The 142,724-nt window shown below is 50.4% G+C and overlaps 1 protein-coding gene across 3 annotated transcripts; it reads left to right on the forward strand.

Annotated features, from left to right (window-relative positions):
* The first annotated feature begins 21,046 nt into the window (after positions 1–21,046).
* Positions 21,047–90,293, forward strand: NDST1 (N-deacetylase and N-sulfotransferase 1). Of its 3 annotated transcripts, none has more exons than XM_029216246.1 (15): positions 21,047–21,261; positions 50,788–51,684; positions 58,026–58,520; positions 61,375–61,462; positions 67,457–67,611; positions 68,262–68,447; positions 70,078–70,206; positions 71,500–71,682; positions 72,610–72,706; positions 73,925–74,048; positions 75,973–76,147; positions 78,830–79,000; positions 79,663–79,772; positions 81,488–81,590; positions 85,342–90,293. In XM_029216246.1, exons 2-15 carry the CDS (start codon positions 51,172–51,174, stop codon positions 85,459–85,461), a joined length of 2,649 nt encoding a protein of 882 aa, XP_029072079.1. In that variant the 5' UTR covers positions 21,047–21,261; positions 50,788–51,171; the 3' UTR covers positions 85,462–90,293. The 3 variants fall into 3 exon arrangements, with proteins under 3 accessions (XP_029072079.1, XP_029072080.1, XP_029072082.1); XM_029216247.1 differs by lacking the exon at positions 21,047–21,261 and adding an exon at positions 21,550–21,705; XM_029216249.1 differs by lacking the exon at positions 21,047–21,261 and adding an exon at positions 22,038–22,071.
* The last annotated feature ends 52,431 nt before the right edge of the window (positions 90,294–142,724 follow it).

Below are 142,724 nucleotides of genomic sequence, written 5' to 3' on the forward strand. Positions count from 1 at the left end.
ACCTTGCTTGACTTCTTCTTCTTTCATAGTACTGGTCATCTTCTAACATAATAGGACATTTACTTAGGTACTAAGCCTGCCTTTCCTGCCAGAATGTAAACTCCAAGTTGGTAGGGATCTTTATCTATTCTGGTCATTGATGTATCCCAAGTATCTAGAACAGTGCCAGATACCTACTAGGTGATCAGTAAGTATTTACTGAATGAATGAATCACCTATGAGGGGTGGTGGTAGATATGTTTCCTGTGCTCACAGTACTGATAGCGCATAGGTTTGGGTGGGATGGGAAAAACAGACAAGGCAACTGCGAAGTAACAGCCCGCAGAAAGTGGTTCCTGCAATTCCTCCAGCCTGATCTCCCATCCCTCCTCCCTCACATACAACGTCTCAGCTGGTTTTTTTTGTTTGTTTATTTGTTTGTTTGTTTTTGCAGTACTCGGGCCTCTCACTGTTGGGGCCTCTCCCGTTGCGGAGCACAGGCTCCGGACGCGCAGGCTCAGCGGCCGTGGCTCACGGGCCCAGCCGCTCCGCGGCATGTGGGATCCTCCCGGACCGGGACACAAACATGTGTCCCCTGCATCGGCAGGCGGACTCCCAACCACTGCGCCACCAGGGAAGCCCCACCAGCTGTTTTTAATTCCTTCAGCTCTCCAAGTGCCTTCCCACCCCAGGACCTTTGTGTATACATGTTCCCCACCCAGACCATTCGTTTTGCCTTTGTTTAGGTAATTCCTACCCAGTTTTCAAGTCTTAGCTTTGTGCCATTATTATTGTATCTCAGAGCTTGGCACTGAGTAAGTGCCCAATGAAGACATAAGTTTCAATATACATTTAAAAAAAAATTAACTCCAGAGTCACCATGAGCTGGGGTGGCGAGGCCAAGGGTGGAGTAAATTTGGGGGGGTAGGTGGAGATTAGGTGTTCAGTCTTAGGCCTGAGTTTGAGATGTCTATTGTATATCTAAGTGGAGGTGTCACTGAGGTTTTGGGGGTAGATGAATTTGGAATTGAGGAGAGGGTCTCGGCTGGAGGTGTAAATTTGGGAGTCTTCAGCATCTAGATGGTATGAGACTGCTTGTGACCACCCAGGGGCTGAGTGCAGATAGAGAAGAGGTACAAGGACGGAGCTTTAAAGCGTGGGGACAAGAAGGAGATAGCCAAGGAGAAAGCAGCGGGGAGCAGTGAGATGTGAGGAAATCCAAGAGAGGGGGTATCCGGGAAGCCAGGTGAAGAAAGGGAATCAAGGAGAAGGGAGCAGGCAGCTGTGTCCACATGCTGAGAGGTAAAGTAAGATGAGGGCTGAGAATGACCACTTATGTAGCACCTTGGAGGCCACTGGGGACCTTGGCAAGAGGTCAAGGTGTGTGTGGCAGGGGTCGGGGGAGGGGAGTGCCAAAGCTTGAATGGAGCAGATTCAAGAGAGGAAGGGAGGTATAGACAGCACTTGAGTTTTGCTGCGAAGGTGTGCAAAAGGGCAGAAGAATGAGGAAGCAGGATCAAGAGGCTCTTTTCTGTTTTCTGTTTTAAGATTGCATCAGTAACAGATATTTGTATACCAATGGGAATAGTCTAGTAGAGACTGAAAAAAGTTGATGATGGTGCCATGTCCTTGAGCAGGAAGAGGTGACCCACTCTAGTGCACAGATGGAGGTAGCAGCTTTAGATAGGAGCGTGGATAGCACATCTGTGCAAACGGGGAGTAGGGAGTTGCTGGAGGGTAAGCACACTTGGGAGTGGGAGCTTGAGAACATTCTCGTCAGGGAAGTAGGAGGCGAACAGCTGTGAGGCTGGGGGTGGGTGGATATTGAAGATTGAAGGTGGAGAGAAGGTTTGAAACCCCACCAAGAGCTAGGGGACTAGGGGGTGATTCCAGGGCAGCATTAAAGGTCCACTGGACGTTTTCTCCAGCCATGTTCTGCTGCATGGACGCAGGCATGGAGTAGGCAGAGGGCTGGATTTAACCAGGGTTGTGGTTTTTGCCAAGAGAAGACAACTTGAGAGAAGAACAGGGGATTGGAGGCTGAATGTACAGGAATGATTATCGCCACTGAGCAGGCACTGAAGCTGGGGTAATTGGGGTAGTGAGAGCATCAAGGGGGTGAGGGGGAGCAGAAAGGTGGTGGGAACAATGGATTCGAGGTCCCATTGGGGTAAGGGATGGCTGAAGTCCAGGTACCAGCTGATACTTTGAGCTGGCGATCAGGGACAGGGGGCGTGAGGTTGAGATAATGGTTTGGGGAGGAGTTTCAGACCATGGCAGGGAGTGGCTGACATGGGCGGGGGGAGAGGGGGACAAGATCAATAGGAACAGGTCGATGGACCAGAGGCCAAGGCGATGGCAGCAGCATCTCTGTGAATATTGCAATGACCAAGAGCTACAACAGGAACAAACTGATTGAGAGTGACACTGAGGCCAGGGGCAAGCCCTCAAAGACGGGAGGCTGTGCCCCAGAGGCTGGTAGACATCTGCTCCCAGGGGAAGGCGTGGGTGCTGCAGGGTGGAGACGAGATTCAAAACGGGCATCCTTTAGGGAGGTGGGAACACAGACAGCCTGAAAGGGACAGTGAAGGGCAAGGAGGACAACTGCCTGTGGTTTCTCCCTCCACTCTCCCCATTTTTTCTCCTGTCCATGGGCTATGGAAGAGAGAGGAGAAGCCACTGGGAGGTCTACAGGGGAACGCAGCATCCTCAGGGGAGAGCGGGTTTCCTACGGCAAGACGGAAGCGTTCAGAGAAAAGACTGGGAGAGAGGAGGTTCCACTGCAGGTGTTCTGGAATTCCTGAGGGCATCCGAAGGCCTTAAGGCGTTGAGGAGGAGTCTGACGGGGAACTGGGGAGGGTCTGCCCAGGGCCCATAGGGACCAGAGTGCAGGAGACAAGGGAGGCCCTAGGTGTGGCGTGGAGGAGAGATGCAGTGTGAGATCAGTGACCTGACACCGAAGTTGCTCCGTGAATAGTGGTAGCAACAATAGCCCTCACATTGAACCCTTACGACAGACCAGAGCCCGTACTGAGTTGCGTATATCCTCTCATTGAATTCTCTCGATAACCCTGTAAGACAGAAATTTTTATCCCCCTCATTTTACAGCTAAGGAAACAAGCAGCCAACAGCCATCAGCAGTGGTGCCAGGATCGGAGCCCAGACAATCTGACTCCAGAGCCCCAGTACTTTTAATCTCGGATCCAGGCATTTTTTACGTATTTGTTGGGTGGATGAGGGGAGAACAGAGAATTGGCCTTGAGAAATCCAGACTCTTTCCTGCACCCTCAAGGACAGCCTGGAAGGCCCCATACTTCCCATTCTTAGCAACAACTCATATTTTAATTTGCCCATGGGCTTCATCCCTTGGAAGGAAGTTCTGCATGAGCGCACAAGGGGAGAGTGGGGAGAAGAAGCTGTGGCCCAGAGAGGGTGAGTTAGCTCACCAGAGAAACACAGCCAGAGGTCAGAGACTAACGGCAGCTTAGTGGGTTCTGGGGCTTGAAGATGGGGCCCAGCCTGAAGAAGCACCCTGAATCCTTCCTGAAACCCCTCAGTTTCCATCTTCCACAGGCTGTGACCCGCCTGCTTCAGATTTTTTTTTTTTTTTTTTTTTTGCCACACTGCAGGGCTTGTGGAATTTTAGTTCCCCAATCAGGGATTGAACCCAGGCCTTCTGCAGTGAGAGCCCAGAGTCCTAACCACTGGACCACCAGGGGATTCCCCTGCTTCGGATTTTTACAGAACTCACCCGCAGTCTGAGCTTATGGGCCCCAGACTCTCTCAGCACTTAGCATGCAGAGGGGAGCGTTACAGGGTCTGCTATCAATGTCTTTGTCTAAGGAGGAATGGGGGCAAGAAACACAGTGTGTGGATCTAGTTTAGTAACATGGGGTGAGGAGGCCCATGGGGCAACCGAGGGCAGATTTAGCTTGGTCGGGGCCTCCAGGCAGGTGCCATTCAAGTAGAGGTGCAGAGTGGTAGTAGTGGTCAGCCAGGACAGGGAGAAGAGCGTGGGGAGAACTCCCAGGCTGAGATAAGAGGAAAACTTGGATTATTCAGGATCTTTTGTGGGAAGGTTCTGTATGGCTGGAGGGGAAGGAATGGTGGGAGGTGAGCTCGAAGACTGGGGAGGTGGGCCTTCAGCGGTTCAGGGTTAGGACTTTATGCAGTTGGGGAGAGGCCGAGGGCCCTGATGGGCAGCGCCTCTGTTCCTAGGCCTGCTTCTGCCTGGTGAGGACGGTCAGGGCAGGGTCCCAGGGAGCTGCCCCACCCACCCTGAGGAGTGGAAAGAAGGGCTGGAATGCCGGCTCTCGCCTAGGTACCCGCTAGATGGCGCCCGATCACCACGCTCCTGGGGGAAGGACAGGCCTTGGCTGGGGCTGGTATACTGGGGTGAGGAGGGCCGGGGAGTTAGCTTTGTAGTTTCTGAGTCCCAAGGTTGGTTAGGGAATGTAAGTGTAAGTGAGTGAGTGTGTGTGTGTAAATCTTCGCTTCTTTCAGGACGTCCACCTGGGACGTGGTTGTGATGTGGCCTTGGTGTACATTCTCCCTTAGTGCCTCATCACACCCCCAGGAGCTCAGATTATTATACTCATTTTCCAGAGTGGGAAGCTGGGGCAGAAGAAGGTTGGGGATGAGCCCAAGGTCGCTCGGCTGGTGCAGAGTGGAGTAAGTGGACAGAGATCGCCACCAGGCCTCCTAGGACAGATCTGGGCCCCTGTGCTCTTTGCCACGTGGCAGGACCTGTTCTGAGTCACCCCAAATGGAAGAACAGGACCCAATGGGCTGGTGGTACCAGGTTACGGATCCTGGACATTTATCCATTTAGCATATTTGTTGAGCACCTACTATGTGCCAGGCACTGTGCTAGGCATTGGTGAGTGATAAAGCAATGAGTAGTGTAGACATGAAGGTACAGTCTAGTGGGGGAGACAGCCAGACATCATACCAGTAAGCCAGCCGACAACATTACAGATTATGGTAAGTGCTGTGGAAACAGGCGGACCCGAGAAGGTTACAGGGTGGGCTCACACTTAGAGGGGCAGGGACAGGACTTTGAGTGTGAGAAGGTGCAGACATGAGGCCGGCAGAAGAAACAGCATTCAGGCAGAGGCGAAAGCCACTGCAAAAGCTGCCAAGGTGGAAAAGAGCTGACGGACCGCATGGAGGTGGGGGGCTGGCGAGGAGAGGGAAGAGAAGTGAGATCATCCAGGAGGCCGGGAGCCTGGCGAATGAGGAGTGTGTGTTATAACCTACATACCATGAGAAGGGAGAGGAGCTTTAAGCAGGGCGCGGCAGGCATGTTGTGATTTGTGTATTTCAAAGTCCACTCTGACTTTGTTTAGAGATTCAGGTGAAGATGATCACGCAGGTGAGAGACGTTGATGGCTCGGAGCACGATGGCAGCTGTGAAGGTGAAGGACGATATCTAGATCTGAGAGCGACTTTGGAAGTAGAATTGGTAGGATTTTCAGATGGATTGGATGCAGGGGTGAGGATGATTCCAGGATGGTACCAAGCTTGAGCAATGGGTGGACAGGGGGTCCATTTCCCAAGGTGGGAGAGCCTGGGGAGGTCGTGACATGTGTGGAGGGAGGGAACCAAGCTCAGGCCCTGTTATTTTTGAAGCCACCAATGTGACATCCTAGTAGAAAGATGGGGCAGGCAGTTGGGGCTCGTTGGAAAGGTCGAAAGCTGCTGACGTAACTTCAGGAGCCTCTGGATTGTATTTAATATCAAGGGATTGGATGAGCTCACTGAGCCCAAAGTCCAGGCAGCTCAGTAACGGGAGGTAGTGAGGGTCCCATTGCTGCAGGTGTGCAGGGGAGCCGGGCTGATGTCTCTCATGACTGCTAGAGAGCAGGGGGGGGGACCTCTCTGAGGGAGGTGCAAGGAAATGGCCTCTGAAGATACGAGAGACCAGGACTCCGGGTGGCCCTGAGGCTGCGTGGAGGAGCTGGACATGCCGACTCTGCCTCTTTGCCTGGTGAGATCTTCCTTCCCAGTAGCACTTCCCCCACTGCCATCTGGCAGGGCCCAGAGACACAGACCCTGGGGTGGGACTGGGGGGAGGGCAGCCTCTGGGATGGGGCTGTAATTTCAGCTGGGAGCAGGGCTCCTGAGTTTCAGTGCCACCTGGTGTGAGGTTCCTCTTTCTAGCACCTCCCCCATGAGTGTCTCTGCCGACACCCCCACCCTCCACTCCCCAGCTGCAGCTACGGAGCCTCCCTCAAGGCCCAGGTAGCATTCCCACCTGGACCGACACTGAGTCAGGCGACAGAGCATCCCAGGGGAGGGGGTGTGGGGTGGTAATTGGAAGGGGCTGCCAAGTTTAATTAGTGGTTGTGAAGCCCTGAAACCTGCATCTGAGAGGCGCCCCCAGACTTTCATCTTCAAAACTTCCCCACCAGCCTGGATGAAGGGACAAGGGAGGGGCCAGGTATTAATAGTAATTATTAGTTTCACTAATAAAGAGGAGAAACGGGATTATCACCAACCCAACGCGTTCTCCCCTCTTTGTCTACCTCTTCTGTCCTTCCTCTGGCTCCATTTCCTTTCTCTTTCCACTTTTCCTCCTTCTTCCCCTTCTCCTCCCTCCCTCTATCTTCTTTTCTTTTTCTCCAGGCCTCGCCTCTTCTGTCTGTCCTCATTTCAAGGCCTCAGGATCCGCCTGCCCGTCTGGATCTCATCAGCTTTCTGTGTTGGGATGTCTGGAGCACCAGGACATTCAGGGAGAACCCCTGTGCTTATCTGGGGTGCACAGGGAGGGTGTGGGGCAATGTTGCGGGGAGAGGGGGGTGGAAGGGTGTCTATGTCCATTCATTCATTCACTGTTTTACAAATAGTTATTGAACATCTACTGTGTGCCAAGCACTGGCTTGGGCCTCTGGGATTCAGTGCCGACCAAGACAGACACGACCCTGCGCTGGGGAGCTGACATTCTACCGGGGAAGATGGATAATAAACAGTAAACTGACAAGTACACTTGAGGTCACAGATTGATGCCCACTCGGAAGGGATGAACAGCAGATATGATGAAGAGCTAAGTGGGTGGCCACTTGAGGCTGGAGGACCAGGGGGGCATCCCTGAGGAGGTGGTGTTTGTGCTGAGAGCTGAATAATGAGAAGGACCTCATGAGAGAATGACTGAGAAAAGTGTTCAGGGCAGGGAGAACAGCCTTTGCAAAAGCCCTGAGGTGCAGAAGATCATGGACCTTGTGAGAATGTGAAAGGAGGATGAGGTGGCAGGAAGGGAGGCCCAGAGGAAGAGGCCAAGGTGAGCTGGGGTATGCAGGCCCCCTGTGCACTCACCCGGGCCTCATGCATCATTGAATGCTCTGTTGTCCCTGTCTTTGAATTCTTAATTTTTGAGCAAGGGGTTCTGCATTTCCATTTTGTACTGGGCCCCATCAATTATGTAGCTGTCCCTACTTGGGGAGGTCAGCAAACGAAGTGAATGTCTAAAAAAAAAAACAGAAAGAACCCAGGAATGTCTGTAGAAATATGAAGGTATGAAGACTGGTGCTCTAGCATTTGGTAAATGAATGAAGGAAGGAAGGAATTTGTGTGCACACATGTGCAACCTCATCTGTGAAGGTGTCACAGGGTCACGTAGGCCTAGACCAGGTATGCTGCTCACACACAGACATGGCCCCAACATGTCCCAGAGTCCTGCAGTACCTGCTACATTTCCCAGGGCCCGTTGCTGGAGGGGCTCCCAGGGGCTATGTGCACCAGGCCCAAAGCAGCACCCTAAACAGGGGATGGTGAGGCCAGGCTTGCTCCAGGCCCTGTTTTGGGAAATAAGGTGACTCCTCTACCCCAGGTGGAGGTGGCCCTGTCTTTCCTGTAAGACCTGAGACTTTGAAGCCAGACAGATTTGAGTTCAGATCTCCTTCACACCCTGACTAGTGGATGCAAATAACTGGACTTTGGGCATGTGATTTGCTTCTCTGATCCTCAAGTTTCCTCATCTGTAAAATGGGGATCACTACTTAGAATTTCTGAGAGGATTAAAAGAGGTAATGAGAGGAATGTTCTTGGCAGAGTCAGAGCTTGGTAAATATTTGCAATAATAATAATAGTTATTATAATCATACAATCTCTGGAGACTTGGGTAAACATTTGCTCCTGCCCCTAAATGTCTGCATAATCATGAACAAGTCACTTAAATCCTCCTGGGCCACAGCTTCCTCTTCTGTTAAATTGGGGTGATAATAAACCTACTCATCTCTAACCAGGGTGGTCAGGGTGATCCCACACATTCACTGTGGAGCTTCTTTGAGAACTGATGTGCCCATGTGAGTTGTTGGCACATTCCCGACCCCCACCTCCCCCATCTTGGGGCAGGTTTTCTCCAAATATGCCCCCTCCACGGAGAGAAAATAGGCTCCGCCTCCCCCATTCTTGGCAGCACATAGAACCCAGTGCCTGGATTCCCAGCCCTGAGTTCTTGTCCTCACACTGGAAAGTCTGCCTGGGAGTGAACCTCAGGGTCAAGGTCTGAGGTTGGGCAAGGAAGAGGAAGGTCCACAGTTGGGGCAGGGGAGGGGGAGGATAAGCTAAAGGAAAACAAAGGAGCTGGAGCCCAAGTACCAGGTGGCCTTACTTCCTGCCTCCCTCTGGGCAGGAAGTAGCCAGAAAGCTGTGAGAATTAATCTCTGACAAAGGACCGGGGTGACAGTCTTGGAGTGGGTAGAGCTCCCACTTCATCTCCCACATACACCCCCAAAGGCTGATTTGCGGGAGCCTCCAAAACCCATGGGAAGCCCTGAACAGCACCAGCACTAGCCCGGGAAGGGGAGCGCCCTCCGTGACGGGAGTCCTGGCCAGAGGAGCCTGGAAGGGAGAGCTAAAGGTGTCCTCAGCCATCCGCAAGTGAAAACCATGGGGTCTGGGGGCAGGAAGGCTGGCTCCACGTCTAGGTGCTACGGCAAACCAGCAATGTGACCACGGGGTTACTTAGCCTCTCTGTGCCTCAGTTTCCTCATCTGAAACATGGGGATAATAGTCACACCTTCTCAGAGTGTTGCTGGGAGAACTAGGTGCTCTTAAGGTTCTTAACAAAGCGTGACACATAGTGAATGCTTCAGAAAGGTTAGTTATTATTAAGGGCTTTAAAAAATGAGGCTACCCTGTGAGCTGTGACAGAATCTGTCAGATCTCCGGAGAGACTAGTTCAAAGCCTTCCCCTATATTTTGCTATATTCTTGGCAGGCAAAAATCATTCATTCATTTGCTTATTCAAAAAATATATATGGAGCATTTTTATGACAGCAAAGTATGGCATATGGGGGCCCCCAAAACTGATCAGTTCTTGGAAGGGCATTTGAGCAAGAACTAACTATGGGCTTAGTTGATGTACACTCAGATGCCCACTGCCCCGGAGATGGGTATCAGCCAGTTCCCCGCGGAGAGAGCCCAGCTGAAGTCACAGACACGAGATCACAGAGCTACTACGTAGCAGTGCTGGGACTCAACCCAGGTCCACCTCACTCCAAAGCTGATGCCTTTCCAAATCAGGATTCCAGGGCTACCTTCCTGCGGCACGCCCCTACCCCCCACCTCCGCGCCTCCACGTTGGCAGAGCCAGATCCCTAGAGGCCAAAGGTCGGACTGTTTTCTGCGGCCCTTTGTAGCAGGATTTTTGTCATTTCCTCTCTGGTTCTCCTGACCACGCAGAACAACCTTGGGGCTTTCCTCCGAGGGGAAACCCAGCCTGGAAGCAGCCCAGCCTGGAAAATATGGCTACGGGTAACTGCTGATCTTTGTCTCCTCAGCTGCAGAGCGTCTGGGTGCCTGGGAGTGGAGCGGGATGGGGGGGCGGGGGTGGGGTGGGTGTACTCCCTGAATGGGTGCTGAGCCAATGATTCCCCAGGGGCCTAGACCCAGCCTCCCTCTGGCTCTATAGTCCGAGACAGGTCATAGCCCCACTCTGGGCCTCAGTTTCCCCACCTGTGAAATGTGGGACAGTAACAAAGCTCCAGCACCAGGCCCTCTGCATGGCCTTCGTGCTGGGAGTTGATGGGCTGGCTGATGGCACATCCTCCCTCCCACCTTTCCTCTTGGGCTCTCATGAGGATAAATGGGACTGTGGCTGTGAAAGGACTTTGAAATAGAGGACAGAACTGGATACCAGCGGATGCAGACGCTGATTGATGTCAACCGAGACCCTCCCCACCCAGCTCCAGCTTCTGCCTCACCCAGACTCCTGCCTGTGCCCCAGTACCCATACTCGGGACCCTTTGTAGGGCCTATGGGCCTGCTGCAGCGGGAGCCTGGGAAGAGCCTGGTTGGAAGCAGGACACTCCGGGCCTTGCACAAGCATCCCGAAGCCAAGAAGTCACCCGCCTGGATACAACCCCTGTGGGGCCTTCCAGCAGCCTCGCTAACACCCTGCCATTCCAGGTTTGCGTCTTGACTTTCCCCACAGGCAGAGATGGAACCGGGAGTTTGAGAGTAGGAAGAGGAGGCCCGTGGCTAAGCAGGAGGCATCCTTCTGGCAGATCACAACACTCGACTTATGCCTGGGGGGAAATCCCTTCTGCTTTTGGGCCTCACTTTCCCTATCTGCATTGTTCAGGCTATATCACAGGACCTCTCTGAACCTTCTGAGGTGCAATGGGTGGGTCTCTGGGCCCTAGGCTCGAGCAGATGGAGACCAGTTCCATCCTCAGGGGCTTCCATCTGGGATTTGAACCACACTCCCCAGCTCCATCTGTTCCAGCAGCCCCCCCAGATGCTCTCCAGAGTGGACAGAAACCAAGGCTGGGGGTCCGGGTCACGCCTCCTCCCCAGAAGGACTCAAAGGCAGGAGTCCCACTGCCAGGCTTGTGTGCATGGATGGAGAAATGACGAGCGGGAGGGATGGTGGGAGAGGCAGCTCCACGTGGAGAGGCCAGTGCCCTGGTCACACGGGCATGCCCACCCCTCTAACACCGGCTGAGCCAGATGGTGGAGGCAGCTGAGGGGAGTGTTCCTTGCTCCCCTCTCCCCCCGACCCAGGGGCTTTGAAGGGGCCTAGATTTCTTTCCACACAAAAGACATGTGGGGAGAAGCCTTCTCCATACGCAGACTTGGGGCAACATTTTAATCTGGTGGAATCACAGTTGTAGCATTATAGAATATGAGTACACTGCAGAATTCTAGAATCTCAGAGGCACAGCATCCCAGAATTTCAGACAAGTGAGTCATAGATTTTAGGTTTCCAAACTGTGCCATCCAACACTGTAGCCACTAGCCACATGTGGTTATTGAGCCCTTGATATGTGACTACTCTGAATGGGATGAGCCGTACATGTAAAATACACAGTGGACAGTGGATTTTGAAGACTTGGTACAAAAGAAAGAATTTTAAACATCTCATTAATAATTTCTTTATATTAATTACATAGCGGACAGTGTAAAATACAAAGTGGACAGTGGATTTTGAAGACCTGGTATAAAAGAAAGAGTTTTAAACATCTCATTAATAATTTCTTTATGTTAATTACATGTCAAAATGATAATATTTTAAATATATTGGGTTAAATACAATGTATTACTAAAATGAATCTCACCTTTTTTTTTTTGCTTTTAAAACATGGCTACTGGAAAATTTTTAATTTCATGTATTTCATTTCAGAATTTTAAATAGAATTTTAGAACCAGATTTCCGGATCTTTATATTGCTAGCTGACTTTGAGTCTTAGACACTAACTCTCAGAGCCTGAAAGAATCTGAGAAGAATCCTGATCCTTCTCCCACCCAGTGCAGGGATCCTGTAGCCCACCCTGACCAGCACTGACCAGCCTCTGCCTACCCCTTGCCCCCACCTTCCCAGTGGAGAACTCACTGCCACCATGGCTGCTGGGCTTTTGGAATGGTTAGAGTTTCTGAGTGTCGGGTGGGATCTGCTTCCTGCAGCTTCTTCCACCCTCATGGTTGGTTCCCAGAGCATCTTCCAGGGCCTCCCAGAACAGGTCTGCATCCTTCTCCCCATGAAAGGTGTGGAGTCTGAGTCCTGCCCCTCCCTCCTCTCCCCCCAGGCCACTGTTCTACAGGCTGCAGGGTCTACCTCGACACCTGTTCCTACAGGTGAGCTTCAGGGAGCCTCTGCTCCAGATGGCCCTCTCTGCTTCCCCATTCCTCAGCAGAACTGTTCCTGGGACGGACCCCAGTGACAGAGTGAGGATCCTTCCAGCCTCTCCCAGTTTGTAGAGTATTCTGTTTGTCTGTCTGGGTAACTGGCCTGCACTGCGTGGTCTCTGAGCCCCACCCTGTTCCTAGCTCTAGGAAGATGTGTGATGGGTGACTCCAGGTGCTAGGATGTGGGGTGACACAGGAATCAGCAGGTTGATTTAGGGTGCTTCAAATCTGCCTGTAGAATGCTGTTTTCAATTTTAAGAGATTGTGGGGAGGAAGAAGGAAGAGGCTTTCTTACTGACAGAGTCAGGAATTCCAAGGCAGTACTAAGTGGCAATGACTCACTCAGAGCACCTCAGCAATTCAGAGGAGGAAGATCAGAGGTCAGTCAGGGAAGGCGTCCTAGAGGAAGTGGGACTGGAGCTGGGACTTGAAGGAAAGGAGAGGGTAGTTAGAGTTGTGAAGAGGTGGAGAGGAGGGCATTCTGGGCAGAAGGGATGCTGGGCACACGTGGCCAGTACCCAGGCCTTGAGGGTCCCAGGCTGCCTGGAGTAGAGGGGTAAGAGGGCAGGCAGTAGGGCTGTGAGGGTGGGCTCAGCTGGCTGAGGGCAGCCTGGGAGTTGGCCTCTGGGGAGGGGTGTGTATGTACAATAGAGGGGGAACCCCAGTGAGCTATAGGGGAGTGCTGGATAAAACAACAGTAACAACTATAGCTATGCCAGGCATGGTGCTACGTGGCTTCCTAATATTTCCTTTAATCTTCTCAATAACCCTACGATGTAAGTACTATTATCCCCATTCTACAAATAAACAATTGAAGCCACGTTAAGTGACAGTAAGTGAAGGCTGACCTTGGATTTCCACACAGAATAGTCTGGCTCCAGAGCTCTTAAGCACTGGAAGGAGGGCAGGTTGGGGGAAAGGGAGGTGGGTGGGGTGAGTGGTGTGTGCAACGGATGAGTGAATGAGTGTGACCATGTCGTGTGTGAATGGGGGGCGGTATCCCTGCCATTTCCCTCCTGCCCCCTCCCATAACCCCAGCTCCATCTCAGGACAGACCCAGCCCAGACAGGTCTGTGTGAAGAGGAGGCCTTGGAATGATAAGAATTTCCATGCCTGTTGGAGCAGATAGCCCCAGACAAGAGTCTGGCCACCATGCCAGTTCCAGAGCCAACTTCCCACTGGGGTCAACACTGCCCTTCCCCCCATACGCTGGCACATCTCCAAGGGCCCAGGAATGATGTCTAGACTTGACCCCGGGAGTCCTTGCCTTACTGGTGCCCCCTTCGTCTCGGCTTCTGACGCACACACAGCTGGGCAATGCGGAAGGGTCGTCGTAGCTCGGCTGCATCACTGGTGATGGGGGCAGACCCCTGTTCCTCTCTGGGCCCCAGTGTCTCCATATCTGTAAAAAGGCAGTTTGGATTAGTTCAGGAATCATAAACGAAGATGACAAGGTAGCCCAGGAGGAGAATGCAAACGAATGAGGGAGGCTGGGCATGTGTAAGGAGTGCAGGGACCCAGGAGAACTGGACAGCAACCTCCAGACCAGGTGGCCTGGCCCAGCCTCCCTGCTTCACTTGCCAGAGGTGCTGGGACCCTGAGCCACACCTTCTTTAACTAGAAAGTGGGGGTTGTGGTGCCCACCCCCTACCCCATGGGAGTGGTGAGAATTAACTGGAATAATTGATGGGAATCTTGAGGAGAAATGTCCCCCCTGCCTTTGATGAATGTAATCTTTTGATCTGAGTCATGTTAAAAGGATTTAGCTCCAAGCTCATACAGCTCAATATCAAAAAAACAAACAATCCAATTTAAAAATGGGCAGAAGACCTAAATAGGCATTTCTCCAAAGATGACATACAGATGGTCGACAGGCACATGAAAAGATGCTCTGGAAGGAGGGCAGGTTGGGGGAAAGGGAGGTGGGTGGGGTGAGTGGTGTGTGCAACGGATGAGTGAATGAGTATATAGTATACTTAGTAATTAGTAATTATACTAATTATTAGAGAAATGCAAATCAAAGCCACAGTGAGGGATCACCTCACACCAGTCAGAATGGCCATCATCAAAAAGTCTACAAATAATAAATGCTGGAGAGGGTGTGGAGAAAAGGGAACACTCTTGCACTGTTGGTGGGAATGTAAATTGGTGAAGCCACTATGGAAAACAGTATAGAGGTTCCTTAAAAAACTAAAAAAAAAGTTACCATATAATCCAGCAATCTCACTCCTGGGTATATATCTGGAAAAAATGAAAACTCTAAATTAAAAAAGATACATGCACACCAATGTTCATAGCAGCAGTATTTACAATAGCCAAGACATGGAAGCAACCTAAGTGTCCATCAACAGATGACTGGATAAAGAAGATGTGGTATATATGCACAATGGAATATTACTCAGCCATAAAAGAGAATGAAATAATGCCATTTGCAGCAACATGGATGGACCTAGAGATTATCATACTAAGTGAAGTAAGTCAGAAAGAGAAAGACAAATACCATATGATATCACTTATATGTGGAATCTAAAAATATAATACAAATGAATCTGTATACAAAACAGAAACAGACTCACAGACATAGAAAACAAATTTATGGTTACCAAAGGAGAAGGTGGGGGAAGGATAAATTTAGGAGTATAGGATTAACACATACACACTACTATACATAAAATACATAAGCAACAAGAATTTACTGTATAGCTCAGGGAACCATATTCAATATTATTCTCATAATAACCTACAATGGAATATAATCTGAAAAATAATATATAACGGAATCACTTTGCTATACACCTGAAACTAACACAATATTGTAAATCAACTTTACTTCAATTTTTTAAAAAAGGAGTTAGCTCCTGGTGGTCAAGTGAAGAGAACTGAAGAATGAGGAGGCCAGATAGTGGAGGAGTGGATGAGAAATGGCCTGGGGGTGAGGGCAAGGCCAGTGCTGAGCCCCTCTGGAGAGTTTTGGGAAGGAACAGTTCCGCCACCGCCCTTAGCTTCTGCCCTCACATGAGGAGGGTTCTGCTCCCAGATGAGCAGGCTGGAACTGAGCCCTGGACCCTGCCTTGCCCTCAGAGGACTTTGAGCCTATTGTGGTAGCGTCATTTAGAGACCACACACGCTTGTATTTTTCTTTCGCCAGGTTGTAATTAGTGCATCACAATCAACACAGTAAAAAGGGAAATTAACCGATTTACATTTGTTTGCAGAAGCTATTATCTTCTCTGTGTGAGGATTCCGAAGATCTTTCACCCTTCATCTCCGTTCTCTTGGTCAAGTTGAACCTTCCAGGGACTTGGAAGAAGGCGGCGGTGGTCTGAAATGGTGTTTAGCTGCAGCTCGGCTCTCTGATCAGCTGAGGGGATCTCCCACGGTTTGGCCAAACCTCCATTTTCTCACCTTTCGGGGTGGAAAAGCCTCCACTGTGAAAAACCCTCAGGACTGCTGTGGAGTCCCCGGGAATTGGTTTACAGAATTGGGAAATGCTTTCGAAAACACAGGAAGAGTGCTGCACGTGCAAGGGATTGTGCTAGCTGAGTCCTTGGCCCAGGCAGCTCCTGGGAGTGAGGAATAGGGCTGGGGAAGGCAGGACACACATCCTTGGGTGGGTTCTGCCTGAAACAGGAAACCTGGCCGCAGAGACGGGACTGCTTTGGAAACCAGCTGCAAGTGCTCTTCAGACAGCAGCAGCGTAGATGAAAGTGGGGGCGCAACAGGGAAGGGTGGGCGAACCCTGTGCAAGCGGGGGACTAGGGCACAGAACCCAGGTGGTCCTGCACAGTTTGGAGGCTCACTGCCCCCGGGCACTGGGTCGTGCAGTAATAGTGCTAAGAACTTAACCTTCGAGTTAGGTGGGGCTGGATTCGAAACCTCCTCTGCCACGCCTGTCTGGGTGACCTTGGGAAAGTTGCTTCACCTCTCTGAGCTACAACTCTCTGGGCTGCTCAATAATAAATGGCAGAAAGCAGGTAGCATGCACCAGAGTAAGCAATTAATTGCTGTTAATTACTCCCATCCCCCACCTCAGTCTTTGGTTGCTTTTCAGAACAGTTTATATCCATTGTCCATCTGAAGCATGGATAACCTGCCCATTTCACAGATTTTTCTCCTTCATTTGCTTAACAGATATCAAGGTCTGCCAGGAAGCAAATAGTCCCTGTCCTTGAAGAACTGTGTGTGTGTGTGTGTGTGTGTGTGTGTGTGTGTGTGTGTGTGAGAGAGAGAGAGAGAGAGAGAGAGAGAGAGAGAGAGAGAGAGAGAGGAGAGAGGAGAGAGGAAACTGTTACACCATGTGGTCAGTGCTGTAATTACGGTGACCATGTTCTCCAAACCACAAATCAGGTCACATGGTCTGACAGAGGCTATTTTCTGCCTCCACTGAAGTCCAAACCGTGAAATCACATGTAGTTACACATTCATTGAATCACCTTTTACTTTTTTAAGAAGAAAATGACATGAAATTTGGATTCTCTGTGACAAATCCCAGCATAGTCCCAGAAAATCACTAGAGCCGTGACGAAGTCCCATAGAGAGCCCTGGCAGGAACCGGAAGACTTCCCAGAGGAGGTGCTGCTTAAGTGGGGCCTTGAAGGCTGAATAGGAGGTCTCCAGGCAGGGAAAGAGGGGGTGATCTTAATGCCCTTGGGACAGGACCTACCCTTCCTGCTCTGTTATAGACAACCCTGCTAGGACCTGGGGGTAGGGGCTAAAGTAGGCAACAGTGTCTGTTTTCATTTACTTTTCACTTTCCTGTTCCAAAGACCTCCTGGGAAGCAGAATTGTTTCAGGCCAGTATAACAACATGGTTACATTGCATCATATCTTCTGGTGCATTTACATGTTTGTCTCTGCAGTAGACCATACATTCCTTGCGGACAGGGGCCACATCTGTCATGTTCATCTCTATGTCCCTCTACTTTTCCTCCCCCACCAGGATGGTGTGAGGAAGACTATAGGAGAGGTACTAATCAATGTCAAATAACTAAATGAATGAAGTACCATGGATGGGCATGTTGTAGGGAGGCAGTGTTCTTTGTTTTGTGATGAATCTGTTGACTTTCATTTTATCTGTTTAGTTAGCAAATATGTGCTGGTTGCCTGCCCTGTGCCTATAGCTATGTGTGGGGTTCCAGAGCTCAGCTGTGTCTGAGACAAATGTGGTCCTGCTCACACACAGCTTACACTCTAGAGAGAGGCAGCCGACAAGTAACTACAAGGATGATGAAGAGGGATTGTGACATGTAGACCAGGAAGTGGTCTGGGTTAGGGACAGAGGAAAAGCCCCAGGAGGAAATGAAATTTAACCTGATACCCCAAAAATAAAAATTAACCATTTAGCTAACATTTTAATAGTGCTTATCCTGTGACAGACACCACTCTGAGGGCTTTACATGTTTAACTCATTTAATTCTCACAATTGTCCTAGGAAGTACAGACTATTATCCCATTTTAGAGATGAACACAGAAAGTTTGAAAAACTGGCCCACAGGGACTTCCCAGGTGGCAAAGTGGTTAAGAATCCACCTGCTAATGCAGGGGACATGGGTTCGAGCCCTGGTCCAGGAAGATCCCACATGCCGTGGAGCAACTAAGCCCATGCGCCACAACTATTGAGCCTGCGCTTTAGAGCCTGCAAGCCACGACTACTGAGCCCCCGTGCCACAACTAATGAAGCCTGCACACCTAGAGCCCGTGCTCCACAACAAGGGAAGCCACCGCAATGAGAGGCCCACGCACCGCAACAAAGAGTAGCCCCCACTCGCCACAACTAGAGAAAGCCTGCCTGCAGCAACGAAGACCCAACGAGCCAAAAAAAAAAAGATAAATAAATTTACTTAAAAAAAAAAAAACTGGCCCACGGTCACACAGCTTGTAAGTGGCAGAGCCAGCATTCAAGCCCAGGTAGTCCACACTCTGAACAAGGAATTAGTCAGGTAAAGGGGAAGGCCAGGCATACCACTTAGGACAAGAGGTAAGGCTGGACAACAAGGTGGGGAATTTATCCTGAGAGCAATGGGAAGGCATTGGTGGCTTTAAGTAAGAAATGGGCATGATTAGGTTGCATTAGAGGAGGCAAAGTGGGGGGGAGGGAGAGCAGTGAAGGGGCTGTTAACACGGGCCGAGAAGGAGACAAGATGTTGGATTGGACTAGGGTGGTAGTGATGAAGAGGAAGGGATGGGGTTGGGTTAGAGCAGAAAACTGGAGGCGGAACCAGTGGCCCTGGCTCATGGATGGGATGTGGGGACAGTGGCTGGTGACAGATTTCTGGACTGGACATGTGAACTGGACACATAGGAGGAGGGAGAGAAGCAGGTTTGGGTGGATGCAGGTTTGGAAGTTCAGCCTTTGGTTTACAGAGTTGGATAAAGGGGACCTTGGGGCAGCCAAGGAGCATGTCAAGTGGCCAGTGGGGAGGACACTGGACTGAGGAGGGGGTGTGGGCAGGGGAAGTTACCAGCACAAAGAAGGTCCCCAAAGCTCTGGGAGGTGTGGGTGGGTCCTGAGGGGGTGGAGGAGCAGGGCACCTCGACAGTCTTCCTCAGAATCTCCCAGGGTATGGTTAGAAATGCGAGTCCTCAGCTTCACCTAGACCCATGGAGGCCAATGCCCAGGGTGGAGCCTGGGCCTTGCCTTTTTGCAGGCTTTCTGGGTAACAGTGAGCTGGAGGGCCTTGGGCCCAACTTGGTGAACGGTAACTGAAGATTTGAAAAGAGTAGGAAGAGCTGTCGGTGATGGGGAGTCACCCCAGCTCACAGCTGTCCCCCCTCCCCCCTGCCAATGCTCGGGACCTGCAACTCCATTGGTGAGATGCTGGCTCTCGCTCAGCTTGGGCAGGAGAATAGCTCCGTGACCTGACTGGCCTCCATTCCTCTCTACCCTCCCATAGCATTGCTCTTATTACCTCCTTCACCTACTTATAGCCTTCTCACTCCACCTGGCCCTCAGGATAATGTCCTTTCCTTTGGGCCCCTTAGAGAAGTTCACCCATAAACTGCTCCTAACCCACCTCTCCAGTTTTCTTGCTCATTCTTTCCTTCCTGCTTCCTCTTCCCTTCCCCCCCCCCCCCTCCATGCAACACTCAGCTTTTCCTGAACGCTTTCCATGTGGCCTGTAACAGGTTGTTCCTTGTACCAGGAATGTCCATATCCCCGCCCTGATCCCCTCCGGTCCCTCCAGATCCTGCTCAGAGGCTGCCTCCCCCCAAAGTTCCCTTGTTCTGCTCCCCTATTATTGTAGGCCATAGCACTTGCCCTGGGCCTCCCCAGCAGGCCCTCAGCTCAGCCAGCCTCCGGACACAGGGAGGGACATGCAGATCACCTCCAAACACACCCCGACACTTCTTGAGAGTGCAGACCCATGTCTCTTTCAACCCTGTTACCAAGAACACAGTGCCTGGCACAGGGAAGATGCTACAGGACCTCATGTGGATGTAAATAAGATTCTAGGGGCTTGTTTAACCTGCCCAAGACCCAGACAGTATTCAAGAACTTTAGATCATTGACCACAGGAACATAGATTATAAAAGAGAATTTGCTAGTGGATGTTGCTTTCCCTGGCTAAATTGGTGGCATGGCTGGAGTATGCACTAGGAAGTCACAAGCCTATCTTTGAACATCAGTTTGGGCCTGTGATCACCACCCTTAGGCTTAGTCCTACTGACTACACTCCATGCAAAGCTGTCACATGGGCATGACTGGGAGTCCAGAGCCTGGTCCCATTCCCCAGCACCAACCTTGCTCAGGCCTCAGCGTCTTTCCTCCTCCGAGACATGAGTGGGCTGGCTGAAACCCCTTCCCCCGCTCCCCCCCAGCACAGGAGGTTACGCTTTAGGGGAATTGGGATGATTCGTCCTATTTTCGTATGTCAAGCTTGGCTTTTCTACCTCTCTTGGCTCTGCTTTGGTTGCTCATATTTTTTTTTAAGCTTTGCTCCTACAATTAGGTAATCTCGAGCCTCTGAAGGTCCTTAGGAAACCACCGATCCATTGTTTTCCAAATTTGCTAGTCTCACCCCAGGCCCACAGAGTCAGGATCTCTAGGGTGGCCTGGTGATCTACATCATTAGCAAGCTCCTTATTGCTCACTAATCAACCAATCAACTAATGACCCAGTCCCTCATTACAAGCAGGCTCATGGATGGTAAAAACCCCACCTGGAACAGTCAGATCTGAGTGCAGGCTGGGGCTCTCAGCCACTTCAGAGACTCCCAGAAATCATTTTGTGTTTCTGGGCCTCGCTATTCTCATCTGCGTAATGACGATGACCAGAGTAATCTTGCCTAATTTGCAGGGTCCTTGAGATGGTTGCACTGGGGGTGGGAAACTGAGGCGCAGTGGGAGAAGAGATTTGCACAATGTCATCCACCTCTTCATTTGCCTGTTATGTGCCAGGCGCTGGGAATTCAGCTGGGAACAACTTGTTGGGGGAGATGACATTCTAGTAAACAATGCAACCAGTAAGTGAACCAGATAATCACGAAAAAGGAAATAAAGGGGTTTTCGAGAGTAAGGGCAAAGGGGTAGGTGGGGCTGGGAAGGACTGCCCAGAAGGGGTCACTCCAGCAGAGACCTGGCTGTTGGGGAGCCGTCTGAGGAGGCCCTGGAGGGTTGTCATCGGCCCAGTGTTGGTAGAGCCAGGAGGCCCCCTCGGGCCAGCCAGGGCGCTCCCAGGACCCTCGGAGGCACGGCGGACGCCGGTCTTTGTCTCTCTCGGTCTCTCTGCAGCCTCTCCGACCCCCAGTGCTGTTCCCTCTTTGACCCCCGAATAACTTGTTGGCTTCCCCCGGGCTTTGTTTCCCCAGGGTCACCGCCTCCCGGACTCCCGGCAGCCGCCTCGGGCCCTCGTGGGTCCCGCATCTGACACCCCCTCCGGCCCCCACCCCCTACCCGCTCTGAGACTGGGGTCAAAGGCAGCCTGCGTCACGTGGTCGCCGAGCAGCACCGAATCGGCCGGGAGAGCCGAGGGAGAATCCGGGTGGAAGCCGAGAAATCCAGCTCCGATAGCAGCGCCCGGTCCCGCCCCGGCCCCCGCCCCGGGGTGCGCGCCGCACGCCAGCCGGCCGCTCGGGCCTGTGGAGCAGATCTCCGGCGGGCACCCACGCTCCATCACGGGATCGAACCCCGCTCCCTCCGCCGACATTCGGGGAGGTAGGCGCCGGGGACGGAGTGGGTAAGGGGAGACAGGCTGGGGGCCCCTTGGCGCGCGGGTTCGCCCCTCTGTGCTCCGCGGGCCCGCGGTGAGCGAGGCGGCGCGCCCCAACTTGCAGTCTAAAGGGAGACCCCCACCTCCCACCGCGGGATGAGGGGGGAGGCTGCGCGCTGCCTCAGCGCGGTGCCGGGGACCGGGACTGGGGGCTGGGCACCGAGAGGGAGGGGGAGGGGGAGGGGAGGAGAGCGGGCGGGAGGCGGGGCGGGCGGCGGCAGCGGCGGCTGCGGCGTGGAGCGTGGGTGGGAGCTGCGGGAGGCGGACGCGCAGGGGTTAAGCGCGGCCCGGGCCACTGCCTGGCAACGCACACACGGCCCAGGGGACCCAGGCGTCCGGCAGCTCGCCGGGAGCGCCCCCTGCCCCGGGTGGCGCCCCAGCCGTGGCAGGTAAGAGGCTGGGAGGGCCGGGGCGGGCCAGTCCCCTGTCGCCGAGCCTGCGGGGCCCGAGCCGAGCTGGGCGTGCAGGCCGCGCGGGGCCCAAGCGGCCGCCGGCGCAAGTTTGGTGCGGGCGGGCGCCGGGCGGGCTCGTAGAGTCTGCCGGGCCCCGCGCACCCGGGTGGGAGGACAAAGGGGTGGGGGAGCGGGCGGGGGCCGGGGGCAGGCCGGGGTGCCGGTGAGGGCAGCGCGGCAGCTGTAGGTCACGGATAATGTCACTCACGAGGAATGCCCCCTCCCCCTCCTCTACTCCCGAACAGGGGAAACTTTTGTCTGGCGAGGGACGGGGTTAGAGGCTAGGTCCCCGCTTCGGAAAGGGTAAGGCAGCCGGACCGGTTTTCTGTGGGCTGTGATCGGCCTGGTCTCTAACTCCCCTTCTTCCTCAGGTTCTTGGGAGCAACTATACCCCCGCTTTGAACGCTGCCCTTTAACACCCTGGGACGGGGTAGGAGGGGGCGTAAGTGGACGCGTGGTCTCTGGGACAGACTGGGAAATTGGCTCTTTCCCAGATTTAAGCACGCGGGTCAGCTAGGAGCCATGCCAGGCCCAGGGGATACAGAATCCCACCATCACACCCGGGTGCTGTAAAACCGCCCCCACCCCCACCCCCTGCCCCAGAGCGTTTGGAATGGCCTGCGGCATTACTGTCCCTAGTTTGAGGTTCAGACAGACCTGGATGTCTGTCACTTCCCAGCTCTGTAGCCTTGGGCTGGTTCCTTACCTCCCCCTAGCCTCAGTTTCCTCACCTGTAAAATGGGCAAAGTATAGAATCTGCCAGAATAAGGATGAAATGAGAACCTGTGGTACCTTAGTAAACGGTGGCATGTTTATATTCAACAAGTATTTGTTGCATGTGTACTATATGTCAGGCCCTGGGCTAATTGCTTTAGATACATTATCTCATTTAATTCTCCCATGTTACTATTAGCAGCATTTTACAGCGGGGCAGAGGCACAGAATCATAAAGGTCGCACAGCTGTGATGTGGTGGAACTTGGATTTGACTCCCCTCCCCCAGCCTGAGTCTCAACTACAAGGCTTTATAAGATCCTGCTGTGACCGAGCTCATTTTCCATTGAAATCATGAGGACACAGGCTGCTCTTCCCTTTACCCTTACCCTCAGGTGATGCTCCTTCTGTCTGGTACTGGTGTGGGCTGAGGTCTTGTGCCCTGGCTCTTGTTATTGTGGGCAGCTGGACCCCGGGCCTGGAGCTCCGTTAAGGGTCCAAGTTTTGTTGCTGGCTGGGTCCGTGGTAGGAACGCTTTCATAGTATGGGTGGTGCAGGGAGGAGTGCTCCCTGGCTCTGGCTGGGGACAGCTGGTGGCTTTGTCAACAGGCCTCTCTCCAGCACCCAGGGGACCAAAGAGCCTTTCTACTCCATCCAGACCAGGTCACTTTCAGATCAGCAGGGGGCAGAGGTAGGGCCAGGAGTGGCGCCCTTGGGGTGATGGGATTTATATTGCAGGTGTCCTCTTGTGTGACCCATCAGCAGGGTCCTCATTGCAGAAGTAATGCCCCAGCCCCAAGGGTCCTTGAGGACGGTAATGAAGGGTGGACTTTGAGCACATGTCTCAATTGCAGAATCCTTATGGAAAATGCATGCGTGTATGGGTTTCTGAGCCTAGGGCATGCATTTTCCATGTAAATAGCCCAGGAGTGAATGTGGGGTGGCCCAGACTTTCACTCACTTTAGTGCCCTGTGCTGGCCTAGCCTTTTTGTGGGGGTACCATCCCATGACTGTGGGTCAGGCTCTGAGCGGGGGCCTTGAGTAATTTCTAAAAAAATGGAAAACAAATTGCTAGTTAGTGAATGACATCTTAAAACAATGGAGTGGGAGCAGATAGCGAAAAAAAGTCCTGGGGAGAGGAAAGTTTGTGCATTACCATTCTAACTTCTCTGAGGGCTGTGCCAGCACTGCTTCTGGAATTTGCAGTGTCCGTAGGCTTTTCCTGGCCCCTGAGAATAGGGGGTCCTCCTGGGCTGACAGTTCACTGCCAGCTGGTAGGAACAAGAGTGGAAATTCCACTACTTAGCTAGACTTTAAGGGGGCCCAGAAATGTGGGGGATTGAGTGGAGGGGCTGAAAAGATTCCTGAGGGATGGGGATGACCCTAGGCGTGTGGTCAGACTCTCCTTGAGATCAGAGCAAGAGAATCAACAGGTGAAGTGAGGAGGAGCCAGCAAGAATGAAAAGATGGATAGTGAGTCTCCTATCACAAGGGGTATACAAAGAACAGTTTTACAATCGCAAGTTGAGAATGTGGTTAAGAATATGAAATCATAGGCTGGGGGTTGACCTAGGGGCCAACTGAGAGACCTGCACGTGAGACACTTAGAAATGGACTCTGGTCTTAGCAGCCCAGAGCTTTCTCTGCCCTGGGCTTTGGGCCTGCTTGACCTGTCTTCTGCACTTTGGTGTCAAAGCCAGGCCTGCGAGTCCCTAGAGACTGGGCAGACTTCTGCTGGCTTGGAATTTGGTTTTGGGTATGGCTTGAAATATCTGGACTGTTTGGAGGACTTGGACATTCTTTACTTGAAATGGAACGTTAGGGTAATTTGTTAAATATGTATGGAAAATGTCTGTGGACGGGGGTGACTGGGAAATGAAATAAGGTGAAGATGCTCCTGCTTTCTGGCTGGAGAGGCCGCTAATCTGACAGGGGAGGGAAGGCGAGGATCAAGTGATGGCGAAGAGGCAGGATGTGATCAGTGATAGACGGGCTTTGGAAGGTCAGTGGAGGGGAAAAGCTCTTCTGGTAGTTTATGTCGACAGGGCTTCCTGGGGGAGGAAGTGTTTGTGAGGGTGCAGGCAGTGGGAAAGGGGGCTGTGGGAGGCAAGATGGGGTCGTGGGGGAGCTTGCAGTGTCCTCCTCGGGGGTTTGGATTTCAGGCTCTGGCTGGTGGAGAGGACAGAGGGTTGTAAGCAGCTCGTTGAGTCGATGCCTGTTACTGTGTCTTGTGCCAGGCTCCTTACAGACGCTCCATTGAGATCTCACAATACCCCTGCAAAGTAGCTGCAGCTGGCCACCCCCAGCCCCACCCCATTTTCAGATGAGGAAGTGGAGGCTCCGAGGGGTCGAGTCACTTACAGAACTGTGTTTGAACCCAGGCTTGAAGAGTTTCTGCCCTGTTGTGCTGCTCCTCTCAGGGGTCATTTGGCCAAAGGTGGTGCCAAGACTGGCAGGGTTGAGACCAGCTCAGAGATGATGCTAATTGTGGTCTGGCAGAAAGTTGACCAAAGGTCTGACTCAGGCCATGGGACTGAGAGGGAAGGAGAGGGAGGCTGCAGGACTTTGTAGGTATCTTGGGGATAGGGTCATCACAGGTGGTCTGGGGTTTGGGGAAGGACCCTTAAGTGGCAGTGTCACTGCTTTCAATTCCCTGCAGGGCTGTCTACTGACAGAGGGCATAGTCTTGTCCTGTGTGGCTCTCAAGGGCAGAGACAGCACCAAGGGTGACAATGAAGCTAACGGGAATTAAGTGCCTGGGGAGGCAGCAAGGTTCCCATTGCTGACAGTATATGCAAAGAGGCCAGAGAGTTGGAGAGGGTGCCGGAGGCATGTACCGGAGGGTCATGCCTGGGTGACCTCTCTCAGTTCCCTTTTCGCCCGAGAATCTTAGGGTGGTGCTCGGCCCACTTGTACTCCGTTTTTCTCATAGCTTTTCACAGCTGCCCCTTCTAGAAGTTCCCCTGCAGCGCTCTGCCTGGGAGAGCCCTTGCCCCATGGAAAACACTCAGCCCAGCTGACCTTTGAGGGGCCCCTCAGAATTTCTGGATCAGCCACCAAAGTCTGGGTTGCCAGGGACTGTGGTTTCACAGAGGACTGGAACCTTCTGCTTTCGTTTCTCAGTCTGTGAAATGGGTTCAGTCTCTCGTTCCTCAAATGTGAGGAAACGGCTGAATCACGGGTCAGGCTGAATCAGTAGGGGCTGGAGGAAAGGGCTGATGGATTTGAAAGTGAGGAGTGGGAGGGGTGGGGTGCGTGGGCTGGGGGCCAGGGCTGTCCCCCTCCTTCCCCTCATTAGAGGGTAAAGCCGGGCCTCCCGGCCTGAGGGGTCACAAGCCAAGGTGCTTTCTCCTGCGTGTGGGGCTGGCACAAAGCTCTGTCCATCAGCTTCAGCTTGGAGGTTGGGAACTTAGAGGAAGGGCTGGATGTGGATGTCTTGGACTGTGTGGCCTCAGGGCTAAAGCCAGTCTGTCACCCAAGGAGTTACAGAGGGGCCTGAAGCTCTTAACTTTTTTTTTTTTTGCGGTACGCGGGCCTCTCACTGCTGCGGCCTCTCCCCTTGCGGAGCACAGGCTCCGGACGCGCAGGCTCAGCGGCCATGGCCCACGGGCACAGCCGCCCCGCGGCACGCGGGATCCTCCCGGACCGGGGCACGAACCCGTGTCCCCTACATCGGCAGGCAGACTCTCAACCACTGCGCCACCAGGGAAGCCCTGAAGCTCTTATCTTGATGGAGGGTTTGTGTCAAGTTGCCTCCTGGCCCTTTTTATTCCTACCTGTTTTATTTGTTGATACAGATTGGATTAGTCTAATTTTAAAATGTGCATTGCAAATGAGCATTTATTTATTTGAGGCCAAGGCGTGGGAGGTGGCCTGCTATGTGACCACAGTGCCTCACCTCCCAGTGCCCCTCAACCCTCAAAGAGAACCTGCCACTTTTCCCTCCCTGTGTGCGCCCTATCCCTTCCTGCCTCCACATCTCTGCTCACAGTGAGGGTGCTGCCCCCCAGTCACTTCCCCTCACCCACCCCAAAATCCCCCCCAGCCCAGCTCCAGTGTGACCTCTTCCTAATTCCGCAGAGCTCGCGCTGCCTGCTCCCTGCTTTCCATGTGCACAGTCTGTTATCTCGGCCTCTACAGGGCCCTTCACACACCTGGTCTTGAATTCCGGTTCCTTCAGGACACGTCTCATCTCCTCCAGGCTCTGTGCTCTGGAGGCAGTGGCTGTGGGCAGCCCATTCCTGCCCCACTGGGTGTGGGCAGCATTGCAGAGCGGAGTCAGAAGTCCTGGCTTCACATCCCACCTCTGCCACCATTAACTGTGGGATCCTGATCAAAGTACCTAAATCTCTCTGGGCATCGTTTTCCTCAGCTGCAAAATGAGGATAGTAACAGTCCTGTTTTGCTGGGGAGATTGAGCAGATCAGTGCCTGACCCATTGTAAGAACCCAGTAAGTGGGAGCTTTTCAAAGCTAACAATGGTTATCATAATTACTGTTTATACCTAGGAGATGATCTATCCTTTTAGAGATAGAGGGAAGAATCTCTGGAGTCTGAGTTTCTAAACTTTCTGTCTAATGACTTGAGGCTTGTATGGATGAGGAAACTGAGGCCTGGAGAGAAAGGGCAATTTGCCTAAGGTGTGGGACCTGCCCGTCTTATCCTGGAAGCCTGGCAGGATTTCCTCTCTCGGTTACACCTGTTTTTCCTCTTCTCTTCTTTCATCAAGGTTAAGGTACTCAAGTTCTGTAGTGCCAGCCTCCTCCCTGGTGACCACGTTGAGTAGTATCTAAAACTTGTGCCAGTTAAGTTGGCCTGGCTGGCAGGCCTTGTGACTGCCCTCGAGACCGGGGACCCATACCCTAGACTGTGGACACTGTGGAGGCTGCAGCCTCCAGAGGCCTCCTGCTCAGCCTCCCTGGGCCCCAGGAAGGGGGAGAGGACGGTGGCAGGGAGAGGTGACCTGGGCTAGATCTCACTCAAGGTGGGTGACTAGGACACAGATAGAGGAGAGGCTGGGAACTAGGCTCTGGAGCTGGATGATCTGGGTTCAAATCTCTGATGGGCCACTTCATACTTATGGGACCTTGGGCAAGCTGTTTTTAGTTTCTTCGTCTGTACAAGGGGTAATAACTGTCCCCATCTCACAGCATTTAGAAAGAAAATGCAGGGAAGGTGCTTAACTACAAGCCCAGTCCATGCTAGTTACGGTCATTGTTGTAGTTGATGATGTAGTTAATGACTAAGAAGCTTATTTTAATCCTCCCAACAGCAGTAGGGAGACGGGCAGTGTTACCACCCCCTTTTAGCAGATACGGTGACTAAGTCCCGGCAAGGTGGACGGCTCGGCCTGGAGAGGTTCAGACTCGGGGGACTGCCATCGGGGTCTGGTGATTTCGAGGGGCTGCTCTGGTCGGATGAAACTGACTTGTCATGTGAGGCACTGGGAACGAGGAAACAGAGCTGGCCAGGATGGAAGGGATTGTGTCTGGAGGTGTGGGGCAGAATCCTGGTGCTCACGTGGTTGAGCAGTGGTGGGGAGCCGTGGTCTGGTCCGCGAGGCGTAGCTTGGATTCTCCTCACCTGCGGGCTGACCAAGGACCGGCCTGTCCGGGCAGGTCCGGGCTGTCGGTCGGTGGAGGTTTGCTGTGGTTATTGCTCAGCCACTGCTGGTTTAGGCTGCGTGCCCAGGCAGAGGCCAGGTGAGGAGAAATGAGTGTCATCATTGCAGGGCCTTCACTCAGGCTGCACCCTCTGCCCAGGTCCCCTCCCTCCTCTCCTCACACCTGGCAGCTCCTGCTTGTGCGTTTACAGGACTGTTAGCATCACCTGTTCACAGAAGCGCTCCCTGATTCACCTGCAGGTTAAGTCAGTGGTTCTCAAGGTTGGTCTCTGGATTAGTAATGTCGGCATTACCTGGGAACTTATTAGAAATGCAGATTATCTAGCCCCACCCCAGACCTACTAAATCAGAAACTGAGCGGGGTGGCGGGGGTGAGGAGGGGGACCCAACAAGCTGTTGAAGTTCTTCAGGTGATTCCAGTGCATGCTAAACATCCACAAACACTTGGTTAGGTAATATATAAAAAAACAAAATTGATGCTTCTTTCTTTGGGCTCTTAATGTATTCAGACACCAGCAAAGGTCGGGGGCCCAAAGGAAAGCCCAGTTTCTCTCTACCCTGTCTTCAAAGAGCCACCGTCTTATAACAGCTTCTCCTGCCCAGGAAACAATCTTGTACCACAGTGATGGGGTTCTGTTGAACAGAACCCCAACATGGTTACAGGAGACAGTGCTGGGGCCACTTAAAGAAGGTGGGATCGGGGGACTTGAAGGTGGGAGGCTTTGTGGGTGGCAAGGATGGGTGCCGGGAACAAGCTGGCTGTGTTCTAGGGCTGGGGCCAGGGCTGGGGTCAGAGAGTGGGTCCTGCCTCAGAGAAGGGTGTGTGCTGGGGGTATGTGCATGCATGTGTGATTACAGTGACCAGATGTGGTCCAAGAGGGCCAAGGGGCCTTAGCTGTCACCAGCCCAGTGGTTTTAAGCATCTCAGTAATTTAATAATGGTGATCATATAATTGCTGCTCAATTTGTGGAGAGCTTGTCCGTGCTGGATAAGCACTTCCATGTAATCTTATCTGGAGTAATCCCCAGAGTAATCTTATGAGTTCAACATCATTATTGGCCCCATTTTATAGATGAAAATACTGAGGGCACACAGGGATAAGGAGGTAGAATCCAGGAATCCTTTAGGGGTGCTTGGAAACGTGATCTCATTGGAAGAAGGGCGGTGGAGGGTTGTCGCGGAGTGTTCGGGTAGCAGGCTTTATAAATCTGCAGAAATATATATTCTATCAAATGAGTAAATTGGGCTTTACTGTTGGGGGGGTGATGGGATTGTGTTGGGATGGTTAGGGCTCAAGCCTCCAAGTTGGGGCCTCCACTGCAGACACTGTCATTCTCCTCTTATGGATGGACCATTTGAGGCACAAAGAGGCACAGTGCTGACTTCAAGGTCCCACAGCTAGGGCAAGAGATAGAATCGGAGAGAAAAAACCAGGGTCTTCTCTGGTTCTCGCAGGAGAGGTGGGGTGTCAAGATCAGTGCCCAGTGTCCACCCTGCACTTCTCTTCTGCCTCAGTGTCTCCAGGGTATGGTCCAGGAGCCCAAGGGCTTTCCTGACACAGTGCAGGAGCCCCTTCATCTCTCAGTGGGGAACAGAGGCCCAGAGAGGAGCAGGGACTCGCACAGGGCCACACACTGTGTCACGATTGGGACCAGACACAGAGCTGTCTCTGTTCTGACCAGGGAAGGGTTTGTTTCCTGAAAACTGTCCCTGTCCCCCACCCCTCCTTTGGCAGGCTGGGTGGCTGTAGTGGCCCAGACCAATGCTGGGGGTAGAGATGGGTGTGTCTGGGGGAGAAAGCTGCCAAGGAGGGTGGGGCAGCATCCAAGAGAAAGAACACCAAGAAGCCCAGACCCCAGACGGAAACCAAATGTATTTTCTAGGTCCTGAGAGGATATCTGGAACAATGGAAGTAGAATGGGGGAAGTCAGACTGTAAAAAGGGCTTCTTGATATCCTTACAAAAAAAGAAAGTAGAGTCTTTAGGTTTGACTTTTGTTTCTCTGAAGGATGTTTCTGTAACTTCCTGAAAGCAGGATCCCAGGGCTCTGTGAAGTTTCTCAGATGCTGTTGTTTACAGACTCAGGGCTGTGGAGCTGGGGAAGACTTGATAGGGTAGTCTTCCCACTTTACAGTTGGTGAAACTGAGGCTCTGAGCGGTGCGGTGAGGAGGCTGCTGCCTGAGGCTGCACAGTGAGGCACAGAAGGCTTGGGATGGGAGCCTGGGTCTTGCGGCGCCTTTTAAGGGGCGGTTGTCTCGACTTACTGTTCCCGTGGCCTTGGCTGGCCTGGAGGCTCGCGGGGACCGTGGAGGGTCCCCTCTTGGAAACACTCAGAGCTGCTAGAGTCAGGACAAGGCCAGGTCCAGTCTGCAGTGAGGTGTGCCCGTCGGATGGTGACCTGCATGGTGGGGAAGCATGGTGGTATGCTTGGTGATGCCACCCCCGTCCAGATGCTGGGGCCCAGCTGTGCACTGTCTGCCCAGCAGCTGGGAGCTGGGAGTCACACCCAGTGGGTGCAGAGGCGGGGACTATTGTATATCGTGATTCATTCTGTTCTCCTAGCCCTGAAGGGATGACTAGGCCCTGAGCCCTGATAAGTGCCCACGCCTGTGGACTAAAGTGGCCAACCGTTTGGGCTCCAAGTTCAGACAGGAGGGGACCAGAGAACCTGGGGGAGTCCTCTTCCTCTGCTACCTCCTATCTCTGGAGTATTCCATGATCTGGATCCATCTGTTCTCACTAGTGCAGGGGTATGTAAGCCCCTAAAATCTTTTGCAACATTTTGTGGGCATTTCCGTGGATTCTTTTTCTGCAGAGAAAATCTGTAGGTCTCATCAGGTTGTCGGAGGGCTTGGTGTCACCCAAAGTGCTGATGGGAAGGCAGGGGGCCAAATGCATGCTCTACAGCCTTGAGAGAAGGTTGCTGGAGAGGCAGTATGGTTCTAGTCGAAAGTAGCGTGGTGGCAGTGTAGTGTCGTGGTTCAGAGTATGGTCTTGGAGGCCACTGTTGGCTTCTCTAAACTGGCTCTTCCTCTAAGCCAGCTCCTGTGTGACCTTGTTACTGTGTCTGTGCATCAATTTCCCCATCTGTAAAATGCGAAAAATAAGAATAGCTATCTCACAGTGTTATAGGCTTTCAAATAAGATAATGTGTTTAAAGAATTTATCCTGGTGCCTGGTACAAAGTAACCACTTGGTTAAAGTTTGCTATTATTATCAGTTTCAGCTTTGCTGCTAATTTGCTGTGTGATCCTGTTAAGTGCCTTATCTTGGGGTCTTAGTCTCCACCTGCAGCTCTGTTGGGCTTTTCAGGAGCTGCAGGGCGAGGTTGGAGAATAGGGGAGGGAGGAGAAACCTTCCTCATCCCCCGGCTCCCCAGCCCAGGCCCTCACTGGTGCCTTGAACGTAGCTTTGTCCTAAGGCAAGATTATGTAACCAGTGGGGCCTGGCCAGGCAGGACATGATTCTCAACCTCGTTTTGTCCTCCATTGTCTCTTCCTCTCCCTTCCCCCCACAGGGCTATTGCATTAGCTGACCTGTTCCCCAAGCTCCAGGGATGAAATCGAACCCATGCTATTCTGCCACCAATTGATTTAGTCTGGAGGTTTGCTGGGCAAGCGGCCCCTCCCCTGGCTACCTGGGGACAGACAGAGCTGATGCCTCTGTGCCTGCTTTGGGGGTGGAGACCGGAACCCCTTTTTAGGGGGATAGGCAGGCTATAGGCTGGGGGGTGGCACCCTTGACCCATGGCCCCTATGGCTTGAATGGGTACACTCCCCCACCACGACTCCCTCCCCACGAGTGACCTACCCATCCTTGCAGCCCAGCGCCAAGCCTCCTCTCCCAGAAAGCCTTCCCTGGTACCTTGGCTGCAGGGGAGTCTCATCTACTGAGCTTTGCATTCTATTCTCTTTAAGAAAACAAAGGCCACAAACTGGCAGGCCACATCCGCCTCATGGGCAGCTTTTACTTGGCCCATGCCAAATCTTGAGCTAGTTGCTAACAGGAGATTTTACGTAAGAATCCCAACTTCTGGCTTCAAAAATGAGAAGATCATACAACTTTGAGTGTAGTTCTCCAGTGGCCACTACTGGAGATGAAGCACGTAAGCTCCTCTTTGCCCCATTCCCCCGCCCACTTCGCACATTTATACAGTCTTTCTAGCCCCCAGGTGTCTGAATTTTGACCCTGTCCTGTAGGCACGGCCAGCTTTCTCTCCTGCGCCGTGGTGTCGTCCCCCGTCTGTCTGCTCTGTGGGCTCTTTGGTGGTGGTGGTGGGGATCTGCCTCATCTCTGTATCCCTCGAAGCATTGTGCTCAGGCTCAGGACTGTGTACACAGCAGGAGCATAATAAGTGCTTCCTTTATGAATGAAGGCGGGGCGTTGCTGCTCCTCACCAGCTGTGAAGATTCCATTTAATGGAAGCCTCTGGATCAGCCTGTCCCATGGCCAGAGAATCCACCTCCCAGATAAGCTGTGGCTGCCTAACCACTGACCCAGGCAGCTTCTTAAGCTGCGGATAAACAGTCACTCAGAGGATTGTCCCCACGGTGCAGTGTAAGCAAGGAGAGGGACATTTCTCCTGAAGCTGTCCCCACGTTTCACTCTCCCAGGGGGCTTGGAGGAGCTTGCGGGGAGAGGGAGGCTGGGATCAGCAGTCTTCAGATGGCATCGAGTGCAGACCTCGGCATCCTGGGGAGACAGCGGGATGGGGGGAAGGATCAGTTCAGGTGTTTCGTGGACTAGGCTTCCCCTCCTTCAGGCCTTTCTCTGCTGTATTCTGCTCCTAGAGTGTGCGCTTTAGCCACCAGCTTCTTTGTCCAGCTATCTGTCTGTCCAAGGCGTATTTCACTCTTTTAATTGAAATCCGAACCCTCCCTAGAGGCCGGCTAAGCTATCTCCTCCTTGAAGAGGTCTTAGCTGAGAGGTCACAATTGTGCTGGGGACAAGAAAAACCTGGGAAGCTTGTAGAAAGAAAAAAAGCATGCAGGTTTCTGGCCCCCATCTTTGATTCCTTCAGGGTACAGTGTCCCCCTCCCTAGAAGATTCAGACGCAAGGGTCTGTGGACACGCTTTGAGGACCCTGCCTTAGCTCAGGGAGGCCAGGGCTGGTAGGGAGGACCCCTGAATGGCAGCTGTGTGACATCGCTTACCCCTTTCCCTCTGCGGGCTTCTCTCTTACCCTGGGTGCACTCATACGCTGGGCTCCTCCTGTTGGTTGTGGCTGAAAGCGTCTGGTGAGCCATCCTTGGACGGGATGACGGGGGATCAGGGCAGGTGCCAGTGTCTGGGCAGGGCCCACAGAGATTTCACATTGTTCAGCTAACAGCTCAGAAGAGGAATGCCCTGATGTCAGGGCAGGAGGCAGGCTGGAAGCCCCGGTCTGAGTGGGCAGGGTCTGTGCCCAACGAGGTTGGAGGACTGGCCTGGGCTGCCCAGTGACCTGGCCACAGGCTGAGGGGCACCTTGATGTGTGATCCTGTGGCAGGCAGGCTGAGGCTTCAAGCACGAGCCTATACAAGCCATTTACAGACGGGTAAACTAAGGTACATGGAGGGAGGGACTCCCCCCGTGTCACACATGAGTGTGTGGAAAGCCGGGCTTGGACCCCAGATCTTCTGACTCCCAGGCAAGAACCCACTCCTCTGTCCTCACCTCACTCTGCAGGGTCGCTGCCAGATCTCCCAGCTGGGACAGTCTGCTTGTCTGTGACAGCCTTGAGGCTTGGGCCTGGAAAAGTGAAGCCACCATCGTCACAGCCACCCTGGAGGCATGAAACCGGTTGGGTGTGCAAATTACTTCTCAAACATCCTCCATCCCATTTTTTTTTTTTTTTTTTTTCCTTAAACTGTCTCTAATGGGCCGGCTGCCTCTGTGCCCGTTTCCGCCAGGCACTGGGCTTCATGCTCTTTATTCTGAGAACAAAGCTTCCTTCTGACAGTCCTCCTGCCGACAACGGGAAAAGGGCAGGCATGGCACTGGACCTCCCTCCTCCGCCTCCTCTAGCTGGGAGCATGGGGCAGCCTTTGTCAGATGCTGGACCCCAGCAGCACTGGTGGGCTGGGAGGGAGCCCAGCTGCGGCCCAGTCCATGTTCCTGCTGGGGCTGGAGCCACCCTGTGGGCCCAGCTGTCAGACCCAAAAGTGGCCAAAGTGGTGGGCAAAGGTATCGGACAGGGACCGGCGTAAGTCCTGTTCTGGTCCAAGCAGTTACTTGTCCCAGGACTGTTCATGTGACAGCCATCAAGATTCCAGCTGGCACAGGTGGAGTTTCATTTCCGCCTCCAGGCAACCCTGGTCTCCTAGGGGACTGCAGAAACTAGAAGGTGCTCAGATGAGGGCAGCCATAGTCCCTCATCCAACACATTTTTATTGAGCATCTACTTTGTTCCAGGCACTTTTCTGGGCACTGGGACACAGCAGTGAACAAAACAGCCCAGTCCCTGTTTTGGCCTTGGGGGTGACACTCTGGTAGTGGGAGAGAGTCAACAAACCAAAGAATACTAGCTACTTGTCAACTGGCAAGAAGTGCCTGCCACAAAAATAAAGCCGGGTTGGGGGTGGACAGTGTGACTTAAGGGAGTGGCTCTGCTGTGTTGGGGGTCATGGAAAGTCTCTGGTAAGGGGACAGGAGACTCCAGGAGGGGAGCTAGGGAGCCACGGGGTATGTGGGGAAGAGCATTCCAGGCAGAGGGAACAGCAACGCAAGGCTTTGAGGCAAGAGGGTGCAGGGTGTGCTCGAGGAGCAGCAGCAAGGAGGCTGGTGTGGCAGGGGCGGAAGAATAAGAGCCGTCCTGGGAGGAGATGTGGCCAGAGGGAGTCTGTCCAGGGGCGGAGGGGATTGCCTAGGGCCTTCTGCCCTTCGAGAGGACTTTGCCGTTTGGTCTGAGTAAAGGGTAAAGTAAAGAAAAGCTGCTGAGCGGCTGGGGCTGAGGGCTGCCTTGTTTTGACACATGTTTGAGAGGGATCCTGTGGGCTGCTGCGTGGAGAGAAGCCTAGAGGCTGGAAGCAGGATGCCCGCCAGCCAGTGGGTGCCACAGGTGAGGGAGGACGGCTCAGCGTGGAGAGTGGGAGGCGGCCCGGGGTCAGATTCTGAATTGGTATCACTGGATGTGCCGATGGATTAGGTGTGGGCTGTGAGAGGAAGAAGGTGTCAATGGCAAGGTTTCTGGCCTGAGGGACTGGAAGGCTGCAGGACAGCAGGTTTGGGGAGAGAAATGGAGATTTCAGGTCAGATGTTTTAGGTTGGAGCATACCTGGTGGGAGGGGAGACACATGGGTAGAGGTTGGTCCTGGGCCTGCACGTTCCTGTCGTTGAAGGGGTGTGAGGGGTGCCCTGTAGGACCTCCTGAACTCTGAGAATCTGTCTGTAAGAATAAGTATTTCCTGGGCCTTTCGTGTTCTTTTTCTTTCTTTGTAAACCTCCTCCTGCTTTTCGCTTCCTCCTGGACAGAGGAAAAAGGCCGATTCTGAGGACTCACTGTCTTGGTGGTGGCCCTGGCCTTTCTGCCTGCCGTGCTTCTTGGGTGGGGGGCTAGGGGGAGCCCTGGAAGGGGAGGCCAGAGGCCTCAGGCCTTGCCCTGGCTCGGCTGCCAACAGAGAGAGGTTTCTCTCTGTGCCTTGGTTTCCTCTCCTGCACACTGACGTGTTAAGCTGGTCCCCCGGGTTCTGAGGGTGGCAGGGAGCACTTGAGGAGGCTGGATGCACAGAGGTGAAGAACCTGGCTTGAAGTCCAGTGTGGGTGCGAATCCTTGCTTGGTCGCCTGGCTGTGAGACTCTGGGCCAGTGACATAACCTCTCCCAGCCTCAGTTTTCTCATCTGTGAAAATGGGCCAACCATAGTACCTGCATCACAGAGTCGCTGTGAGGGTTAAATGAGAAAATGCACACGAAGCACTTAGCCAAGGCCCTGGTATATACCACACCCAGTTATCAGGGGCTGTTAGTGACTGTGCAGTCGGTCAGGTTAAGGGGTTTTGCCTGGTAGGTGGTGGGGGCCATGGAAGGCTATCGAGTAGAAACCTGGTACTCATGTGGTCTGAGGAGGATGCTGTGAGTTTAGAGACTTGGGCTGAGCCCCTTCCACCTGCCGGAGTGAGAACTGAGGGCCAGCCCTGATGGACTCTCCTGCCCTTCCTTTAATTGTGGGTCTTCACTGACTTGGCATGGGCAACCTCTGTCTTTTTTTTTTTCTTTTTTTTCTGCGGTACACGGGCCTCTCACTGTGGTGGCCTCTCCCGTTGCGGAGCACAGGCTCCGGACGCGCAGGCTCAGCGGCCATGGCTCACGGGCCTAGCCGCTCCGCGGCATGTGGGATCTTCCCGGACCGGGGCACGAACCCGTGTCCCCTGCATCGGCAGGCGGACTCTCAACCACTGCGCCACCAGGGAAGCCCTGGCAACCTCTGTCTTGAACAGGTCCCTTGGGGATGGGGGTGGTCATTTTCCCGAAGATCTCCTACAGAACCCTTTGTCTCTACGTCCCAATGGCTGACCTTAGGGAATGTGAGTGTGGGGCTCTGAGGGTGGGTGATGTTGAATGTACTCGAGTTGTCTGGACAGGATCAGCGGGGGCAGGGCAGGCCTGGAGTGACATTCCACTGGGCACTTGGATGTGACCTCGGTTGCTGGTCTGGGTCCCGGCTGGGTGGTGCTTGCTCCACTGGGACCATGGAGAGGTTGACAATGGGCGGAATGTGGCCCCCTTAGGACCCACACTTCAGTGGTGCCCAGGCATGCTGGCCGAGCCCTGTGCTTTTGCAATCCTGTTACCCAGCAGTTGAATCGTGTCAGGACGGCCAAGGACATTTCAGATTCCCCCAGGGCTGACAGCCAGGCTGTCACCAGGCATTGCTTGTTTTCCCAGGGTCCAAGGGCTTTTTGGGTTGGAGAGGGCTCTGGAGATATTCCAGGAACTTTTCTTAACAGCTGGGTAAATTGAGATCCAGAGAGAGCAAGGCACTTGACCAAGGTCTCACAAGGCCGCCTCCCTCCTATCTGTCACCTCCCTCTGTTCCCGTGTCCCTTGCTCAGACTCCTGGCCTCCTGCCCGGATGTTTGAAACAACCTCCATCTTCTGGGCTAAGAGCTTTGTTTGTCTTCCTATTATCCTAATCTTGCCATAACCTGCCAGGCACACATGCTGTTCGAGTGTGTCTGCCCTCCTTTCCCCTCTGGTCCCAGACAAAGCACGGAGGCTCTGAGCGCAGGCCCCAGAGCCAGACTGACCTCAGTTTGAATCCCAGCTCTGCCCCTTCCTAACATGGCGAACTGGGGCAAGATACTCCACATTTCTGAGCCTCAGTGTCTCTGTCTACGAAATGAAAACAGTAGCAGTACGTAGTTTATGAGGTTGTCTTCATGACTAAATGAGATAATACGTGAAGTGCTGGGTATAATACCTGCCCAGAATGAGCTCTCAAAAATGGTCATTGTTGGGAGTTCCCTGGTGGTCCAGTGGTTAGGATTTGACACTTTCACTGCCGTGGCCTGGGTTCAATCCTGGTCGGGGAACTGAGATCACGCAGCCAAAAAAAAAAAAAAAAAAGTCATTGTTGCAAAGACCCATCAGTGCTGGTTGAACTGAAAAGTCAAGGAGGGCATGGAAGAGTAGACAAAGCTCTGGACCTGGAGGAAGAAGATGTGGGCTCCAAGTTCATTGCCAAACTTTGCCTCACCGTGTACTTTTGGGAAGTCACTCTTCCTCCAGGAACCCCACTTTCCTCATTTGAGAAAGAGGGAAGAAATCCCTGCCATGATCTTAGAAGCTTGTCATGTGATGCCCGAGCAGCATCTGTGAAAAAGCTTTGCATCTGTGCAGTGATTTAAAAATGGCACAGTGGTGGCTGTGGTGTGCTGATGGTGACGAGGACGTTGTAGCCACAGCAGTGGACAACTGGCTGGGGTGGAGGCTGGTCAGTCTGCAAATGCTCAGCACCCACACAGGCTTCCCATTCCTGCCTGCCTGCTTCCGCCTCCAGCAGCCCGCCTTTAGCATTAGCCTCAGCATTGCACACTCGAAGATGTAGGAGGTGCAAAGACCCGATGGCATCTTCTGAGCCATAGTGAGTTTTGGGTTATCTGTGGCAGATCCCATGGAATGTAGGATTACAGCCAGGCACTGGTTCAAAGCTCAGCTCAGCGCTTCCCAACTGGAAGCTCGAGCCAGCTGCTTAACTTCCATGCGCCTGTTTCCACATTTGTAAAATGAGGCCTTGATGAAGCAGAGGCCAAGCGTTTAGCACAGGGCATAGCACACGGTTATAGGGAGAGGTTGTATCGTGGTGGAGCATGGTGCCTGATGGGCTTACGGGTGGCGGGAGTGGGGGCCATTGTGCCCATTTCTGGGGATGAGCAGTGGAGGTCAGTTACACTCCAGAATTGCCCAGCTTCGAGTTAGAAGGGCCCCTGGAATCATCTGGCACCATTCCACTTTACGGGTGAACAAAGCAAGGCCTGACAGGAGCAGGTGCTTGGTGGGGTCACTGGCAGGTTTGTGCAAGGCTGGGCCTAGGGCGAGGCGAGGGAGGCCCTTAGAGGTAGACTGTGAGGGTCACTCAGGGGCCGCAGTGCGACTCTCACCAGTATCATGCAGGTGCATGCCAGCGCCTGGGAGTGGGCGCCTCCTTCATGTTTGTGCCTGCTGCCTGGATGCCTCACCCTAGCCCAGTCTAGGACTAGAGCGCCAGTCTCCTGACCCCAGGAACTGGTCCCCGAACCTTGGGGGTCTGGGGACACCTGTCAGCTACCTTGTAGAGGCTCACCAAGGTCCCCTGGCCCCTTTAAAAAGGACCTTCGATAAATAGGTTACCTGCCCGGTGCTTTTTACTCTGTCTCTAGCGGTCTGTGGTGCAGAGAAAGCGAGGTCCTCCCGCCCCCTCTCCCCACCTGCTGCCCCTTCCCCTGCCAGCTGCGCCTCCATGTAAGCATTTGAGCCCCTCACCCTGGAGGGGAGGCATGTTAGCGGCGGGCTTCTGTCACGGGACAAGCCCCAGCGAGTCTGGAGGGACGAGGCTACTTTCATGCGGGCCCTGATGAAGCTTCCCTGGTCTCAGCAGGCCTAGGTTGTGCCCACCAGGCCTCGAGGAGATTAGGGGGCTTCTGTGGCTCCAAGTGCCTCAAGGCTTTCCCTTCGTCTTTGTTGCCCCCAGTGCACCTGGCTTCCCTCCACTCTGGCCACAGGGCCTGGAGCCTTTTCAGTTTCCCCAAGGCTTCTGGGAAGCCTGGTCTTGGGGTGTCCATCTGGGCCAATCTCCCCATCACCACCTCCGGGCCTGCAGGCTGAGCCTCAGGTGACCTGTGAAGAGGTGGCCACAGCTGCTAATCCCTGCAGGGGTTCCTGGGATCACCCCGGGCTGGCAGGAGCCTAGGCCACCCTTGTGGTTTGATGTGAGGGGCCTTGGACAGTCGGCAGTCTCCATCCCCAGGTCCTACATGTACAGACATGGCATTATTTTCCCCACTGCTGCTCTTGGGACCTGAAATTCTGCTACTTAGCAAGTTTCCTGGTGCTCTCCTTGGTGTCCTCTAAAAAGGCAAATACCAGGGCTTCCCTGGTGACGCAGTGGTTAAGAATCCACCTGCCAATGCAAGGGACATGGGTTCGAGCCCTGGTCCAGGAAGATCCCACATGCGGCAGAGCAACTAAGCCTGTGTTCCACAACTACTGAGCCTGTGCTCTAGAGCCCGTGAGCCACAACTGCTGAGCCCGTGAGCCACAGCTACTGAAGCCCACGCGCCTAGAGCCCGTGCTCCACAACAAGAGAAGCCCCCGCAATGAGAAGCCCACACACCACAACTGTGTGATCATGGCCGAGTTGCTTCTCCTCTCTGGGCTTTGTAAGGCCCTCTTCAGCCCTAGCACCTCCGCACTCAGGCAGTTACCCTTCTTTCTTTGCGGGGGTTAGGGGATGGGGCAGGGAGGGCAATGGAAGGGTCTGGCCACTGAGCGGGGTTGGGTCAGGGACCAAAAGCCAACATCACAGGCACTTTGACCACCTGCTGGCCTGATAGGAGATATCAGTCCTTCTTCCTCTTCTCAGGACAGGCGGGGAAACTGAGGTCTGGGGTGGGGGAAGGGCCCTGCTTGGATCGCATAGGCAGTCAGGCAGGGCTGCAGCCAGAGCCCGGTTACCCTTGCTGACAGGGCTCAGCTGCTCCTGGCTGCCACCTTTCTTGAGAGGAAGCCTAGGGCCCATTGGCGTCAGGGTCAGGGACATGCTTTCTCCTCTTCCATGGAAGGCACCTCTGGCAGGGCAGGGGTGAGGGAGCGGGATCCCTGCCTGCTGAGGGGTCCCCTGGGCATGGGGCAGAGTCAGACAAGACATCCTCTTCCTGAGGTTCAGGAGGTAGGGGTCGGTGGCCTCTGGCAAGGGACATGGTGGTGAGGAGGCCTGGAGGCTTCTGGGAACGTGGTTGGTGGCTCAGGGTGCCCTAGGGCCACCCGCTCCCTCCCAGAGAGGGAATTGGGTGGACAGTCATGCTATTTGTCCTGGCTCTGGGATTAGTTGTGACTGTGTTACGTGAGGAGCGTGGAGCCATTAAGAGGATGCGGTGACGCAAAGTAGAGTGGAGCTGAGCGGCTACTGCCTGGAGCTCGGGTGGGTCCTGTCATTTTCTCCCCGGCCTCCCTGTACCCTCTGACCACAGCCCCGTGTCCCCTCCCTCCTGTCCAGTCCTCCCAGGTCTGTCTGATGTGTGTGTACCCACAGTGTGTACGTGTTCATACCAATGCAGGAGGGGGCCAGGGGGTGCAGGGGTTAGGGCGAGCTGGCCCCTCAGCCTGGCACCGGGTCCTGTCTGCATTCAGGACCAGAAGTGGGTTCCTCAAGTGTCCCAGCCCCCAGTACTGCACCAGGGAGATGGGCCAGGGCTGACCTGGCAGATTCCTGATGGAAAAGGAGACCGTGGCTGAGGGGTGGGAAGGAAGGGCTTAGCTTCTCTTTGAGCTTCTCCTGACAGCTCAGCAAGTTCACAAATCCACCTGAAGCCAGCAGGTCTGGGAGTTAAAGATTTACTGCAAGGCCATGGGGGGAGCTGGAATGACGAGGTCCCAGGGGCTCAGATGTTACATTCATGGCTTCAGTCCTATCTTGACGGTGAGGCTATGGCTTGTTTAAGTCAGAGGGGCTGCTACAGAGTTTCCATTTGGCTTTTTCCACTTGGCTTTTGGAGAGGAGGGCGGTCACAATCTCCCTGAATTTGTATGGAGTATGGCATCTGTCTGGGGAGAGTCCACTAACAGCCTTCATGATACTCTCAAAGGGTTCTTGTTTTTAATTTAATTTAATTTATTTTTTATTTCTTTGGTTTTTTTGCGTTGGGTCTTCTTTGCTGCGCATGGGCTTTAGTTGTGGCAAGTGGGGGCTACTCTTCGTTGTGGTGTGTGGGCTTCTCATTGCGGTGGCTTCTCTCGTTGCGGAGCACGGACTCTTGGCGCGTGGACTTCAGTAGTTGTGGCTCGTGGGCTCTAGAGCGCAGGCTCAGTAGTTTTGGCGCACAGGCTTACTTGCTCCGCGGCATGTGAGATCTTCCCGGACCAGGGCTTGAACCCACGTCCCCTGCATTGGCAGGCGGATTCTTAACCACTGCGCTGGTTAGGGAAGTCCTCTCAAAGGGTTCTGTAACCCCAGGAGGTCACAAACTTCTGATCTAATCTCTACCCCTTGCTGTCCAGGTAAGGAAACAGGCTCAGAGAAGAGAAGGGTATTGCCCAGAGGGAGCCAATGGAAGCACTGGAATGCTGATGTGGACTCCAGGCCCACGCGGAGTTTGCTTCCACATCCTAGAGATGGAGGGCTCCCCCACTCCCATACACCTGTTTCTCAGAATCTGTCAGGGATCATACGGCAACCTGAAGTGGGCAAGTGGGAGGGCAGGGGCCGGGGCTGACCAGCATTTCCCGGCTCCTCTGCAGGGGTGGCAGACGGGGGAATGAATAATGGTAAACTTGTTTGTACTTCTTTGAGAGAAGATGACGAATAACTGAGGTCGTGATTGGGAAGTGCTTGTACCTAGCATGCAGCAGACCTGTGAGGCTGTCCAGTCACCATTGTCCTTTGAGTTGTGGCCCTTTTAGCTGAGATCTCCTGCGTCTGAGCCTCACCACCTCTCTCTCCCATTCCTCAGCATGAGGCCTCTGCCTGGGGCATAGAGGCAGCCTCCCTTTCTCATGTGGGGTCTCTGCCTATCTGGGGATGACACAGGCCCCCGGGGCGGGGGAAGGTGAAGACCCTCTGGCTGAGGTCCTGCCTCTGGGGATCTGTGGTGCCCCTGTCTGCCCGTGATGGAAGGCTTTCTCATTGCCAGAGGAGCCGATCAGCCTGCGCTGAGGCAGCTGGGGCTGGTTACCTGCAGGAAGCCTGTCTCTGGGTACGTTCTGGGCCGCCGACCTGGTTCAAGAATGGTGTGGAATGCTGGGCAGCTGCCCGGAGGTTACAAGCAGGGGCTCCGAGGTGGGCCGGCTTGGGGTTGTCCTGGTTCTCCCCCTGCCCAGCTGTGTGACCTTGAGTCAGTTGCTTCGTACCCTCTCTGAGCCTAGGTTTCCTGCCTGTGAGAGCACGTATGTCAGTGACACCAGCTCTCAGCGTGAGGATTGGGTGTGATAAATCAGGGAAAGCTGGTGTGGGGCTGGCAAGTTACCAGGAGCTCAGTCAGTGCTGGCTGCTGTCAGCGAGGGAGGTTATGATATTTGCAAAGAAATATCTTTCTGTTTTTTTCAAGTGCCTGTGATCTGAGCCTAAGAAAAATAGCTAGGAATGGATTTGACTCTGCGTAGATGGATTTGGGGGTTGGGTGGAGAGAGTCCTATTTTGGGGAGTTCTGTGGGCTAACGAAGAGCTTGCCTTGTGAGGGTCCTGCCCACCTTGGTCTGCCCTAGAGTGTCAGTGGCACCAGAGGGCAGCTGGTCCTGACCTGTCTTGTTCCCCACTCTGCAAACCCCCTTGCCCCCAGCTGTCTTGTTTGTTTGCTCAGTAAACTCTTTTCTTCAGAGCTGGTGCAAAGATAAACTCTCAACTCAGGGCTTGTTGGAAGAAACACAAATTCTCAACAAGTGGCGGGTATAAGTTCTTGAGGTTTTTGTTGGGCATTCCCCTCCGGGGAACCCAGAACAAACCCCAGGTTGAGAACTGGGGAGTGAACCGGCGCTTTATGCTTTGTTTGCTTGTCAACTGATGCGTGATTTGTGGGTCTGCTTCCAAGAAGGATCGTTAGAGGCTGCTTTTGATGTTAAAACACACGTAAAATGCATGAAAATGAAAACGGAAAGTGGTATTCAAAGGGAGTGGAGCATGGGGTGTATGGGTGCTGGCTTATGTCAGCTGTCCTAGGTGAACACGGGAGGGCGTGTGTTGCTGAAGGATGGTGAGCTGGCGCCTCTGTGCTGAGATTCCCAGTTACCTGCTTGTTAGCTCTGTGGCTGGGCAAGTCATGGGCCCCCTCTGGGCCTCGGTTTCCTCATCTGTAAAATGAAGGGAACGTAGGTCATGGTGCTCTTGTAAGGATTAATAGTAGCATGTAGTGCAGGCATATCATGTCTAATAAATGGGAGTTCATGTTTTAATGCATTTAGCTTGGCGATTCCTCATAGCACATTCAAAAAGGGAAAGGTCATTGGCAAGAGCACTTTGCTCTTAAGTACCTGCTGTGGGTGGGAGACCGCTTCTGCCTTGGAAAGCTTTAGGTGCAGTTGGGCACCAGTGTTCTAGTTATAATTGCAGCCGACATCTGGCAGCATAAATCCAGCACTGCGTGGTGGGGTATGGAGCAGGAGAGCTCATCTAGGACTTCTGAAATCCACAGCTGGCAGAGTCCAGCTCTCGGCTGAGGCTGGCCTTGGAGGAGGACGTGCAGGGTTTTAGTGGGTAAGAAAACGGGCCAAGGCAGGTGGGGGTGGGGCAGGCCTGGCAACGCCACCCGGGTTGGGGGGGTCCTTTTCTCTCTCTGGGCCTCAGTGTCCCCATGTGTTCACTGCAAGATGGACTGTATACTCTGTAACCCTGAGACCCTTGAGCCAGACTTCTGACAGTCCCTGGTGGCAGCCATGGACCCCGGGGTGCCTGATGGGTGGCATCTTAGCCCCCAGCCAGGCGGTGCTGCGGGGCTGTGGGGGATGGTGTGTGCAGCAGGTTACAGCAGAGGAAGGGATTTGCTTCTGGTCTCCGCCTCCCAAGGGTGTAATTGCGCTGGAGAAACTCCTGCACAGCTGGGAAGCAAATGTGGAGGATTTTCTTTGCTGTTCGTGGTGGGTGGGGCAGGCTAGGGCGGGGTAGCTGGTGGAGCAGCATGGCTGTGGGGTATGGCTGGGTAATGGGTGGTGGCGTGACTGTGCTGGGGGTGTGACAGGATGGGAGGGGCCAAGTCAGCTCTGGGGAGTGGCCCTGGGATTGCATGTGAGGCTACCAGTGCCCGGCTGGCAGCCACTCCTCCTCCCCGAGGCCAGGTGCCCATTCAAATAATTTTGAGCCTGCTTGTGGGGCTCTCCCTGAACTCCTCTCAGCTCCCCGCCCCATACTCGTGCCTGTGACCCAGATGCCCGTGATAACCCCATTTGAACATCTTGGCACGATGTGGGTTTGCCTGTCCATTCGTGTGCCTGTGAGAGGGGAGGGAGTAGGGGGCATGGTCAGGAGCGACCCAGGCAGGGTGAGCGTGGGCTGGGTGAGCATGCGGGGCTCTGGGGACCTGCTCCATTCACCTGGCAGCAGCATCACACCAGATAAAACCTTGGAGCCCAAAGGCCTGCATCTTCAGTGCCCAGTGCCAGGCTTGGTACCTGGCGGTGCTCAGGTACAGAATGAGGGAACAGGGAATGGATCCTCTGCTTCTTCCCAACTTCCAGTGTGCTCCCAAGCCTGACGTCTCTTCCTCTTTCTGGATCCACTGTCAATTTGATATGTGGCCTTGGGTCAGTTCCTTCCTGAGCCTCAGTTTCCAACTCCATTAAATGGATAATCATTTTGTTAGCCCGTATCACTATGTGCCAGGCCCTGAGCAGTTTTACACACATCATCTCTCTTAGTCTTGGCAACAGCCCTGCAAGATAGATTAGTATAAACCCTATTTTATACTTGGGGAAATGGAGACTCAGAGAGGTCGAGAGATTTGTGCAAAGGTCACAGGCTGGTAAATAATGGAGGCAAGGTTGAAGACCATGCAAGCTGGCTCCAGCCTGAGCCTTTCACAGAGATGCTAGCAGCCATTGCATCACTGCCCCTCAGACGGTTGGGGTGAAACAGCATGATGCATTCGGCCCTTCACAAGAGGCCTGCTGCACATGGTAGGCAGCAAGTACATGGGAGTTGGGTTGTTAAGTGCATTTTACCGTAAAAGGCACAGGGAGCTCTTGGTCTCATTCCTGGAGCCCACCTGTCTATCCATGGCAGAGCTGGACCTCCTCCCCAGTCCTGCTCTCTAGACAGCTTGGTCTCCGAGAAGTCCCTTGTACCTCTGCCTCCTTTTCCTTTGGGTCCTAGAGAGGATTGTGGGGGCACCAGAGCATTTTGGAGTGATGGGTGGGGTTGTGAATGACTTTCAACTCCAGAGCAGTGGCCACAGTTACCGTGGTATTTCCCGAAAGTGCAGTGTTGCCATGGCATCTCCATGACAACCAGAGCATCTCATTCATTATCCCCAGCACCTTGGCAGGGAAAGCTAGGCCTAGGGCTGGGAGAGCACAGTGGAAGCCTGGCTGAGGGCTGGAGGCCTTGGTAGCTGAGGCCCCCTCATGCTCTCCCCTGTCCCTGCCAAGATTCCCCTATGGGCTCTGGGTCCATCACCATTTCATGGGGTCTGGGTTCAAATTTCAGCTCTGTCACTGACTAGCTGTATGGTTTTGGGCAAGTGACTTAGCATCTCTGAGCCTTATTTTCTGCGACTGTAAGTGTGAATAATGACAGTACTAGTTGTAAGGATTAATTGAGAGAAAGTGTGTAAAAGTGCTCAGCACAGTGCCTGGCTCAGGGTAAACGCAGTTAAAAATAACAATGATGATAATTATAATGGTATTATTGCTATTATTTTTATTATAGAAACACCTGGGCTTCATGGAGGACTGAAAGTCACTTCACCTTGGGCCTTGGTCTCCTTATCTGTAAACTGGGAATAATAACAGCTGCTCATCATTTATATCCTGAGTATTCAGTAAGGACCATTGCTGGGAAAAGTGATGGGAGCTTCCACAATGAATCAGACTTGTCCCTGCCCTTTGGGGCACCCAGGCATGTGGGGAAGCCCTCTGTGTGCCAGGTACCAGGCAGGGCCTGCCCATGCACAGGTCAGTATATCCTGGTTCTGCCCCGTGATCTGCAGGTTCCAGGGCACAGAGCCGTGTGTAGAAATGCCCCAAGTCTGCTCTGCATGGACCACACACTCAGATGTGCTCAGGGGCTGGGCAGGAAGCCAAATGAGAGAGGGAGGTTGCTTATGGGACTGTGTTAACCCATCTGAGGCCGGCGCTTTATAGCGTCAGCTGATGGTGGCCAGTGGGCGTGTGTCACCAAAATGTGCTCTTTTTATATTTCTTTTTTAAATTTTATGTATTTTATTTTATTTTATTTTTTTGGCCATGCTGTGCTGCATGCGGGAGCTTTGTTCCCTGACCGGGGATCGAACCCGTGCCTCTGCAGTGGAAGCTCGGAGTCTTAACCACTGGACTGCCAGGGAAGTCCCTAAAATGTACTCTTTTTAAAGAAGTCGGAAGTTCTGACTTTTCTATGAAATCTCCTGATTTTAAGATGTTGATAGCTAATCTCAAAGAAAAATGCTGTCAAGGAACAAGAATGCTGCATCCTGTTTTAGCTTGAGGCTCCTGGTTTTCAGCTTCCATGCTATAGCTTAGGGATGGGGTGGGAGCCTAAGGAATGGGACATGGGGGCGGGAAATGGGGTGATGGGTGGAGATGACTTCAGAGAGGTGATGACATTGGAACTAGGGTCTTGAAGGATGAGTAAGTGTCCCAAGGGGTAGGGGGAGGCATTCCAAGCAATGGGAACTTCATTAGCAAAGGCTTAGATGCATGACCAAGATTGGTGACTGGTTGGGCGAGGCTGGAGTTTAGGAAAACGGCTGGTGATGTCGGCAAGGCCCAGGCAGGCCCAGGGCGGGAGGGAGGTGTTGAGGCCTCAGCCCCCCAGCTGTCCTTGAGGCCTGGGTGGCTGCAGAGGGGTTAGAAACCCACAGTTTGCCATCCCTTGAGCTACAGGGGTACAGGAATTCAGGCGGGCACGGAGGGCCTTGAATGGCTGGTGCCAGGCCTTTGAGGGGTTGCAGTGGGGCCAGTGCTGGAGGCCCCCGTTGCCAGCTCACTGGTGGTCAGCACTTTGCCAGGGTATTCGGCCTTCTCTGGGGATGGGGGCCAGTTGGCCCACTCTCTTTCTCCCTTTACCCTCTCTCGGGCCTGGGCTTTGCATGGCCTTCTCCCTAGCCTGCTGGCCTCTACCTGGCCTCTGCTCATCCATCCAGCTCCCGGGCAAGACACGGCTTCTCAAAATGGGGATTTGGGATTCCAAGGGCTGTTAGAGACTTGAGAGAGAGAGAGCACGGAACTTGATGGTGCTTTGTGCGCTCAGGTGTTACCCACATCGTGAGTATGTTAAATAGGCAACAGGAGTGCATGAAAACAGCGGCTGACCCTTGCTCAGCACTGTGTGCCAGGCATGGCACCTCCTATGTATCCACTCATTTAATTTTCACAACTTTGGGAAGTATGTCAAGTTTTCCCATTTTACAGATTAGGAGGCTGGGGGCACTGAGAAGTTAAACAACTTGCCCAAGATTACAAAATTACTGGGTGGTAGGGCTTGGGTTTGAACGAAGCTGCCTGGCTCTAGTCTGCCCACGTAATCCTTAGGCTCTACTAACTAGGGCTTTAGGTCCATGGATGGGGTAGGGGACACGGGGTTTGGACTCTGAAATTGTTAAAACATTTTCTAGCATATGTGCATATTTTTTATGGAGAAATGTTGTCAGATTCACGCGGGGGTCTGTGACCCCGAGATGCCTGAGACTGCTGGTTGTGTCGTCATTAGCACACATGTGGAAAGGCTGTTAATGCAATAGACCGAAGGCCAGAGACCCGCAGTGCCCAGGCCTGCAGGGGATGTGGGGCTAGGTGGCCCGAGTAGGCAGGTGCCCCCAGGCAGCAGGCAGGGCACCTTCTAGGCACCCACTGTGCTCCTGCCCTGGCCCCGGGCCAAGGGGTGGGGCTCGCTGTGGCTGCAGGGCAGAGGGCTGCCCTTATCAATGGGAAGTGGGACATGGGTGCCCTTTGGGAATAATTGCAGGGCCAGTCACCTCAGCTCTTGTGGCTCTACCCAGGAAGCCTGCCCCTTCTGGCCCTGCTCTCAGGTGGAATTGCAGGGACTCCCTGGAAAGCTCTGCCTACTGCCTTAGCTCCAAGCTGTGTATGTGTCCCTCACTGTTCCTACCCCTGGTCAACCCTTACTTGGTCTTCTGGCCAGTTCAGCTACCACTTCCTCCAAGAAGCCTTCCGTTGTCCTCCCCCTTCCTCCTGCAGGGGGATTAAGTGCCCCTCAGTTCTCTCAAATACCCTCCCTTCCCCTGTCACACTCCCTGCATTGTAGGTGCTTGTTTTCTTGGCTGCCCCAGCTTCCCTGTGATGCTGGCACATAGTAGAGACTGAATTGTAGAACATCAGAGGTGGAAGAGCCCCCAGACAGCATCTGGCCCAGGCCCCTCTCTAACAGGCGAGAAGCCCAGAAAGGGGCAGGGTGTGCCTGGGGTCACACAGCACGTTATGGCAGAACTGGGAGCAGACCCGATGTCCAAGACATGTCCTCATTTCACACCCCTGCCTCTTGCTTCTGAGCACATCTTTTAAAAACATTTGTTTTCTTATATCCACAAAAATAATAAATGATTATTGTAGAAAATTTAGGAAACAAAGGCAAATAAAAACCAGAGATAATTGTTACCATTTTTGTTTTGTTTTTTGGATTCGTACCAGTTTCTGGCTTATGCATAAAATTTTTCACAAAAATATGACCATGCATACGGTCTTATAAATGTTTTCCACTTTAACAATATATATGGTAATTATATTTCTTTTTTTTCTTTTTTTTTTTTTTTTTAATTTTTGGCTGCATTGGGTCTTCGTTGCTCCGTGCAGGCTTTCTCTGGTTGCGGTGAGCGGGGGCTACTCTTCTTAGCGGTGCGCGGGCTTCTCATTGCAGTGACTTCTCTTGTTGCGGAGCGTGGGCTCTAGGCGCGCAGGCTTCAGTAGTTGTGGCGCATGGGCTTAGTTGCTCTGCGCGGCATGTGGGATCTTCCTGGACCAGGGCTCGAACCCATGTCCCCTGCATTGGCAGGCAGCTTCTTAACCACTGCGCCACCAGGGAAGTCCTGGTAATTATATTTCTATGTCAGTAAATGTCCTCCTTCAACATATTGTAAATGGCTGCCTGGGATTCCATCACATGCTTGCATTATAATTGCTAAAGACAATCCCCTATGGTTGGGCATTTGCTATTATAAACATCCGTTGCTGTTATAAACAGCACTGGGATTCGTATTCTTGTGGGGAAATCTTGACACACTTCTGCAATTACTCCCTGTAGGATAAGTTCCTAGAAGTACAATCGTAGGGTCTCTAGTATACTGTATCTACGCTAAGCATACCATATAGTCTTGGGCTGGGAGGGATATTGAAGATCTTCCCCCCAACCCCGATTCTGCGTCTGAGGCTCACATTCCCTCCCTGGCAGCAGCCCAGTCCCTCATACCTTCTGTGCTTGTCCCCGTCTCCCATCTCCAGGGGAGCTCTTCTGCCAGCTTTCAGCGGCTGCCCCCACTCATGTTAAAGGGAGACTGGAGGACCGTGGTATGGGGGGGCGCTGTTTGGGTGAGGATGTTGGGCAACTTGGGATCCTCAGGTTGGGGGGTTCAGTCGCCTGCTGTCCTTGTGCCACTGTGGGCACGTACCCTGAGGATGAGAGATGCCTGTTGCATTAAGGGGCAGGTAGCGACAGCTGCGATTTCTTGAGTGTTGCTTATGCCGGGCTCCTCTGACAGGTTTGCTCACTTATCCCTCGGCCCCACCCCGCTGCTGCAGGGGTGGTGCTTTCCAGATGAGACCACTGGTGTTTGAGAGGGGCTCCTAGCACAGCCAAGCTGCTGATGCCTCACAGCCCTGAGTTTGAATCCTAGCCTGAGCCTTAGTCTTTTCGTCTGTCAGATGGGGCTGCTGGGTGCATTCAGAGAAATGGGTGGGGAGGCACGTGGGGAAGTGAGGGGAAGATGGTGAGAACGTGGTGTTGGGTCGTGATTTAGAATTCCACCTCTAGCTCCTAGGCCTTGCAAATGTTTATTGTCTCACTTTGTCCTTCCTGCTTCTGGAGTTTTCTTGGTTTAGTCTTGGACTGATCATTATGATAAATAGCAACTATCATTGTAGACATCATATGCTAGGTACTGCCCAGTGTGATTTATACATATTACTGGATGTAATCTCCCAGCCTCTTGTGAGGCAGGTACTGTTGTCAACAAATGGGGAGGCTGAGGCTCAGAGAGATTGACAGGCTTGCCCCAAATCATGAACTCAGGTTGGGTAGCGGTCATTGAATCTGGGCCCACCGCGAGGTCAGGACCTGTGGGTCCACAGTCAGCGGACCCCCGGAGCCCACACTCTGACTTTCCGCCTTCTGACTCTCCTCCTCTCTCCACAGCCTTAGCCCCGGGGGCCCCACCGAGCGAGCGGCATGCGGCACCCCCAGGCATGCCCAGCATCCTTCAGCCCACTGCCCAGCCCCCCCAGGAGGCCCTAACGCCCTGGGGCACTTCTGCTGTGCACAGGACCACGTGGGGGTTTGCCATGGTGACATAAAGGGGCGCGGAGGAAGGAAGGAGCGCAACCAGCCGCGGACTGCACCCCTGGCTGGGAGGAAGGGCCGGGGCCCAGATCCTCCACTGCCACTGCCCACTTCGGGCCTTGCTCGTTGAGTCTCTGTGAACTTGTTGGTCGGTGGACAACTTGGGAGTCTTCTCCTGCGTGGGGCCTTGGGGCAGCCGGGGCGGCCGGGCCCCCGGTGGCCGAGGTCTCGGGGGCCAGGATGCCCGCCCTGGCGCGCCTCCGCAGGCTGTGTCGGCACATGTCCCCACAGGCTGTACTTTTCCTGCTGTTCGCCTTCTGCCTGTTCAGCGTTTTTGTCTCGGCCTACTACCTATATGGCTGGAAGCGGGGCCTGGAGCCCTCGGTGGACGCCCCCGAGCCTGACTGCGGGGACCCGCCGCCCGTGGCCCCCAGCCGCCTGCTGCCACTCAAGCCCATACAGGTGGCTGCCCCTTCCCGCACGGACCCGTTGGTGCTGGTGTTCGTGGAGAGCCTCTACTCCCAGCTGGGCCAGGAGGTGGTGGCCATCCTGGAGTCTAGCCGCTTCAAGTACCGCACAGAGATTGCACCGGGCAAGGGTGACATGCCCACACTCACCGACAAGGGCCGTGGCCGCTTCGCCCTCATCATCTATGAGAACATCCTCAAGTACGTCAACCTGGATGCCTGGAACAGGGAGCTGCTGGACAAGTATTGCGTGGCCTACGGCGTGGGCATCATCGGCTTCTTCAAGGTACGTGGGGAGCGGGTCCCCGAGCTGTGGAGAGCTCCAGCTGAGTTTGATTCTTATCCCCACACTTGCTAACTGGGTGTCTGACTCTCCTCACCTGTAAAATGGGTGTAATGGTAACACCTCCTCCTAGGTTGTCATGAAAGGTAAGTGGGTGAGTGTAGGTAAGGCACTTGGAGTGCCTGGCGTCTAGTAGGTACTTTTTAAGTATTAGCTTTCATTGGAAGCACACGACAGGGGCATTGCCTTCCACGCATGGGGCCCGGCACACAGCAGGCTCGTGCCTAAGGGAGGCCCCAGGGATGGGTGCAAGGGAGGAGAGCATACGCTCTGCTGGGTCCCTCAAAACGTTTCATGGCAGTCCTCCCAATGGATGAGGTGTGTCCCTGTTTTGCAGATGGGCAAACCAAGGCTCAGGAGGATTAAGTTAGGTCACAGGAGGCCATGTAGCCAGTAAGTGGGAGAGCCAGGGTCTGAACCCAGACTTAGACAGTTGGGGGCTCTGGGTCCTGCGCCCTTTCCTCTTGGCTGTGGAGGGGTGTGGAGTTTATGTACCTCTTGAACCAGAGCCATTTTGCGTTGGAAGAAAGAGGAGAAAGAAATCCCAGTGGACCGGTGAGCTGCTCTGGGCTCCGCGGGGTACCCAGAGCAACTGCTAGGACCACAGCCCTTGCTGAAAGTGTCGTGGAGGAGCTGTCCTTGGGGAGGAGGTTGTGAACAGCTGGACGGGGGATCCAGAGGCTCTGGTCAGAGAACTCTGACGCGCAAGCTGGGTGGTTGGGACTGTAGTTGGGTGCTCGGGGGTGTTTGTTCCATCATTCAGCAAATACTGAGTGCTTACCATGTTCCAGGTCCTTCGCTAGGCACTGGGGACACAGTGGTTATCGAAGTGTGCAAAGTCCCGGCTGTGGTGCTGTGGACATTTCAGTGCAGTGGGTGACTAGACAGTGAACAAATAAACATACCATGTGACAGGTGGTGATAAGTACAAAAAAAAAAAAGAAAGCGGGGAAGGGCACTGGGTGATGGATATGGGCAGTTGGTGCTGGTTTTGATAGAATGCATTACCAGTGCTGTCATCTTTGATAAAGTGAGCAGAAGGGAGTGAGAGGAGCCCGTGGCTCTCTGTGCAAAGGGCCTTCCAGGCAGAGGGGACAGTAAACACATGGGTCCCAAGGCCGGCTCTTGCTTGGCGTGAGTGGGGAGAGGAGCAGGAGATGGGTCAGAAGTGGGCCGTGTCCACCAATGGCTGCTCGTTCGTCCCCAGGCGTTGGCGGCGCAGCCTCGCCCTGGACCCGTGCTCTGTGCTGGGAGGAGCCTGGTCTAGCTGAGGGTTTCTCACGGCTGTGTTCTTTCATGCACTAATGGATCGGGTTGCTCTGCCACTAAAACAGGTTTTGTGGGCCAAGAAATTGAAGGCCCTTAGAAGTCCTGCAGTAGAGCAACCTGGTGAGATTTGTTCCCCAGCTGGCTTAATGACAAAACCCTTTATTTCATGGCTCACTGTCTGGGAAACGCTGGCCCGGTTTATGGCTGGGTAGTGGCATAGCGTCAGACAGCTTCATTGTCTGTTTCCCTTTGCTCCTGGACTCTGTTCCCTTTCCTGCCATGAACTTCATTAGGCTTGATTCAGAGCCCCAGGCCTGAAACACATCACAATGGCTGACACTTTCCGAGTGCTCACCCAGTGCCACGCACGTCCTACGTGCTTTATGTGAATTAACACATTTGACCCTCATAAACCATCCTCCAAGCCAGGTGGATGTCATCTGATTTAAGAGAGAAGGAAACTGAGGCAAAGAGGGGTGAAGCAATGTGCCCACACTCTCACCTCTAATAAGCACAGACCTAGGGTTTGAACCCAGGTGGTCTGGCTCCAGAGGCTTTATTCCTTACACTGTGGGATGAGTCCAGGAACTTCAAATACCATTTATTCTATTTAGTAGAATTTGCATCAGAGGCCACAACTGGTGCACAGAGCTCCCACAGTCTGTGGGGACCAAGTAGTGGGCTGTGGTCATTGGGCACAGTCGGTACACCATAGCTTGGATCCTATCAGGCCCCAGTTCCTTGCTCTACAGAAGGTGAACACGAGGCCCAAGGAGGGGCAGGGAGGTGCTCAGAGTCTCCCCGTGGGGTCAGTGGCAATTCCAGGTCTCCATGCTCTTCCTACCCTGCTGTGTAAGACGAGACCCCTCCTTGGTTTTGATCAGGGGCCTGTGACTTTATGCTCTAACGGGAGCCATCTGGTGGTCAAGCTGCATCCTTCTGCTCTTCTGCAAGGCCTGCTTCAATGCTATGCATCGGGCTTGGGACTCCAGGGATCTGGAGGCGCTCACTTTCCAATGCCCACTGGCACTGGATTCCCAGGTCAGTGGGAGAGCAGGGGCTGAAAAGTCCAGACTCTGGTTCAACTCATTCTGTCACTTCTAGGCAGAGTGACCTTGGGCAGGATAGTCAACCCATCTGTGAAGTGGGGGCCAATCACAGCACCACCTCACTGTGCCATGTTGAAGATGGGACAGTGGATGGGAAGCATTAGCCCAGTGCCTGGTACCCAGAGCCACCCAATAAATGGCAGCTGGCATGCCTTGTCATCTCACCTCAGCACACATAGCTGGTGGTAGCTCTTTATCTGTCTTGTGGCTTGGCCAGCATGTGCCCCTGAGGACCCTGAGGGTGGGAGCGGGTCTTCATCAGTAGCCCCATTTCCTGTCTCAGCCTTGCAGCTCCAGGTGCCCCGGGGTTGAGCACATCCTGGTAGAGGCCTGACAAGGGCCACTGATGCTTGATTGCACACTTGCTACATGCCAGACCCTGAGCTCATTGCTTTGCAGACCTTATCGTATGTAACTCTCACAGCTACCCTGTGAAGTGGGCACTTTATTTTCAGGTGAGGACTCAAGGCTCAGAAAGTTACGTGGCTCTCTAGACCAACACAGCTAATAAGTCAGAGCCAGGATTCGACCACCATGCTCAGCCCTTCTAAGCCAACCACGGGTGAGCGCGTCGGAGCAAACTGACCGACGGATGTGGGACGTGAGGCCCTGAGAGGTAGCACCTTGGGGACCCCAAGGTTCTCAAGGTCATGCAGTCAATTACTACCTAAGTCTGTACTAGGTCTCCCATTCCCTGGTCAGGGCTCTTCCTTCCTCTGCCTGATGACCCCACTGGAAGATTTGGTGTCTCCTGCGTGGGTCCCCAGCGCCGAGCAACAGGAGGGATTCCCCTCCCATGGGGCGAGGCCCGCAGTGGGGGTCAGTCTCTGCGATGCTGAGGCTTACTCTCCATTCCCTTCCCCAGATGGTTGCTTTCACTGCGGACTGGGGTGGACAGTCGGCAACTTGGCTTTCTCCCTTCCTTGATGCCTCCCAGCTGGGCAGCTGGCTGAGCTGCCAGCGCCTGGCAGTCAGCTCAGAGTCGGGGCTTTGAAATGGGATCCCTCAGTGCCTGTGATCCAGTGTGGCCTCCCAGGCCACAGCAGGTGATGGACAGGGCCTGAAATGTCGCTGGCCCCCACTGCCTTTGTCCCCAGTGCTGGCTTAGTGGTCTTGGGGAGCCGGGGGGCTGAGGGAGGGGCCTCTCAGTTTGGGGCTGTCAACACCAGACAGAGGCTGGCTCAGGACAGGGTGGGAGTTGGCAGGTACTCCTGGTGTGTGGAGAGTCAAATGCATGCCCTTTATCTCAGTTTACGAGGCAAGGGCCCTGCAGAGCCTTCGTGGGAATTAGAAAAAAGCACTTCTGCATGAAGGTTATTACTAAAAGGCACCCTGGGCAGATGTCGCTCTACTTGAGGCCCAGGGCTCAGCCCTCAGCTGAGTGTCCTTGTTCAGTGCTCACGTGGTGAGCTCTCCAGGGTGGCCCTGTGTACCACTGTGCCTGCCTCTCCAACCTCATTTGCTGCCCTTTGTCCACTCTTGATTCATCCCACCCCACTCATTCTTCACACAGTGGCCAGATGGATCTTTTTAACATGCAAATTGGAACCTGTCATCCCTCTGTCCAAAACCCTTTGATGGAGTCTTTGATGGCTTCCCACTGCCACTTCAAGCCTCTAGGGTCCTGCAGGTCTGGTCCCAGCTGACCTTTCTGCCTCATCTCCTCTCCTCCCTCTTGATCACTCTGCTGGCCTCTTGATATTCCTTGACTGTGCTGAGCTCTCTCCAACCTCAGGGCCTTTGCACTTGCTGTTCTTTGAACTTGGCTCCCACCTCTCCCCTAGTTGATGCTTACTTAGTCCCTTTCTCCAGGAAGCCTCTCTTGAGCCAGCTGACTATGCCCAGTTATCTACTCTTCTAGGACTATGAACCTCCTCTGTGTAGCATGTGTCACATTGAAGTTTACGTATATTTCTGCTATATTGATTACTCTCTTTCTTCTCTGCTCGCCTTTACAGTTCACGAGGGCAGGAGCCATGTCTGTTTTTCTCACTGTATCCCTGTTACTTAACACAGTGCCTGGCATAGTGAACAATTGTGGGATAAACAATGAAACCCGTAATGAAAAGCTGTCATGTGCCAGGTATTTGGGATCTGTCTGTTCTTCTTTCTTTTTAAAAATCCAGTTACTCATCCGATATGCGTTTGCTCCCACTCGGTGTCAAGCCTGTGCTGGCACCAGGGATCCAAGGTGGAAGTGACATAGTACTTGCCCTTGAGAGGGTGCAGACTGGTGGGGGAGACTCTGAACATATAATGAAGCAGCCAGGGTGAGAAGTGCTACAGCTGAGGCTTTAATGCCCCAGGGAGGCTAATGAAGAGAAGAGGGTAGATGCATGTTTCCTTCCTCCCTCCCTCCCTCCCTCCCTCCCTCCCTCCCTCCCTCCCTCCTTCCCTCCTTCCCTCCTTCCTTCCTTCCTTCCTTCCTTTCTTGCTGCGTTGGGTCTTCGTTGCTGCATGTGGGCTTGGGCGGGGGCTAATCTGCATTGCGATGCGCGGGCTTCTCATTGCCGTGGCTTCTCTTTTTGCACAGCATAGGCTCTAGGTGCTCAAGCTTCAGTAGTTGTGGCATGCGGGCTCTAGAGCGCAGGCTCGGTAGTTGTGGCGCACGGGCTTAGTTGCTCCGTGGCATGTGGGATCTTCCCGGACCAGGGCTCAAACCTGTGTCCCCTGCATTGGCAGGTGGATTCTTAACCACTGTGCCACCAGGGAAGTCCTGATGCATGGGGTTTTGAAGGATGAGCAGTTTGTCAGGCCAAGAAGACCAAAAGGAGTTGGCACAGGGACAAGGACAAATTGTACTGTATCCAGAGGCAGGTGGCTGGGAGGGTGAGGGATAAGGAGCAGGGGCTGTGAGTCTAGGGAAGAGGAAAAGGGGGTGCTGTGGGTACTGCCTGCAGGTTCCCAGGGAGCTGACAGCAGCGGGTCCTGGGAGGAGAGGGAGGCACAGGGAGCTGGGCTCCTCTGGGACGTAGCCTTGGGAGTGCTGGGGGCACATGGGGGTTGGGAGCACAGTGGGCAGAGTGTCTGCTCCTGCACTCCCAGAAGATACCTCGTCTTTGATCTCTTCTCTGTTGGCATCCGCCCAGGATTTCTCCTGAAGAAAGGATTGTGACAAAAGCCAGCTTGGAAACCCCAGGCAGGGGAGCCTGGTGGTCAGGTGTGTGGGCTCAGGGGTCAGCCATCTGGCTGTGAGGTGTGGCTCGTTCTGACCACGGTGCAACTCAGGGCAGCACTGCCCTCAGAGCCTGGGTATCCTCGTCTGTGAAGTGGGGATGACAGAGGAACCCTCCTCCTGAGGCTGATGTGAGGACTGAACGAGCAATGGGCGATGCTGCTGGCCCTGTTCTAAGCACTTTGCGGGAGCCAACGCTCAGCCTCCTCCATCACCCCTTGAGGGATTTACCATTCTTGGCCATGTTTTACAGCAGAGGAAACTGAGGCGCGGGGAGGTTACCTGACTTGCCCAAGGCCACGCAGTCTGGTGGCGGAATCCATGCTCTGCACTGCTAGACTTTCATGTGTGTGATTTTGGACAAGTTACTTAGCGTTTCTGGGCCTAGTCTCCTTGTCTGTATAATGGGAATGGCAGTGATGCCTCCATCGTGGGGTCACTGTGAGGATTACGGCACCCCTTCATGTGAAGTGCACGAGCTTGGTTCCTGGCTTTGGTGAGCACGGCATGTGTGTTAGCTGGTATGTTACGATGACAGGCAGAGCGGGGTTTGCACCGCTAGGTCAGCACAGGATCAGGAATGTGGCGAGCCCTCTGTGAATGTTAGTGAGTACTGTTGACATGACTGTTATGAGTCCACAACTGATACTCCGTGGTCTCTTGGGGCTGTGGTTCTGACGGCTCTCTTCCCCCCCCCCCGCCCCGCCCCGCCCCGCCCCACCCGGCTGCAGGCCAATGAGAACAGCCTGCTGAGCGCGCAGCTCAAAGGTTTCCCCCTGTTCCTGCACTCCAACCTCGGCCTGAAGGACTGCAGCATCAACCCCAAGTCCCCGCTGCTGTACGTGACGCGGCCCAGCGAGGTGGAGAAGGGCGTGCTGCCCGGCGAGGACTGGACCGTATTCCAGTCGAACCACTCCACCTACGAGCCTGTGCTCCTGGCCAAGACGCGGTCGTCCGAGTCCATCCCGCACCTGGGCGCGGATGCCGGCCTTCATGCCGCGCTGCATGCCACTGTGGTCCAGGACCTGGGCCTCCACGACGGAATCCAGCGCGTGCTGTTCGGCAACAACCTCAACTTCTGGCTGCACAAGCTTGTCTTCGTCGACGCCGTGGCCTTCCTCACAGGCAAGCGCCTCTCGCTGCCTCTGGACCGCTACATCCTGGTGGACATTGACGACATCTTTGTGGGCAAGGAGGGCACGCGCATGAAGGTGGAGGACGTGAAGGTATGGCTGGGGGCGCCAGACCGTGTAGGGTGGGCCTCGCCACCTTCAGACCTTACTGTCCCCATCGTGACTTTGCTGTCTGCACCTCCTCTGTGCTGTCAGTCCCCCTCCCTTGGCCACTTGGTTTTATTGTCTTATTAGAAGCAAGTGCCATTTAAAATTATTTGAAGTATTGAATATACAGGAATTTTGCCTCCGGTTATATGGAGCTCAAGAATATAACTACGGAGAGATGGTAGCTGTGCAGAGTACCTACCTCTTAATCCAGACATGATTTTTAACTCTCAAAAATGTTTGTGTCAGTACCAAAGCTCCTACAAAACTCCTAAAACAAGAATTAGAGTGTGAATCATATACAAGGCATACTTTAACTGCGGTCTGTATAGATAGTGAAAGGCATGTGTTTAATTCAAAAAATGTTTACCAAACTAAACTAACTGTATGTAAAAGCATTTTGCAAACCATGAAATTTTACACATGTATCACTATAAAAGAGAAGCCTGCAAATTAAGACCATTTTCATCTACTCACTACTTTACTCAGAGTTGTATGCAAAAGGAACAACATCACTAGTGTAAATGGGGAAATCAGTATCGGTTGCCATAAATCGCGGGCAACCATAACAATAGATCCAATGAAAACGAAACAGAGGATTAAATTCTAGCGAAGTACCGCTGCCTACTGATGACCTGTCCTCTCTTATACGAGATTAGTGAGAGTTAGAAACGTATTAGCACCAAACCAAGACTTCTTTTTGACGATAGGAGGAGGATTGAAAAAGAGACTTAATTAAGAGGAATGCTTTCCTCCGTGTGGGTGCGGTGTTGGGATTGGCCGTGGGTCCTGGAAGGAAGGCCCTGGGCTGGGGCAGGGGGCGGGGTCCATCGTCCTCCTGCCTTGGTCTAGAGTGAACTCTCTGCTCCTCCGTACACCTCCAGGGGAGAGCAGAGCAGTTGATGCTGAGGAGCAGGCACTGTCTGGGGAGTCAAGACCTGGGTTCCAGTCCCAATCTGCTCCTAACTGACTGGGTGACTTGGGCAAGTCCCTTCCACTGTCTGAGCTTCAGCGGTGAAATGACAAGGTGGGGTGGATGGGAAGGACCTGGATGGCTGGGGTGAGGGGGCATGTGCAGATGCCAGGCTCTGAGCCCTCCCGGCTCTACCTCTGGGACAGAGCAGTGTTGCTTTGATCTGCTTTACCCATTGGGTCTGCTCCTGAGATTTCACTTCCTCAGGGGCTCCCCTATTGAAAGAAAGTTTTGAGACTCCTGTTGAGCCTTCCAGCTCTGAGGCGTCATGCAATGCCCCGACCCACCTCTAGCAAAGTAGCTTACTCTGTTTTCTCCTTAGGACGTTCTTCAGGTGGCCCAACCTTGCTCTCTCCTGCTGTAACCTAGGTCTTTGCTTCCTGTCCAGGATGAGTCCTTGAGACTGGTCCAGGGTCGACCCCATGAGGAAATCAGGCTGCCAGGCTCACTGTGTCTCCTGTGAACCCTGGGCTTGCCCTTCTTGGTTCTTATTTTCCCCATTATTGGAATGAGAGGAATGCTAGCAGTTTGGAGCCTTTTCTGTAGAAGAATACCAAAAGAGATGCCCTCTTCAGTGTACTCAGCCCAGTGCAGACTGTAGAGCTCTATGCCAGCCAGGTCCCATTTGCTTTAAACATCCTTTTGAGTCAGAAAGGGCAGGTTTGTTTTTTTTTTCTTTAATCCCAAGGACTGGCTACAACTGAGCTTTTCTTGCAGAGACATGAATGTTGCCTCATTAACTTGTACAGTACGGGCTGTACAGTGCAACTTAAATGATACCAACAGCAGTGCTTATTCAAGGCTTGGCAAGTGCCAGGCTCTGTGCTCAGCCCTTTCTGTGCATTGCATCATCTGATCCTCACAGCAGCTCTGTGAGGTGGGTATTGTTTTAAATCCCATTTTACAGACACTAAGACTCAGAGAGGTGAAGTAACTGGCCCAAGGCCACACAGCTAGAGCATGGGTGTCCACCAGGTAGTGCATGGCCTTGGTAAGATGCCGGTGGTGGCCCCAAGGAGGGCCAGTACTTTTTGTTTGCAAAGTGTTCTGATAGCGGGCTCTTCTTACAGGTTTCCTAGCAGGCTTGTGCATCATACCTGGTAGGGATTTTTTTGAGTCCTGACTCCAGAGGACAACTGTATGTTTGTTTCACAAGTGTCAGCATCCCTTCATTGACTTGCAAAGCACTGGGTGAGCTGTGCATGGAAACACTGCATTGCTGGGCACACAGTACGTCTCTGGAAAAGTCGTGGTCCTTTGACATCAGCCTTGCAGTCACCAACGAGGTGAAATCTCCCACATTTGACAGATGAAGACCTGAGGCTCACAGGGGCAGTGACCACAGACATGATAATGGCACTATTTTTCATCAGTTACCAAAATGCCAGGCTGTTTTACATGCAGTATCTCATTTAATCCTCCCAAGAGCCCCATGAGGGAGCTATTATTATCCCTATTTCACACCTGGGGAAACTGGGGCCTGGAGAATTTGCATAGCTTTCTCAAGGGCATGGCAGAACCAGGCTAGAGTCTATGTCTTGTCTTGCCAGAGGCCTGGTGGAGGCGGCAGCACAGGGCTGGCTTCGTGGGTATGGGACCTGTATAGTCACACAGGGCCCCATGCTTAGAAGGGGCCCATATTCAAGATAATGCTCTGCTATTTCCTTCTTGACATTTTCAACAATCTTTGAGCAAGGGTCCCTATTTTCATTTTGCTATGGGCCCTGCCAACTTTGTAGTTGGTCCTGCAGGAGCTGAACCCTTCTGGGAGGAGCGGGGAACTTCTGGCTTCCCCTCACCCCTTTCTCCCCACTCTGCCTATCCTAGGCCCTATTTGATACGCAGAACGAACTACGGACACACATCCCAAACTTCACTTTCAACCTGGGCTACTCAGGGAAATTCTTCCACACAGGTAAGTGGGCCTGGCTCTGCCCCCACTAGCAACTTCCAGGGACCCTCAACATCCAGACCCTCGGAGTGCTATGCCATGGGGTCAGCAGGTGGGCGGATGGGCCCACTTAGGGCCACATTTGACTTCTGTGGCCTCTCCCAGAGCCAGACAGCCCACAGAGCAGTCGCAGCCCCAGGCAGAGGGCATTTGGAGACAGCAGTGACACACGATGGCCCCCACTCATCTGTCCCCGGGCCTCAGACTCTGCTGTTCAGGGGGTTGGGCATCTTCTCCCTCTTGTCTCCCTCTCACCACCACCTTTTAATATTCTTTGTACTACTTCAGCCTTAGAAAGGGATTGGTTGAATTTTACGAATTTTACAGAAATACGTAGCAGAGAAAATGAAAGTGCCCTATAACTGCACCCACCCCAGAGATGAGCACTGTCACGAGTTTTTCTTTCTTTTTTTTTTTTTAATTTTATTGGAGTATAGTTAATTTACAATGTTGTGTTAGTTTCAGGTGTACAGCAGAGTCATTCAGTTATACGTATATTTATTCTTTTTTAGATTCTTTCCTCACATAGGTTATCACAGAATTTTTCTTTTTTTTTTTTGGCTGTGCTGCCTGGCTTGTGGGATCTTAGTTCCCTGACCAGGGATTGAACCCAGGCCCTCAGCAGTGAAAGTGTGGAGTCCTAAACACTGCACCACCAGGGAATTCCCTCATTACAGACTATTGGGTAGAGTTCCCTGTGCTATTCAGTAGGTCCTTGTTGCTTATCTATTTTATACATGGTAGTGTATGTTAATCCCAAGCTCCTGATTTATCCTTCCCCACCATGTTTCCCCTTAGGTAACCATAAGTTAGGTAACCATTTTTGATATCTGTAAGTCTGTTTCTGTTTTGTAAATAAGTTCATCTGTATCATTTTTTTAAAAATTAGCTTTCACATATGAGAGATATGATATTTGCCTTTCTCTGTCTGGCTTAGTTAGTATGATAATCTCTAGGTCCATCCATGTTGCTGCAAATGGCATTATTTCATTCATTTTTATGGCTGTGTAATATTCCATTGTATATATGTACCACATCTTTTTAATCCATTTGTCTGTTGATGGACATTTAGGTTGCTTCCGTGTCTTGGCTGTTGTAAATAGTGCTGCAGTGAACATTGGCGTGCGTGTATCTTTTCAAATTATGGTTTTCTCTGGATATATGCCCAGGACTGGGATTACTGGATCATATGGTAGTTCTATTTTTGGTTTTTTAAGGAACCTCCTTACTGTTTTCCATAGTGGTTGTACTAATTTACATTCTCACCAACAGTATAGGAGGGTTCCCTTTTCTCTGCACCCTCTCCAGCATTTATTATTTGTAGACTTTTTTTTTGTTGCACTGCATGGCATGTGGGATCTTAGTTCCCTCATCAGAGATTGAATCCACATCCCCTGCATTGGAAGCACGGAGTCTTAACCACTGGACTGCCAGGGAAGTCCCATTAATTTCTCTTTCTCATCTTTTGTTGTTAGTGCATAGTAATGTAAGAGATTTCTCTGTATTCATTTTGTATCCTGCAACTTTACCAAATTCATTGATGAGCTCTAGTAGTTTTCTTGTATCATCTTTAGGATATTCTATGTATAGTATAATGTCATCTTCAAACAGTGACAGGTTTACTACTTCTTTTCCAATTTGGATTCCTTTTATTTCTTTTTCTTCTCTGATTGCCGTAGCTAGGACTTCAAAAACCATGTTGAATAAAAGTGGTGATGGTGGACATCCTTGCCTTGTTCCTGATCTTACAGGGAATGCTTTCAGCTTTCCACCATTGAGAATGATGTTAGCTGTGGGTTTGTCATATATGGCCTTTATTATGTTGGGGTAAGTTCCTTCTATGCCTACTTTCTTGAGAGTTTTTATCATAAATAGGTGTTGAATTTTGTCAAAAGCTTTTTCTGCATCTATTGAGATGATCGTATGATTTTTATTCTTCAGTTTATTAATGTGGTGTATCACATTGATTGATTTGCAGAAGAATCCTTGCATCCTTGGGATAAATCCCCTTGATCATGGTGTGTGATCCTTTTAATCTGTTGCCGGATATGATTTGCTAGTATTCTGTTGAGTATTTTTGCATCTATGTTCATCAGTGATATTGGCCTTTAATTTTCTTTTTTTGTGGTATCTTTGCCAGGTGTTGGTATCAGGGTGATGGTGACCTCATAGAAAGAGCTTGGGAGTATTCCTTCCTGTGTAATTTTTTGGAAGAGTTTCAGAAGGATAGGTGTTAACTCTTCTCTAAATGTTTGATAGAATTCACCTGTGAAGCCATCTGTCATGGACTTTGGTTGGGAGTTTTTTAATCACTGTTTCAATTTCAGTACTTGTGATTGGTATGTTCATATTTTCTATTTCTTCCTGGTTCAGTCTTGGAAAGTTGTAGCTTTTTAAGAATTTTTTTTTTTTTTTTTTTTGCGGTACGCGGGCCTCTCACTGTTGTGGCCTCTCCCGTTGTGGAGCACAGGCTCCGGATGCGCAGGCTCAGCGGCCATGGCTCACGGGCCTAGCCACTCCGCGGCATGTGGGATCTTCCCGGACCGGGGCATGAACCCGTGTCCCCTGTATCGGCAGGCAGACTCTCAACCACTGCGCCACCAGGGAAGCCCTAAGAATTTTTCCATTTCTTCTGGGTTGTCCATTTTAGTGGCCCATAGTTGCCTGTATGTATTTTATTGGCCCATAGTTGCCTGTATCATTGTCTATGATCCTTTGTATTTCTGTGGTGTCCACTGTAACTTCTCCTTTTTCATTTCTAATTTTATGGATTTGAATTCTCCCTTTTTTTCCTGATGAGTATGGCAAAAGGTTTATCAATTTTGTTTATCTTTTTAAAGAACCAGCTTTTAGTTTCATTGATCTTTTCTATTGTTTTCTTTGTCTCTATTTCATTTATTTCTGCTCTGATCTTTATGGTTTCTTTTCTTCTACTAATTTTGGGTTTTCTTTGTTCTTCTTTCTCTAGTTGCTTTAGGTGTAAGGTTAGGTTGTTTATTAGCCTATTAATCTCTGAATAACCTTTATTCAGAGATTTTTCTTGTTTCCTGAGGTAAGATTGTATTGCTGTAAACGTCCCTCTTAGAACAGCTTTTGCTGCATCCCATAGGTTTTGGACTGTTGTATTTTCATTGTCACTTGTCTCTAGGTATTTTTTGATTTCCTCTTTGACTTCTTCAGAGATTCGTGGGTGGTTTAGTAACATATTGTTTAGCCTCCATGTGTTTGTGTTTTTTAAAGTTTTTTTTCCTGTCATGAATTTCTAATCTCATAGTGTTGTGGTCAGAAAAGATGCTTGATGTGATTTCAGTTTTCTTAAATTTACCAAGGCTTGATTTGTGGCCCAAGATGTGATCTATCCTGGAGAATGTTCCATGAGCACTTGAGAAGAATGTATACTCTGCTGCTTTCAGATGGAATGTCCTCTAAATATCAGTTAAGTTCATCTGGTCTAAGGCTTGTGTTTCCTTGTAGATTTTCTGTCTGGATCATCTGTCCATTGGTGTTAGTGGGGTGTTAAAGTCCCCCACTATTATTGTGTTACTGTTCATTTCCCCTTTTATGGCTGTTAGCATTTGCCTTATGTATTGAGGTGCTCCTATGTTGGGTGCATATATATTTACAATTGTTATATCTTCTTCTTGGATTGATCCCTTGATCGTTATGTAGTGTCCTTCCTTGTCTCTTGTAAGAGTCTTTATTTTAGAGTCTATTTTGTTTGATATGAGTATTGCTACTCCAGCTTTCTTTTGATTTGCATTTGCATGGAATATCTTTTTCTGTCCCCTCACTTTCAGTCTGTCTGTGTCCCTGTGTCTGAAGTGGGTCTCTTGTAGACGACATATATATGGGTCTTGTTTTTGTATCCATTCAGCGAGCCCATGTCTTTTGGTTGAAGCATTTAATCCATTTAATTTAAGGTAATTATTTAAATGTATATTCCTATTGCCATTTTGTTAATTGTTTTAGACTTGTTTTTGGAGGTCTTTTTTCTTCCCTTCCTCTTTTGTCCTCTTCTCTTGTGATTTGATGTCTATCTTTAGTATTGTGTTTGGATTGCTTTTTCTTTTTTTGTGTGTGTGTGTCTGTTGTAGACTTTTGGTGTGCAGTTTCCATGAGGTTTTGATATAGCAGACTGTATATGTACAAGATTGTTTTAAGTTGCTGGTCTCTTAATTTCCAGTGCATTTCCAATATCCTGCATTTGTACTCTCCTCTTGATTGCTGGTTTTGATACCATATTTGTGTGTGGATGATTTCCTACCTTTACTTTATGTTGCCTTTACTGGTGAGTTTTCCTATTTATAATTCTCTTGATTCTAGTTGTGGCCTTTTCTTTTCTGCCTAGAGAAGTTCCTTTAGGATTTGTTCTAAGGCTGGTTTGGTGGTGCTGAATTCACTTTGCTTTTACTTGTCTGTAAAGCTTTGATTTCTCCATCAACTCTGAACGAGAGCCTTGCTGGGTATTCTTGGTTGTAGGTTTTTCCCTTTTATCACTTTAAATATATCGTGCCACTCCCTTCTGGCCTGCAGAGTTTCTGCCGAAAAATCAGCTGATGACCTTTTGGGGATTCCCTTGTATGTTATTTGTTGCTTTTCCCTTGTTGCTTTTAATAATTTTTCTTTGTCTTTAATTTTTGTCAGTTTGATTAATATGTGTCTCGGCACGCTCCTCCTTGGGTTTATCTTGTATTGGACTCTGCATTTTCTGGACTTGAGTGACTGGTTCCTTCTCCTGTTAGGGAAGTTTTCTGCTATAATATCTTCATATATTTCCTCAGGCCCTTTCTCTCTCTCTTCTCCTTCTGGGACCCCTATAATGCAAATGTTGGTGCATTTAATGTTGTTCCAGAGGTCTCTGAGACTGTCCTCATTTCTTTTCATTCTTTTTTCTTTATTCTGTTCTGTGGCAGTGATTTCTACCATTCTGTCTTCCAGCTCACTGATTCATTCTTCTGCTTCAGTTATTCTGCTGTTGATTCCTTCTAGTGTATTTTTCATTCCAGTTATTGTATTCTTCATCTCTGTTTGTTCGTTAAATCTCTAGCTCTTTGTTAAACATCTCTTGTATCTTCACAATCTGTGCTTCTATTCTTTCTCCAAGATCTTGGATCATCTTTACTATCATTACTCTAAATTCTTCTTCAGGTAGGTTGCCTGTCTCCATTTCATTTAATTGTTCTTGTGAGTTTTTATCTTGTTCCTTCATCTGGAATGAGTTTATTTTTTAATTTTGAGTCTTAAGGGTTGAGGTTGAAGGCTCAGGGTTGCCTGGTGCATATTTGCCCTCCTCTTGGGGGCTTTCCCAAGGTCCTCACAAGCTGCCCCTTGGGACTGGGCAGAAGGGAACAGCCTCTGAGTAGTCATCTGTAGTGAGCATTCCCTCGAGCTGCCTTTTGCATGGGCCACAGTGAGGACAGCCTCTCTTGAGTTCTAGGCAAACCCTATTAGTCTGCAGTTCTGGGAGGAAAGTCTGCAGCATAGCTCCAAAGCCAAATAAGAGCAACACTTGGTTGTCTGTGTGTATTTTTATATTCTTAACCCTTAGCATATCAGATGTAGTTGTAGTGATATACACAAGACAGGGTTAAACATCTTGTACATATACAAAGAGCATCTACAAGTCAATAAGTAAAAGACAAATGACCCAGTAGAAAAATAGGAATAGAATCACAGCAGGCAAGTCAGAGCTAGAAGAAACCATTAGAGTCATTGCCTCTGAACTGCATATTGCATAGACTGGCCCCAAGGGCCAGAGATGGGGAGTACTTGGCCAAAGTCACCCACTGAGTCGAGGCCATGCTCGAATCCAGGGCCCTGGACTGGGGCTCTATCTGCCCCACACTGTAGCTCACGGAACCACTCTAAGCAGCTCTCAGGTGGGCTGTGGCCGTGCACACCCATCACCAGGCCTCATGGCAGGTGGGCCGGGCTGAGCTGCCTGTGCTCGGGCTGTAGGTACTGATGCTGAGGACGCGGGGGACGACCTGCTGCTGTCGTACGTGAAGGAGTTTTGGTGGTTCCCCCACATGTGGAGCCACATGCAGCCCCACCTTTTCCACAACCAGTCCGTACTGGCTGAGCAGATGGCCCTGAACAAGAAGTTCGCTGTCGTGAGTAAGATTCCCTACAGGGCAGAGCCGGGAGGGCTCGGGGCTGGGCTGGGGGTCAGAACTACTGGCCTTGTGCTGCTTCTGCAGTTCGTCTGACAGCTTTTTATTAACATCTTTATAGCTGCTGTCTCATTGAAGCCTCACAGGGATCCCAAGAGGCTGGTATCTCAATAGCCTCATTTTAAACAAGAAACTGGAGCTCTGGGAGGCCACACCAGCTAATAAGAGGTCCGTGCAGGACTTAAACCCAGGCCTGTTTGCTTCCTGAGCCCAAGCTCTCATCTTCAGGCTAGAGTGGGTACCCCAGAAGGCTGGAGGAGATGCCCAGCAAGGAGGGGATGAAGCCTGCTTGCTGGCTCAGCCTGAGCCACCAGCCAGTCAGAGGCCCAGAGAGGCAGGAACAGCACCCGTCCTTGTTCCTCACTCCTGGTGCTGGAGGAAGTGAATGCTGGGCCGAATTGGAGTCCCGGCTCGGCTGGTGCCTCTTTCCGAGACTCTGGGCCCTGAGCCTCAGCTTCCCCATCTGCACCTCAAGGGCTCAGACCCGCTGCTCTGCCGTTCTAGCCTCTGATTTTTCTCTGCAAAGGGGAGATAAAGCCCAGAGGGGAAGAAATCCTCTGCTCACCCTGCCCTGGCCCTCCTCTCCCCAGGAGCACGGCATTCCCACAGACATGGGGTACGCAGTGGCGCCCCACCACTCGGGCGTGTACCCTGTGCACGTGCAGCTGTACGAGGCCTGGAAGCAGGTGTGGAACATCCGCGTGACCAGCACGGAGGAGTACCCCCACCTGAAGCCAGCCCGCTACCGCCGCGGCTTCATCCACAACGGCATCATGGTGAGTGTGGCCCAGAGCCTGGGAGGCGGGTATGCACATGCTATCCTGGGAAGCATGAGTCTGGGGAGCTGGTTAGGGGTTTCAGGCCACTTTCTACTGTCCCCTCTGTCACCTGAGGCTCTCTATCCCAGGGAAGGAGGACTACCAGTCTGCCTCTTTCGTGAGCTACTCCTATGCTTTTGTGGCAGGGGATCAGGAGATGAGCATTCTTTAATGGGCCTCTAGTGAGGCCCTGGGAAAGGCCTCTGTCTCATCCATTTGTTGGCTTATGTAAAATGTGTGTCTGTCGCTTTTCTACACACTGGTAATACTGAAGTGCACAAAATCAAAAGTCCTCACCTTTGTAGACCTGACATTCTAGTGAGGAGACAGTGCATTCATAACTGTGTAAAGTATACAATGGTCAGATGGCATAAATGCTGTGGAGAAAAATCAAGCAGGGAATGGAGACAGGGAGTACTGAGGAGAGGAGAAGCTTAAACAGGATGGTTAGGGAGAGCCTTCCTGGGAATGAGCCATGCTGCTACATGAGGAAGAGCATGCGTGGCAGAGAAAAGAAAACAAGTGCAAAGGCCCTGAGGCAGGCTTGTGCTGCGTGGTTTTGAGGACCAACTAAGAGACAAGTATGGCTGGAAGGGAGCAAGTTGGGAGGAGGTGGTAGGAGATGAGATCAGAGGGGTGATTGATGGACCAGATCATGCAGGGCAACATAAGGCCACTGGATGGACTTTAGCTTTTAGTCTGTGATGGGAGGGTTTTGAATGGAGTGCTCTTATGATCTAACTCATATTTTAAGAGGATTTCCATCATTCTGGCTGCTATGAGTTGCAAAGCCTGTAGGGGGCCAAGTGGGGAGCAGGGAGACCAGTTAGGAGGCCGCTGCAGTCTTCCCCTTGAGGCATAGTGGCTTGGACCAGGGTGCAACGCTGGGACGTGATCACATTCTGGATATATTTAGAAGTTACAGCCAACAGGAATTGCTGATTACTTGGATATAGAGTATGGGAGAGAGAGGTAAGGCAAGGATGACTCCAGGTTTTTGGCCTCAGCCACTGGAGTGGCTAGACGGTTCTCATCAGTCCAGATGGGCAGTCATGGGAAGGCCAGATTCATGCCTGCATCCATCTATCCTCTGACCTCCCAGGCGTTCCTACTGACTCTGGGGATGAGGCGGTGATGAGACGGGTGAGTTCCCTGCCCTCCTGGATCGCATACTAAACAGCTAAACCAATGTACAACCAAGAGTGCTACGAGGCAGGTTGTAAAGCCAGGAGAGAAGTCACAGATTGTGCCTGGGAGAGCTGCTCTAGAGAGGGGCAGGGACCCTCGCTGGGCACACAGTCCAAATTTCCAGAAACATTCTCACTTGCCTGTCCCTGTTACTTTGGAGTCTGCTCATTTTGTACAGAGAAATATGAAAAGTGTTTACATATGTAAAATGGCAAGGGCCCCTGGGCTTACTTGGGGGAGTGTCACAGGCTGCAGGTCTTTGGTGGAGAAGACCCCCAAGGGTTGGGGTGTGTGTGGTCACACAAGAGGCTGCCTTTCTGAGGTCCCCTTTCTGGTGACCCTGCTCGTCACCATCCGTGCCTGGAGAAGCCATAGCTCGTCTCTCCCGCCCCATCCTCAGGTCCTCCCGCGGCAGACCTGCGGCCTCTTCACACACACGATCTTCTACAACGAGTACCCAGGTGGCTCCAGCGAGCTGGACAAGATCATCAACGGGGGCGAGCTCTTCCTCACGGTGCTCCTCAACCCTGTGAGTGCTCCGCAGCCCTTGGCTGGCGGTGAGGAGGGGCTGCGGGACAGTCTGACAGTCGTCTGCAGCCGAGGCAGGCCTTCCCAGGCCTGGGGGGAGGGGCAGGAGCAAGTGTGCAGCCAGGAGTTGGGAAACCCGCACTCTAGCCCTGGCTGTGTCCCCGCTCCTCTGCATGACCTTGGTGGAGAATCTGAGCAGTCTTTTTGTCCCTTTTATAATCTTGCACTTCCATACAACAGTGTTGGCACTTTTTAAAAAATAAACTTATTTATTTATTTATTTGTTTTTGGCTGCGTTGGGTCTTCGTTGTTGCGCACAGGTTTTCTCTGATTGCAGTGAGCGGGGGCTACTCTTCGTTGCGGTGCACGGGCTCCTCATCGCGGTGGCTTCTCTTGTTGCGGAGCACGGGCTCTAGGCACACGGGCTTCAGTAGTTGCAGCATGCAGGCTCAGTAGTTGTGGCTCACGGGCTCTAGAGCGCAGGCTCGGTAGTTGTGGCGCACGGGCTTAGTTGCTCCGCGGCATGTGGGATCTTCCCGGACCAGGGATCGAACCTGTGTCCCCTGCATCAGCAGGCGGACTCTCAACCTCTGCGCCACCAGGGAAGCCCCCTTTTTTTTTTTAACTTGTTATTTTGTTTGTTTATTTTTTTTAATTTTTGAATTTAATTTTTTTTTTTTATACAGCAGGTTCTTATTAGTCTGCACCACCAGGGAAGTCCATTAGTGTTGACATTTTTGTCTGTTCTTTTTCCAATCTTTGTGTTTGTGTATAAAAATATAAATATTGTATAAATATACATGGTAATAAACTGAATCTGTTAAGCTATATATTAAACTATATACCTACATAGATAGATAGTTTAAAATGCACTATATATATAGTTCAGCTGAACTTTCTGGGTCTCTCTTTCCTTATCTGTAAAATGGAAATAATCATCCATACTTTAATAATATTAGATAGATATCAAGTGGTGGTGTTATCTCCTTTATGGGGTAACCGTGTACCCCTTATCTTCCACGCACCCCCTCACCCTCCTGCCAAAAAAGTAGAAAAGAGCACCCATATGACTGCACAGGAGGTCAGCTTCCCCTTTCAGGCGTCAGACCAGATTCACCTGGCTGTACCTAGCCCAAGCTCACACGGTGAGTTTATTGACGGCCCCGGTGAACCTTGGACTGGTCATTGAGCGCGGTCATTGAGCAAGACCAGAGGGTCAGAAGTGGGGGTGAAGGTAGTGAAAGGGGCTCAGAGGCTGACTGGCCCCGCCTCGCATCTTCCCTCCCCGGAGCAGATTAGCATCTTCATGACGCACCTGTCCAACTACGGGAACGACCGCCTGGGCCTGTACACCTTCAAGCACCTGGTGCGTTTCCTGCACTCTTGGACCAACCTCCGGCTGCAGACACTGCCCCCGGTGCAGCTGGCCCAGAAGTACTTCCAGATCTTCTCTGAGGAGAAGGACCCGCTCTGGCAGGTGGGTGGGATGGGTGGCCTGGGTGCCTCATGGCAGGGATGGAAGGCCTACCACCCACGGGCATGCACCCCAGGTATGGTCTCAGGGACTCAGTCCTCAGGCCCTCATGCTCTCTCAAGTGTAAACTCAGGTGCACACTTGCTCACCAGCGTGGGCATGCTTGCTTGTTCTTGTGCACACTAGACCTTCCATGCAGACCTATGTGCATGCATACTCACCTCTGAAAAACAGCACCACAGAACTGTACGGGAACACAGTGTACACAAGTGTGGAAAGCAGCTGCCCTGCCTGGCATGTACCTTCTCACTCCAGCAGGCTCTGAGCATGGGAAAGGGGACTGATCAGAGGGCTTGGGGGACAGTTCTTGGGGAAGTTGCCCCAGGGCGCTGTAAAAAAACTGGAAGCAGAAGCTGGAATTGATGGTCTCAGGGGTCCACAAACCATGGCTTGTGAGCCAGTCTGGCCTGCAGTCTGTTTCTGTAAATAAAGTTTTATTGGAACATGGCCACACTCATTCTTGTACGTACCATCTGTGGCTGCTTTCAAGCTACAACAGCAGAGCTGAGTAGTTGCAACAGACCGGATAGTACCCAAGCCTAAAATACAATATTTACTAAACATTTCAAAAGATTTACTAAACTTTATAGAGAAAGTTTGCTGACCTCTTGCTGAACTTTTAAATTCAACAATAGGAGCTCATGAGCCAAGTGTTGTGCTGAGCATTTTACTAGGCTATGTCTGGGGGCGCGAGACTGACTAGAAACGGTCGCTGCCTGCCAGCCGTTCAGTGTCCCGAGATGGGGATGTGACAAGGGCACATGCAGTTACACTTGTCATTCAGGGCTGTAAGAGCCACATATCCATGTGCAGTGGGAGTCCAGTGTCCATTCTTGGGCACCCCTGACATCTCTTCCCCTGTTGTTTTAGGATCCCTGTGAAGACAAACGCCATAAAGACATCTGGTCCAAGGAGAAGACGTGTGACCGCTTCCCAAAGCTCCTCATCATTGGCCCCCAGAAAACAGGCAGGTCTCTCCATTCTTGACCAGCCTCCCCCAGTGCCTGCTTTCTCAGCCACAGAATTCTGGGGGCCACCATGCCCTAGTCCCACTCCCCAGTAATCTGCCCCCTCTTTCCCAGGAAGTGAGAGTGAAGCTGGGGTGAACATGAATTGCCCATCAGTGTGGAGGTGGGAAGAGGATAGAGGATGGGCATTGGATTCTCCTGTCTGTCCTGAACCACAGCCTCAGGGAGCTCTCCCTGTGTCCTGCTGGGAGTCTCAGAGTAAAATCAGAGAAGCCCAGATTGGCTACTCTGCATGTTGGAGCAGTGCCAGGCAAAACTGGTTCAGAGCAAAGAAGACTGTGATCAATTAGTCATGTCTGCCAGAGGTACAGGAGGGAGCAGAGGAGAGATGGTTGCTAAGTATTTACCATGTGCACTATATGGCATGGATGGGTACTCCCATGTTACAGACTCAAGGCTCAGAGAAGTTAAGTGATTTCCCTAACACATTTAGTTAGGAAATGGCAGATCCAGGTCTGGAACTCTGGTCTCTGTGACCCCAAAACTTATACTCTTGATCACCAAACTCTGTAGTCTCCTTCTCTTCTGGAACCTCTCATTATAGCGTATTAACTGTAGACTCACATGTAGGAAAGGAATGAACTCTCTAAAGGAGGGGGTCGGTCCTGTACTGTCAATTAGGGGAGGGAGTATGAGTGAAGGAAGGGTACCCAAAGAGGAGGCATCTGAGCCAGATTTCTTAGCCCTTCAAGAATTTCATGTCAGCACACTGGAGAGTTTGGAACTCCCTTGTCCTTGAGTTCCTCCCAAGTGCCAGAGAGCACAGAGGCCCAGAGCCAGAGGGACCAGCAGAAACCGTCTAATTCCTGGATTATGAGGAGACAGTTATCAAGTGGACATGACTGCTGGAGTACAGTGGTGAGAGGATTCTGAGGCCAAGTCTTTGTTTAGTGATGAAGAATGCTGTGATGGTTTAGTGATGTCTGCAGTGGATGCAGGAGTTGGCGTGCCCACGTGCAAGCCATGTATTTGCCCATCCTGAGTTTAGTATGATTCCTTCATGGTAGAGATGAGGAAACTAAACCCAGAGAAGGGAAGGGACTTTTCCACTATCTCCCAGTGAGTAATGGAGAGCCAGGACCAGAACCCAGAATTTCAGACTCCATCTTTGTGTTGGGGTGCTGGGCCCAGGTCTCACCTACCTTCCCTCCCCGCAGGCACCACGGCCCTCTACCTGTTCCTGGGCATGCACCCCGACCTCAGCAGCAACTACCCCAGCTCCGAGACCTTTGAGGAGATCCAGTTTTTTAATGGCCACAACTATCACAAAGGCATCGACTGGTGAGTGGGCCTTTCTGTCAACATTGGGATGGGATGGTCTCCATGGAGTCTACCCAGGAGGAGGTCTGCTGTGGCCACAGCAGGAAGCAGCTGGCGCTCGCTTACACACAGCTAGTTCCTGTAAACAGGGACAAAACACGGCGACCCTTGAGTCATGATGCTGGAGCCTGGTCACAGATGGGATAGTTGATGAGGAAGCCCTTTGCCCATTTACATTATTGCCTGGGCTCTGAGAATACTGGAAATCAAAGTCCAGCCCCTCCCTCGCCTGCACAGAAACACCCTGAGTCCCAGAGGAGAAGAGGGACATGCCCAAGGTCCCGAGAGCTGGGGCTGAAATCCAAGGGTTCTGACCCGAAGGCTGGCCCTTCCCACTGTGGATGGCTGACTGTGGAGCAGGAGGTGTTCTTGTGAGCCCTTCAGAGGTGGCTTTCTAGCCTTCAGGGAGTCTCCTGGGGAGGTGGTTGAAATTGCAGATTCTCACCAGAACCTGTCACCAGCAGTTGTAACCCATGTGTTCCTCTTGTTTATTATTTTTATGTCAGTGGTTTACCTGAGGAGAGAGATCATGGGCATTCTTCTGTTTGTGTTGTGGTATTTTTCTGTGTGTATTTCCATCAGTCTCTTTCTAGCTGTCTTTCAGTTAACCAATCATCTGTCTGTCAATCTACCTGTCTGTTTCTCGCTCCAGTATTGCCACAATCTCTTATCGAAAACCCACTGTAGCCAGATGCATTATTGAAAGTCACCTCTTTCCGGATTTAGAGAGACACGGTATCTGTAACAGCACCTTCACCAAGGTCTGGGGCAGTGCCCATTAGCAAATACATTAATAAATCTGTAGCAAAGTATGTGAATATCTATGCCAAGTAAGATTCATAAGTCAGGTTTTGCTGCCAAATATCTTTGCCACAAACTTAGGAAAAAAGCTTATTTCTCAGAGCTTTCTCCATTTAGATAAAACAAACGATGGATTGTGGACGTAAAAATGCTATTTTGTAGAGAAAATTCAGAAATGTGAGAGAGCTAGCAGTTTCTCGGCTCCATTCTCAAGATTTTGATTTTGTTTGTAGGGGTGCAGAAATCTCACAAGCCCCCAGGTGATTCTGATGTCTGATAAAGGGGTCCCTGGGACCACCTAAGAGAAACCCTATCTCACAGGATAGAGTAGGGATCCTACGTCCTTAACTGGGGTAGGCTTTGTGGGTTCTGGTTCCCTCAAACCCCTGAAGGTGTACCTCTATTTTGCCTCAGTAGGTGCTCCTGGGAGGGTCTGGAGTGTTCACTTAGTTTTCTGAGGGGCCCTCAACCTACAGGTGATCTCAAAGGACTGGTGTGGACAGTCACTCTGGGTGTGATGTGGGAGGTTCATCTGGGAAGCTATCAGGTTCACCCGTATGAGGCCGGGGAGGGGGTATGGGTGGCAGGAGGTGAACCCCGTCCCCGCCTTGTCTCCTGGTCCACAGTAGCAGCTTAGAAAGCACCATCAGAGGTCAGTCTGGAGGCAGCAGAGGGCGTCCCTCCCCACAGTGCTGGCGTCCCCGGGTCAGAGGCATCCCCGCTTGCCCCCTAGCGGCAGTGAGAGTTAGGGCCCTGCGAGTTTCACTCTGGGACCATCCCATTTAGGATGGAAAGATGCAGCCCTCTTCCCATACCCTGCCACCCATACCACACCCACAAGTCTTCACATCCTCCTGACCCCAGAGTCTCCCCGAAAAAGGAATGAACTCATAAAAGGGAGACTGCCAAGTGACCACTCCGTCTAGGACCCGGGCCAGAAGTGAGTCCTTGTTTGACTGAGAGCCATGTGCCTGCTTGCTTTCTCAAGTTCCACCCCCAGCCACCGCGGCCCTCCCAGCTGCATCCCTCAGGCCCCTTCATCCTGGGTCTTGCCTGCGAGCCCTGCTCTCTGGGCTTCCTGCAGGTACATGGAGTTCTTCCCTATCCCCTCCAACACCACCTCTGACTTCTACTTTGAGAAAAGCGCCAACTACTTTGATTCGGAAGTGGCTCCCCGGCGGGCGGCTGCCCTGTTACCCAAGGCCAAGGTCTTGACCATCCTCATCAACCCAGCAGACCGAGCCTATTCCTGGTACCAGGTGAGCCGGGGTGGGGCCCTGGGTGGGGGTACGGGCTCTGTCTACCGCTCAGCCACCAATAAATACCAGCAAATATTTATTTATTTAAAATTTATTTATTTATTTAAATTTTATTTATTTATTTTTGGCTGTGTTGGGTCTTCATTGTGGTGCATGGGCTTCTCGTTGCAGTGGCTTCTCTTGTTGCGGAGCACGGGCTCTAGGCGCTTGGGCTTCAGTAGTTGTGGCTCACGGGCTGTAGAGCACAGGCTCCGTAGTTGTGTCGCACGGGCTTAGTTGCTCCGCGGCATGTGGGATCTTCCCGGACCAGGGCTCAAACCCATGTCCCCTGCATTGGCAGGCGGATTCTTAACCCCTGGGCCACCAGGGAAGTCCCTCAGCAAATATTTATTTTGCGCCTCCTTTGTGCCAGCCCTCAGTAGGCTCCTGGAATGCCGTGGTGGGTAAGAATGGTCCCGCCTCCACTGCACTTCTAGCCCGGAGGAGAAGCCAGGCAGAAATCCATGTTGAATACCAGCCGAGTTACCTGCTCGCCCTCCCAGCTTCGTCTGGGGACCTGCCTCTGACTCTGACACCAACAAGAGGTGGAGGCTGATTCCATCTTGATGAAGCCTAGATTCGGTGAACAGTGATCTGGGCTCATACTAACTGTGGCCTCCTTGCTGGGCACGGGGTGGAAGGGAGGTGGGAAATCAGAGAAGGACAAGACACAGGACCTGCCATTCTTAGTGGAGAATGCAAATGCTCGATCAGGTAAGGAAGTTACGTGGACTGCGGTTTGTGCTAGAGAGTGTGACTCCTAGTTCCTACTTGACTATGTAAGAACTAGAATTTTCTTTAATTTCAATGACCTGACTTAATTTTTTCTGAACATCATTCCACCGGGCTTACAGGAAAGCTTAGGCTCTGGCCTTTTGGGGGTTTTCCTCCCCTGCCTGCCAGTCTTCCTAGGATTATGCCACAGTGCCAGGGTGTGGGGCTTCCTCGTCTAGAGCCGATCAAGGAAGGCCCCTCTAGGTCTGGCCACCCTCTGAGCCTCCTCTCTGGGGCCTCATTGTGGCCACAGGCTGGTAGGAGGCAGGTGCAGACCCTCTTTGCTCCCTGTTCCCACAGACCTCTCTCTCTCTTCTCACTCCCCAAGCCTGGGGACCCTCCTCGTCTGGTGGGCAATCTCTCTCTTCCACTTGCTTCTCTAGGACCTTCTGTCTATACCTCAGTATTCTCCTTCCCTCTGGGCTTTGTCTTTGGGGGAATAAAGGCCACTTCTCTTTTCTGCTCTGCCGAGTGTTCCCCACCTCCTGGCAATGAGCAGAGATTGGCTGTCTGCTCTTATCGGGGGAAGGAAAGAGGAAGGAGAAGGCTGTAGAGGGAAAGCGGCCCTGGCTGAAATCCGTCCCCATTCTGTTCTAATGCTCCTGCTCTACCTCTTCACCTCATTGGAGCGTCACGGCAGTTTTCTAGAGGGCAGAGGGCTTTGTGCGTGTCCCCTCTCACAGATGAGAAGACCAAGGTTCAGCAAGCCAGGTGACTAGCTCAAGTTCATATGCTGCCATTTTGAACCCAGCTCCTCGAGGTCTAAGACCCTGTTTCTTCTGTCCATGGTCGAGGCGGGATAAGGAGAAGGGGGACTAATTCCTACCAGGAGGATCCAGGAAGGTGCTGGAGGGAGAGGAAGGACAGTGGCCTGCCTCAGAGGGGAGGTCAGGAGGGGGAGCTGTTATGCACCATTATTGCACCTCCCCCACCCGAGCTCTGTGTGATCTTCAGTGGAGGTGTAGGGGCTCGTGAGGGTTACCCCGGGTGGACAGGTTCCTGATCTCTGGACTTGGGAATTATGCAGATGCCGACTGCCTGTGGCGTTATTTTAGGTGGTTCAAACCTGGTGTTTTCCCCTTTCCAATTCTTTCCCAATCGTTCTGTCTTAGACTGCTTGGGTTGCCATAGCAAAATATTATAGGTTGGGTGGCTTAAACAACAGAATTTTTTTCTCACGGTTCTGGAGCCTAGAAGTCTAAGTCCAAGATCAAGGGGACAGTCGGTTTGGTTCCTGGTGAGAGCTCCCTTCCTGGCTTTTAGACAGCCACCTTCTGTGTCCTCACATGGCAGAGCAAGCAAGCAAACTTTGGTGCCTCTTCTTACAAGGGCACCAATCCCATCACGGGGGCCCCACCCTCATGACTGTATCAGGGCCTGTAGCAGACATTTGTATCTGCCTGGTGTTTGAGAACATTGCTTTATTTTTATTGTATTTATGAATGATTACCTTTATATATGACAACTGATTCTAATTTTCTATTTATGGAGACAGTATTGAGTTTTATTTTGAAATACATTTACGTGAATAAGAAAGATGATTCAATGCAAAGAAACTTACGTTGACTTGTCACGTACAGGTGGTTTATGGATATGGCAGAAATCACAGAGGTGGTGTGAAGCAACCAGCATTTGGAAGCTCTGATCTAGTCCAACTCCCATCTCTCAAAGATGGAGAAACTAGGGCCCCCAGGGGCTATGACTTCCCTGAAGTCACATGGTAATGACAGGTAGAACCAGAACTTGAACCCAGGGCTCCTGGTTCCAGCTCAGGGTCTTCTGGCTGCCTCCTGGTTTCTGTCCCACAAAAGCCTCTTCCTTTGGTCCCTCCACGTGACATGCTGACCCTCTCTCTCCCCTTGTCTGCAGCACCAGCGAGCCCATGATGACCCAGTAGCCCTGAAGTACACCTTCCACGAGGTGATCACAGCTGCGCCCGATGCATCCTTGAAACTGCGCGCCCTCCAGAACCGCTGCCTGGTCCCCGGCTGGTATGCCACCCACATTGAGCGCTGGCTCAGCGCCTTTCACGCCAACCAGGTAGCTGCCTGTCCCTGACCCTCGGGAGGGCAATCACAGCCCTGGCTCTGGGCGGTTAGCAGAGAGCCTCAAAATCTCTTTTACCAGTTACAGGGCCAGACATGGTGTCATTGGAGAGTTAGATCTTTGGGGTCTTCAAAGGTTTCAGTCTTGTTTATCCCAAGCCCTTGTCCCATCACAACAGGCTCTTTATCCCTAAGGGGACCCAAAAAGCTCTGGGATAGGCCCCTGGGAGTGAGGGAGAAAGGTGTGTGTGACGGAGGGAGAGCCTGGTTGCAGAGGTAGATGGGGCCAGATTGCTGAGGCATTTTAGGGAAACCCTTGGAGGGTTTAGGCAGGAGAATGACATGTGGTCCAAAAACTTGGAGAGAGGCAGAGAGGGGGTGTCATAGGGATATGAGGGGCAGGCAGGGTTTTGCCGATAGCCTAAACCCTATGAGAGGATGGCATCGGTCAGAGGAAGCTGGCAGAAAGCAGGGAGTTAGACTGCCCAGGACTGAGGCATGGGGGCACCTCCCGTCCACAGGTGGAGGAAGAAGCAGTCTACAGAGTGTGGGGTCCCCAATTTATGACCATGGCTGCTGACCCAGAAGACTGGGGGCCTGTTTGCCACTGGAGTGAAAACAGGTTCAGATCACACTCTCCTTTTTCTTTTTTTCCAGATTCTGGTCTTGGACGGCAAACTGCTGCGAACGGAACCTGCCAAAGTGATGGACACAGTGCAAAAGTTCCTTGGGGTGACGAACACCATTGACTACCACAAAACCTTGGCGTGAGTGTTACCTTGGCCTTTCAACGGGGGGATGTCCTGAGCAGGCACCTGGGCGCAAAAGCCAAAGGCTTGAATGATTAGGAGAAAAACACAGACTAGTCAGCAAGTGTGAGGAAGTACGCATGTCCCTGATGGCAGTTTAGCAGGAAAGTTAACATGACTTGAGTCACATTAATAAAGATATTGACTCAGGAAAAAGTGAGGTGATGACTCTGTTCTACTCTGGTCAGTCCTACACCTGGGGTGTTCTTTTCACTCTGGGCTGAACATTTTCAGTGTTTTACCTAAGTAAGTTAGACCAGCAATGAGCAATTCCAGTTCCCACAAGGGTTTCTTATCATTAGATTATGACTTCAATATAATTTAAGGAAAAAGATACTATAAATATTGTCCTTGACTAATCATTCCCATCACTCAAAACCCAGTGCAAGTGCACTGAGAACGCTGTCCCAAGATGGATAAGTGCCAGCCTGTGTTGAGGGGGCTCAGGGCTGGGGAGAGGCTGTCTCCTAGGGTACATCACAGACAGGTGACACGCTCACCGGGATGAGGGAGTCTCAAGAGAAGGAGAAATAGTCACCTTCCCCAGCTACCTTCTTAGGAAAGCCCTTCAGCAAGAATATTCCCTTCTCCTTACTTTGGAAGTTGAAAACGGAAGGTGGAAAATGGTAGTCAGTCCTTCCCTTTGAGGGTAGAAGGGAGCAGCAGCTGCGGGTATGGCTGTGGCAGTAGAGATGCCTGGGTTAGGATCTCAGACATCTTCTTTAACTGTGGGCCTTGGACATGTGTCTTAGTTCCTTCAAGCCTCACTTTCCTTCTCCGTAAGTTGGGGATAAAGGTAATAATTCCTACCTCCGGAGGGTCACTGTCTTGAATGAAAGCATGTGGGTGGGGCTCTTGGCTCAGTGCCCGGGATGTACTAATCTCAGTAAATGATAGCTACGCTCATCGTCATCGTCCCCGCCATCACCATCACATGTGCCTACCCTGGGACCCATTCAAAAGTCCCTATCTCCCTCTCCTGCCAAACGTGAACTGTGTTTTCCTTCTGTCCTCATGCCTAGGAACCTCCTAATGGTTCCTGATCTGGGACTGAATTCTGATGCCATTATGCCTCTCCTCCCCATGACAGCATCAGATCTCCTCTCCCCAAAATACCGTTGAAGGTCCAGCATGACTTCAATTCTGAAGGCAGTCTTGCTCTATCATTTCTGAAATTCATTAGAAAAAAAACACAACTTTCCAGTGATGCACATGCTTAAATGCAACTGTAGATACAGCATTTCTTGATAAAGACTGAATTTATTAAAAAGCAAAAGAACCTCCACTAAACTTTTTCCCCCCTACTGGGTTCTCACCCCGGAGTTGGAGAGTGCTAAGAGGATCCCCAGAATAAGGAAGGATGGGAAGTGTTCATGTTAGGGACTTGCTGCAGCAACTGAGCCTGCCCAGTCAGGAGAAGAGAGATCTCAGAGCGTGCGGCCTGCCTTCTGCTGGGAAGAGGGGGCAGGTGTGTTTAGTGGAGCCCAGAGCCAGAGCTTGGGCAAACAGATGCAAGTATCAGTCCCACAGACCAGAGTGTGCCTATGGGAGTGGATCCTGTGATTTTCTAGGAGGCTCTGCCATTCCTGAGGTCTGTGAACATTGCCTGAAGTGGGAAGGGGCTGGGCTCGGCCGGGCCAGCTCCCACCCACAGGCTTTCCCCACCTTCACAGGTTTGATCCAAAGAAAGGATTTTGGTGCCAGCTGCTCGAAGGAGGAAAAACCAAGTGTCTAGGCAAAAGCAAGGGCCGGAAATACCCAGAGATGGACTTGGACGTAAGTAGCAGACCTGCTGCCTGCAGCAGGGGAATAAATGTTGGGGGTCCCTGTACTGGAGGGAGTCTTCTCTTTACCTGACACGCAGCACTCAAGGACCTTGGCATTTCTTGGGTGGTGTTCTTAACAGGAGGAAATGTGGGCTAGGGGATATAGTGGATCAGAATTGATTTAGTCAAATGAGTATTCTACAAGGGCTGAATGCTATGGGACTTTGAGAATGAATCAGACCTGCTCTTTGCCTTCAAGGAGCTCCTAGTCTAGGAGGGAAATGAGTCACATGTGCCAACAAGTAGAATACAAGGGAGGAAGTGTTTTGTGTAGTTAGGTATGAACAAGTGCTGTGAGACTACAGAACAAGGACATGCCACTTGAAGTTGGATGGGTAAGAAGGCTTCTCAGACGAGGTGGGGGGGGGGTGTCTCTCGAGTTGGGCCTGGAAGGATGGGGTGGTATTTGGACCTATGGCATGGAAGGATAAGGCATTCTTGTAGGAGAGGATGGCATGTATAAGGATATAGGGGAAAGGGCACACACTGTGACTCTGGTTACATTTCCCTTTTTTTTCCATTACCCCTTGATAATTTTTTAAAAACTGAAGTATAGTTGATTTATAATATTGTGGTAGTTTCTTGTTCCCTGTGGTATACAGTAAATTCTTGTTGCTTATCTGTTTTATATATAGCAGTATACCTGTTAATCCCATACTCCTAATTTGTCCCTCCCCCTTCCCTTTCCCCTTTGGTAACCATAAGTTTGTTTTCTGAGTCTGTCTTGTAAATAGATTCTTTAGATTCCACATATAAGCGATATCATACGGTATTCACTTAGTATGATAATCTCTAGGTCCATCCACATTGCTGCAAATGGCAATATTTCATTCTTTTTAATGGCTGAGTGTTTTATAGTGTGTGTGTGTATATATATATATATATATATATGTACCACATCTTCTTTATCCGTTCATCTGTTGATGGACACTTAGGTTGCTTCCACATCTTGACTATTGTAAATGGTGCTGCTATTAAATTGGGGTGCATGTATCTTTTCAAATTAGAGTTTTTGTCTTTTCTGGATATATGCCCAGGAGGAGGATTGCTGGATCATATTGTATAGACCTAGTTTTAGTTTTTTAAGGAACCTCCCCATACTGTTCTCCATAGTGGTTTCTCCAATTTACATTCCCACCAACAGTGTAGGAGGGTTCCCTTTTCTCCACACCCTCTCCAGCATTTGTCATTTGTAGATATTTTAATGATGGCCATTTTGACTGGTGTGAGGGGCTGTCTCATTGTAGTTTTGATTTGCATTTCTCTAATAATTAGCAATGTTGAGCATCTTTTCATGTGCCTCTGGCCATCTGTATGTCTTCTTTGGAGAAACGTCTATTTATGGCTTCTGCCCAGTTTTTGATTGGGTTGTTTTGATATTGAGCCGCATGGGCTGTTTATATATTTTGGAGATTAATCCCTTGTTGGTTGCTTCATTTGCAAATATTTTCTCCCATTCTGAGGGTTGTCTTTTTGTTTTGTTTATGGTTTCATTTGCTGTGCAAAAGCTTTTAATTAGTTCCCATTTGTTTATTTTTGGTTTTATTTTCATTACTCTAGGAGGTGGGTCAAAAAAGATCTTGCCGCGATTTATGTCAGAGAGTGTTCTGCCTATGTTTTCCTCTAAGAGTTTTATAGTATCCGGCCTTACATCTAGGTATTTCATTCTTTTTGATGCGATGGTAAATGGGATTGTTTCCTTAATTTCTCTTTCTGATCTTTCATTGTTTGTTAGTGTATAGGAATGCAAGAGATTTCTGTGTATTAATTTTGTATCCTGCAACTTTATCGAATTCATTGATTAGCTCCAGTAGTTTTCTGGTGGCATCTTTAGGATTTTCTGTGTATAGTATCATGTCATCTGCAAACAGTGACAGTTTTACTTCTTCTTTTCCAATTTGGATTCCTTTTATTTCTTCTTTTTCTCTAATTGCCGTGGCTAGGACTTCTAAAAACTATGTTGAGTAAAAATGGTGGGGCTTCCCTGGTGGCGCAGTGGTTGAGAGTCCACCTGCTGATGCAGGGGACATGGGTTCGTGCCCCGGCCCGGGAAGATCCCACATGCCGTGGAGCGGCTGGACCCGTAAGCCATGGCTGCTGAGCCTGCGCGTCCGGAACCTGTGCTCCGCAACGGGAGAGGCCACAACAGTGAGAGGCCCGCGTACCGCAAAAAAAAAAAAAATGGTGAGAGTGGACATCACTGTCTTGTGATCACTTGTCAGCTTTTCACCATTGAGAATGATGTTAGCTGTAGGTTTTTCATATATGGACTTTATTATGTTAAGGTAGGCTCCTTCTGTGCCCATTTTCTGGAGCGTTTTTAATCATAAATGGGTGTTGCATTTTGTCAAAAGCTTTTTCTGCATCTATTGAGATGATCATATGGTTTTTATTCTTCAACTTGTTAATATGGTGTATCACATTGATTGGTTTGCGTATATTGAAGAATCCTTGCATCCCTGGGATAAATCCCACTTGATCATGCTCCTTTAAATGTATCGTTGGATTCAGTTTGCTAGTATTTTGTTGAGGATAAAGATCAGAGCAGAAATAAATGAAACAGAGATGAAAACAATAGCAAAGATCAATAAAACTAAAAGCTGGTGCTTTGAGAAGATACACAAAATTGATAAACCTTTAGCCAGACTCACCAAGAAAAAAAGGAGGGCTTCCCTGGTGGTGCAGTGGTTAAGAATCCACCTGCCAATGCAGGGGACATGGGTTCAAGCCCTGGTCCGGGAAGATCCCACATGCTGCGGACCAACGAAGCCCGTGCTCCGCGACTATTGAAGCCCAGGCACCTAGAGCTAGTGCTCTGCAACAAGAGAAGCCACCGCAGTGAGAAGCACGCGCACCCCAATGAAGAGCAGTCCTGGCTCGCCGCAACTAGAGACAGCCCCGCGCTCAGCAACGAAGACCCAACACAGCCAAAGATAAAAAATAAAAGTTTTTTTAAAAAAGAGAGGACTCAAATCAATAAAATTAGAAATGAAAAAGGAGACGTAACAACTGACACCACAGAAATACAAAGGATCCTAAGAGACTACGACAAGCACCTATATGCCAATAAAATGGACAACCTAGAAAAAATGGAAAAATTCTTAGCAAGGTACCATCTTCCAAGACTGAACCAGAAAGGAATACAAAATATGATCAGACCAATCACAAACACTGAAATTGAAACTGATTAAAAATCTTCCAACAAACAAAAGCCCAGGACCAGATAGCTTCACAGGCAAATTCTATCAAACATTTAGAGAAGAGTTAACACCTATCCTTCTGAAACTCTTCCAAAAAATTACACAGGAAGGAACACTCCCAAACTCATTCTACGAGGCCATCATCACTCTGATACCAAAACCAGACAAAGATACCACAAAAAAAGGAAATTACAGGCCAGTATCACTAGTGAACATAGATGCAAAAATCCTCAACAAAATACTATGTTTCCCTTTTCTTCTTTGCCCCTGGTTTTAATTCTCTCTCTTCTCCCTATCAATCACAAGAATTTTGACCTTGTGTGCTGTATTTTGGTGCTCCTACTATATGAGTTTTCTTTTGAAGGTTGTGATTTTTGAAGAAGATTGTGAATAAATAATGGGAGTGTGGGATGATGCCAACAGAATGGTGGTTTTAAAGAAGAGGGGGGTCACTCTTGAATCAGCACATGACCAAGATCTGAGCTTTCCTTCCTGTTACAGTCCCGCACCTTCCTGAAGGACTATTACCGGGACCACAACATTGAGCTTTCCAAGCTGCTGTACAAGATGGGCCAGACACTGCCCACCTGGCTACGGGAGGAGCTCCAGAACACCAGGTAGCCACGGCCACCACAGCCAGACTGAATGTGACGGCAGGGACGTCCTGCCACACGCTGAGCCAGACTGACCTGCAGGGTGGGGAGCTGGGCCCGGGCTGGCCAAGTACTTAACAAGCAGTACTCTGCTGCAGCCCAGGCAGGGCCACACGCGCCTCAGAGCATCCAGTGCTGGGTTGGTGGCCTCTGGGACCTCCTTCACCAACCAGGGTCCATTCTGCTCATAGTTTTCCATGGGGAGGCCACTTCCTGTTGGTGGAAGACCACAAGCTGGTAGGAAGCAGTCCACAGGACTCTGTTTTCTGTCGCTGTGTTCTACCCACCCTACCCTCTCCATCCCATCCCATCACTCCCTGCTCCAGTAGGGTGTCCACTCAGTAGTATTTTCCCTGTCCTCCAGACAACGAGGAGAAGAGCCCAGCTGGGGCTTTTGCCAAACCAGGGAGAGAGATTGGACGTTTCTGTGATGGTTCAAGCCAGGCTCTTCAGAGGGGTCAGCTGGGAACCCAGAGGTGGTCCCTAGGCTGGGTGTGAGCGTGTCCAGCTCGAGAGAACGCTGGACCTCCACCCCCATTCTGCTTCATACCTTCCCATCTCACCTTCCCTCTTTAGAGAAAGAATCGCTGGTCCCTACAGTACCCACCCAGTCCTAAAGGCCTCCTTCAGGGCCCTGGGGCACTGCCACGCATTTGGACCCAGAGACCCAGGCCTCAACCCTACCCCGGTTCTTCCCCCTGGGATATGACATGTGTGGTGTTTCCTGTGGTAAAGGACTGAGGCGGTCGTGGAGTCGGCCGTATACATGTCCCAGTGTACATATGTTGTCCCTAAGCCCACCTGGCCTTGGCCCCTGGCAGATGCTGGGCAGACTTGATGAGACCGCCATCCCTGCTCTGTGCCAGCTGCCTGTGGCCAAGGGTTTCTAGAGAGCCCCTTAACCTCCCAAATACTAAGAAGCTAAAGTATTTTAATATTTTTTTTTCTTGGTGCCAGAGTTCATACCCTGGGTGCTGGGGTCGCACTGTGTTACATATATATATATAACATGTATATATATATATATATATATATATATATATAATATTTTTTTTTGGTTGGGTTTGTTTTTAATTCAGTCGTACAAAATGGTGGCAAGCCCCAGTCCCAAAGGGCGTCATATCTCAGTGCTAGAGAATGGGATGGAAGGGCAGCGGTGGTGGTGGGGGGGGGGCCCGTGTTCATGTGCGGAGGCCTCAGGGACACAGTATGGAAGTGCCCTGGGAGAGGTCAAGTGCCATGGCCGCCCCGGGGGCTGCCCCAGGTGAACAGGTGGCGAGATGCATAAGGAAGACCTCTTTCCAGGAGATCTGGCTTCATGAAGCGCGGTGACCCTGGGGCACTTTTGGCCAAAGGAAAAGCCAGGTTGGGGTAGGAGACCCCGGGGCTTAAAGGCTGGCCTGTTCCCCTTCCCCTCACATGGTGCTACGTTGGGAGCTGCCCTGGGAGCCACAGAACTGTCTCCAGGCCCCCTGCCGACAAGGGGGTCTCTGGGCTATTTTCTGGTTGGGGCCTGCTCCTACCCACCCCTCCCGCCCCCATCTTTTAACAATGTGAAGTGACTAAGGCTGGGGTGCCTTTCCCCAGCCCCTCCCACTGCCAGTTCAGCTTTGAACTGACACCTGGGAAATCCTTTCTGGAGAGCCTTGTCTTGTTCAGAAGACTCTACCATGTTGGGGCTGAAGGGTCCTTCAGCGGGTGTGGACACAGGTCCAGAAATGGGAGGTGGCCTCCAGGGCTGATGTCACAGAACCGATTGGGAGCAGGGCCAAGAATTGAACTCGAGGCTCCCAATGCCGAGCCCAGTGCTCTTCTTCCGATGCCACACTGCCTCTGAGCCCGTCCTTGGGACCCTACTCTGTGCCAGGTTGCTGTCCCTCCTTTAGTCACGCCCTTGGTCATTCCAGGATATGGGGACAAACCACTCCTTCCCAGCCAGGGTGCCTTTGAGCCTTCTCAGTTCCAGCTCTGCATTTGCATCCCTGTCGTGCTCTCCCCACCTCAAAAGGTTCTTTCCCAGCCTGGGAGCCTGGATCTTAGTTCCCAGGGTCTCCACTGGGATGGAGAAGTGGAATGTCCTACAGGGCCAGCTGCATCTGGCTCTACTGCCTCCTGAGTGAAGCGTTTCCATCATGCTTCTCATTGGGGCCTTAGAACCTGGGAACCCTGGTTGCTGCTAACCCTGCAGGGGATGAGAAGCAGAGTGTCTGAGGACAGGGTGGCATGTCTGCGTGTACGCTTGTGAAGACTTACCTGCACCAGGAACCAGACTCCCAGAGCGGGCAGCGGCTTCCGTAGCGCAAAACCTGGGCCTCACTTCCCGTCTGTCAGCGCGGGGCTCTGCTGCATGACCCATGAGGATGTCACAGCTCCCACCATCTGAGATCTTCCCTCTGGGCCTGGACACCTGGGCAGGCTGCCCGGAGCCTGTCCTCGTGGGGCGGGCAGGTCCGCTCCCCTCGTCCTCTGGCCTGAGGAAGAAACAGGCAGGTTTGAGGCCCTGTGGTAGCAGAGGAAATGCTGGAGACTTTTGTCCAGGCCCTTCTGGGAGGCTGGGGACTTGACCTGTCACATGTTCTCAGTCTGTCTTGTCACTGCTACTTTTTCCCTTCCCACTAACGAATCTCTCTCGAGAACCCACTTCCAGGACCGGTAGGTACGGGGGAGGGGAGAGAAGTCCCTCTGGGTTCTCTCAGCCGCTGAACACAGATTCCGCCCGCCCCCCACCACCACGAGAGGAGAAAACCAGAGGTCAGTCATCTTCCATGTTTACTAAGTCACTGGCCAAAAACAAGAGAAAAACCTCTCCCGTCCCTTCTGCCATCTCCTCCACACACCTGTGCCTCAAGCTCGGTGCAGGGGGGATGTGCAGCTGCCTCCGTCACTCGGGGCTCTAGAGCTGCCCACAGTGCGGGCATCTTGCACCTGGAGAAGGAGTCTGAGGTTTAAAGACTGGTCTCTTTCGAGCCCCTATGTAGGAGCAGCCGGTGCCTCTGGGGCCCAGCTGAGGGAGCAGTGGTCTGTTCCCAGTAGAAGAATACTACTAGGTTGACTCGCAGAGATTGCTGGTCCCAACATCGAGCCGTCCCCACAGGTTTGTTAGGAGAAAGAGCAAGTAAATAAGTAAGTGTTGTACCAAATATTCTATAATGAGCTCCCACTGCCCACCATTCAGACTTAAAATTAGTGTTTTGCCACATTTTAATCTTTCCTTCCGTACAAGCATATTGTTTCTGAACTAGTTTAAAAGTTGCAAATAGAAGGAGACTCCACCCCAAATGCTTCAGCCTGCATCTCCTAAGAGCTAGGACATTCTCCTACAACTGGCCCAGTGTCACACCAGTAATTTCCCAGCAACATCTGCTAATCAACCCATATTCACAGTTCTCCCAAATAACTTACACCTGGTTTTGGAATCGGGAACTAGTTAAGGTACACATGTTGCAGCGAACTGTGTTTTCTAAAATCTCTTTCGAGTCAGTAAACTTTCCCTTCTGCTCACTCCAGTTATTTGAATGACATTATTTCGGAGGCTAGCAGGCTGCTGTCTTACAGAAGTCCCACATGCTGGATCTGTCTGTCTCTTCATGGTGTCATAGAACAAGTTCCTCTAACCCCTGTATTGGCAAGGGTGATTTAGGCTATGGGGATTGGTACCTTTTGTGCTGACCTGAAAACTTCAGTCCATCCTAAGATGCCCCTCTGCTGTCACCTGTACCAAGTGCCAAGTCCGCAGAGGGGCCTGCCAGAGCTGGAGAGGGCGAGGGAGGAAGCATCACAGCCGCGCCTGGGAGGGTCTAGAGAGAAGAGGCTGGACCACGCAGTGTGGGCCTGTTGGGAATGAGACGTCCCGGACTCAGAAGATCCTGCGCTGGCCCCTTTGCTGCTCCTGGTGATGGAGCACAGGGCACCAAAGAGCATCTCTCTTTCTCTCTGTTTTGTGGTCTCTGGGTTTTCATTTCCTGGAGGCCCATGGTCTGTGTGCACTGGGGCAGAGCCAGCCCCTGGGATGCACCAAAGAAGGGCCCCGCGGGGGCGCTGCCCCACCCAAGCTGCGGCTGCGGAGAAGAGCACTGGGCTGGAGGCAGGAGATGTGACATTTTGTCCCAATTGAGTACACTGAGTAGCTGAGTGACAGTTTTCCTCCCAGGGACTCAATTTCCCCATCTAGAATGAGCAGATGGGCCTACAGCATGGATTTTCAGACATCAAAGAAGGAAGCAGGTCTGCTGTAGTTGAAGTGAGGATGGAGGTCCCAGGCCCCCCTCACTGCTGCCCACGAGGCACTGCTGCCTGCCCCCAGAGGCTTTCCCTCGCCAGCTCAGAGAGCCAGAGACATTTTTTAGTTCCCACAAGAGAGAGGCATGGGCTTTGTGTGGGGTCAATGTCAAGGGCCTATGGGGGGACTCGGGCTGTGTTTTATCCTAATAAGTTCACCCCTCCCTCTCTCCTTCCTCTCTGTGGCCCTTGAGGAGAATGAGGGCGGAGAGGGTTTTCTATGACTGTGCTAGCTTTTATTATCAGCAAGAGGGCTCCTTTTGTAATTTGTGCATGAAATTCATGTCATCTCCTGGGGAGAGGAGAGGGCTGACTGGAGAGGGTGCGGGGCACATTAGGGGAGCAGGCAGAGGTTTCCTTCCCTCGTGGGAGTGCGGAGAGGAGCAGAGAGGGGGGCGCTACCCCGCTCACCTGGTCAGGGCTCTCAAACCAGCCGTTTTGGGTTGTGTTAAAAGTGGGAACCTTCCCTCCATTAATGTACAATCTTGAACTAACTGCTAATAAAGTGGGGTTCTGTTTGTACACATTGGTCCTGTCTGTCCGTCTGTCTGACGTTTTTGCAAGGCCCGCAGGGGAGGGTGGAAAGAAGGATGTTCACATGCACGGCCAGTCTGGCCGCCCCCGTACACACAAGGTGACTGTGAAAGATCAATTCAATGGATTGTAAACTGAAGCTTTTCTAGATAGCAGAGGCCTGTCCCAGGACAGCCAGTGGACAGAGGGCTCAGGTGACAAAGAGCCCTCAGCCACGCTAGATGGTTGAGAAGTGCTGGGGCTGGAGCACTGCACTGAGAAGAGCCTCAGTCTAGAATTAGTTCTGCTATCAGTGTGTGAAGTGACCGGGCCAAGTCACTCTAATGCTTTGATCCTCGGTTTCCCTCATCTCTTAGGGGTGTGGAAGGAGTTGGACTCAGTGGCTACTCTGGAGAGCTTGCTTAAAATGCAGACTCTCCAGCTGTGCCCCTAGAGATTCCTCTCTGGCAGATGTGGGGTGCGGCCCGAGCACCTGCATTTTAACAACCTCTCCAGCACTCTGGGAAACCCTGGCTCAGATAGAGGGCTTCTATGGGTTCTAATTAATTCAGAGTCCCACTGCCCGAGGAATGAAAACTTTGGGTAAAAACCAATGACTTCCTAGCCCTCCCAGCCTGGTTGCGCTTGAGATTTGCGGGGGAGGGGCAGAGGCAGGGAGCAGAGAGGCAGGAGCCTCTGTGGAACTTTACAACATGCACATTCCCAGGCTCCCCTAGTCCCGTCCACTCAGTCAGAACCTCGGGCAGAGAGACCCAGAAATGTGGCTTTTAAACAAACTCCCTGCCGCACAGGAAAGTGTGGGAACACTGAATCTGGCCACGAAGGATGAGCCAGAGACGCTCCACAGAATTGTGGACGGCTGCCCTGGGGCATGCTGGGACACAGCTGGGAGCACATCAAAACACCAGCCCCAATGGTACAAGGGCAGCACTTGCAGACACCTGTGTGGGGTTTGTCAGCTGGGAGCTTGGTATGGGTCGTGGGGCAACAAGAACATGGGTGGAGGCTGCATTAATGGGAGCACTGGATCTGCATGATACAGGTGGGATTCGGTGCTGGGTAGGTGGTCAGGCTACATCAGAGATTTTTGAATTTTAAAACAGCCTTTTGTTTTTTAAAGAGAAACTTAGTTGAAAACCAGGTAGAGGCAGGAAGGGTGTTTCTGGTTGGATTTGGGGTGAGTATCTGGACTGTCATCAGTTCAACTGCTCTCTGTCACCGTACTATCTTGGAACCCTAGGAATCCTTGAAACACACTGTGAAAGCCCAGCCCAGGTGCTCTCAGAGGTCCCAAGAGTCCTGCGATTCTAATAGGTTGAGTGAACAAAGACACATCGAACCCTCCTCACCCCCTGAGTGAGGAGACCACTCAGGGGACATGGTGCCCCAGGAGCAGTATTGGATCCTGGAAGTGGGCATTTCCCTCAGAGAAGCCCTGGATCAGGTGCACAGGGCAGTGTGTTCCATAATAGCAAAGCCCTAGAAACAACTTAGATGTCCATCTAGAGGGGATCAGCTAAGTAGCCACTCGTGTGGCCACATGCTGAAACATGACGATGGAGGAGAGAATAGTCAGCTCAGTCTCCAGGTCCCACCAGGAAATATCTTTGAGACTGACCTAAGTGTGACCATTTGTGGAAAGAGAATGCTCCATAACTAAGTACACATACATACTCTGCTGGCTCGTACTGCTTATGCTATGCTGCATTATTTTTCCTGGCAATGTAGCTAGCTAGCTCTCTCTCACACCAAACTGGTAACTGGTTAGTTCTGGAAGAGGGGGCAGGGAAAGGGGAGAAGATTTCAAAGGGGACTTTAGCTTTGGCTGAAATATTTTACTAAACACAATGAAAATGCATGTATCAGTTGTGGAATGAAAAAGTCTTAAAAGTAATTAGAAATGGGTGAAGCAGAAAGGGGGTCCAGGCAGCTGGACTGTTGTGGGATGCTACCGTGAAAGCAGCCCTGCTGTTCCCCCAGCCCACAGGCACCCGAAGTGCAGGGCCTGAGGAGGCCCTGGCTGTTGGGGGGAAGTTCTTGCCTTGCTGCAGGTACCCTGAGCACTTGTCAAGCCCCTGAGCTGAGGATTCCGACTCGCTGTGTGACTATAGGTGACTCTCAGCTCCCACATGCTCACAAATGGGGGAGTTAGAGTGAACACCAGTGTTGGGACAAACCGACATTGCATGCCTGAGAAGGACACAGCCTAACGCCTGTGAAATTCCTGACAAACACACCAACATGAATCTACCCAAGGAGAAACAGTGGTACATCCACGTTGAGGGACATTATGCAAAATAACTGGCCTGAACTCTAAAATTGTCAGGGTCGTGGAAGATAAAGAAAGGTGGAGAAATGGTTCAATATTAAAGGGTACTGAAGAGACCTGGCAATCAAATGTCATTTATGATCCTGGAGGGGTCCTAGACCAGGAAAGAGTTACCTATAAAGAACACCATATTGACAACCGGCAAAATGTGAATATGGACCGTATACATTGGGTAATAGTACTTTATCAATGTTAAATTACGTGATTTTGATTACTGTTCTGTTAGAGTATGTCATTGCTCTTAAGTCGTACATGCTGAAATATTGATGGGTAAAAGGGAAAAATAAAGCTGAATTTTAACTGATGTTCTTTTTCCAATGGGTCAGACTTATCTGGTGCAGTTCACAACATGTCCACCAGGGGACACTATTATCCCAGTCTCTGACGGGCTAGAGTCGGCGTGAGCCTCCCCGGGAAAGACTGGGCTGGTAGTTAATGGTATTGAGGTGATGATATCATAAGGAATTCAATGACATGAATAATAAAAACTATTTCTCACTGTTGGGAAGGCCTTCTGCTTGTCAAGTGCTGTCTCTCTTCATCCTTGCCACAACTCTGAGGTAGGGATTGTCATCATTCCCATTATGTAGATGAGGAGTCTGAGATTCAGAGAGGTTAAGTGATTCTGCCAGGGTCACAGAGCTGCGAGTCCTTGGTCTGTGAGACTCCACCGCCTTAAGCCCCCTGGGTAGTCCTGCCTCCTGTCATGAGGCAAAGTGGGGAGAACTCACTGAGCCTGACCCTGTCCCTCTCCAGGCCGGACATTTAAAAGTATGTATGTATGTATATATGTATGTGTGTGTGTGTATGTGTGCGTATATATATCCACAAAGATAAAGCAAACACAACACTGCCTACAGTGAGATCTAAGTCTACCTCTAAACAGCTCACCCCACCCCCAACCCTCACCTCTAACCCACCCCCCTGACTCTCACCTCTTCAGGGGAAACCACTACCACCAGTTTCTGTGGATCTTTCCAGAAGTTATTTTTTTACAAATATGAGTAGCTAAGTACACATACATCCTCTGCTGGCTCGTACTCCTCATGCTATTCTGCACTTCACTTCTTCACTGGTACTGGGGACTGGGTAGAGGGGTATTTGCTGCTTTGTGTAGTAACAGATGGAGGTTCTCCTCCGCTAGAGGTACCTGGGGAGGCTCCACTCTGTCAAACCTTTAGGGAGGGAGGGAGGGATAGGCTGGAGCTTAGATTCTCTAGCCTTTGCCCCATTCTAGGGTGTCGTCCCTCGGGAAGGGAGGAGGCTGCATAGCATAGTTGTCGAAATATGCACAGATAGGCAGACCTGATGTCAAATAGGTCCATATTGGTTATCTGATCTTGAGCAAGTACCTCATGTCTCTGAGGCTGTCTTCTCATTGGTGAAATGGGAATAGTAATGGGTGGCAGGTGCCAGGGCTATTGTGAAGAGTGAGGGGTGCCTTACTTTTCCAGTGCTTGGAAAGCCATCACCTGAACCTGCTTCATGCTGAGTGCTCAGTAAAGCCTGATCCAGGTCTTGTCATCAGACTCACGCAGCTCCCATGACTCAGCCTGGGGGTGGCTCTGCCACCTTTGTCCTGAGGCTGATGACGATGGGGCTGAAGGGCCAAGAGGCACACCCAAAGTGGAAACTCATCGCATATGATTGTTCTTTCTGGGACCCTTGAAATCAAATTGGTTAGAACACTGAGAATGACCCCTCAAAATATACATACAACTACCAACTTCACAGAAATACAAAGGATCATAAAAGACCACTATGAACTGCATGTCAACAAATAGGATAACTTAGATGAAATGGGCAAATTCCTAGAAATACAAACAAAAGTGACTCACAAAAGTGACTCAAGAAGAAATAGAAAATCTGAATAGACCTACAACAAGTCAGGAGATTGAATCACTAATCAAAAAACTCCCAGCAGGGCTTCCCTGGTGGCGCAGTGGTTGAGAGTCTGCCTGCCGATGCGGGGGACGCGGGTTCGTGCCCCGGTCCGGGAGGATCCCACGTGCCGCGGAGCGGCTGGGCCCGTGAGCCATGGCCGTTGAGCCTGCGCGTCCGGAGCCTGTGCTCCGCAATGGGAGAGGCCACAACGGTGAGAGGCCCGCGTACCGCAAAAAAAAAAAAAAAACCTCCCAGCAAAGAAAAGCCTAGGATCAAATGGCCTTGCTGATTAATTTAACCATGTATTTAAAGGGGAATTAACACCAATCCTTCTCAAACTCTTTCCAAAAAAACTGAAGTGGTGGGAACACTTCCTAACTCATTCTGTAAGTCTAGCATTACCCTGATACTGAACTAGACACAGACTCTACAAGAAAATAAAACTACAACATCCCTTATCAAAACATATGCAAAAAATTCTTAAAATAATAATAAACAAAACTCAGCAGCTAACTAGAAGGATTATATGCCAGTATCAAGTGGGATTTATCTCAGGAATGCAAAGGTGGTTCAATATAAAAATCAAGGTTATATACCACATTAATAGAATGAAGGTGGAAAAACCACATGATCATCTCAACTGATGCAGAAAAAAAAATTTGGAAAAATCCAACACCCTTTCATGATAAAAACACTCAAACTAGGAATGGAATGGAACTTTCTCAACAAAGGCCATATATGAGAAACACAGCTTGCATCATTCTCGATGGTTATAAAACAGAAAACTTTTCCCCTTGGATCGGGCAAAGACAAGACTGACTGCTTTTTTCCCCCTTCTATTTAAGATCAGGAATTTCTATTCAGTGTACTGGAATTTCTAGCCAGAGCAATTAGGCAAAAAAAAGAAATAAAAGACACCTAAACTGGAAAGGAAGTAAAACTATCTTTACTTGGAAATGACGTGATCTTATATCTATAACACCCTAAAGGATCTACACACAAACACCCTTAGAACTAATCAATTCAGTAAAGTTGCAGGTGACAAAATCAACACACAGAAATCAATTTTACTTCTGTACACTATCAATAACCCAAAGGAAATTAAAAAGAATTCAGTTTTTAATACTATCAAAAAATAAAATACATCAAGTAGGAAATCATCCACACACAAATATGATATCAAAACCAGCAACCATGAGAAGAGGAGAGTACAAATTTGAGAAATGGGAATTGCATTTGAAATTAAGAGACCAGCAACTTAAAACAACCTTGTATATATATATATATATATATATATATAGACTGCTATATCAAAACCTCATGGGAACTGCAAACTAAAAAACTACAATAGATACACACACAAAAAAGAAAAAGCAACCCAAACACAACACTAAAGGTACTCATCAAGCCAAAAGAGAGGAGAACAAAAGAGGAAGGGAAGAAAAAAGACCTAAAAAAATAAATCCAAAACAAGAAAATGGCAATAGGAACATACATATAGATAATTACCTTAAATGTAAATGGATTAAATGTTCCAACCAAAAGACATAGACTGGCTGAATGGGTACAAAAACAAGACCTGTATATATGCTGTCTACAAGAGACCCACCTCAGGCCTAGGGACACATACATACTAAAAGTGAGGGAATGGAAAAAGATACTACATGCAAATGGAAATCAAAAGAAAGCTGAAGTAGCAATGCGTAGACAAAATAGACTTTAAAATAAAAACTCTTAAAAGAGACAAGGACACAACATAATGATCAAGGGTTCAGTCCAAGAAGAAGATATAACAATTGTAAATATATATGCAACCACCATAGGAGAATCTCAGTATATAAGGCAAATGTTAACAGCCATAAAAGGGGAAATCAACAGTAACACAATAATATTGGGGGACTTTAACACCCCACTAACACCAATGGACAGATCATCCAGACAGAAAATCAATAAGGAAACACAAGCTTTAAATGACAGACCAGATGGACTTAATTGATATTTATAGGGCATTCCATCCAAAAGCAGCAGAATACACTTTCTTCTCAAGTGCACATGGAAGATTCTCCAGGGTAGATCACGTCATGGGTCACAAATCAAGCCTCAGTAAATTTAATAAAAATTGAAATCATATCAGGCATCTTTTCTGACCACAAAGCTATGAGATTAGAAATCAACTACAGGGGGAAAAAGTGTAAAAAACAAACACGTGGAGGCTAAACAATATGCTTCTAAACAACCAATGGATCACTGAAGAAATCAAAGAGGAAGTCAAAAAATACCTAGAGACAAATGACAATGAAAACATGACGATCCAAAACCTATGGGATGCAGCAAAAGCAGTTCTAAGAGGGAAGTTTATAGCAATACAATTTTACCTTAGGAAACAAGAAAAATCTCAAATAAACAACCTAACCTTACACCTAAAGCAACCAGAGAAAGAACAAATAAAACCCAAAGTTAGTAGAAAGAAAGAAATCATAAAGATCAGAGCAGAAATAAATGAAATAGAGATGAAGAAAACAATAGAAAAGATCAATGAAACTAAAAGCTGGTTCTTTGAAAAGATAATAAAAATTGATAACCCTTTAGCCAGACTATCAGGAAAAAAAGGGAGAGGGTTCAAATCAATAAAATTAGAAATGAAAAAGGAGAAGTTACAATGGACACCGCAGAAATACACAGATCATAAGACATTACTACAGGATGGTTCAAGGTGGCGGAGTAGAAGGATGTGTGCTCACTCCCTCTTGCGAGAGCACCGGAATCACAACTAACTGCTGAACAGTCATTGAAAGGAAGATGCTGGAACTCACCAAAAAAGATACCCCACATCCAAAGACAAAGGAGAAGCCCCAGTGAGATGGTAGGAGGGGCGCAATCACAATAAAATCAAATCCCATAAATGCTGAGTGGGTGACTCACAAACTGGAGAACACTTAAACCACACAAGTCCACCCACTGGAGTGAAGGTTCTGAGGCCCACGTCAGGCTTCCCAACCTGGGGGTCTGGCAATGGGAGGAGGAATTCCTAGAGAATCAGACTTTGAAGGCTAGCAGGATTTGATTGCAGGACTTTGACAGGACTGGGGGAAACAGAGACTCCACTCTTGGAGGGCACACACAAAGTAGTGCACACATCAGGACCCAGGGGAAGGAGCAGTGACCCCATAGGAGACTGAACCAGACCTACCTGCTAGTGTTGGAGGGTCTCCTGCAGAGGTGGGGGTGGCTCACCATGAGGACAAGGACGCTGGCAGCAGAAATTCTGGGAAGTACTCCTTGGCATGAGCCCTCCCAGAGTCCACCATTAGCCCCACCAAAGAGCTGCGTAGGTTCCAGTGCTGGGTCGCCTCAGGCCAAACAACCAACAGGGAGGGAACCCAGCCCCACCCATCAGTAGACAAGCGGATTAAAGTTTTACTGAGCTCTGCCCGTGACAGCAACAACCAGCTCTACCCACCGCCAGCCCCTCCCATCAAGAAACTTGCATAAGCCTCTTAGATAGCCTCATTCACCAGAGGACAGACAGCAGAAGCAAGAACTACAATCCTGCAGCCTGTGGAACAAAAACCACATTCACAGAAAGACAGACAAGATGAAAAGGCAGAGGGCTATGTACCAGATGAAGGAACAAGATAAAACCCCAGAAAAAACAACTAAATGAAGTGGAGATAGGCAACCTTCCAGAAAAAAGAATTCAAAATAATGATAGTGAAGATGATCCAGGACCTCGGAAAAAGAGTGGAGGCAAAGATCGAGAAGATGCAAGAAATGTTTAACAAAGACCTAGAAGAATTAAAGAACAAACAAACAGAGATGAAAACTACAATAACTGAAAGGAAAAATACACTAGAAGGAATGAATAGCAGAATAACTGAGGCAGAAGAACAGATAAGTGACCTGGAAGACAGAAAAGTGGAATTCACTGCCACAGAACAGAATAAAGAATGAAAAGAAATGAAGACAGCCTAAGAGACCTCTGGGACAACATTAAACGCAACAACATTCGCATTACAGGGGTCCCAGAAGGAGAAGAGAGAGAGAAAGGACCCAAGAAAATATCTGAAGAGATTATAGTTGAAAACTTCCCTAACATGGTAAAAGAAATAGCCACCCAAATCCAGGAAGCACAGAGAGTCCCAGACAGGATAAAGCCAAGGAGAAACATGCTGAGACACATAGTAATCAAATGGACAAAAATTAAAGACAAAGAAAAATTATTGAAAGCAACAAGGGAAAAACGAGAAATAACATAAAAGGGAACTCCCATAAGGTTAACAGCTGATTTCTCAGCACAAACTCTACAAGCCAGAAGGGTGTGGCATGATATATTTAAAGTGATGAATGAGAAGACCCTACAACCAAGATTACTCTACCCGTCAAGGATCTCATTCAGATTCCATGGAGAAATCAAAAGCTTTACAGACAAGCAAAAGCTAAGAGAATTCAGCACCACCAAACCAGCTCTACAACAAATGCTAAAGGAACTTCTCTAAGTGGGAAACACAAGAGAAGAAAAGGACCTACAAAAACAAACCCATAACAATTAAGAAAATGGTAATAGGAACATATTTATCGATAATTACCTTAAACGTGAATGGATTAAATGCTCCAACCAAAAGATGCAGGCTTGCTGAATGGATACAAAAACAAGACCCATCTATATGCTGTCTACAAGAGACCCACTTCAGACCTAGGGACACATACAGACTGAAATTGAGGGGACGGAAAAAGATATTCCATGCAAATGGAAATCAAAAGAAAGCTGGAGTAGCAATACTCATATCAGATAAAATAGACTCTAAAATAAAGAATGTTACAAGAGACAAGGAAAGAAACAACATAATGATCAAGGGATCAATCCAAGAAGAAGATATAACAATTGTAAATATATATGCACCCAACATAGGAGCACCTCAATACATAAGGCAACTGCTAACAGCTATAAAAGAGGAAATCGACAGTAACACAATAAAAGTGCAGGACTTTAACTTCTCACTTACACCAATGGACAGATCATCCAAAATGAAAATAAATAACGAAACACAAGCTTTAAATGACACAACAGACCAGATAGATTTAATTGCTATTTATAGGACATTCCATCCAAAAATTGAAGATTACACTTTCTTCTCAAGTGCGCATGGAACATTCTCCAGGATAGATCACATCTTGGGTCACAAATCAAGCCTCAGTAAATTTAAGAAAATTGAAATCATATCAAGCCTATTTTCTGACCACAACACTATAAGATTAGAAATCAATTACAGGGAAAAAAACATAAAAAACACAAACACATGGAGGGTAAACAATACATTACTAAATAACCAAGAGATCAGTGAAGAAATCAAAGAGGAAATCAAAAAATACCTAGAGACAAATTACAATGAAAATATGACGATCCAAAACCTATGGGATGCAGCAAAAGCAGTTCTAAGAGGGAAGTTTATAGCAATACAAGCCTACCTCAAGAAACAAGAAAAATCTCAAATAAACAATTTAAACTTACACCTAAAGCAACTAGAGAAAAGAAGAGCAAACAAAACCCAAAGTAAGTAGAAGGAAAGAAATCATAAAGACCAGAGTGGAAATAAATGAAATAGAAACAAAGAAAACAATAGCAAAGACCAATAAAACTAAAAGCTGGTTCTTTGACAAGATAAACAACATTGATAACCATTAGCCACACTCATCAAGAAAAAGAGGGAGAGGACTCAAATCAATAAAACTAGAAATGAAAAAGGAGAAGTTACAACAGACACCACAGAAAAAAAACATCCTAAGAGACTACTACAAGCAACTCTATGCCAATAAAATGGACAACCTGGAAGAAATGGACAAATTCTTAGCAAGCTATAACCTTCCAAGACTGAAGCAGGAAAAAATAGAAAATATGAACAGACCAATCACAAGTAATGAAATTGAAACTGTGATTAAAAATCTTCCAACAAACAGAAGTCCAGGGCCAGATGGCTTCACAGATGAATTCTATGAAATATTTAGAGAAGAGCTAATACCCATCCTTCTCAAACTCTTCCAAAAAACTGCAGAGGAAGGAACACTCTCAAACTCATTCTATGAGGCCACCATCACCCTGATACCAAAACCAGACAAAGATACTACAAAAAAAGAAAATTACAGACTGATATCACTGATGAACATAGATACAAAAATCCTCAACAAAATACTAGCAAACAGAATCTAACAACACATTTAAAGGATCATACACTATGATCAAGTGGGATTTATCCCAGGGATGCAAGGATTCTTCAATATATGCAAATCAATCAATATGATACACCATATTAACAAATTGAAGAAGAAAAACCATATGATCATCTCAACAGATGCAGAAAAATCTTTTGACAAAATTCAACACCCATTTATGATAAAAACTCTCCAGAAAGTGAGCGAAGAGGGAACCTACCTCAACGTAATAAAGGCCATATACGACAAACCCACAGCAAACATCATTCTCAATGGTAAAAAACTGAAAGCATTTCCTCTAAGATCAGGAACAAGACCAGGATGTCCACTCTAGTCACTATTATTCAACATAGTTTTGGAAGTCCTAGCCACGGCAATCAGAGAATAAAAAGAAATAAAAGGAATACAAATTGAAAAAGAAGAAATAAAACTGTCACTGTTTGCAGATGACATGACACTATACATAGAGAATCCTAAAGATGCCACCAGAAAACTGCTAGAGCCAATCAATCAATTTGGTAAAGTTGCAGGATACAAAATTAATGCACAGAAATCTCTTGCATTCCTATACACTAATGATGAAAAATCTGAAAGAGAAATTAAGGAAACACTCCCATTTACCACTGCAACAAAAAGAATAAAATACCTAGGAATAAACCTACCTAGGGAGACAAAAGACCTGTATGCAGAAAACTATAAGACACTGATGAAAGGAATTAAAGATGATACACACAGATGGAGTGATATACTATGTTCTTGGACTGGAAGGATCAACATTGTGAAAGTGAATATACAACTCAAAGCAATCTACAGATTCAATGCAATCCCTATCAAATTACCAATGGCATTTTTTACAGAACTAGAACAAAAAATCTTAAAATTTGTATGGAGACACAAAAGACCCCGAATAGCCAAACCAGAATTGAGGGGAAAAAACGGAGCTGGAGGAATCAGACTCCCTGACTTCAGACTGTACTACAAAGCTACAGTAATCAAGACAATATGGTACTGGCACAAAAACAGAAATATAGATCAATGGAACAGGATTGAAAGCCCAGAGATAAACCCACACACCTATGGTCAACTAATCTATGACAAAGGAGGCAAGGATATACAATGGAGAAAAGACAGTCTCTTCAATAAGTGGTGCTGGGAAGACTGGACAGCTACATGTAAAAGAATGAAATTAGAACACTCCCTAACACCACACATAAAAATAAACTCAAAATGGATTAGAGACCTAAATGTAAGACTGGACACCATAAAACTCAGAGGAAAACATAAGAAGAACACTCTTTGACATAAGTCACAGCAAGTTCTTTTTTGATCCACCTCCTAGAGTAATGGGAATAAAAACAAAAATAAACAAATGGGACCTAATGAAACTTAAAAGCTTTTGCAAAGCAAAGGAAACTACAAACAAGACAAAAAGACAACCCTCAGAATGGGAGAAAATATTTGCAAACGAATCAACAGACAAAGGATTCATCTCCAAAATATATAAACAGGTCATGCAGCTCAATATTAAAAAAACAAACAACCCAATCAAAAAATGGGCAGAAGACCTAAAGAGACATTTCTCCAAAGAAGACATACAGATGGCTAAGAAGCACATGAAAAGCTGCTCAACATCACTAATTATTAGAGAAATGCAAATCAAAAGCACAATGAGGTATCACCTCACAACAGTTAGAATGGGCATCATCAGAAAATCTACAAACAACAAATGCTGGAGAGGGTGTGGAGAAAAGGCAACCCTCTTGCACTGTTGGTGGGAATGTAAATTGATACAGCCACTAAGGAGAACAGTATGGAGGTTCCTTAAAAAATTAAAAATAGAATTACCATATGACCCAGCAATCCCACTACTGGGCACATACCCAGAGAAAACCAAAATTCAAAAAGACACATGCACCCCAATGTTCATTGCAGCACTATTTACAATAGCTAGGTCATGGAAGCAACCTAAATGCCCATTGACAGATGAATGGATAAAGAAGGTATGGTACATATATACAATGGGATATTACTCAGCCATAAAAAGGAAGGAAATTGGGTCATTTGTAAGGATGTGGATGGATCTAGAGACTGTCATACAGAGTGAAGTAAGTCAGAAAGAGAAAAACAAATATCGTATATTAACGCATATATGTGGAACCTAGAAAAATGGTACAGATGAACTGGTTTGCAGGGCAGAAATAGAGACACAGATGTAGAGAACAAATGTATGAACACCAAGGGGGGAAAGTGGCGGGGGAGTGCTGGTGGTGTGATAAATGGGGACATTGGGATTGACACATATACACCAATATGTATAAAATGGATAACTAATAAGAGCCTGTTGTTTAAAAAAAATAAATTAAAAAAAAAAGACATTACTACAAACAACTATACACCAATAAAATGGACAACCTAGAAGAAATGGAGAAATTCTTAGCAAGATACAACCTTCCAAGACTGAACCAGGAAGAAATAGAAAATATGAACAGACCAATCACAAGTACTGAAATTGAAACTGCAGTTTAAAAACTTCCAACAAACAGAAGTCCAGGACCAGATGGTTTCACAGGTAAATTCTATCAAACATTTATAGAAGAGTTACTACCTATACTTTTGAAACTCTTCCAAAAAATTAGAGGAAAAACCACTCCGAAGCTCATTCTACAAGGCCACCATTAACCTGATACCAAAACCAGAAAAAGATCCCACAAAACAGAAAATTACAGGCCAATATCACTGATGAACACAGCCACAAAAATCCTCAACAAAATACTAGCAAACCAAATCCAACAGTACATTAAAATGATCATACACCATGGTCAAGTGGGAATTATCCCAGGGATGCAAGGATTCTTCAATATACGCAAATCAATCAGTGTGATACACCACATCAACAAATTGAATGAAAACCAAACGATCATCTCAACAGATGCAGAAAAAGCTCTTGACAAAATGCAACACCCATTTATGATAAAAACTCTCCAGAAAGTGGGCATAGAGGGAACGTACCTCAACATGATAAAGGCCATATATGACAAATCCACAGCTAACATCATTCTCAATGGTGAAAAGCTGAAAGTATTTTCTCTAAGATCAGGAACAAGAAAAGGACATCCACTCTTGCCACTTTTATTCAGCATAGTTTTGGAAGTCCTAGCCTCAGCAGTCAGAGAAAAAAAAGAAATAAAAGGAATCCAGGGCTTCCCTGGTGGCGCAGTCGTTGAGAGTCCACCTGCTGATGCAGGGGACGTGGGTTCGTGCCCCGGTCCGGGAAGATCCCACATGCCGTGGAGCGGCTGGGCCCGTGAGCCATGGCCGCTGAGCCTGCGCGTCCGGAGCCTGTGCCCCGCAACGGGAGAGGCCACAACAGTGAGAGGCCCGCGTACCACAAAAAAAAAAAAAAAAAGGAATCCAAACTGGAAAAGAAGTAAAACTGTCAAGGTTTGCAGATGACATGATACTATACATAAAAAAATCATAAAGATGCTACCAGAAAACTACTAGAGCTCAATGAATTCGGTAAAGTTGCATGATACAAAATTAATACACAGAAATCTCTTGCATTCCTGTTCACTAACAATGAAGGATCAGAAGGAGAAATTAAGGAAACCATCCCATCAAAAAGAATACCTAGGAATAAACCCACCTAAGAAGGCAAAAGACCTGTACTGAGAAAACTATAAGTTCCTGATGAAAGTAATCAAAGATGACACAAACAGATGGAAGGATATACCATGTTTTTGGACTGTAAGAATCTATATTGTCAAAATGACTCTACTACCCAAAGCAAAATACAGGTGCAATGCAATCCCTATCAAATTATCAACGGCATTTTTCACAGAATTAGAACAAAAATTTTTACAATTTGTATGGAAACAAAAAAGACCCCGAATAGCTAAAGCAAACTTGAGAAAGAAACACAAAGCTGGAGGAATCAGGCTCCCTGACTTCAGACTATAGTACAAAGCTACAGTCATCAAAACAGTATGCTACTGGTACAAAAACAGAAATAGAGATCAATGGAACAGGATAGAATGTCCAGAGATAAACGTACACACCAATGGTCAACTAACCTATGAAAAAGGAGGCAAGAATATACAATGGAGAAATGACAGTCTCTTCAATAAGTGGTGCTGGGAAACTGGACAGCTACATGTAAAGAATGAAATTAGAACACTATCTAACACCATACACAAAAATAAACTCAAAACAGATTGAAGACCTAAATGTAAGGCCAGATACTATAAAACTCTTAGAGGAAAACAAAGGCAGAACACTCTCTGACATAAATTGCAGAAATATCTGCTTTGATGCACCTGCTAGGGTAATGAAAATCAAAACAGAAATAAACAAATGTGACCTAATTAAAAGCTTTTGCACAGCAAAGGAAACCATAAACAAAATGAAAAGACAACCCACAGAATGGGAGAAAATATTTGCAAATGAAGTGACCAACAAGGGATTAATCTCCAAAATATACAAACAGCTCATGCAGCTCAACATCAAAAAAAAACCAAACAACCCAGTCATAATGAGCAGAAGATCTAAACATTTCTCCAAAGAACACACAGATGGCCAAAAAGTACATGAAAATATGCTCAACATTGCTAATTATTAGAGAATGCAAGTCCAAACTACAATGAGATATAACCTCACACCATTCAGAATGGCCATCATCAAAAAAATCTATAAAGGATAAATGCTGGAGAGAGTGTGGAGAAAAGGGAACCGTCCTACACTGTTGGTGGGAATGTAAATTGGTACACCCATCATGGAGAACAGTATGGATGTTCCTTAAAAAACTAAATATAGAACTACCATATGATCCAGCAATCTCACTCCGGGGCATACATCTGGAGAAAATCATAATTTGAAAAGATACATGCACCCCAATGTTCACTGTAGCACTATTTACAATAGCCAAGACACGGAAACAACCTAAATGTCCATCAACAAATGAACAGGTGAAGAAGAAGTGGTACTTATATACAATGGAATATTATTCATCCATAAAAGTGAAGGAAATAATGCCATTTGCAGCAACATGGATGGACCTAGAGATTCTCACACTAAGTGAAGTCAGACAGAGAAAGACAAATGTCATATATCACTTATATGCAGAATCTAAAAAATGGCACAAATGAACTTATTTACAAAAAAGAAATACAGTCACAGATGTAGAAAACAAACTTATGGTTACCAAAAGGGAAGGAGGAGGGGTCAATTAGGAGATTGGGATCAACATATAAACACTATTATATACATAATACATAACTAATAAGGACCTACTGTGTAGCACAGGGAACTCTACTCAATATTTTTTAATAACCTATATGAGGAAAGAATCTAAAAATGAGTGAATATATGTATAACTGAATCACTCTGCTATACACCTGAAACACAACATTGTAAATCAACTATACTCCAATAAAAATTAAAAAATAAAATTAAAATATTACAGAATTTAATCAAGGAGGTGAAAGACTTGTATCCTGAAAACTACAACACATTGCTTAATTTAAAGAGGACCTAAATAAATGGAAACAACCCATGTTTAAAGATTAGAACGCTTAATATTGTTCAAATAATACTACGACCCAGATCAACATACAAATTCAATTCAATCTCTATTAAATCGCAGAGTTGTTTTCTTTTTTTTTTTTTAGAAATGGGAAAAACAATGCTAATATTCATATAGAGTTCCAAGGGAGGCCGAAGAGCCAAAATAATCTTGCAGAATTGTGGTACTGCATTAGCATAGACGTACAGACCATGGAATACACTTGAAACCCCAGAAACAAACCCTCACATCGATTTTCACTTGATTTTTGATAGGAGTGCAAAGACTGCTCACTGGGCAAAGAACAGACTCAACAAATGGTACTGAAAAACCTGGATCTCACATGCAGAACCTTGAGGTTGGACCCTACCTCATACCATATACAAAACTTAACTCAAGATCAACCAAAGGCCTAAATTTTAAAGCTAAGCTAGAGAACTATTGAAGAAAACATAGGTGCACATCTCCATGACCTTAGATTTGGCCATGGTTTCTTAAATATGACACCAGAGGCACAGAAAACAATGAAAAATAGATACATTGGTCGTCATAAACATCAAAAACTTCTGTGCATCACAGGACATTATCAACAGAGCAAAAAGACATCCTACAGAACGACAGAAAATGTGTGCAAACAATAGGTCTGCTAAGGGTTTAATATCCAGTATCTGTAAAGAATGCCAACAACTCAATTCAAAAATTGGCCAAAAACCTGAACAGACATTTCTCCAAAGAAGACAAACACATGGCCAACAGCACTTAAAATGATGCTCAACATTGCTGTTATTAGAGAAATGCCAATCAAACCTACACTGAGATATCACCTCACACCAGTCAGAATGGCCATCATCAAAAAATCTACAAACAATAAATGCTGGAGGGGGTGTGGAAAAAAGGGAACCGTCCTACACTGTTGGTGGGAATGTAAATTGGTATAGCCATTATGGAGAACAGTATGGAGGTTCCTTAAAAAACTAAATATAGAACTACAATATGATCCAGCAATCCTACTCCTGGGTGTACATCTGAAGAAAACTATAATTCAAAAAGATACATGCACCCCAGTGTTCACAGCAGCACTACTGACAATAACCAAGACATGGAAGCAACCTAAGTGTCCACTGAAGGACAAATGGGTAAAGAAGTGGTACACATATACAATGGAATATGACTCAGCCATAAAAATGAACAAAATAATGCCATTTGCAGCAACATGGATGGACCTAGAGATTCTCATACTAAGTGAGACAAATGTCACATGTTATCGCTTATATGCAGAATCTTAAAAAAAATGGTACAAATGAACTTATTTACAACACAGAAATAGAGTCACAGATGTAGAAAACAAACTTATTGTTACCGAAGGGGGCTGGGGGGGGATCAGTTAGGAGATTGGAATCAACATATACACACTACTCTCTCTCTCTCTCTCTCTCTCTCTCTCTCTCTCTATATATATATATATATATATATATATAATAGATAACTAATAACGACCTTCTGTGTGGCACAGGGAACTCTACTCAATATTTTTGAATAACCTATATGGGGAAAGAATCTAAAAATGAGTGAATATATGTATATGTATAACTGAATCACTCTGCTGTACACCTAAAACTAACACAACATTGTAAATCAACTATACTCCAATAAAAATTTTTTAAAATATATTACATAATTTAATCAAGGAGGTGAAAGATGTGTATGCTGAAAGCTACAACACATTGCTTAATTTACAGAGGACCTAAATAAATGGAAAATAACCCATGTTTAAAGATTAGAACGCTTAATATTGTTCAAATAATAATAACTACCCAGAACAATATACAGATTCAATTCAATCCCTATTAAATCTCAGAGTGTTTTTTTTTAATGGGATAAACGATGCTAATATTCATATGGAGTTCCAAGGGAGGCCAAAGGGCCAACATAATCTTGCAAAAATGTGGTACTGCATTAGCGTAGACATCAAGGAAATTTATTATTAGTCATAAGGGAATTTAAATCAAAACCACTTCACACCTGCTAGAATCACTATAATTTTTTTTAAATGAAAAGTTTTGCTGAGGATGTTGACAAATGTGAACCCTCAGACGTTGCTGGTGTGTCTCTAAAATGGTACAGCTGCTGTGGCAAACAGTTCCTCAAAGAGTTAAACATTATTCACAATAGCCTAAGATGGGAGCAAGCTAAGCATCCATCAATAGATGAACAGATAAACAAAATGTGGTATCTACATACAGTGAAACGTTTCTGTCAAAATGTGGTATATACATACAGTGAAACGTTTCTGTCAAAAAAAAGGAATGACGTTCTGGTACATGTGAACAGTGTGAATTAACCTTGAGAGCATTATACTAAGTGAAATATGGCAGTGTTGGGCTGTACCCTACCAGCCAGCAAGGCTTGTATTTGCCCAGCCTCGAGACAGAAGAAAGAGCCTTGAGACGGTGACAGAGATAAAGATTTTGTGGACAGGGGATCTTCCACCTCCAAAACTAAGGGTCCTAGATGGATAGCCCACCAAGTATGGCAGACGGCAGGCAGGCCATGGAGCAATTTGCTATTCGGGGGCGGAGGCCACCATTTACAGGGAGAATTGACATTAGGTTGGCTCACTAGTTACCAGGGAAACCAGCAGCCTGGGCACCTCCCTCACAGCCCCTCAGGTTAATGACCGTCAGGAGAGCAGGTGTTTCCCTTTAACAAACTAGCAGGTGGAGCGTCTCTGGCCTGGGGATTAGAACAATCACCAGCTGGGGCAGCGGGCAAGCACGTTCACGTGAGTAGGCGCAGGAGAAGTGGGCACTGGTCGAGCAGGGGATGTACAGAGAGCAAGAGAACAGCCATCTTGAGTGGCCTGACCCTACACTCCACTCCTGTATGCCCTGCACGACTCTTAACGTCTCAGTCCGCCCGTCTTCCACTCTATCCATGAGGTCAGGCGTGCAGAGGCGCACTGCAACCAAATACCACAAATGCAATACAGACACCAGCAGCTAGAGAGTATCTAGAGTCTAAGAGGTGGGCAAACTTTGGAGCCAGGCGCATATCGGATCAATTTTTCATGGAATTCGAGGAGGATGACAACAGCATCTCACTGTAGACCCAGCAAACAGAGTATTTTCGCAGTGAGGCCACCGTTGTCCCCCAGTTGGCCAACAGATTCCCTCCCCTCAGACTATGGGCTGTAAGTGAGCAGGACCCAATGGGGCCTTCCTGGGACAGAGTCTCCTCTGCCTATCTCTTTGTAGAAAAACTTGAGCCTCCTAGGCCTTCCCCAAGTTCCATAGCATAAATTTACTCAGAGAAGTAAGAAAATGCAGAAACAAAAGGAAAACAGTCAAGCAAGACAAAATAATAATTTAGCTATTAAACAAAGTCAAGGACCTTTAGCCCCTCCTCAAGGGTTATAGATAATACTCTGAGCCAAGTCCTTTGAGCTGTTTTGCAGATACTGAAATCCCAACCAGGTGGAAAAGTTAAATGCATGCTGACCACAAGCATGTAGACCCCAGACCCAGTGGAACCAGAAAGTTGATGGTGTTGACTCCCAATCACCTCTCCGCCAACCAATCAGAAGAATGTGTATACCCAGTAACCCTCTCCCTCACCCTGTCTTTAATAGACCTTTCCCTGAAAGCCCTGGGGGAATTCGGGCCCTTTGAGCATAGCTGCTGGACTCCTTGCTTGGTGCCCTGCAATCAACACTGCACCTTCCTTCATCACAACCTGGTGTCAGCAGATTGGCTTTGCTGCAATGTGGGCAAGGGGACCCAAGTTTGGTTCGGTAACAGGACGAAATGTAAGCTGTTTAACAGGCACAACACAGGGACGATCATGACCATTAAGCAAAATACAAGAAGTAAGAGGATTCTGAGATAATAGCAGCCCTGCCTGTGGTTTTTGTCCTGGCCTGCCTTACCATACCCTCCGTCCACCCTCAGTACCCACAGCCAGTGCGGAATACCAGGGAGGTAGTTTAACAACAGACCACAGGGTTAATATAATGGTGCCTTTCTCTGGTGAGAGGCCCAGATTAATTACCTTAGTAGTCTTAGGCGGGGCCAGGTAGAACACAGGTGAAATCTGTAAATCCCTTTCTAATCCTATTCCCCAGGAGGCGGCAAACCCAAACCATCAGACACTTACCTGCCAGTTCCAGGGCCATTTTATAACGTGTTCCTCTGGGGGCAGATGCTGTGGCACAGGGCAGAAGCTAGTTGTTGTCCTGATGAATAGTTGGCAACGGTCCTTTGGCGGTCAACAGCTGAACTCTGATTGTGGCACTGGGAGGATTGCTCCTGCGATGTGTCCATGTGTTGACAGAGCGGGTTTCCCATCTCTAGAGTTGTTTCAGTCCATTCATAGCCTGGCAGCAGTGGGGTTGTAAGGCAGGTGGAAGTGCCAGGGTGTCATTTTTATCGGCCCATTCCTGAACTTCACGGCTGGTAGAGTGGGTTCCTTGGTCACTGTCAATGTCTGTGGGGGTCCTGTATGTCACGCACAGCTGTTCTAGATCCAAAATAGTGGCTTTTTGCAGTTTGACTTTCGTCACGTCTTTCACCTGTTGTAACACATTGTAGACCGTGTATACATAGTGTTCCATCACACTATACCACTGCTCTGCCCCCTTCCATAGCTGGGACCAAGGGTACTCATATTATTTTGCCACTGCTGCAGGCTGCAACCAAATCCTTCCAGGTAACTGGCCATGTCCAATTCACAAGCTTGTCCCTGAGTTAATATCCCTAAAGCCTGTGTCTGTAATTGTTTAGGGATGGTAGGTCGGGGGTATGATTGTTTTACCCAACCAGTTAACATCCAAGATAATCCAGGTCCTTACATTTTGTCTGTATTCACCAGCCAACCTCATGTAGTCAGATGAGCCACGAGCAAAGGGCTGCTACTTTTAAACTGGGAAGGTTTAACAGGATAGCATCAACATAACGGAAGAGAATGACGTTTCTCATGGTAGTCAGCTGCCACAGGGCTCCACACGCAAGTGGACGGCCACCCCGGGGATCCCTCTCACAACCTTCCGTTCCCCGTCCTTATTTCCGGACATCTCAAGGCTCCCAGGAGTTTCCTTGGCTGGCTCGCCAATTGTTGGGCTGCACCCCAGCAAGTGTTGTAGTTGCTCAGCCTCGAGACGGAAGAAAGGGCCTGGAAACAGTGACAGAGACATCAATGGTTTATCGGACGGGGGAATCTTACACATCCAAAACAAAGGGGCCTGGAGCAACATCCCCACTGCGAACGACGGCCGGCAGGCAGGACGTTACAAGCTATCTGCCCTGCTATGGGGAGATGGAGGCTGCCATTTATAGGGGAAGTGACGTCACGTTGGCTCATCAGTTACCAAGGAAACCAGCGGCTGGGGCACCTCCCTCACAGCCCTCAGGTTAATGACCATCACGAGGGCAGACGTTTCCCTTTAATAAACTAGCAGGTGGAGCCACTCTGGCCTGAGGATTAGAACAATCACTGGCTAGAGCAGGGGGCAAGGACGTTCGAGTGAGTAGGTGCAGGAGAAGCAGAGACTGGCCAAGCAGGGGATGTACACAAAGCAAGAGAACAGCCATCTTGAGTGGCCTGACCATACAGGCAGACACGCAAAAGGACAAATATTGTATGATTCCTCCTATATGAAATATCCAGAATGGGAAAATTCATAGGGACAGAAAGTAAATTAGAGGTTACCAGAGGTTGAGGGGAGAGGGAATGGGGAGTTGTCGCTTAATGGATCCAGGGTTCCTGCTTGGGGTGATGGAAAATGTTAGAAATAGAGAGTGATGGTTATACAACACTGGGAATGTAATTAATGCTTAAAAGTGGTTAAAATGGGAAATCTTATGATATATATATTTTTAGCACAATAAAGATACACATACAGCATTAAAGGCAGCTCTGGTTTTTAAAAATTGAGATAAAATTCACATGCCATAAAATAATCCTTTAAAGTGTACAACCAATGGGTTTTAGTATTCACAAAGATGTGCAGCCATCACCACTATCGAATTCCAGAACATTTAATCACCTCAAAAAGAAAGCTCATATCCATTAGCAGCCATTCCCCATTCTTCCTTCTTCCCAGCCTCTGGCAAACAGTCAGTTACTTTGTTTCTATGGGTCGCTTATTCTGAACATTTCACATAAATGGAATCCTACAATTTATGGCCTTTTTTGTCTGGTTTCTTTCACTAAAACATAATGTTTTCAAAGTTCATCCACGTCGTAGAATGAATCAGTACTTCAAACTGTTTTCCACAGTGGCCAAGCCAGTTTGCATTCCTGCCAGCGGTGTACAAGTGTTCCAGTTTTTCCATATCCTTGCCCAAACTTATTTTCCATTTTTAAAAACTATCTATCCTAGTGGGTGCAAAGTGGTTTTTGATTTGCATTTCCCTGGTAACTAATGGTGTTGAGCATCTTTTCACGTGTTCGTTGGCCATTTGTATGCCTTTGGAGAAAGGTCTATTCAAGACCTTTTCCCGTTTTTCTAATTCATTCTTTTTTTAATGTAAATTTATTTATTTTTTTAATATTTATTTTTGGCTGCATGGGGTCTTTGTTGCTGCGCGCAGGCTTTCTCTAGCTGTGGTAAGCGGGGGCTACTCTTTGTTTTGGTTCACGGGCTTCTCATTGCAGTGGCTTCTCTTGTTGTGGAGCACGGGCTCTAGGCATGCGGGCTTCAGTAGTTGTGGCGCACGGGCTTAGCTGCTCTGCAGCATGTGGGATCTTCCCAGACCAGGGCTCGAGCCCGTGTCTCCTGCATTGGCAGGCAGATTCTTAACCACTGCGCCACAAGGGAAGTCCCCCTTTGCCCATTTTTGAATTGGGTTGTCTTTTTTTTTTTTCTTGAATTGTAAGAGTTCTTTATATATTCTGGATACTGGACCCTTAACAGATAGGTCATTTAGGTCTTTGATCCATTTTGAGTTGACTTTTGTATATCGTGTAGAGTTGGGGTCCAGTTTCATTCTTTTGCATGTGGATAGCCAGGAACAGAGGAGCATGTGAGAACTGTGAGTGACTCCCCACCCCACGTTCTATCCACAGACACTGGGAACTCTGGGCCAAGGTTCCCAAACACCCACCTGTGCTAGACACAGACACTTCTGGCCTCAGAATCAACTGGGCAATTTCCAAAATTCAAATACCTGGCTCTGCTGCTCCAGATTCTAATTCAGGAACTCTGCAAAGGGCCCAGGAATCTGTGTTTTACCAAGTTCCCCAAGGTTTCTGTTGTGCAGCCAGGTTTGGGAGCTGCTGGGGCTGGCAAGTCTTGATCATTTTAATCCAGTGTGCTTTCTTCCTTCCCTCCACTATACCAGGCTGTGTGTTTCTGGGGTGGAATATAGACATGGATCCCTGTCCCAGATGACCCCTCCAAAAAGACCCATAAATCTCTCTTTCAAGTCTCTTTCTTCCCTTTCTGCTCTCCTTTCCTCTGCCTGTCAAATTTATAGCCCTTAAATCTCTCTTCCTACAGGAAGTCTTCCTGGCTTGCCTCTACATACTCTCTGATCACAGATATTCACAGTCACTTTAAAAATATAGAAATATAATATTAAAGAGTATGATATGGTAATATAATATATAATATAATGTATGGGTTATACTGGAGATAATTTATTATACCATGTTTATAGTATCACATGGTATATATTTTTATTATATTACAGATAATTACAGGCATTTAGTCCCAGTGCCTAGATTTATGAGTCAAGCATGATGTGGTAGGGCTGAGAAGGCCCGTCTAGTCTCTTGGTTCCTCTCTCCCCCATTTTACAGAAGGGGATATTGAGGCCAAGGGGAATAGATAATAGAATTCAAATGACTTTGAGGATGCTTGGCCCCCACACCCCCAGCTCACTTGGATGTAAGCTCACCCGCTCACCCACGATTGACGCACCTAGTTCTCTAACTGCCCAGCTCATAGCAGCTTGTGGTCTAAGGAGGTGAGGCCAAGGCAAGTCCTCAATGGTCAGCCCAGCCCCCATCCAGCTCCCAGTGTGCACAAGGGCCAGGGCCACCTACATAGCTGCAGTCACTTACCCAGATGTTTATGGTTCTGGTGTTTATAGTTCCGCCTTCGGGTCTGCTTTGCATCCCCACTCTAATTAGAACAATACTCCTGGAGGCGGCATGGGGTGCTGGGGGACCACTGGATGGGAAACCATCGGCTGGACCTGAGCCCTGGCTTCTGCCTAGCCTCTGTTTTGTTTTGTTTTTAATAAATTTATTTATTTATTTATTTTTGGCTGCGCGGGGTCCTTGTTGCTGCTCGCAGGCTTTCTCCAGTTGCAGCGAGTGGAGACCACTCTTCGTGGTGATGTGCGGGCTTCTCATTGCAGTGGCCTCCCCCGTTGCAGAGCATGAGCTCCAGGCACGCGGGCTTCAATAATTGTGGCTCGTGGTTCTAGAGCGCAGGCTCAGCAGTTGTGGCGCACTGGCCCAGTTGCTCCACGGCATATGGAATCTTCCTGGCCCAGGGCTCGAACCCGTGTCCCCTGCATTGGCAGGCAGACTCCCAACGACTGCGCCACCAGGGAAGCCCCCTAGCCTCGGTTTAACAAGGATTTCAGACCTCTTTCAAGGACGCAGGAAGGACAGCAAGATGGCACCAATTAAAAGTGGGTGAGAAAACAGGCACACAGAGAAGGAGGAGAAAGTAGAGGCAAGAAAAAGGCTAAAAATGCAGGCTGCCATGACTTAGACATTTAATGCAGGCAAAGCCTTGGGCCATATCTTTCCGTTTAAGAAAATACATTTTTTTTAATCACAAAAGTTATAGACGTCCATTGTGGAAAACTGAGAACATACAGACAAATTAGAATGAAAATGTCTGTACCCCATGACTCCAGGATAACCACTGTTCATATTTTAGGACTTCTCCTTTCTGTCTGATGTATAAAATCGTTTTTGTAGAAATGAGAATATACCAACATTCTATTTTGCAAAACTCTTTTTAATCGTGATAAATTGTCAACATCTTTCCATGTTACTAAATATTTTTCTACTACATCAACTTATTTCTATTATTATTGTGATACAAGATTATTGTGAAAGAATTGCAGTCATCAGTGAAGTGCACAAAATCTAAAGCATAAGTGTCTCTCTTGCCCCGGTCCCTGGGCTAACACTTCTAACTCTTTGGTGGGGCTCCTTCACACGCTTTCCTACGCACACTGTAGAGCTGTGTTGTAGTTTATTTAAATGATCCCCTCACACTGAACACTGAGGTTAGGTACCTGGCTGTGGCTTGAAGCCCACGGGCAGCCAGTGTGGTCAGGGAAACCACCTGGTACCAAAAACAGATCAGTTTCTCCCAGAAAATCTCATCAGCGCATCATAATGAGCAATGTCCTCAACAACATGCTGGCAGGAAACACAGGCATGAGTCCCACTAGTCTGCTTCCTGAGGAAGTCATGTTTGTTTTTATTTTTCAAATTAATACAAGTAATACACATTCGTTACAGGAAAAAAAGTTAAATACAAATAAGCAAACCTAAGAAAATTAAAATCACTCATAACACACTTCGCTGTCTATAATCATAAAAGCAGTGTCATCCCCATCTTACAGGTGATGCAACTCGGCTCTGAGGTTTAGTGCCTTGTCCATCGTCTCCTGGCTACAGGGTGGCAGACTCTGCCTTTGAACCAGGCCTTGTAGCTTCTGAGTCTATGCTTTTACACTACACCCCCTGCTTCTTTTACTTTTCCATGTCTGCATGGGGTTTTTCCTCTTTTGCTTTTTTTCTCTGTCTCCTGGTATCATTAAACATTCTTGGGATCCAGTTTTGTGACTGTCCCATTCTTATTTAATTGTTGAACATGATGGATTTTTAGTATCATAAACAAAGCCACTTCAATATTTTTGCGGCCTAACTCTTAAGCACATCCATAGTTATTTCCACAGGGCTGCTTTCTCCAGTGGCCCTCACTGACCCTTCACACCAAAGGGCATGGGGGTCAGGGTGAAGGGGGACAACGAGTGAGATGTGAGCACCAGCTGTGGGCTGCTTCAGCTCACTTTGAGGGAGACAGCGTAGTATATGGAACAGACAAAAGGGACGGCTCATCATAAAACCATCCTCCAGAAGTTGTTTCTCAGCAGAGCTGAGAGAACCGCTGAGAGAACCACTGAAAGGCTTAGAGCTAGAAGGGACCCGTTCAGCAAATGACACCCTGGACTCCCTAGATGGTTGAGTTAGAAGAGGCCCAGAGAAGACAGATCTAAAGAGGCAGTGCCCCATCTTCAACAGAGGGGAGAGGAAGCCTCTCATTCCTCCACAGAGATAGATTCGGAATTTGGGGCCAGGCCCATAGAATGGCCCACGAGGCCCCAGGGCTCTGCTCCTGGCCCTCGGAAAAGGGGGGAAGGCATGCTCTGGAGCCCAGTGGGGCAGATGGGGCATCCTGGTGCACCGGGTGCTTGGCTGAGTCTTGAAGGCCTGGCAAGCCTGGGTGGAAAAGGAAAGGTTCCAGGCAGGTGGAAGCAGGAGCAAAGCCTGAAGGTGAGGGACAGAGGGCCAAGGGCTACCGAGAAGCTGAAGGCCTTAGCCTGGGGAGTGGAGGTTGGGGCAGGGGTGAGGGAGGAAGGGTGATGAAGCCGGAGACTTTTGCCAGGTCCTTGGGGCCTCGTCCAAGGGGCAAGGAATCTGCGCTTTATCCAGACGGTGGCAGGACTGCCACCGTGGTTTGGTACAAAGAGACGTGACAAGGTTTGCTCCTCCCCTCGACACTTCCTCCCTCCCCTCTGTTCTCAGATGCCCAGGAGCCTCTCCTCTGTGCCAGGCTGTGCTGGGTGCTGGAAGGAGGACACGGGTCCTCGGGGTCTCTAGACTGGGCCTTGGGAAGCTCTGTGGGTGGGAAAGGAATCTGAGCAGGGAGCACTGCCCTCCAAAAGCCCCAGGCACTGGAGACCCTCAGGGAAGGAGCTCTCAGCTCCCTCAGGCAGGCTGCCCTGTGCCGGCCACCCGTGCTGCAGGTGGTGTGGAAGCTCCAGCCTGGGCTCTGGAGCTCGTTGTGCGCTCGGTCTCTCCCCAGCTGTGTGGCTGCAGCCTGGTTGCTTACCCTTTCTGAATCCGTTTGGCTCTGTGTAATGCAAACATTAATCGAAGGAGGAGGAGAATTAAGTAAGATGCTGCATGCAATGCACAGAGCGCAGCGCCCAGCAAGGGCTCAATGGACATTCGTTACTCCCGTCCTGTGTGCCCTGAGCCTCTCCCGCTGCAATGGAGGTGGGAGGCCAGCCAGCCCCTCCTGGCCCGCCTCCTCATGGAGCTGAGGTCTGCTTCTAAAGCTCCCTGGGTGAGGCCTTTTGAAGTGTGGAGGGAGCTGATGGAACTACAGAGGGGACTGTAGCCTTCCCCGCATCACAAAGGAAGTCACAACGGAGACCAGCCCCCTTGCTCCAAGCTGGGGTCCTTACCCTTCCTCATTAAATTGAGTTTGCGAGCCCCTGACAGGCTGGACTCTGGGTACAAAGTGCACACTATGTGCCAGGCCCTTTCTCCGTGCCAAGCCCCGTCTCCCTGAATCCTCACAGCCCCAGGAAGGGGCTCTGTTACCCCCCTTTACACGGAGGTTGGTGCCACAGCCCAGAAAACTTCTGTGTGTCGCCCAGACGGAGCCTGTGGGTGGCAGGCCCAGGACCCCGCCCTCCTCTGTCTGACCACAGGCCCTGGCTCTTACCTGTGGTGCTGCCCTGTCCCCCCCAGCACAGCCCCCACTGAGGTCCCCCCGCCCCTGCACTCCTCCGTCTCCAAGGCTGCCCACCTGGCCCAGCCTGTGCGCAGGTGAAGCCTGCCTCGCTCTCACAAGGCACCATTCATCCCGGCAGGCTGCTAATTGAAACCATGTGTGGTGAGGCCGGCCAAGGTGGCGGCAGCTCCGGAAGCCGGGCCTGGCCGGGGGCCTGGGGGCCCTGGGGAAGGAGGTCCAGCTGACCCACAGGCCTGGCGGGCTGGCGGGAGCTCCAGTGCAAGACTGACCTCCCCGCTGCTATGCACACAGCAAGGGGTCCCTGGGCTGCGGCCCTGACTCCTGTGCCCAGGCTGGGAATGTGGGAAGTAGAGAGGCCCCTCCAGGTGAGGGTGGGGAACTGGGCCTGGAGCACCTCGAGGTCCTTCCCAGGGCTGTCCTTGGCAGGGTTTGGCAACTGAGGACTGTGTGCTCGCGTGTGCCTGTGCGTGTGCCCGTGTGTGTGTGCACACGTGTGCTGACCTCCACGGAGGGTGCCCTGAGCCCTTGGACTCATGATCACTTCAGGGTTTCCATAGGGCTCTCTGATGGAATCTGGAGGCTCACAGGCCTGGGTTGGAGCTCCACCTCTGCTTCTTCCTGGCTGTGTGACCAGAAGCAAGCGGCCCAGCCTCTGAGCTCCTCTCATCATTCACCAAGTGAGGCCTGGGGCCTGGTCAAAACGCCCGAGCAAGGACACTCTGGGCTGGGGTTTTGGGCCCTAGCCCCCAGCCCCAGGGCCTCTGAAGTCATTTTAGCCCTGACTCCTGACCTCTGAGCTGTGGCCTGTCTGGGAGTTGGGAGGGTGCTAAGCACAGGGTGTCTGGCTCTCCTCTGAGGCCCAAGGTGCCAGTTAGTGAGGGTGAGCCGGGGAGCAGTGGATCCCCAGCCAGTGTGAAGTGTGGCTGAATTAGCCACACCCCCTCCCGGGCCAAGAACAGAGTGGGGCATTGTTCACAGGGCCTCCTCCCTGGCACCGAGGCCCCCAAAGGAAGGGGTGGGCAGGCCAGGCCACGGCCAGCACTGACCGCAGGCTTGGCTGAGCTGGGACCCTTCAGGGGCTTGGTGTCCCAGAAGGCGCCCTGGTTTCCCAAGGAATGCACATTCTGCTGGGCAACTCAGGCCTTGTCTGGCCTGAGGCTCGGGAGACAGACACTTTGAGGGCATTTGGTCCTGGCTGGGCATCTCCCACGGGATGCCCTTGAGACATCCCCAAGGATGAGACTAGGCCCCAAATCGAGCTCCCTGGAGACAGGGGTCCCCAGACTCCACTCTGTACTCCAAGGCCAGGCCTTCCTAGGACAAACCTGGAAGAGCCCTGCCCCTCCTGACACAGGGCAATGCTGAGGCCAGGATGGAGGGGGGCCCGTGTCTCACAGAGCATTCAGGGGCAGAAGCATTTTCCTTTAGGGTGGGTGGCTGAGGTAGGGGGAGCGAGCAGATGGCTGTCGTGAAGAGAGGAACCTGAGCTGATGTGGAACAGCCCTCCACTTCCCAGCTGAGTGCCTGGGGCGGCCACGTACCCTCCTCTGGGCCTCCAGCTGCTTCTAAAGCAGAGAAGAGAATCTACCACACAGGGCTATAATGAGGGCTGTGATGCAGAACCGGAGAGAGGTGGGAGCAATGCGCTGGAGGGAACCTGGGTTCAAGCCCCAGCTCCCCCCTCTCAGCTGTGTGAGCTCGAGCAAGTTACTTTCTTCTAGAAAAAAAAAGTTAAAAAAAATCTTCCTTATGGGATTGTTGGAAAAGCAAACCAGCTGGCTTGGGCTTGGCATTACATCTGACCAATGCTGTGGTGGTCAGTTTTATGTGCCAACCAGGTTGGGCTGCCGACCCAGTTATTCAGTCAAACACTAATCTAGGTGTTGCTGGGACAGTATCTTATACATGTAATTAAAGTCCATAATCAGCTGAGTTTAAGTAAGGGAGATTATCCTAGATAATCTGGGTGGCCTTGATTGAATCAGTTGGAAGGCCTTGGTAACAGAGCTGAGGTTTCCCTAAAGAAGATACTCCATCTGTGCCTGAGAGTTCCAGCCTGCCCTTCCTGACAGCCTGTCCTACTGTATTACACAGAGTCCTCCAGAGAAACAGAACCAATAGAATGTATACATACATATGTACACACACACACACACACACACACACACACACACACACACACACACACGTCTAGTGAGTTGGCAAGCTCAGGAGAGCTGATGGTGTAGTTCTAGTTTGAGTCTAAAAGCCTGAGGACCGGGAGAGCCAATGTTTCAGTCTGAGTCCAAAGGCAGGAAAAAGCCAATGTCTTAGTTCAAAGACAGTCAGGCAGAAAGAATTCTCCCTTACTCACAAGGCTGATCTCAGACTTTTGTTCTACTCAGACTTTTGTTCTACTCAGACTTTCAACTGATTAGATGAAGCCCACCCACATTAGGGAGGGCAATCTGCTTTACTCAGGCTACTGATAAAATGTCAATATCATATAAAAACATCCTCACAGAAATACCCAGAATAATGTCTGACAAAATATCTGGGCACCAGATCAAGTTGACATGAAATTAACCATCACCTATGGATTTCATACTTGCCTAGCCAGCTGCTACAGTTGTATAAACCAATTCCTTGTAATAAATCTCTTAATATGTCCCTCCTACTTGTTCTGTTTCTCTGGCTGGACCCTGACTCTTGCACATAGTAAACTGAAATAAGAATAAAACAGTTACTATCATCTTCTCTGAGAAGTCCCCAGCAGTGGGCCTGTACATAGTAGGCTCTTGGAAAATAACATGGAGCCCTGTCTTATAAGGGAGCAGAAGTCATGTCAGTTTCTTTCATGCCTCCAAAGGGGCCCAAGCAGCAAGGACAAGACCCTTCCCAAGTCCCCAGAAACAAGCAGCTTCAGGACCCCATACCATAACTAGGTTGGCATCTATGGGTGCCAAACACATACACATAGCTCCACTGCACACCGGGACCTCTACTAAACACTTAACATATTAGCTAATTTAATCTTCATAACAGCCCTCTGAAGTAGGTACTATAATTCTCCCCATTTTACAGAAGGGGAAACTAAGTCACAGGGAAGCTCATTGTGTGCCCAAGATCCCACAGCCAGGAAGTAAAGGAGCAGGGCCCCAACCTGAATCAGATTCTTCCTCCTGCTGCCTTCATGACAGCTCTGGGCCTGCCACTTCTAGAAACTAAAAGAGGTTTTGGAGTGACGATGTTAGGGTTCCTTTTATGTTTTCCCTCTTTACAAGATGGTAAAGTAGGTTTCGTTGAGCTTTGATCTCAGTTTGAATTCTAGCTTTGACCCTTCAGTGCCTGATTCATCTTTATATCCTGACTATTTGGTACATAGTAGGCGTTCAATAAATATTACATCTTTTTTCTGGGCCTCAGTTTTCTCAGTTATGCAGTGGGGATCCTGATATATTCCTTGAAGTTTCAGGTGTCCAGTTGATTTCCTTTTTTCTCATTTTACACTTGTCACCTACCTGTACATACATTCTCTCCTGATACCCCTAAACTCACCCCTGTTTGGGGTGGGAGGAGAGGAAAAGGCAGCCTGAGAAAGGAAGGGGAGACACAGCACAGACAGAAGAGAAGGGCCAAGACAAGGATGCCTGCTTTTGCCTCTTCTCTCAGTGTTGTACTGGATATTCTAATTGGGACAACTAGACAAGAAAAAGAAATAAAAGACATCCAGATTGGAAAGGAGGAAGTAAAACTAATCTTCTTTTGCAAATGACATGATCTTGTATATAGACAGCCCAAGGAATTCACTAAAAAACTATTAGAGGGACTTCCCTGGTGGCGCAGTGATTAAGACTCTGTGCTCCCAATGCAGGGGGCCAGGGTTTGATCCCTGGTCTGGGAACTAGTTCCCACATGCATGCCGTAACTAAGAGTTCACGTGCCACAACTAAGGAGTCAGTGAGCTGCAACTAAGGACCCTACCTGCCGAAACTGAGGAGCCCACGTGCCACAATTAAGAAGGTGGCAAGCCACAACTAAGGAACCCGCCTACCACAACTAAGACCTGACACAACCAAATAAATAAATAAATAAATATTAAAAAAAGAAAAATTATTAGAACTAATAAACGAGTTCCACAAGTTTGCAGGATACAAGTTCAATATACCAAAATCGATTGTATCTCTATACATTTGCAATGAACAATCTGAAAATGAAATTAAGAAAACAATTCCACTCACAATAGCATCCAAAAGAATAAAATGCATTCAACAAAAGAAATGCAAAATTTACCTCTGAAAGCTATAAAACATTGCTGAAGTAAACTAAAGATCTCAATAAGTGGAAAAACATCATGTATTCCTGGGTTGGAAGACTCCACTAACATTATTAAGATGGCAATACTCCTTAAACTGATCTACAGATTCAATGCAATGCCTATCAAACTCCTGGCTGTGTGTGGTATCACACACAGGTGTGGTATCAGCCCAAGGCTAGACATTTAGATCAATGGAATAGAAGTCAGAGTCCAGAAATAAATCCATACATCTGCGCTCTACCGATTTTTGACAAGGGCACCAAGACCATTCAATGAGGAAAGAGTAGTATTTTCAAGAAGAGAAGAGCAAGGAGTTTGGGTTTGGGGATCAGGCAGTCTCTGCCATTGTCTTGCTGTGTGACTCTGAGCAAGTGAGTTAATCTCTCTGACCCTGAGTTTTCTCATCTGTTAACACAAGGATATGAGAGAGCGCCCATCTCACAGCTATGGACATGCGAGATAACCTTATGTGAAGTGCTTAGCTTAGATCCGGCCCCTTGAGCAAACCCATGGACAGGGTGGGACATGCTAGTGAGGGTTAGGGTCTGGCGTTCCTCCTAGGTCCCCCCTGGGGAACCCCTTTCCCCAGGAAAAGGCAGGGCTGCTGAGGTTTGAATGTGCAGACTGTGCTTGGCAGAGCTCTGCGGGTTGGTAATAAATGGACAGGAAAGGAGATTCCATTACGCAGGAATGTCTGGGGAGGAGGTGGGAAGGAGCCGGCTCCCTTCCCTGCACCAGCCAGCCCTGCAGGCTTGATTGATGTGCCTTGCATCACAGCAGCGTTAGGGCCTGGCGGAAGGAGGCCCCTCCGCCGCTCACCCCTCCTGGAGCAAGGCCAGCAGCCAGATGTTCCTGGTCTTTGGGGACGGGGATGGGGGCAGGGAAGGCTGGCAGTGGGCCAGGGGGCAGCCGCCCAGAAGTCGAGCTTCTGCCTCCTTCTCTTTGGCAGCTGGACTCAGGTGGCTTTGGTTCTGCTTTGAATTTTGGCCAGTGGCCACATCTCCCTGGGACTTGACTCTGTTCAGAATTGGGGATGATGGTCTTCCCCTACCCTGTCCTGCTGGGAGAGGCACATAGCTGCCCAGGAAAGGGCTTTAAGGTCCAAAGAGAAAAATGTCCCCAAAATCCTGCCCAAGGCTCTTGTGTTATTCCCCCCAGAGCCACATGGAGAGGTATGACCGGGGCCTGAGCCCTCCATGGGGTCAGGAGACCCCAGTGAGGCCCACGGATTTGTGATTTGGGGAGTGGGGCTGAAGGCAGATTCTGGGCAAGAGGGTGGTTCCACCAGCACTAAGATAAGACCCAAGGCTTATTGCCTCGTGCTCCTCTCAAGTCCCATGACTGTAGCAAAGACTTACAGGGCATCATCTCCAGGCCTGCCAATGATTTGTAGTATTAAACACGTAATAATTAGAGGAGAACAGGAAAAATATACATATAAGGAACAACAACAAAAAAGAGAACATCACCCCAAGATTCACCGTGGAGAATAATTAACTGCTAACATATTTGTGTAAACTCTTACTTATATTCCGGGCTTATGTATATAAATAGTTACGTTTGCAGTTTCCCCAAAAGTGGGCTCATCGTATACATCCAGCTTCCTGGACCTGTAACCTGCCTTCCTCCACTCAGCAGCACACGATGACCACCTGCCCGCATCCAGGACTGGAGATCCACAGCAGCCTTGTTGGTGCCTTTCCATTGTGCAGCTGCCCCATGTTGTCGGCTTTGGGTGATTTCCTAAATCTCCCTAACGTGGACAGTGAGACACTGAATCCCTCTGTATAATGCCTATACCTTTGTACACATGTGGATTATTTCCTTAGGATAAATTCCAAGAAGTAAACTTGGTCGGTTGAAGAGTATGTTGTATGGGGTTTGGGGGACGCATGATGAAACTGACTTCCTGAAAGCCTGAGCCTATTTCACGCACACGCGCAGGCCCTTGTTCCCCCAACTCGGCTCACCTGCTTCATCCCGGACCTGCCCTCCATGTCCACCGAGCCTGGCTCCACCTTTGGAGGCAGGTGGTTGGCCGTGTCTGCAGGGGTCTGCCTGTGGGCCCAGAAACACATCCTTCCCTGCTGTTCTTAAGAAGGCAGCTAGAGGTCGGGGAGTCCTGGATGGGAACTGAGGGGACCTTGGATAAGTCCTGTCTGGTCCTCACTTTGCCCATCTGCAAACTGGGGGAGCCGGTATCACGGTTCTCTTCTAGCTCATAGGGTCTGTGAACCACAGCATCTCCACTACGATCCTGCCCAGCTGGCAGGGACTTCTGTGACTCAGGTGGGGACTGTGGCAGCCACGAGGACAGGACATCATCTCCTGAGCACCTACCCCAGGCCCGGGCCTGGGTACTGACAGGCCTGCTTACCCCCGACAGACACGGAAGACCAGGCTGGGTGAGCAGTGCAGCCTCGAGTGAGCCGCTGAGGAAGACTCCTGGGGTCCTTGGGGAGAGGGGCGTGTGACAGCTCGGCAGGAGCCGTGATGTCTCGGAAAAACACTGGACGAGGCGAATGGCCTTGGAGGTGACCTCTCAAGGGTTCCTGGAACCCAAGAATCCCGTGAACTGTGTGGAACCCGCACCTTTGGTGACACACTCCCACTCAGCATCAATTCCCCGCACCTTTGGTGACACATTCCCCTGCGCACTCCCACTCAGCATCAACTACTCCCGAAGCATTCCAGCCATCTCTTTCCTTCACATGTGCGCATGTGCGGGCATGCGCATACACGCACGCTGAAGCCTATACTTGCCTTGCCTTGCACGCTCGATCGTACTTAGACACACAATAAGAGTAATAATAATAATGATAAAAAAACAATAATATTTTTACTAATACATTGATTGAGCGTTTACTACGTGCCAGGCACTTCCCAGGCACTGTTTGATCCTCCCAACAGCAGGCACCATCACTGGCTCCATTGCACGGATGAGAGAGGAACCCCGCCCTCGGCGCACACACACCCGGCCCACTCCCATTCCCTGACTGCTGCCTTCCTGCCCAGGCTGGGTGCTGGCCACACAAATCCCTCCACACCTCTCCCAATCCTTGGTACACAGTGAACAGACCTGGCTTGTCCAGATTCAGGCAGCTGGAGATGCAGTAAATCCAGGCTGTAAACCATCTCCTCAGCTTCTCGTGTAGACCCAGAGTTTTCCCCAGCCCTGTGCTTCTGAGCTGGAAAGGGGCAGCCCCACGCCCCCAACCCCGCCCCTGAGTCCTTTACCTTCCCAGGTCTCCCGCTCCTCCTTCCCTTCTCCCTTCCTCTCCCTCCCTCCTCTCCCCTCTTTCTCCTCCTTTGCCATCTCAAGCCAACCTTGAGGACCTACTTCCTGTGTGCCTGGCACTGAGGTCAATGCTGGGCTATAGTGGGGAGGGTAGCCCAGGTTCCCATCCTCGAGGGACTGACAGCTCCGTCAGTCATAGGAGTCCCGGAGGATGGGCTTGCTCAAGGTCACACAAGGAGTGAGCGGCAGAGCCAGGCCTAATAGCGAAGTCTCCCCACGCCCAGGCTGGGGCTTTTATTTGAGGAGACATAGAACAGCCCCTCCCCCCCCAGGAGAACAAACGGTTGTGTTGCTTTCCGAATTTGGGGCTCGGACATGGAACACTACAGGAGATCAGAGCAGCACGAACACTGATTGTAGCTGGGTACGGCTGGGTGGCAGGTACTTTTCATGGCTTCTCTTATTTACTCCTCCTAGGAACCCACTAAGGTAGATATTATTATTACCCTCTTTCCCCCATTTTACAGATAAGGAAACCAAAGCTTACAGCCATTCAGGACTCAAACCCAGGATTGTTTCTCCAAAACCCAGGCTCTCTCACTAGGCTGCTGGCTTGAATGAGGAAGAGACTGGGGCACCAAACAGTTGAAGGCTTTGAGAAACTGGGATTTGAGCGGTCTTTTGAAAGGATGGGAGGAAAGAGAGAAGCCTTCTAGGAAGTGGGCACGGCTTGAGTCAAGGGATGGGGATGGAATGTCCCTGTGAGCCCCGCACCAACCAGGGGACAGACCAACCTGAGGGGAGGCTCGTGGCTAGGGGAGCCACACAGACCTTTGTCAATCCTCCTTCTTTCTTGAAGGAGGGGCCGACAGGCAAGCCTGACCCTGGTACCCTGGTCTGGGTTGCTCCTGGGGACTCTGCCAGGGTTGGCCCTGGAGGAGCCACAGGAGGCCCTCAGCCAGGCAAAGGTCTCCCTGGTGTCACTAACCAGGACCCATGGAAGGAGAAGCCAAGAGGCCCCTAGTGGCTGTGCCACCCCCAGAGAGGGACACTGCCGGGTGGTACAGGTACCAGGCTCTGAAGGGCCTTGGGACACATTGGCATCAAGCTCCCTGGCACAGGGCTGACTGCAGGCCAGTGTGCCAGGCAAAGGCTGGGAGTGGAGGAACCCCACCTCCCCAGCTGTCTCCGTCTAGGCCGGGGTGGCTGAGACCAGCACTGTGATGTGCTCGGCCTGATCCCCAGGGCACAGGGGTTAGAATCCATTGCACTGTAGGAGAAGCAGAGGGCAATTCAGGCAGGAACCTCCTAAACCACAACCTGTGGGGTCACTGTCCACCCCGATTTCCCGTCTTCTGGTTAATGCCTCCTCCTCTTTCAGGTCTCAGCTCAAGCGACCCCTCCTTAGGGAAGCCCACCCTGATACCTGCCCGCAAGCCCCACCACACACTGGAGGTGCAGCCAAATTCCTCTGGAATAGCACTTACAGAACCGGGGCTTCTCCTAGAACGGTTTGTAATTATACTCTCATCTGTGGGATTATTTGGTTGATATTGGGTACCTTCTAGCTTCAAGCTCTGAGAGAGCAGGAGATGTGTCTGTCATGTTCACTGGTGTACCTACAGGCCCCGGCAAATAGTGAAAACCTGATAGATATTTGTTGAACAAATGGGCGGGTGGACGGGTTGTATGTATATATGGACGGATGGATGGATAGGTGGTTGGATGGGTCCTGGGTGGGAAGGTAGATGAATGGGTGGATGGACAGAAGCATGAGCAGAAGGATGGTTAGGTGGAACTTCAGAAATTAGATTGTTAGAATGTTTATAATCATACAACTCTAGATTGCTAAAGTCAGGTGCTTTTTATTTATTACATCATTAGAATAAAACAGCTCAGCATTATAATTAGAAGGGACAATTACAGAGTTCAATTCTCTCTTATAAGAGATGGACAGGCTCAGAAAGGTAAAGTAGATTTATCTAAGATCACACAGCAAATTTGGTGACTCTAAATCCCTGTTTTCTAACTATCATACAAAAACAGCCTCTGAAAATGGGGTCAAAATCCCTTGCTCCAGTCCTGTCTCTTCTGTGGTTTCTGTGTGATCTGGGATGAGTCACTGGACCTCTATTTTCCCTTTAAAAGAAGAGGTTGCAGAATCTAGGGTTTCCTTTGCATTCTTGGGAAGGCCAGCCTCTCTGGATTTTGTCAGGCCTGGTACAGACACCCTCCACCTTTGTCAAGGCCCGGTGGAGCTGTCGGGGTGGACTCCAAGCCCCTGGGAGTGTGGTGCATGAGGCCCCAGGTCTGCAGGGGGAGGACCAGCCTCCCTCTCCCTCTTGAGCCGGCCTGGCCATCAGCCGTATCTCAGCGTATGATTTTCTACTCTCAGGTGTGCCCTGAGGGCTGCAGGTTGTGGAAGGGCCCCCCAGTGAGCTTTTCCAGCTCCACATATCCTGCCTGGAACTTTCTCACCTACTTGGACACCTGCACCCCGGCCGCTGAAGCTGGGGGGAGTGTGTTTCATGGAGGAGAACTCCCCTAGAGCTGGCCTTGGGGTGCCTGGCCCAGCCCCAGGGGAAGGGTATCCACGTGTCAGCAAGGAAGGGGCTTTGTGGCTGCACCAGAGGGTAGGTCTTAAGTGGACTCAGAGGCCCCAGACACAGGACTGCAGGAGTCAGGAGAGGAGGAGATCTTGTTCTGTGTGTGTGTGTGTGTGTGAGAGAGAGAGAGAGACAGAGAGAGAGAGAGGAGACAGCCCCACGCCCCGTGGCAGAGGTGTGGGGTGGAGTGGGGTGTAGGAAGGGGCCGAGGAGAGGAGGCTGGGGCGGCAGTCATAGGGGTTCCTGGGACCATAAAGTCAGGTTGAGGCCTTTAGACTTTATCCTATAGAGTAAGGAATAATTCTCTTAAAAAGGCTTTCACATTTTTCTTTTGACACTAAAAAAATTTATGTTGCACACTTATTGTAAAAAAAGAAAATAGTACAACCGAATGCTTAGTAAAAAAGAAATTTCTCTTCTCTGCCACCAGTTCCCTCCCTAGAAGGCAGCCTTATCGTCGGGTCTTATATATCCTTGAAGAGGTATTCTAAGCTATGTTTGTTCAATGTATCCATCCCTCCTTTTTACACAATGGAAGCCTACCCCACACACCATTCTGTAGGGTTGTATGTTTTGCAGATTTCTTAGCACAGATCTTACCACATGTGCCGCCGTCTGGCTCTGCAGACACTCTGAACTTCATTACCTAGTCCCTACTGATGGACAGTGACATTTGTTTCTAGACTTTTGCTTCCACAAACAGTCCTGCAATGAATATATCCTTGTACCTCCACCTTTGAATACATGGGCTAGTATATGCTGGATGAATTCCTAGCCGTGGTATTGCTGGGTCAAAGGATACATGCATTCAGTGTTCAGTACACACCCCGGAATTTATGCCCTCAGAAGGTTTCAAGCAGGGGAATGACAGGCCTCCACAGTCTGGTCAGTAGCTCCTGAGGCAGGGATGGAAATAGCAAGGTACTGGATTATGAGCCACACACTTTCGAGGTCTGAAATGGGCTAAAGGATCTTCAGATGAAGGTCCACTTGTGAGCTCCCAGCTCTGTGCTCTCCGCAGTGCCTTCTGGAGCCTGGGAGAAAGCGATGACACGTTCCTTTGCTGTGGGGAGAGGCCTCCAGAGTGGAGGCCGTGCATAGGACCCGCTCCCCTCCCCGCCCCCGAGGGGGGCTGCAAACAGCCTAGCGGGGAGAGGACAGGCTGCCGGCAGCTGTGAGGGACACGAGTTCAGCCAAAGCCCGTTCAGAGGGCTGCCAAGAGTTTCTTCTTTTCATTTTTCCAAGTCCTGCACTTTGGGCTGGGCACAGTGTCATCCTCATGTTTCCTATTACTTTACAAGGCTCAGCATCAAAGCTCCAGCCGTGCAGGCCCTTTGATGTCTGAGCCGAGCCTGCCTCTGCCTTTGGGAGAAGCATCTTTGCTGAGGACCAAGAGGGGAGTCAAACTGAGATGGTCCCCAGGCCTTCCCTGCCCAACGTGTTCCCCTGGCTCCACTCTCACTGAGACCGAAGGCTCCTGGAGGAGAGTGCAGGGACCATCACGGCCTGACCAAGACCCCTGTGATTGAGCCCAGAGGGGACACAGAGGCCCAGAGAAGGCAAGGGGCTACCCCAGGCCACACAGCGATTTGGTGAAGCGCTCCCTTGCAGGTGGAGCAGACACTGGTAGAAGGGATTCCGACTGGATCGGTGGAGACCAGCGGCCCCTTGGTTGTTGGTCTCTCAGTTTCCCACTTTGCTTCCTAGAAACTTTCTGGTACTAACACCCTGCAGCTGAGGCGGGTGGTTCAGTGAAGGTGTCTGCAGTCACCCTGCCAGGGTTCAAATCCTGGGTTCATCCCTTTTAGCTGTGTGACCTTGGTCAAGTTACTTAACTCCTTTGAGCCTCAACTTTCTCCTCTGTAGAATAGGATAAAGACAATTCCTACCTCAGAGGGTCCTTGTAAGGGTGAAATGAGAAGATTCAAGAAAGTACTTAGCGGGCTTCGCTGGTGACGCAGTGGTTAAGAATCCGCCTGCCATTGCAGGGGACACGGGTTCGAGCCCTGGTCTGGGAAGATCCCACAGGCCGCGGAGCAACCAAGCCCACCGAGCCTGCACTCTAGAGCCCGTGCTCCGCAACAAGAGAAGCCACCGCCATGAGAAGCCCGCACACCACAACGAAGGGTAGTCCGCACTCGCCGCAACTAGAGGAAGCCCACGCGTAGCAACGAAGACCCAATGCAGCCAAATAAATTAATTAGAAAAAGAAAGTACTTAGCACAGTGGCTGATACAGAGTCTCAAAAGAAATGAGCTCTTATTACTTGTTGATGATAAAAAGACTGGGGAAGGGCTTTCTAAGGAGAGGGGGCTAGTGTGAAGTAGACTTGCTAATACAGGTCTCCACTCCTGCCCAGTGGTGCTCTAAGGAGGCGCTGGGGGCCATCACTGCCCTCCAGGGAATTAGGTTCTTCTCTGCTCCTCTCCCAACTCCCCACCTCCAATTCCAAGGCTCTCTTCTGAGCTTCAGCTGGGGGGGTGTGGATGGGGAGAGGGTGCAAGGCCTGGAGTGGGGGCACCGATGGGGTCTGGGCCGGGAGGCCTGGGGGAGGGGTTTGTGGGAGGATGTGGCCCTGCAGCCCCGCTCCCCCCCTCTCCCCCCATGCAGCCCTGACTCCAGGAGGCAGCCAGAGTGGGAAAGGAGGGGCGGTTTCCTGGCACAGCTGAAAAGGTCTGGATTTGACTTGGAAACACATTGAGAAGTCCCTGGCGGCTGCCTCCACAGAAACAGCCTCTCTGAAGTTGAGACTGGACTGGGGAGGCTGTTTTGTATAAAGGGGCTCCGGGGACCTCAGAGATGGAGGATGGGCTGAAACCTCTCCCCCAGAATTGCAACACACGCGGAAGGGCAGACGGGAACCGCTGCACTTCCCAAGGGCCTGCCCTGGGGGTGGGAGAATTCCATCCTCCAGCCGATGCCAGCAGGGGACCAAGGACTGAGCCAGGGAGGGAGGGACCCTGCCCCTGGGAGCCCACTGATGGGGAAGGAGAGAAGTACCTTCTCAGGTAGCCCCAAGACTTATCCCTTGTTGCCACCTTACTGGTTTTTGGTCATGTCTGAGTTTAGCCTGTGATTTTATTATATAACTTTTTTTCTTTAAATTGACTCACTTTTAAAAACTTGAATACATTTCTTTAAAAAGGGACTTTGTATTTGCTACTGTAAATGGAAGACTTGTATCACTTGTTATACAGAGTAACCATATAAATAAAGTACAATAAACAATGTTAAATTCTAGCTAGAGCCTTAGACTTGCTTCCTTTGATTAAAAAAAAAAAGGTAGAGGGAGATAAGCAAGTATGAGAGCTGTGTTAAGGACAGGCTAACACCCAACTAAGACTTTCTCCTTGATTAGTGCTGCCAGATAAAATACAAGATGCCCAGTAAAATTTAAATTTCAGATAAACAATAACTAATATTTTAGTATAAGTATGTCCTAAATATGGCATAGGTCATACTTAGACTAAAAAAAAATTATTTGTTGTTTAACTGAAATTCATATTGAACTGGGCATTATGTATTTTTATTTGCTAAATCTGGCACCCCTATCCTTGATGAGTTATTCTTTTATCCTTTTAAAAGAATAAATTTCTCTCTGCTGAGAGATTAGATGTTTGCATGTGGTGTCCCTATGCTACCAAAAATAATCTTGAGAAAAACTGTTCTGATTCAAGGTGGAGTTAGAGCAACAAAACACACTAGTGTGGGAATTTGGAGGTGGGGAAGAGCATTGCAGTCGGGGGAAATTTTGCAAGGCTCCCCGGAGGAGAGGGAGGCACTGGGGCTGGACTCTACGGGGGCCAGCGAGTGCAGGGCAGCGGTCTTGCTGGAGTTCTGAGCACCCCTCCCCCCATCGGCAAGGGCTTGAGTGACAGAGGACACTCCTCAGGGATCAAGTCTTGACTCTGCTCTCAGAGGACAGAGGGGCTTGTGTTGGCGTGACTGTGGCTTGTGAGTATGAATGACTGTGTGTTTGCCCAAATCACACCCTCTCAGGACACCAAAGGGCTTTTGAGGGCCTCTCCTGTAACACCACCCCCAGTCCCTGCCCGCCCTATGTGGAAATCTGAAACTTGCTTGCATTTCTCCAGTGATGGGGTATTCACTACCTCCTAAGAAACCTCTTTCATCGTTAGGCGGGTTGATTGTGAGAAAGTTCTTCCTTAGCATGAACAGAAATCTGCCTTCCTGTAGACTCGCTCTGACCCTCTGAACAAAATGTTCCCCTCTGCCCCATGACGGTCCTTCAGAGGTTTGTCATCCATAATGATAGCCCACTGGAGTCCGAATAGACCCATTTCTTTGAACTGCACCCTTTATGGCTTGGTTTCTGGCTTCCCCATTTGTAGGGAAATGCCTGGGTAACCCTGACTTGTGTACAGGCAGGGAGCAGGGAAGAGGCTGTCTGTGGGGAATGCTGGGAGCTGAGGTGAGGACAGACCAGGACAGGGAGGGAAGTTCCTTTCTTGCAGATGTTCAGCCTCCGGGAGCTGCAGCAGAGTGCTGGAGCCCTGGGCTCCGTTCCCTGTGCAGTCCCTAACTTGCTGTGTGGCTTCAGACAAGTGCCCTCTCCTTTCTGGGCCTCAGCTCTCTGCTTTATGCACTGTGAACGGCTCGGCCTATTCTTACAAGTAAAAACATCTGTGCCTGTTCTGATCGACTGGTGCTGTGCTGGCTTGGATTTCTGTGATAAGAAGGATTCTGAGGCAACGTCTGGATCCAGAGGGAAATCGGGCCACGTGTAGGCAGTGGCATAGCAGTCCAGGAGCTGCATAGGACCAATTGCGGCCTTGAGGGGGCTGCCAGCTCTGGCAGTGCCTGGCTGTGGAATGACAAAGCAGGACAAAACAAGGTGCTCGGTGAACTCGGGTATGGGGCAGTGGCCGTCCCTGCTGGAAGGAGGGAGGTACCTTGCGTGATTACGCTCGCCTTTGTCCTGTCTTTCTCCAGCCTGCAGACTATCACACATGTGTCAGCCCACGCCCTGCCACCCAGAGGGCCGGAGGACAGAGGTGCTCTGTGGAATCCTGTGAGCAGGCCAAGTCTCACGGCTTGAGGGTGGTGTGGAAGGCGTCATGGGAGGCTGGCGGGGTGGGGCGCAGGGAGTGCAGATGGGGCTCCTCTGCCAGGGGGCAGGTCTTTAGGAAACAAAAACACGGGTCAGAGCTGGGGCTTGGTTTCCACACAAAGGAGCTTTCTCCCCTTCTCTGCCCTGCAGGGCCAGGAGGCTGGAAAAGGGGAGAGCCCAGACTCTGAGTATGTCAGAGGGCTCAGATTGAATTTCCAAGCTGGGTAAAGTCCCTACAAATCGACAAGTCCTCCCTCCAGCCTGCAGAGAGGCTTTCCTGACAGGTGGCATCTCTGACTTTGCAGATGGGCGAAGAAGGGGGTCCTGCCATCTCCCTGTCTCTCTCCTTTTGACCCCTGTTCTGCGGCCATCTCACCGTGTGACCTTTGTCAAGTTCCTTCCCATTTTTCTGGGCTTGAGTTTCCCCAGCTGTATGAGGAAGGACTTGGATAGACAGCCTCTAAAAGCCCTGCCAGGTCTCACATTTACAGACTGCAAGTTCTCAACAGTGATGGCGATGAGGATGAGCTCTTACGGTTTACAGAGCACTTCCCTATTTCCCACTTACTTTATCTCGCAACAACCGGGTGGTTAGTAAGGGGGGCATGGTGAGTGCTATTCCCCTAATTTTTTTTCAGATGACAGACTGACGCTCAGAGAGGGCAAAAGGGTCGTTCAAGTTCACACAGCAAGGTGGTGGCTGAGCCAGGGCTCCCATGGCTGTGTCCAGACCTCCATCCATGTGAAACACTGGTTTGCACGCTCCCACAGTGTGGGAGACACGGGGCCTGGGTCAGAATGGGCACAATTGCTTCACTTGTCTGTTTTCCATGTGGATTTCTATGTAGGAAATATTTTGAGGAAAAAATATTTGTGTCTAAAAATGAATTGAAAGCCCATGCTCTTCCGGACGTTCTCAGCTGGGAGCTGGAAAGGACCTGCTTCTCAGCTGCATAAGCTCTGGGTTGGGTTTAGGTAAGAACTTCATGTGTCTAATGGAAATGAAGGCGATTTGCACAGTTTTTAGCATGTGATAGCATTTGGGTGGAAGTTGGAAATTTTCACAACACAGAGAACCGCAAGGTATGAAAATGTCAGCATCACAAAGTGTTAATGCTGGAAGGATTTTTACAAAACATCTGGCTCATGCATCCCTCCCTGACCTTTACTGAGGCCCAGAGAAGGAAAGGGGTTTGGCCCAGGTCACACAGCATCAGAGACAGAGACAGGACCAGAACTTGGGTATCCTGACTTCCCAGATATTTTCAGCACAGGTCACTTTCTGGGGAGGCAACAGAGTAGAGGGGCAGGGGAGGGGGAAGAAACAGAAGGGGCTGCAGGCCCCGGGGACAGTCAGACAAGAGGTATGTAGGGTCCAGCCGCCTGCTGATAAGAGACCCACAATGCCATTCCAAAAGGATACTTTATCAAGATGTAATTTTTCTCACCGCAGACACTATTTTCTTTCTCGTGCAGACCAGGCTGGCCTTCGCGATAAGGCGCCCAGACATGTTCACACTGAGGCAGCCAAAACATGAGGCAGGAGGAAAAAAATTCCCTTCTTAATCTCCCCCCAGCCCTAGCCCACTCCCCCCTCATTTCCTCTCATTCTCTCCAAGTTCTCATGCCCCCCTCCCCGCCCCGACTCCCTACCCTCCACGCCCCACGGCCGGCTGGCCTCTTCCTGCCTTCCAGTAAGTCAGCCCAAAGGAGTCAGGAAGGTATGTGGCCTGAGGAGGTCAAAGGAGAGAAGCACGGAGGGGCCTCCCCTGGGAAAAGAGGCCCAGGCCACAGGCTCTCCGGCAACGTGCAGGGGTGGGTGGTGAGGGGAGGGCTTCCCCTGCAGCCTTCCCCCACCATCCCAATCCTTGCAAATGGAACGCAGAGCTCTCTTTGGTTTGGGGGTTTGAACTGGAGGTGATTAGAGCTTCCTCCACCCAAAGATTCCCTACTCCCTGACCCCCAATTCTGACCTCCTAATTCAAGGGCTGATGGGAATTACTGGGGAAGGGGCTACCCTGCCTACTTCCATCTAAACCCCCCAGATTTAAGAGGTCTGGCCAGGCAGAAAATCTGGGACCCCCAGTCATGGCTGGACCAGTCCCTTCTGCTCTCTAAGCAGTCCAGACCTCAGTTTCCCCATCTGCCCCTGCAGGGGGTTGGACTCAGATGCCCTGGCCCTGAAATTCTACTTCTGGCTTTTTCAGAAGACGTTATTCTATCCCAGGCCGCCTGGGCGCTTGGCAAGTTGGCTGCATGGCCCCCGTGTATCAGTACCCCGCCCCTGCTCTGCTCAGGAAGTCCACCCCGCCCTCCACATCTGGATGGAATTTACCCCCCAAAGCAACTCAATTACTGGTGATTTGATCAGGATGGCTCATGTGTCAGAGGGGGCCCTGGTGATGTTGCTCTGCCAGAGATGAGGGTTCCCCATCCCTGTGATCCACCCCTCTCACAGCCCCGGGGGGCCTTCCTTTGGCCCCTGAAGACACAGGGCCTGGTGAGCAGTGTCCGGCTGAGCAGGAGACTCAGAATCGGCTGCCACCTCCTGCTCTGTCCCAGGCCCCTGATTCCTTCAAGACCCAGATCGACGCACAAAGGCTGAAGGGTGAAGGAAGGCGGTGTATCAATTTTACACCACTTGGTACGGCCAAGTGTCCACTCAGTGGTGCCTGTGAGGGTGGCAACCCTCGTGAGCCCTCTTTACAATCTGACCGCTTAGCAGGGCAGCCTGGAAGGTAAGGGCTGCTGCTCACTTGCAGGGCTGCGAGGGTGAGGATTTGGGAACCGAGTATGGTGTCTTGGTGCACCCTCCTTGGGGGATCAAGATAATCCCTGCCATCTTCCTGTGGCTTCTGCTAAATTGGTGAGTGGGGGGCAGTGGGCTTTGAGGTTTCCTGTTTCTTCAAGTCTGCATTTAACACCCCTTATTCTGAGCCCATTGCCCAAGAACTGGTTTCCTGGACATGGAGCCTCCCTACCCCTCACCATCCACATACAGAGGAGGGTCACCGAGCCCTACCCGCGCTCCAGGCGCTAGTGCGCTGTGCCCCTCAATATAGTGACCTCCTGGGAGCAGGGACCACCAGGTTGCCACGGGAGGGATGAACCGGCCAGGACTGAAAGCACAGTGGATGAAAACCCTCATGCTCAGCAGTAGCAGGATCACATGCGAGTGCCCACTGCCTTCCAGGTGACACAGCATCGTCACAACTCCGCGTGGGCTGGGCTGGCCTCGCCAGGCTGGAGAAGCAGCACGCATACGTGTACAGACACACCACCTCCTTCCATCAGAGAATCTCACCGGGATCAGTCCAGTGTTCAATCCAGCCGGTTCACTCACGCTGGTTAAGAGCAAAGCACTGCTGTGGGGAGGACGAAGGCTCTGAGGACGAATCTCACTCCCCCAGAGGCTCCCACTGTCAGTGAGATGGAAAACACTGACCTAAAAGCCGGTGAGGAGCCCAGGCTGGCGCTGGGCAGGCCATGGGTGAGTGCGGCTCTGCCCCGTGCAGGTGGAGGGCTTCAGGCCAACAGGTTAGCCACCCTGCCTGCCTCTTGCCATTGTCAGGTTGTCAGGAGCAGGCAGACAATGCGTTTGAAACGCTATAGCCAAGTGCCTGGTACAGAGTAAGTGCTCCGCGAATGGCTGTTTGATTATTATCTTATGAAATAATAAGCATCAAGGCAACCACCTCTCACTTGCCTGGAAACCTTCCTACCTTACAGAACCCAGCCAAGAACTCATCGGAAGACCCGTTTCTAAAAAGCCCTCTGAGCTGTCACCAATAAAGTGTGGCAAGTTTGTGCCCTGAAGCTCGCGGACCTTCCTCATCTGTAAACTGATGACAGAAGCGGGAGAGATGGGTGGGTGGTGGTGATGCTAGTTCAGATTACTAGGAGGCAGGAAGGCTTCCTGGAGGCCAAGGATGCCAGGCCGACGTGGGTAGAGGGTCTGGGCTGGGAAGGAGGGGGAGGTTCAGGTGGGGACCAGGTTCCTGGGGGTCTTGATTGCCCCTCTAACTCGTTGGCTGCTGTAGGGCAAACGGGGCTGCTGTGGGGTCACTATGGGGGAGGGACGAGAGGAAGGGGCTTCTTCAGGAAGCTGATTCTAGAGGCTGATGCGAGTCCCAGCGAGGGCCACTGACTGCCAAGGAGGCCAGTCACGGCGTGTTGGAACCTAGACAGGATTCAATGCCAGGATCCATCCACAACATAAAATTCCAGACAGGGAAATCACCATGTACCTGGCAAAGCGCCCCCCTCTCGCATCCTTTATATCACATGATTTTCCTAATTCAGCACAACATCTATCTCTGCTTTACAGAGGAGAAGAACCGTGTCCTTAGCAATGGGACCTCACACAGCTGTTAATGGCAGCACAAGGCCAAGAACCCAGGGCTCCAGCTCCCGCATCAGTGCTCCTTTTTAAGAAGGGTTTGGGGGTGCTCTGCCTGCCTGCTCGTATTGCATATAGAGACTTTCAATAATAACACAGCGCTGGGCAGTCTTGGGACCAGGGGAGAGGGTGGGGCAAGGGACGATTGAGCCCCCAGAGGGTTACAAGCACTGACTCTGGACTCAGGAAATCCTGGTTGGAGGCCCACCCCCAGTACCTACCACCAGCGTGGCCTGGGGAAGCATCAGAACCTCTCTGAGCCTCACTTTCTCCCAAAGAGGGAGGCTGGGAGGGTGTGGGCTTGTCTCCTGTGCCTAGCATGGGGCTTGGTGCAGGGTAGAAACTCAGTCAATACCATCCTAATAAACTGTTCACATTTATTATGGGCACTTACTCTGTGCCAAGCACCATGCTAATTGCTCAACTAAATGGATGGTTAGATAGTTGGCGAGGAGAGCCTGGACTCGAACAAGAGTGAGGGTTGAATAAACATCAGTGGGGGCAAGTGCAGACCAGGAGGAAGGGGCCCTCCTCCTGGGGGGAGCTGGGGGAATAGCTCGCCAGCAAAGCACGCCAGCAAGCCCAGAGTCTGAAGATGACAGTTCACGTTCCCACTCTGCCATCATCTTGCTCTGTCACTTTGGCCAAGGTCTGGCCCTCTCTGGGCCTCTGTTTTTCCTCATAGAGGACAGAGGGAAGGCACCAGGGAACTGGGAGCCGAGCTGTCAGGGAGGGAGGCTCCCTCACCTGAGGCCTCCAGGCCTGTTGGGATCTGCGAACCTGAAGGGGATTTCCTGGGGCCAGCCCAGTTTCCAGCCCTGCTGACGTCTCCCTTGGATGGGTGCCCAGAGCAGCACTCTAGTGGAAAAGGCAGGCGGGCACTCTCCCAGCCCACACCTCGGCCCTCCCTCTGGGGCCCTGGGGTCTCCCCCACCCCCTACACGAGATGGGGAAGTGTGGGATCCCTCCTGCTGGAAGAAGAAGGCACTGCCCCTTGGTTCCAGCTCCTGATTTGCTGTGTGACTTCAGGCAAGTCCCTGCCCCTTTCTGGGCCTTGGACCCCTGTCTCTGAAATGAGGAGGGCAAAGATTTCCAAGCTCTGTGGGAACTCTGACACTCTGGGATCCTGCTGGGGGTTGAGGGGCCTGAGGAAGAGAATTGGGATAGGAGCTGGATTCCAGGGCCTTGCTCTTGAGTGGAAGGTGGAGGGGGTGGAAGGAGGGCAGTGGGAGAAAAGGAGCCCCAAGGCCTCCAGGTGGCTGTAAGAGGGGGCAAGGCGAGCCTGAGGTTTTGGAAACATTTATTTTTAAGTGTCCGGTGTCACTGGGGCCTTTTTCTTTGGGTTTTGAAATGCTCCAGAAGTCGGCACTCTGCATGTGCGTGTTTGCGGAGCAGAATATGGGCTGTATTTATTCATCCTTTAGCCCGAGCCCTTAAAAATATAGACGGCTAATGTCTTCAGTATGTATGAAATATCCCATATGCTCGGAAACAAAAGGGGCTCTGTTATTAAAGTTTCATTTCCACACGCCCCCTCCCCTCCCTCCCGCCCGCCCCTGACACCCTGCCCTCCTCCCATCCCGCTCAGCCTGATCAAGACAGAGCAGGAGCCAGGAGGCAGGCGGGCAGGGCTGGAGCCCGGGCACAGCCGGTCCCTGCGAGAGTGGGCGCGGATTCCGGCTCCAGGTGAGGGGGAGTCCATGGAGGACGGGAGCAGGGTCTTCCAGGGGAGAGGGGTCTCCAGGGTCACTGGGATGGCCAGTGGAGGAGTGGGGACCAAGGTGGCCCTTCTTGCGGGTGCCTGTGGGGCAGGGCCCCTGGCAGGGCCCGGCTGTCTGGGACGGAAATGCCCGCTCTGCTGCTAACTGAAACCACATGTGTCTCCCAGGCAGCGGGACAGAGACGCCGCCAGGCCTGGCGCTTGGGACTGGGGGGAGAAGAGATGCAGGCTGGCCCCCACTGTGTGCCCCAGGGCGGCTGGGGGGGTAGGGAGGGTGGGGGTCATTTGCATGTGTACCAGAGCGTGCGTGACTCTGAGTTCTGTGTGCGTGCATGTTGCATGGGTGGGTGGTCTGTGTGTCGGTGGGTGTGTGTGTGTGTGTGTGTAAGCGTGTCTACAGATTGGTGGGGTGTCCCTGCTCGCAGGACCGAATGAGTCTCCCCCTTGGCCTCCTGTGGCCTGAGTCCTGGGCGGACTCCTACCTAACACCCAGAGCCTGGGAGCCCGCTGGCTGCCTCCTGGGAGGGTCCTCTGGGGTGAGGAGACACCCAGCCGAGCTGGTGGCGGTCCTTCTAGGCTGAGACTACCCTGTAGCCACCGCCCTCCTTCCTTTTGCCTCCAGCCCAGTTCAGTCTCCTCACGCCTGCACAACCTCTACCTATTTCCCAGAGAGAAAGGCTGAGGCATAGAGCAAGGGGCTGACAACAATCTCTTCTCCCACGTCTGCCGTCATCTTTTTTCAGAGTGCTCGCCTCCAGGAGCTTGGCATCTTCACTGTAGCCCTTGGAGGTGAGGAAACCAAGCCCAAGACAGGGGACAGCTTGCCTACGGCATGAGGGAGAGAGTATGGGGGCTGTCCAAACCCGCTGGGGTCAGGGGATGACTGGGACAAGGGCTCCTTGGAAAAAGGCTGCACTCAGATTCTATGGCAAATAGGGGCACCCCGCTCTGGGGGAGCTCTATGACCTGAGTCCTGGGTCTTCTCTCCCTAAAGAGCCAGCCTTGCCGGAAGCTGGGCTCTGGGTCCTGGGGGCGGCCCTTGCACTGCCTTGCTCTCGATGTTGGATGGGTCTCCTCCTGACTCCGGGTCTCAGTTTCCCCATCCCCACAAAGACAAGTGTGGACCAAGATAGTATTTCCCAAAGCGTGGTGTGCACGGCACCAGTGGCTGAGGAGATGGTGCCACGGGGACTGCCAGTTTTCATTTTAACAAGGGTTGTGTGTTATTTTCACCCCCTCCATTAGGGGAAAATACATAAAAGCACCTCAAACCAGGGAGCGGGTTTAAATAAAAATATAAACAACCCAAATGAATGAAGACTGAGTTCCGCTAGGAGATCCCTGGGGTCCTCTCCATTTTAGCAACAGGCCCGCTTTACGTTTCTACCATTTTAAATGCTCTTGAGAGTGCTGCTTCTGGCTATCTAGGACCTAAAGATGTGATCTGCTGTGTAGATCATTTTTTGGCCTCCACAGATTAGCAGCCCTGTTATTCTGTGTCACCTTGGAGTGTGGTGTGGTGTGGTGTGGTGTGGTGTGGTGTGATGTGGTGTGGTGTGTGTGTGTGTGTGTGTGTGTGTGTGTGTGTGTGTTGTGTGGGAAGGGACTGGGAATGGAATGGGCAGAGCTGGGGAAAAGATCAGCCCATCCGAGGTTGAGACTAGGTGCCCAAGGTCAGAGGCAGGGAGCTGGGGAAAGAGATTGTTCCCTGCCTGACTGACGTTTTCAAGTGCTTTGTCCGGCCTCAGCCTTGCACTGAATCGCCGGGATGGGTGGGTAGGCGAGGGGCCGCCCTAACTTCAGCCTTTCCTGTGATTCAGCCCTGGCTCCCTGGCCACTTGGCTGCATTTTATGTGCCAACCCAGGATTGGCCCAGGAAAGGTGCCCCGGGAGGATGCAGGGCGTGTGGGAGGCCCCTTGGCAGAGGCCTCATCACTCCTCCAGGCTGGGCTGCTTGGAGCTGGCACCATTGAGCGTGTGCTCCTCATGCCCCTCACCCCCACCCCACTGGGTGGCTCACCGTTACTGTTACTCAGGACAATGTTTGTTTTTTCATGGATCTTCATTGGTAACTTGTCTCGTCACCAGCCCTCTAGGCCAGCACGGCATTTCCCTGCTGCAGGAAATGCACCTTCCCAGACTGTCTGACTTGTCTCATCCTGCACTGGGAAGAGGGCATCCAGAGGGCTCAAGGATGGGGATGGCATCCTCGGTGGGGATGAATGCATGGCCCCTTCTTGGGGAGGCAGCAAGTGCCCACGAAGGAGCCCAGGGCAAGCTCCCTGACCTTTTGGGGTCTCGGTGTCCCTACCGCCCCCAGGAGACATTGTCCTCAGTGAGGCTAAAGTAATTTTCTAGTTCTGTCTTAAGATGAAGCAACATCCATCTACCTCTAGAGGGTTCTTGTTCCTCTAGAAGAGGGCCTTTCTGGGGAAGGAGCGGGGGACGAACTTTGTGAGTCTGGGGAGGGACTCCCCGAGCAGGGATGGGCCACATGGAGTCATCCATACTCCTTGAGCCCAGGTTCCCTTGTGGGCTGGACTAGCTGTCTCAAACTCTGGGGAAGCAGCTGGCCGGGGTCAGGGGCAAAGTCCCTGCTTGCAGAACTTATCACATTCTAACTGGCTTTCAGTGGCCCTGGGAACTACCAGCAGCTACACCCAAGGCCAAGGGCAAGTGGAGACGCGGGCAGCCTTATGGGCATCGTTACAGAGAGATCAACCTGGCCAGGGAGTGGGAGGTGGCACTGATTACTGGGGAGGACACGGACTTAAAGAGCAACCTCTTCCTAAGGAAACGTTCTCATTTGGAAAATGAAACTCTTCACACGACCACTGTCTGCTTAAACATGTCCCCCATGGTGGGCTTTGCCAGGGGTTCCAACGGAGGCAGAGGATTCTAGTTAAACTTGGCTCATCTACCCGAAGTGATGCCCCGGGGGCTCTACTTCCTTAGATTTCACCTTGATTTCTTTTTCCTGGGTTTGCTACGCGCAGAGTGTGGAGTGGTGACAAAGCAGTCCACCTATAGGGTCACACCCAGATCTACTGACAATATTTTCAGGCAAAGGAAAGCTGAAGTTTGCTCTTGGATTAGGAAAAAAGAAAAAGGAAAGAGATCAGTTGGACCTGCGCTCTGCTCTGGCCGCAGCTGTGGGACCTTGCCAGGTCCCTGCATCTCTCTTAGCTTGACTTTCCTGATCTGTAAAATGGGTTGTCATGAAGAGTCAGGAGATGATGGTACAGAAGACCTGGCAGACACTGTATCCGGCACTCGATAAATAGCAGCTCAAAGGTATCAGGCCTGAGGATAACTCTGCTGACTTAGGGAGGGTGTGTCATCGCCACTTCACAGAGGGGAGGGGCCTCGGAGCC

Source organism: Monodon monoceros, unplaced genomic scaffold (genome assembly GCF_005190385.1).
Source record: "Monodon monoceros isolate NGI ecotype Baffin Bay Population unplaced genomic scaffold, NGI_Narwhal_1 Super_Scaffold_12, whole genome shotgun sequence".
Lineage (NCBI taxonomy): Eukaryota > Metazoa > Chordata > Mammalia > Artiodactyla > Monodontidae > Monodon > Monodon monoceros.

Excerpts from the sequence above, each read along its gene's own strand:
- NDST1 (XM_029216246.1), top strand. The coding sequence starts at position 51,172 with ATGCCCGCCCTGGCGCGCCTCCGCAGGCTGTGTCGGCACATGTCCCCA. Across the intron at positions 61,463-67,456 it reads AGGGAAATTCTTCCACACAG|GTACTGATGCTGAGGACGCG; the intron begins GTAAGTGGGCCT and ends CTCGGGCTGTAG. Across the intron at positions 79,001-79,662 it reads GCGCCTTTCACGCCAACCAG|ATTCTGGTCTTGGACGGCAA; the intron begins GTAGCTGCCTGT and ends CTTTTTTTCCAG.